The sequence below is a fragment of the Carcharodon carcharias genome, chromosome 14, assembly GCF_017639515.1.
Source record: "Carcharodon carcharias isolate sCarCar2 chromosome 14, sCarCar2.pri, whole genome shotgun sequence".
NCBI lineage: Eukaryota > Metazoa > Chordata > Chondrichthyes > Lamniformes > Lamnidae > Carcharodon > Carcharodon carcharias.
The window spans coordinates 113,985,940-114,130,118 of NC_054480.1; the positions used below are offsets into that span (position 1 = coordinate 113,985,940).

Genomic DNA, 144,179 nt, shown 5'->3' on the forward strand with positions numbered 1-144,179 from the left:
CCTTTTGTCTGTGACATCTTTTGGTTATCTCCACCCTCCATCCAGCTCTTCTTGTCCCACCCCCCTCCCCCCACCTTAAACCAGCTTATATTTCACCTCTTCTATTTTTCCTTAGTTCTATTTTCCGATATCAGTTTTGCAGATCATTGTAATCTTGTCCTCTTGTCATCCACCTTTGTCTATATAGGAGGGACCCTAGGAAACTCCAATTGTTGACCCACTCTAACTGTATCCAGACTCTTTCTTTCCTCAAACTGCTGTTTTAACTTCCTTGAAATTGTAAGTTTTCCCATGTACATAACCCCACCTCCCCTAATAATCTGTTCTGAACAACCTATGATCTGCAATGATTGAATTAACTTCCATCTTCTGGGACAAACAATATTTCCATAGTCACTATGACATCAAATTTTCCTTCTGCTATGTTTATTCTAATTCCAGCATTTTATTCCCAGAGCTTCCAGCATTGAGGTAAAGACACAGGGAGAAAAACCCCATCTGCACTTTCAGCAGACCCAAGGAGCTGGGAGCGCAAATCACCAAACTACATACACCAAGTTGAGGATTACTATCAAGTTTTGTATTTTCTTTAATATTTCTGCCTGTCCCTACCATTCTACGTTTACTCTTAACTTGGGTTCTTACCCTCATTCATTTTATTTGTCGCACCTAAAATTATCAATTTCTTTATCTTATTTTCCCCTTTCCTCAGTCTTGATTCCAACTCTATATTATCCATTGCATTTCTTGTTCCTATTTGCTTAGATGCCCCCATTTTGCCTCTGCTGTAAAGATAGTGTGCACATACAGGACTTGGGTAAGCCACGAAACTCTCCATAATAGAGCATTGGCTGACAAACTACCCAACTCCACGCAAGAATAATCACTTGGAGGAAGTACGAGAGGACAAGGGAGTGCCTTTGCACCCAAGCACCCAGTGAGAGTCAGCTCTTCCAGGAGAAGAAAGGCCGGGTGAGTTGTGGGAGGGAGAGGGTGTGGGGAGGAAGGTTGGGGGGTGGGTGCGGTGGTGGTGGTGGTGGTGGTCGTTGGGGGGGGGGGGGGCGGGTGGGGTGCAGGAGGAAGCTTTGTTTAAATTGTCAACTCAATTGTGCATTTTTTAATGAGCTGAGGGCCCTTTGGAACATATGCCTCTGTGGTTTCCTGTCACAGTGCTTAAGAAAATGCCCATCTCCCATAAAATGACAGGCACGGATCAGATCCCCTAGGTTCAGACATCCGTGCATACTGAGAGAGTACAGAATTGTCAAAAGAGATGGGTTGTTAAGATGTCAGCCTGTTCAGGACATGAAAGGTTCTATGACTTGAAGCTTTAATACAGAAAATGGTGCTGTTCAAATAAGTTGAATTTCACAGTGACTTGTGGAAAATCTTGGGGGCATGGGGTTGAGGTTCACTAGACTCAAACATCTCACAACCCGGGGCTGAACACTGACAGGTTGCCAACTTCCTTAGAGCACAGGGAACGTAAACCCACCACCCTGACTGTAAACATTAGCTAGCAAGCCCTGTTACCAAGCCTTCCCTGAGTTAGGTAATTGCAGTGATCTCAGATAGTTTCCTTTATATCAGTGCCAGTGGTGGAAACTTTCCTTTACGTTGTTAGCCCCAAATATTTACAATGAAAGTAAACCAGTATCCCTGCAAAAAAATTCAATAATATTCTCCAATGCTATACTCAGATCAGAAGAGGAAATGATCCAACTGATCAACAACCCACAGGAAGAGCCCTTCATGTGTACATGCAACATTGAAATACAAATTGGCTGTGTGCCTCTGTGAAATCATTGGCGTAAATTCTCTGAATTGTCTTTTCTGTTTATGTCAAAGTGAAATGCAACAGTAGAGAATTTGCTGTTTCTGAATTGCTGGCAATTAATTACCCAATATCACCACAATACAAGCAATTAACTATAGGATTCCTCCGAATGCTAGGAGACGGCAGCCCTGAAACTAATCACTGATTCCACTGCAAAGCCCTGTGCAGTAAGTAACCTTACTCATTTCTGCTCGTTGATTGTGATCTGTTTTATGCAATTTGGTGAGCTAATTAAAAGAAGGTTGCTTTGAGATTAACAATGACCAGCCACTTTTTGCAAGCTTGTCCTTTTTCTGAAGCTGTTGTAATGAGGATTTTGCTTCTGCTTTTCTCATGGTGTGAATTCAATTGACATATGGAGGAGAAGGAAATGGCTCACTGAATTAAATGTTGTTGAGAAACAGAAGGATAAGTTCTATTGCGCAACAAGGCTGCAAGAAATGTTAAACTGAAGACAAGGTAAGTGAAGAGGTTATTATTAAGGTTTGCGTTTAAAGTTAGTAGATTAGGGGAGGGGATGACTCAGGAGGGTTAGAATTTGAATGGCTTTAAAGCCCTGGCAAAGATGACAGCAGAAGACAGTGCAAAATGTCTGTCTGTGCAGTGCCCTCTCAAATCATTCAAAATTTCCAGACGTGTTACTGTACAGTATTCAGTTCACCTGCTAACCAGTGTCTGAAGGGCTCATACCCTTGTTCACTGGTCAATTCCCATCAGTTGAAATAATCTGTTTTTATTTTTAACCTTTCATTTTTAAAATAAATCAAAAATGAACTTGGCTTTGCTTCAGAGGAAGTTGCATAATTTACCTCGGAAAACACCCAAACTAATGGTGTTGTTTTGTGCACTTTTTTCGACTTACCAGCCAGATAATGGCAGCCCAGAAATTTTAAACTTTAAGAAATATTAACACAGAATTTACAAATCATGTCCTTTGCAGTAATTTGTTAAAAACTTGTATCAAACCCATATCGCTGATGTGGTCAACACATAGTCTATGAGCCACTTGTAACACTTTGGAAGTGACTGACAGTAAATTGGCTTTCCGTTTGGCTGACAATCCTGAATGCTGTACTTGGGAGTTTGAAATACTATTTCCTGTAAAAGCAATATCTTCAGGGATGTGCGATTTTGTGGAGAGCAAGAGTGGTGCGGACGTTTTATAAGCAGGACTGAAATGAAGCTAGGACTTTATAGATGGCACCGGCATGTACTGACTGATAGGCAGAACTGAGAGAGCAGAGGTTAGCAAGGTGGTCAGGGATACCTGAACCATGGATTAACATCAGCGTTCAGCTTTGGCAAGTATGACTTGTTACCGTTAACAGGTTGTGTGGTTTTAGGCTCATTAGCCCAAATCCTGAAACTTTCTGCCATACTTAATTGGATTTTTTTTGAGGAGCGGGTAGAGTTACCAACCATCCAGGATTGTCTCAGAGCCTGGAGGAATTATATATTCATCTCCCAGTCACAGCTGTGAGCAACTTGGGAGAAAAATTACAGGTGTATTAAAATGAAATTGTGGCATAGTGATAGTGTTATTGGATTGTAATTTAGAGGCCTTGCCTAGTGTTCTGGGGGCATAGGCTCAAATCCCTCCACAGCAGCTGGGGAATTTGAATTCAATTAGTTAAAAAAAATCTGGAATTGAAAGTTAGTCTCAGTAATTTTTAAAAATTCTCTTATGGCCTGTGGGTGTCACTGGCTAGGTCAACATTTATTGCCCATTCCTAATTTCCCTTGAGAAGGTGGTGGTGATCCACTCCCTGGAACCATTGCAGTCCATGTGGTGTTGATGTGCCCACAGTGCTATAGGAAGGGAGTTCCTGGATTTTGACCCAGCAGCAATGAAGGAACCACGACAGTGAATGTGACCATGGAACTATCATTGATTGTCATAAAAACCCAACTGGTTCATTAATATCCTTCAGGGAAGGAAATCTGCTGTCCTTACCTGGTCTGGCCTACGTGTGACTCCAGACGCACAGCAATGTGGCTGACTCTTAACTGCCCTCTAAAATGGCCTAGCAAGCCTGTCAATTGTACCAAACTGCCACAGAATAGACTGCAGTGGTTCAGGAAGGTGGCTCATCAACACCTTCTCAAGGGCAATTAGGGATGGGCAGCAAATGCTAGTCTTGCCAGCAAGCCCACATCCCATGAAAAAATGAATAAGAACAGCTGGACAGTGGCGCATTTTTTGTGATCTACATCCTCCCGACAGGCAACTCAAGGGACAAATGACAGAGGCAGCCACTAACTAGATGCCTCTGCTGATTCATTGGCAGGGTCAGGGGCAGAGGTCATCAGCAGCTCTTCAACTATACTGAGGTCTGCAGTATGGCTCTCTGCTTTCTGATCTAGACTCACCCTTGAAGAACTTTGCTGAGTTTGACACAACAGAGGGACAGCACCAGGTAATGGTAGAAATTTGCCTCTGGACCTGCGTAGCGCTTGCAGCTCGCTTCTTCCATTTGAATGAGACTGGGGCCTCAAAATAGCTCACACTTCTTCATCCCTGGAACAGGCAGCTCCTATAGAGTGCCCCAGCAGTTGGCCAATTTGAAGTTAAAAATGACCCAATCAATTAGTAATTTCCCTGCTGTTTGTGGGATCAGTCTGTGAAAAATAGTTGCCACATTCACTCAAGCAACCAGTGACTGCATTGCAACAGCATCACTTTCATCACTTTCTGTATATCATTGGTATCTGATGAAGCATTATATGAAATCATGAGGGGTCTGGACAGAGTAGATAGGAGAAACTGTTCCCACTCATGAAAGGATTGAGAAGGGCACAGAATTAAAATAATTAGTAAATGGAACAAAAGTAATATGAGGAAAATCTTTTTTACAGAGTGAGTGGTTCAGGTCTGAAATGCACTGACTGGGTGTGTGGTGGAGGCAAGTTCAACTGAAGCATTCAAGATGGAATTAGTTGGTTATCTGAAAAGGAAGAATGTGCAGGGTTACGGGGAGAAGACGGGGGTAATGGTGCTGGGTGAGTTGCTCATTCGGAGAGCCGGTACAAACACAATGGGTCAAATGGCCTCCTTTTGTGCCGTAACAAATCTGTGATTCTGTGATTTAGTAAAAATTGGGATCGGATTGACAGCAATAGTGTAGAACCATAGAAAGGTTACAGCACAGAAGGATGCCATTCGGCCCATCTTGTTCATGCCAGCCCGAGGATACCCAGGTGCCCTTTCTAATCCCACCTTCCTGCACCTGGCCCATAGCCCTGCAGCTTACAGCACTTAAGGTGCAGATCCAGGTACTTTTTAAAAGAGTTTAAAGTTTCTGCCTCTACCACCAACTTGGGCAGCGAGTTCCAGACACCCACTACCCTCTGCGTAAAAAAGTTTTTCCTTATGTCCCCCCTACACCTTCTGCCACTTATCTTGAATCTATATCCCTTGGTTCTAGAATTTTCCATCAAGGGAAACACTTTTATCCTGTCCACTCTATCTATTCTCCTCATAATTTTTGTAACCAGTGACCAATCCATTACGGTCCATGGTGCATTTGTACTCCAACATTTTCAGAAAGCAACATTGGAGTCATGTCATGGGTCTTCTGCACAAAGGCAGGTCCTTGGCTCATTGTCTGCTGATGCTTCACCCTGAGCCATTTTTTTGGCAGTTTTTTGTCAGTGGTGCTTTGCCATTGCTTTCCACTCAGGGGCAAGGCAAGAAGGCAGGTACCAAGTCTACTTTAGCCAGAAAAAGAATCGACCTATGCTAGGGGCATTAATCCAATCAACACACTGGCCATTAGCCAACTGAACTAACCAGCCCCTATTGTTGGAGTAAGGGATTGGAAATAAAATCACATTTGGACCGTCACAGCTTATTGCCCAGAATATGCATTGAGGTAAAAAAAGGTTTGATGTGCAGCTATGAAAGGGGAAGTATTATGTTCATGTCAAGCAACTGTTTTGTTCATATTTAGAACAAATATAGGGTTACTCAGCTTGAACAAAGATATGTGGTTACACCTGCTGACATGGGGCTCCTGGTTATTAAAGCTTTTTTGGCACTCGGAGATTCAGAAGGAAACTGATTAACTTGCCATGGGCTGCTGGTTAAAAAAATGGTGTCGCCTGGTGTCAAGCCTTGTGACAATTATGCAATGCCTGCGGCTTTAATGCTCAGCAATTTATTGGAAAGGATTTCCCTCCCACATATGCTGAGGGGGCCTATGTGATGCAGTGGGTTAATACAAAAGGTTGGCTTGACTTCAAACCAATCCCAATAGAGGGGATGATAATTGATAAGATGGTAACACAGGCTTGAAGATCTTACTGGCTTACTTTTGACCTGGTAATCCCCTCTCTCTTCTAACTGTAAGAGCACCACATTGAATGAGATTGGGCATTGTGAACAAAGTTCCAAGTGAATGCAGTCTTGGAGCACAAAACTAACCCTAAACAGTAAACTCAAGAAAGCTAATATCTAACCTATGCTGTACTTGATCAGGGAGTGTTTGATGGTCCAGTGTACAGGGAGATTTATTTACTCTGTACTTAACCTGTCTTGCACCTGCCTTGGGAGGGTTTGATGGGCCAATGTAAAGGGAGCTTTCTGCTTTATCTAACCAGCATTATATATGACCTGTGAGTGTGAAGAGAAAGCTTTCTTTCCTGTATTAACTATATTTCCTGAGCTAACTACAGACTGAGGGTTAACTATCCCAGTACAGACTGAGAGCTGACTACCCCAGTAGAGTCTGAGAACTGACTATCCCAGTCCATACTGAGGGTTAACAATCCCAGTACAGAATGAGGACTGACTATCCCAGCAGAGACTGAGAACTAACTATCCCAGTACAGATGGACAATTAACTATCACAGTAAAGACTGAACACTGATTATCCCAGTACAGAATGAGGACTAACTATCCCAGTACACATGGAGCACTGAGTATCCCAGTACAGTCTGAGAACTGACTATCCCAGTACAGGCTGAAGACTGCATATCCCAGTACAAACTGAGCACTGACTACCCCAGTACACATGGGGAACTGACTATGTCAGTAGAGTCTGAGAACTGACTATCCTAGTCCAGACTGAGGGCTAACAATCCCAGTACAAATTGAGGACTGAATATCCCAGCACAGACTGAAGATTAACTATTCAGTATAGACTGAGCACTGACTATCCTAGTAGAGAATGAGGACTGACTATCCCAGTACAGACGGACGATTAACTGTCCCAGTAAAGACTGAGCACTGATTATCCCAGTACAGACTGAGGATAAACTATCCCAGGACAGACTGAGCACTGAATATCCCATTACAGACTGAGGATTAACTAACCCAATACAGACTGAGTGTTAACTGGCTCAGCACGTACTGAGTTCTGACTATCCCAGTACAGACGGAGTTCTGACTATCCCGGTACAGACGGAGTTCTGACTATCCCGGTACAGACGGAGTTCTGACTATCCCGGTACAGACGGAGTTCTGACTGTCCCGGTACAGACGGAGTTCTGACTGTCCCGGTTCAGAGGGAGTTCTGACTGTCCCGGTTCAGAGGGAGTTCTGACTGTCCCGGTTCAGAGGGAGTTCTGACTGTCCCGGTTCAGAGGGAGTTCTGACTGTCCCGGTTCAGAGGGAGTTCTGACTGTCCCGGTTCAGAGGGAGTTCTGACTGTCCCGGTTCAGAGGGAGTTCTGACTGTCCCGGTTCAGAGGGAGTTCTGACTGTCCCGGTTCAGAGGGAGTTCTGACTGTCCCGGTTCAGAGGGAGTTCTGACTGTCCCGGTTCAGAGGGAGTTCTGACTGTCCCGGTTCAGAGGGAGTTCTGACTGTCCCGGTTCAGAGGGAGTTCTGACTGTCCCGGTTCAGAGGGAGTTCTGACTGTCCCGGTTCAGAGGGAGTTCTGACTGTCCCGGTTCAGAGGGAGTTCTGACTGTCCCGGTTCAGAGGGAGTTCTGACTGTCCCGGTTCAGAGGGAGTTCTGACTGTCCCGGTTCAGAGGGAGTTCTGACTGTCCCGGTTCAGAGGGAGTTCTGACTGTCCCGGTTCAGAGGGAGTTCTGACTGTCCCGGTTCAGAGGGAGTTCTGACTGTCCCGGTTCAGAGGGAGTTCTGACTGTCCCGGTTCAGAGGGAGTTCTGACTGTCCCGGTTCAGAGGGAGTTCTGACTGTCCCGGTTCAGAGGGAGTTCTGACTGTCCCGGTTCAGAGGGAGTTCTGACTGTCCCGGTTCAGAGGGAGTTCTGACTGTCCCGGTTCAGAGGGAGTTCTGACTGTCCCGGTTCAGAGGGAGTTCTGACTGTCCCGGTTCAGAGGGAGTTCTGACTGTCCCGGTTCAGAGGGAGTTCTGACTGTCCCGGTTCAGAGGGAGTTCTGACTGTCCCGGTTCAGAGGGAGTTCTGACTGTCCCGGTTCAGAGGGAGTTCTGACTGTCCCGGTTCAGAGGGAGTTCTGACTGTCCCGGTTCAGAGGGAGTTCTGACTGTCCCGGTTCAGAGGGAGTTCTGACTGTCCCGGTTCAGAGGGAGTTCTGACTGTCCCGGTTCAGAGGGAGTTCTGACTATCCCGGTTCAGAGGGAGTTCTGACTATCCCGGTTCAGAGGGAGTTCTGACTATCCCGGTTCAGAGGGAGTTCTGACTATCCCGGTTCAGAGGGAGTTCTGACTATCCCGGTTCAGAGGGAGTTCTGACTATCCCGGTTCAGAGGGAGTTCTGACTATCCCGGTTCAGAGGGAGTTCTGACTATCCCGGTTCAGAGGGAGTTCTGACTATCCCGGTTCAGAGGGAGTTCTGACTATCCCGGTTCAGAGGGAGTTCTGACTATCCCGGTTCAGAGGGAGTTCTGACTATCCCGGTTCAGAGGGAGTTCTGACTATCCCGGTTCAGAGGGAGTTCTGACTATCCCGGTTCAGAGGGAGTTCTGACTATCCCGGTTCAGAGGGAGTTCTGACTATCCCGGTTCAGAGGGAGTTCTGACTATCCCGGTTCAGAGGGAGTTCTGACTATCCCGGTTCAGAGGGAGTTCTGACTATCCCGGTTCAGAGGGAGTTCTGACTATCCCGGTTCAGAGGGAGTTCTGACTATCCCGGTTCAGAGGGAGTTCTGACTATCCCGGTTCAGAGGGAGTTCTGACTATCCCGGTTCAGAGGGAGTTCTGACTATCCCGGTTCAGAGGGAGTTCTGACTATCCCGGTTCAGAGGGAGTTCTGACTATCCCGGTTCAGAGGGAGTTCTGACTATCCCGGTTCAGAGGGAGTTCTGACTATCCCGGTTCAGAGGGAGTTCTGACTATCCCGGTTCAGAGGGAGTTCTGACTATCCCGGTTCAGAGGGAGTTCTGACTATCCCGGTTCAGAGGGAGTTCTGACTATCCCGGTTCAGAGGGAGTTCTGACTATCCCGGTTCAGAGGGAGTTCTGACTATCCCGGTTCAGAGGGAGTTCTGACTATCCCGGTTCAGAGGGAGTTCTGACTATCCCGGTTCAGAGGGAGTTCTGACTATCCCGGTTCAGAGGGAGTTCTGACTATCCCGGTTCAGAGGGAGTTCTGACTATCCCGGTTCAGAGGGAGTTCTGACTATCCCGGTTCAGAGGGAGTTCTGACTATCCCGGTTCAGAGGGAGTTCTGACTATCCCGGTTCAGAGGGAGTTCTGACTATCCCGGTTCAGAGGGAGTTCTGACTATCCCGGTTCAGAGGGAGTTCTGACTATCCCGGTTCAGAGGGAGTTCTGACTATCCCGGTTCAGAGGGAGTTCTGACTATCCCGGTTCAGAGGGAGTTCTGACTATCCCGGTTCAGAGGGAGTTCTGACTATCCCGGTTCAGAGGGAGTTCTGACTATCCCGGTTCAGAGGGAGTTCTGACTATCCCGGTTCAGAGGGAGTTCTGACTATCCCGGTTCAGAGGGAGTTCTGACTATCCCGGTTCAGAGGGAGTTCTGACTATCCCGGTTCAGAGGGAGTTCTGACTATCCCGGTTCAGAGGGAGTTCTGACTATCCCGGTTCAGAGGGAGTTCTGACTATCCCGGTTCAGAGGGAGTTCTGACTATCCCGGTTCAGAGGGAGTTCTGACTATCCCGGTTCAGAGGGAGTTCTGACTATCCCGGTTCAGAGGGAGTTCTGACTATCCCGGTTCAGAGGGAGTTCTGACTATCCCGGTTCAGAGGGAGTTCTGACTATCCCGGTTCAGAGGGAGTTCTGACTATCCCGGTTCAGAGGGAGTTCTGACTATCCCGGTTCAGAGGGAGTTCTGACTATCCCGGTTCAGAGGGAGTTCTGACTATCCCGGTTCAGAGGGAGTTCTGACTATCCCGGTTCAGAGGGAGTTCTGACTATCCCGGTTCAGAGGGAGTTCTGACTATCCCGGTTCAGAGGGAGTTCTGACTATCCCGGTTCAGAGGGAGTTCTGACTATCCCGGTTCAGAGGGAGTTCTGACTATCCCGGTTCAGAGGGAGTTCTGACTATCCCGGTTCAGAGGGAGTTCTGACTATCCCGGTTCAGAGGGAGTTCTGACTATCCCGGTTCAGAGGGAGTTCTGACTATCCCGGTTCAGAGGGAGTTCTGACTATCCCGGTTCAGAGGGAGTTCTGACTATCCCGGTTCAGAGGGAGTTCTGACTATCCCGGTACAGACTGAGAACTGACTATCCCGGTACAGACTGAGAACTGACTATCCCGGTACAGACTGAGAACTGACTATCCCGGTACAGACTGAGAACTGACTATCCCGGTACAGACTGAGAACTGACTATCCCGGTACAGACTGAGAACTGACTATCCCGGTACAGGTTGCAGACTGACTATCCCAGTATAGACTGTGGATTAACTATCCCAGTGCAGACTGTGGACTGACTATCCCAGTTCAGACCGAGGACTGACTGTCCCAGTTGTCATGAGGCTATGCCTCTTTATCTTTGAAAATATGATTTTTCAATTTTCAACTGATTGGAACTTTGCAATAGGGGGAGGTGATGGTGTAGTGGTATTGTCGCTGGGCTAGTAATCCAGAAACCCAGGATTATGCTCTGGGGATCTGGGTTCGAATTCCGCCACTGCAGATGGTGGAATTTGAATTCAATAAAAACCTGGAATTAAAAGTCTAATGATGACCGTGACCATGAAACCATTGGTTGATTGTTGTAAAAACCCATTCCTTCCCTTTTGGGATGGAAATGTCGTCCTTACCTGGTCTGGCCTACATGTGACTCCAATCCACAGCAGTGTGATAGACTCTTAAATGGCCTAGCAAGCCACTCAGTTGTAACAAGTTGCTACAAAGTCACAAAAAAAGGAAAGAAACTGGACGGACCAGAAACTGGATGACTGCATCGACCTAGGCACCGGAAATGATAACGGCATTCTCAGCCTTGTTGACCCTGCAAAATCCTCCTTACTTACCTCTGGTGGCTAGTGCCAAAAGTGGGAGAGCTGTCTCACAGACTAGTCAAGCAACAGCCTGACATAGTCAACATCACGGAATCATATCTGACAGATAATGGCCCAGACAGGACAGACCCAGCAGAGGTGGCAGCACAGTGGTATACAGTCGGGAAGGAGTTGCCCTGGGAGTCCTCAACGTCGACTCTGGATCCCATGAAGTCTCATGACATCAGGTCAAAAGCATGGTTAAGGAAACCTCCTGCTGGTTACCATGTAGCACCCTCGCTCAGCTGACGAATCAGTGCTGTTGAACAATCCATGTTGAATATCACTTGGAAAAAGAACTGTGGGTGGCAAGGGAGCATAATGTACTCTGGGTGGGGCACTTCAATGTCTGTCACCAAGAGTGGCTCAGTAGTACAACTACTGACCAAGCTGGCCGAGTCTTAAAGGACATAGCTGCTGGACTGGGTCTGCGGCAGGTGGTGAGGGAACCAACAAGAGGGAAAAACATACTTGATCTCATCCTCACCAACCTGCCTGCCGCTGATGCATCAGTCCATGACAGTATCGATAGGAGTGACCACCACACAGTCATTGTGGAAACAAAGTCCCGCTTTCACATTGAGGATACCCTCCATCGTGTTGTGTGGCACCACCACCATGCTAAATGGGATAGATTTCGAACAGATATAGGAACTCAAGATTGGGCACCCATGAGGCACTGTGGGCCAGCAGCAGCAGAATTGTACTTGAGCACGATCTGTAACCTCATGGCCTGGCATATCCTCCACTCTACCATTACCACCAAGCCAAGGGATCAACCCTGGTGCAATGAAGAGTGCAGGAGTGCATGCCAGGAGCAGCACCAGGCATACCTAAAAATGAGGTGACAACCTGGTGAAGCTATAACACAGGACTACTTGCATGCCAAACAGCATAAGCAGCAAGTGATAGACAGAGCTAAGCGATCCCAGAACCAATGGATCAGATGTAAGCTCTGCAGTCCTGCCACACTCAGTCGTGAATGGTGGTGGACAATTAACTACTCACTGGAGGAGGAGGCTCCACACATATCCCCATCCTCAATGATAGAGGAATCCAGCACAGCAGTGCAAAAGATAAGGCTGAAGCATTCGCAACAACCTACAGCCAGAAGTGCCGAATGGATGATCCATCTCAACCTCCTCTGGAGGTCCCCAGCATCACAGATGCCAGTCTTCAGCCAATTCAATTCACACCACATGATATCAAGAAATGGCTGAAGGCAATGGATACTGCAAAGGCTATGGGCCCTGATAATATTCCGGCAATAGTACTGAAGACTTGTGCTCCAAAACTTGCCACACCCAGTACAGCTACAACACTGGCATCTATCCTGCTATGTAGGAAATTGCCCAGGTATGTCCTGTACACAAAAAGCAGGACAAATCCAACCCAGCCAATTACCATTCCAACAGTCTACTTTCGATCATCAGTAAAGTAACGGAAGGGGTCATCAACAGGGCTATCAAGCGGCACTTGCTTAGCAATATCTTGCTCACTGTTACCCAGTTTGGGTTCCACCAGGGCCACTCAGCCCCTGACCTCATTACAGACTTGGTTCAAACAAAAGAGCTGAACTCCCGAGGTGAGGTGAGAGTGACTGCCCTTGACATCAAGGCAGCATTTGACCATGTGTGGCATCAAGGAGCCCCAGCAAAACTGGAGTCACTGGGAATCAGAGGAAAACTCTCCACTGGTTGGAGTCATACCTAGCACAAAGAAAGATGGTTGTGGTTGTTGGAGGTCAGTCATCTCAGTTCCAGGACTCACTGCAGGAGTTCCTCATGGTAGTGTCCTAGGCCCAACCATCTTCACCTGCTTCATCAATGACTCTCCTTCCATCATAAGGTCAGAAGCGGGGATATTCGCAGATGATTGCATGATGTTCAGCACTTTTCACTACTCCTCAGATACTGAGGCAGTCCACGTCCAAATGCAGCAAGACCTGGCAAATATCCAAGCTTGGGCTGACAAGTGGCAAGTAACATTCGTGCCAGACAAGTGTCAGGCAATGACCATCTCCAACAAGAGAGAATCCAACCATCGTCCCTTGATGTTCAATGGCATTACCATCACTGAATCCCCCACTATCAACATCCTGGGGGTTACCATTGACCAGAAACTGAACTGGACTAGCCATATAAATACTGTGGCTACAAGAGCAGGTCAGAGGCTAGGAATTGTGTGACAAGTAACTCACCTCCTGACTCCCCAGATCCTGTCCACCATCTACAAGGCACAAGCCAGGAGTGTGATGGAATACTCACCACTTGCTTGGATGAGTGCAGCTCCTGCAACACTGAAGAAGCTGGACACCATCCAGGACAAAGCAGTCCACTTGATTGGCACCACATCCACAAACATTCACTCCCTCCACCACCGATGCACAGTAGCAGCAATGTGTACCATCTACAAGATGCACTGCAGGAATTCACCAAGGCTCCTTAGACAGCACCTCCCAAACCCACGACCACTATCATCTAGAAGGACAAGGGCAGCAGATACATGGGAACACCACCATCTAGAAGTTCCCCTCCAAGTCACTCACCATCCTGACTTGGAAATATACCGCCGTTCCTTCACTGTTGCTGGGTCAAAATCCTGGAACGCCCTTCCTAACAGCACTGTGGATGTACCTGCACCACATGGACTGCAGCAGTTCAAGAAGGAAGCTCACCACCATCTTCTCAAGGCAACTAGGGATGGGCATTAGATGCTGGCCCAGCCAGCGAAGCCCACATCCTGTGAAGGAATAAAAAAAAAAATTGATCTGAGACAGAGCAAACTGCCTAAGTAAGAGACATCCAAAATGCAAAGTAATAGATATTGAAACAATGGCTGCCACAGACAGATATACCCAAAACCTCTTGGGAATACATAATGGGTGAAGTATTTCAAGGCAAAGCTGCCCGGCCACCAGAGAGAGATTGCAAGTGGCACAGGTGATGTGTCAAGAAAGTCTTCAGCAGTGGAAACAGGCTTAAGGCTGCTCTCTCTCCCTGTCTCTCTTTTGAGATGAGAATGCCGTCCAGTTTTCCCAGAAACCTACCAGCAAACTGAGATCCCGTAATTACTGCAACATCATCTACATCTGAGTGCATCCAAGAAACCAGGTAACCCAAATCAGCTGCAACGTTTATAACCCACACCTCAAGGACAATCAAAGGACACCTAGCTGTATATTCTTTTACCTTATTTTCGTGAACTCTAACCCCTTATTTCTAATACGCGTGCACGCACGTGTGCGTGTGTATGTGCCCATGTGTGTGCCCAAATGTGTGCCCGAATGACTTCATGAGGGCCGAATGCTTGACATCACGTTTTTATTATTTTTCTCGGGTTTAGTGGTTAATAAATTTGCTCTTTCTTTGGCTCAGGAAAATCTTGTTTGATTGGTTCCTTATTGCTAACAGTTTAAATAGTTAATAGATTCGGATTTGATGAAGGCATATCTGTGTGATACCATCTTCAACCTTTGTTGTGACCAACTGAGGAGGTCATAACAAAATACAGACTAAGGACTGACTATCCCAATTCAGACTGGGCACTACCTATCCCAGTTCAGAGTGAGGACTGACTATTCCAATAGAGACAGCGGACTGACTATCCCAGTACAGACTGAGCACTGACTATCCCAGCACTGGCTGAGCATTGATTATCCCAGTACAGACTGCGGACTAACTATCCCAGTACAGACAGTGGATTAATTATCCCAGTACAGGCTGAGGACTGAGTATCCCAGTACAGACAGAGTTCTGACTCTCCCAGTACGGAATGTGGACTGACTCTCCCAGTACAGGTTGAACACTAGGTAATTCCAGGTAATTCTGTTTTTGTTTTGGATTTCCAGCATCCGCAGTTTTTTTGTTTTTATCTCTGTGTTTAATTGACTGCCACTGCTCTTCAAGAAATGCCTACCTCCTTGAAGAAGTTCTGTTCCTCTCTGCGACAAGATTTCCGTATCTCTCTGTTGTCTTGCTCACCTTCCTTGCTTTCCATTTCCCTCCTAGTGTTTGACGAGGTGTTTACTAAAACCCGCTTTCACAGCCATATCTCCTTTCTCAGTGACTGTCTCCGTCTCCGACTTACCCCACGTGGATTTCAACTGAAATTCCACCCCTCATGTTTCGAACCCACCCAGGATTACAGGTATCTCCGGGACATAAAAGGTTTCTCGGACTGCTGTTCCCATCACATTCTGAAATCCACACTCAGTGCCATGCGCCGCCATATGCACACACTCAACCTCTCCCTCCAGCAGCACCGCCGTACCCTTTTTCAAAGCTGCGCGTGCCCCCAGTTTCATTTTATCCTTCGGCTCATCCGACGCCTCAACAAGAAACTTTTTCTCTTTCTCTCAAGTGCTAAGGAACGCAAGCTCCAACAACTCATCGACACCAACACCCATCTAGGATCCTCCACCCCTGCCTGTCCCTCCGTCCCCACCCTTTCTTCCAATCCCAACCCCAGCCGTGTATTCACTATACCCCCTGACCTTCCCCTCTCCGATGCTGAATGTTCAGTGCTCAGCAAAGGACTTAGTTTCATACCCTTACGCCCTCACCTCAATGAATTTCGGGCTCGGCATGATACTGAACTCTTCTTTCGCTGTCTTCGTCTCCGGGCTCACTTCTTTGGGCAGGAGTCCTCTCCCAGTTCAACGGATCCTTTTACCCATCTCCAATATTCTCCCTCTACCTGGACCCCTCCCTCTGGATTCTTACCTTCTGTCGATCTTTTCATTGAGAACTGTCGGCGCGACATTAGTCGTCTCAATTTCTCTGCTCCTCTCACCCATTCTAACCTGTCTCTCTCTGAACTTACTGCACTCCATTCTCTCAGGTCCAACCCTGACATTGTCATCAAACCCGCTGACAAGGGTGGTGCTGTTGTTGTCTGGCGCACTGACCTCTACCTCGCGGAGGCTGAGCGTCAACTCGCAGACACTTCCTCCTACCTCTCCCTGGACCATGACCCCACCATTGAACATCAAGCCATTGTTTCCAGGACTGTCACTGACGTCATCTCCTCTGGGGATCTCCCTCCCACAGCTTCCAACCTGATAGTCGCCCAACCTCGGACGGCCCGCTTCTATCTCCTACCCAAAATCCACAAACAGAACTGCCCCAGTAGACCGATCGTCTCAGCTTGCTCCTGCCCCACAGAACTCATTTCTCGTTATCTTGACTCCCTTCTCTCTCCCCTTGTCCAGTCCCTTCCCACCTACATCCGTGATTCCTCTGACACCTTACGTCACATCAACAATTTCCAGTTCCCTGGCCCCAACCGCTTACTCTTCACCATGGACGTCCAATCCCTCTACACCTCCATCCCCCACCAGGATGGTCTGAGGGCCCTTAGCTTCTTCCTCGAACAGAGGCCCGAACAATCCCCATCCACCACTACTCTCCTCCGTCTGGCTGAACTTGTTCTCACGCTGAACAATTTCTCCTTCAACTCCTCTCACTTCCTCCAAATAAAAGGTGTGGCTATGGGTACCCGCATGGGCCCCAGCTATGCCTGTCTCTTTATGGGGTATGTGGAACATTCCTTGTTGCAGTCCTACTCCGGCCCCCTTCCACAACTCTTTCTTCGGTACATCGATGATTACTTCGGTGCCGCTTCATGCTCTCGTCGGGACTTGGAAAAATTTATTAATTTTGCTTCCAATCTCCACCCCTCCATCATTTTCACGTGGTCCATCTCTGACACTTCCCTTCCCTTCCTTGACCTTTCTGTCTCAATCTCTGGTGATAGACTGTCCACCAACATCCATTACAAACCCACCGACTCCCACAGCTATCTCGACTACAGCTCCTCACACCCCACTTCCTGTAAGGACTCCATCCCATTCTCTCAGTTCCTTCACCTCCGTCGCATCTGTTCCAATGATGCTACATTCAAAAACAGTTCCTCTGACATGTCCTCTTTCTTCCTTAACCGAGGCTTTCCACCCACGGTCGTTGACAGGGCCCTCAACCGTGTCCGGCCCATCTCCCGCGCATCCGCCCTCAAGCCTTCTCCTCCCTCCCAGAAACATGATAGGGTCCCCCTTGTCCTCATTTATCACCCCACCAGCCTCCGCATTCAAAGGATCATCCTCCGCCATTTCCGCCAACTCCAGCATGATGCCACCACCAAACACATCTTCCCTTCACCCCCATTATCGGCATTCCGTAGGGATCGCTCCCTCCGGGACACCCTGGTCCACTCCTCCATCACCCCCTACTCCTCAACCCCCTCCTATGGCACCACCCCATGCCCACGCAAAAGATGCAACACCTGCCCCTTCACTTCCTCTCTCCTCATCGTCCAAGGACCCAAACACTCCTTTCAAGTGAAGCAGCATTTCACTTGCATTTCCCCCAACTTAGTCTACTGCATTCGTTGCTCCCAATGTGGTCTCCTCTACATTGGAGAGACCAAACGTAAACTGGGCGACCGCTTTGCAGAACACCTGCGGTCTGTCCGCAAGAATGACCCAAACCTCCCTGTCGCTTGCCATTTTAACACTCCACCCTGCTCTCTTGCCCACATGTCTGTCCTTGGCTTGCTGCATTGTTCCAGTGAAGCCCAACGCAAACTGGAGGAACAACACCTCATCTTCCAACTAGGGACTTTACAGCCTTCCAGACTGAATATTGAATTCAACAACTTTAGGTCGTGAGCTCCCTCCCCCATCCCCACCCCCTTTCTGTTTCCCCCTTCCTTTTTTTCCCCAATAAATTATAAAGATTTTCCTTTTTCCACCCATTTCCATTATAAAAAAAAAAACCCACTAGAGCTATACCTTGAGTGCCCTACCATCCATTCTTAATTAGCACATTCGTTTAGATATTATCACCAACTTTAACACCTATGTGTTCTATTGTACTATTGTCGTTGACATCTTTTGATGATCTGCTTCTATCACTGCTTGTTTGTCCCTACAACCACACCACCCCCCCCCCCTCCACCTCTCTGTCTCTCTATCTCTCCGCCCCCCACACACACACCTTAAACCAGCTTATATTTCAACTCTTTCTTGGACTCGAACTCAAGTTCTGTCGAAGGGTCATGAGGACTCGAAACGTCAACTCTTTTCTTCTCCGCCGATGCTGCCAGACCTGCTGAGTTTTTCCAGGTAATTCTGTTTTTGTTTTGAACACTGACTATCCCAGTTCAGACTGATGACTGACTATCCCAGTACAGTATGTGTACTAACTGTCCCAGTGCAGACAATGGGTTAACTATCGCAGCACAGACAGGGCACTGACTATCCCATCACAGATTGAGAACTGACTATCCCAGTACTGATTGAGGATGAACTAACCCAGTGCAGTCTGAGTGTTAACTGTCTCAGTACATACTGACTATCACATAATAGCCTGAGGACTACTATCCTATTTAAAACTGAAGACTGACTATCCCAGTACAGATTGAGGATTAACTATCCCAGTACGGACTGAGGTTTAACTATCCCAGTTCATACTGTGAACTGACCCTGCCAGTACAGATTGAGCAATGACTATCCCAGTACAGACTGAGGATTAACTATCCCAGTACAGATTGAGGACTGACTATCCCAATGCAGACTAATTAAGAGACAATGTTGCATTGTTGAAAAAATATCTCTGAGGATTGCAAGGCTTTGACGTGTTAATTTTTTTTCCTGATATTTGGCATCCTTTCAAAGTGACACACAGTGACACTGGCAGAATTTTTAGGTTGGCATGCGGGTGTGCACCCGACCCGTTTGGATGCGAAATCCGGCGAGATGACATCAGGTGTGCGTCCCAACGTCATCCCGCGCTCGCATGATATTTTGGTTGGCAGGCCTGCACGAATGTCAGAAGTGCACCCACCGACAACAAAGAAGACAATTAAAGTTGTTAAAGTTCCAATTGCCCCCGATTTTTCTTGGTCCGTCCAATCTTATGGTTGGCAGATGGGTGAATCTGCCAGGCAGACTTTGCATTTTTGATGAAACATCATCCAAGGGCGGGATGAAACAGACACTAGGAGCAGGAGTAGGCCATTTGGCCCTTCGAGCCTGCTCTGTCATTCAATATGATCATGGCTGATGCTCTATCTCAATAACATATTTCTGATTTCTCATACCCCCTTGGTGCCTGCATTATCCAAAAATTTATCATGTATATGTTCAGGTGTCTGATTCTGAAGCATGGACATTTTTTTTCCAGATTTCAAAATCTTTTTTTTAATTGTTTTGAAGTCTTCAGCTCCCTGAGGCAGCTCTCTGCCTTTTGGGAGCTTTCATTCAGCGCTCGCCCATGCCCGTGCTTACGTTAGCGCCCACCCTCTTCCCGCCCCCACACCGGCAGTGCTGACCATTTCAGTGCGCATTTCAGGCTGGCTGAAATGATCGGGGGCCGATCGTGGACGGTGGTCTGTTCCCCGGCCACTCCTGGGCCCATCGATCCCGCCCGCACGCTGACCTAAGAATCCTGCTCTATGTCTGCAATCTGGGGAAATATTTTTCAATATACAGGCAGGGCATGAAACATTATCTTCCTCCTTCCGGATGTTATTGTGACATAAAAATCTTCTCTGTCCAAAGCGAGCGAGAGCAAATAGTCATTGATCACTGTTCTTTTTTTATGTGACATGACGATGGCCAGTTTTTAAGTAAATTTGAGCAGGACACATCCTGACTCAGCTGCTCCAGGTGGTGCCTGTACTAGAATCTGCAGTGACTTTCAAAGCATCCCTCCACCCATCACTACAATATGTCAAAATCAATATACTGCGAATGCTAGAGAATGCAGGTTTGGGCAGCGTCTGTGGAAAGAGAAGCTGAGTTAATGGACAAGATGTTGTGGCGACGGGTATCCTGCCCCCCAATTGGAGAACCAGTGGGAACCATGCGCCACCATTTCACGAGAGGTCCAACGCAATTATAAAGTAAGCAGGCACTAACATGGACAGCATCAGGTCTCATGTCAGATTAAGCCCTCAGAAGGGTGGAAATCATGCACCTGAGCTCTTCATTACCCAGTAACACACTTGGGCCTTTACCAGGGATCATTGCTGGGTCTCTGGTGAGAGATAAATGGGGTGGGATGGGGTTTGTGGGAAGGTGGTCGCTGAGGGGGAGGGATCCGATACATGGGTAGGGAAGTGGCATTCAGCAGGTCCTCCCTTCTAATGCTGGGTCGCTTGATCAGGCACTGAGTGCCTGCAGATGAGAGACCCCCCCACCCACCCCCCCACCCCTCCCCATCACCGGTATGCCACTGGCAGGTTTTATTGGGCAGCTCTCTGGAGGCACAGGAGACCTCTGAGGGTCTTGTTTTATCCCTGAACCCCAAAGAGTGGCTTTCCTGCATCAGCCCCTCCCAGTCACACTCTACAAATGGTCAGTTATCCAACTGATTGATCATGAGCCAGCTGAACCGGTGTAAGAATATATGGCCACCTTGTGTTCAATATGCATGGGTATTCATGAATTCAAAGTAATCAGGCAATCTAGGCTAAGGATGTATGAGCATTCTAAGGAACAGGAATTATGGACATTCTAGATCCTGAGCAGAAACCCCAAAAACTTAGGTGGGCTCTCACCAGGCATTGCATGGGCTTTGTTCATCCTATAACAATAGCATGCTGATTGCAATGGCCAGGTTCCTCTAAGGGAGCTTTTCTTGCATCTCTCTCAGAAGTGGAGTCTGCAACACTGGAGTAGGTGGAGTCTACAATACAGGATTGACTGGAGGCTGTCAGCCGTTCTCACTAAGTTGTCTCGCTGTTTCAATTGGGTCAGAAAGTTGTATCCATTTTTTATCCTGCGTCCCATCAATTTCAGGACCATAGCTTTAATGTATAAACATCAACATAGGACTTTAGGAAGTCCCAGCAATTTTACAAAAGTATTTTGGGTAACCCAGTGATAAAACAGTGCAGAAGAAACTGTCTGGTTGATTGTTTTCTCCACCGTTACCATTTAGTGGGCAGAAGTCCCCACAATCCAGTTAAAGGCCATTCTACAGCTACCTCCTGGGAATCTCATAACCCAGTGACAGTATCCTTAAGACAATTCCATGTGGAATGTCCCTTAGATCCTGAGCAGTTTAAATTTAGCAGCATTTTCAACAGATCCAAAGGACCCTAAAAGCTAAAGAATTAAGTTATTAGAATAGGTTGCATAGACTAGGCTTGTATATAGAAGATTCAGGGTTGATCTAATTGAGTTGTTTAAGAAGATTAAAGGAAATGATAATGTAGATTGAGAGAAAGTATTTCATCTTGCGGGGAGTCCAGGACACGGGGACATAATCTCAAAATTAGAGGTAGATCATTCAGGACTGGTGTCAGGAAGCACTTCTTCACACAAAGCATCATGATTATCTGGAATTGTCTCCCCAAAAGGGCTGTTAAGGTGAGCTGAATTGAAAATTTCAAAACAGAGATTGATAGATTTTTGTTAGGTGAGAATATTAGGGGATATGAAATAGAGGTGGTTAAAGAAGTTAAAACAAAGATCAGCCAAGATCAACCATAGATCATGGTGTATAAGTCAACCCAATGTATAAGATGACCTCATATTTTTGGCATCAAAATGCATGTTTAGGCTTATACTTGCCATATAAGTCGACCTCCCATTTTCCAGCTAATAAATGCATCTTTAGGGCTATACTTGCACTAGGAATCAACTTCAATTTTTCAGCTCAGAAATACATATTTAGTGTTATACTCACCTTAGGTCAGTACATGGGATCAAGCACGTAGTATGAGATTGGACTTCCTAAAGTCCTTTGCTGTGATTATAAAAACAAAGTGACATGTTGCCAAGAAGATGTAGGGGAGTTTAAGACATACCCACACACAGCAGACCATGCATGGTTATAAAAGACCATGCATGGTGATTGACGAACAGAAATGGGTCCTCCTGAAAAAAGAATGAAGTAGGAAACTGGTTTCGAGCTTAAAAAGTTAACTTGCCAAATAGATGTGCTGCAGCAAGGGAGTTCGGTGTTGGTGAAAAAATCAGGTGAGAATGAAAGAAGAAGGAGATACCTGCCCTAAAGGAGATGCCCAAGAATAAATGTGTCAAGAGAAAAGGAACCAGCCACCGGCCTGATCTTGAGAAGCATATATTAGATTGGGTCTTCAAAAATCATCAGAATGGTTATATCGTCACCAGAAATGCAATCCGTTCATACGCACTTAAGTGGGCCAAGTCAAACCCTGAGCCCAGAAAGATTTCCGGGCAATCGTAAGTTGGCTTTGCTGCTTTATGGAATGAAAATGTTGCAGCAGAAGACAAAGGTTGCTCAGAAATTACCAAAAGATCCTGACGACGAAATGACCATTTTCCAGCAATTCATCATCAGACAACTGCAAAAGCATGAGTGCCCATTATGCCACACCGGCAACATGGATGAAAACGTCCATGAATTTCAATGTGTCCAGCAACCAAACTGTGGAGTAGAAAGGTTCGGAAACAGTTTTAGTGGAAACCACAGGACATTAGAAGACAAGATTCAGGGTACAACTAGCCTGCATGGTTGATGGAACACAATTAAAGCCTATGGTAATTTTCAAATGTAAAACCATGCCGCAAATCAAGTTCCCTGCAGGAGTTTTTGTGCATGCCCATGACAACTAATGGATGGATGAGGATGCAGTGAAGCTGTGGATTGATAACGTATGGAATAGGTACTCCAGTGGCCTACATAAAGAACACAGCTTAATCGTATGGGGCATGTTCAGATCCCATATAACTGTGAGATCAAGAGGCGCTGCAAAGAAACACCCACATCGCAGTTATACCAAGGGACCTAACATCCATAGTTGAACCTGCGGATTTGTGCCTCAACAAGCCATTCAAGGATCATATTCACAACAAATGGAATAAGTAGATGGTTGAGAGAAAAAAACCTTCACAAAGAATGGAAAAATGCATGCTGCCCTGCTTGATGTTTTGTGTGGTTTCATCGTCAAATAGAGGGATGATATTTGTGCACAAGCAGTCATCAGGTTGTTCAAAAAATGCAGGATATCCAATTCAGTGGATGGAAAGGAAGATGATTTGTTATGGAGGGATGATTCTGAAACAGAAAGTGCCAAATCTGATCCAGAGCGGGATCCCTACAAATGATACCATAGCCAAAATGACTCAGGATGAATTCAATGAACTATTTGTATTGGATACTGGAGACTATAAAATTGATGATTTTCTAAACATTATGATTGTGGTTCAAGCTATCCTTGTAGAATTATTTAATTATACAAAATGTGACATCAATTTAATTTGAATTACCGGTATTATGTTTTCTTCACATTCAAAATGGTAACTACCTACACAAACAGCAGCAGTTCAAATTTTATACTCAACGGAAAAGTCGACCCCTGTTTTGGAAGGATTTTTTGAAACTTCAAAGATATACATTGCAACCCTTGTAATTAAATGATGCAATAAGCTTGAGTGGCTGACTGGTCTATTCCTGTTCCTATGCAGGAAGGAGTTGAAGCAAAACACTTAAGTCCTCCCTCCACCTAAATTGGCACAACTCCTGCAGTGTGTCAGGAATGCCTGAGTGATGAACAAGGTAAGATTGCTATCTTTGTAAGGTCTCTAAATGACAGCATTCCACATGGATAATGAACCCTTCTGACCATCGCATTAACTCCTTGTTCTTTTATGGTTAGTGAGTTTTGAAGTGTAGGAAAGCCTATGGATCATAGAATTTCATGGTCTGTACACAGGAGAGCAGCAGGAGTGACAGTCAAATTGAGGGGGTGAAACTAGGAATGCTGGTGATGTTAGCACATGAAAAGTTCTGGTTCACTTGGAACCAGTCAAACTAGAACAGGTTCCTGCAGTGTTTGAGGAATAGCTATCATTTAAAGAATGACTATGTTGGTATGTACTGTTTCTAATAATCCCTTGTAGCCTATTTCTCAACTCCATTATCCTTTTGATTAAAAAAGTTCTCCAGTCTCCCCTCTTTAATCTCTATTTCCTAATTTTAACCCATAATATTTCAATCATTCAAAGTGCTGATGTCAGCATAGCAAAGTCCCTCCAAAATTCTGAAAACTCCAATTAGATTGCCTTAAAGTCTTCTCTTCTTCAAAGTAAACTAACGCAACTTCCTAAATATCTTCTCCAAACGTCATCAGTATAAGATAGTCACCAAGAAATCCAATTGGGAATTCAGGAGAAATTTCTTTATCCAAAGAGTAGTGAGAATCTGGAACTCGCTATTACAGGGAGTGGTTGAAGTGATTAGTATAGATGCATTTAAGGCGAAGCTACACAAGATTTTGAGGGAGAAGGGCTGTGATGGTAGATTTAGATGAGAAAAGATGGGAGGAGGCTCTTCCCCAGTGTTCTGCACCAACGGACGATCCAGCAGTGGGGGAATGAGTCCGGCAGGCTGGCCTTATAATGATAATCTGATGTATTACAATGAGGTTCCCGATCCCCGATGGCAGGGAAGACAGCCCACCATCGGCAAGCAGAGTGGATGATCACCAACTGGCTTCATGACGTCATGAAACTGATTTTTGGCCTTCTCGCCATATTGTCCGCTCACGCCACCAAACACGCCTGACGCCAAGCGGGCATGGAAAATCCAGATCTCTTCCACTATAACTTTGACAGAAGTCCTGCTTGCTTGCTTAAGTGGAAGTTTCACTGAAATTATGGCCTTGGAGCATGAGAGGGCCTGAGGAAATTACCAGCGATAACTCTTAACAATTTTGTTTTTCTGCACTTGCTTAGCGGAGAACCGAGTTTGTATTAAATAACTTCCCATAGTGACACTGAAGAAAAACTGCTCCCTGGGACTTGGTAGAACAACATTCCCACAGTGTAATTATAGCTCTATCGTGCTTGCCCTTTCACAGGATAAGGAGTCTTGGCTATGCCAGCGTTGTATTTATTTCTTGGTGTGCAAGTTATCAGCTGGGAAGCAGCTGGCTTGTTTCCCATCCCCAGAATGTCATCTATTACTTACAAGAAAATAACTAGTCATGTGCTGATCATACTTTTGTGTGAAGAACTTTCTATTTGCCTTTTACTAGTTTGAGCTTGTGGCTCCTTGTTCTATCCTTGCAATTTAACTTTAGATTATTTTCCAAACGGGCCTCTTTCATTTGGTACAGTATCTTATATAACTCCAAAAGGTCACCTCTGGGATGCCTTCAAAACTAAAAGGCCTAATTTTCTGAAGCCTTCCTCATAACTCAAGAGGTGTGATAAGAGCGACGAAATCTTGTGTCTTTTCTTTGTGTGGTCTCCAATACTTGAATGGCTTCTTGTAACTTAGCAACCAGAATTGGGCAAAGTATTAAAGTTATAGTGTCCCAGGACTTAGTACAGTTTTATCATGACTTCCTTTGACTTGCATTCTAATGCTTTGGCTCTGTAGTTCAACATCCTATTGGCTTTGTTGATTGCTATTCTTCTTTGGTTGATATTGTATATCAAGTTCATAAGTCTCCTTTTAACTCCATCTTCATCTATTTGAACATCATTTATTGAGTAGTTTTATGTTTAATCTTCTTGTCAATTTATAGTACGGCACTTTGCACTTGCCTGCAATAAATTTAACCTACTGTGGTTCTGCCCACTTCCACACTTGATGATATAAGACAGTAAACAGTATGAAAAAGATAAATGTGGAGCATTGGAACAAATTAAAACACAACAGTGGGACAAGTAGACATTGGTTGAAACTGGCAAAAGCATTATCTAAGACTAGTATCAGTGTGTTCTTCATATGCCAACACGCAGAATAGACTGTACCTATGTATATATATGTTCGTATTGTTATGACCAGTCCCAGGCGAGGTTCCCCAATCTCTTAACTTTCTGAACAGGACTCCAATTTTATTATGTTCCTGAGTAAGGAGGAATGAGCTGGCTCCCCTTCTTTATTCAAATTTCTTGGTTGGTCACAACAAGGTTAATTCAAAAGGGATCCCTTCCCCCCTTTGATATCTTTACCTTGTCCAAATGTATTTATGTTTTAGAAGGAGCTAATTTAACCAGACTGTCTTGAGTCAACAAAAAAGTAAGTTTATAAACTACTAAAAACCCGAGAAAAAAAACAAACATATCAAATGTACACACAGATCAGAAATGAGAAGCTGAGTCCAAATAAAAGTTTAAAAAGATATATGAACCTGTGTACACCTGTGAAGTGTAGATGGCGAAACGTTGTGGCTGATAAATCCTGACTTTGACAATTAAGCAATTGGCTTGGAGACACTTGGTTCTGCAAGTTGGCTGAAGAAGCTGTCATATTTCCTTTTTGATTGTGCCTTTGCTGACTTGCCTCCAGTAACAGGGACAGAGAGAAAGAGAGATCCTTTTTGCTGCAAGCTGTTGGGGTGCCTAGCTGATCTTTTTCTGCTGTAACTCTCACAGCATACTAGAACACCAGCACACTAGAACACTAGCACACACAGATTAGACCTGCAGCTAGCTTTTTAATCCATTTCCTTGTGTATTCCTGGAAGGGAAAAAATGTATTTCACCAAATGTCTGCTTTCTTTCAAATCAGACTGTTTCCGCTTTCCGAGATATAGCTCAACAGGAGATGGTTTTGGATGTCTACTGAGATGTGGCAATCAGTCTCCATTGTCTCCCCAACCACAGGACATTAAAGTTCAGTCTTTTGAATTTCATCTCTTCCTTTCAAGTGTCCCTGTCTGAAGTAGGCCTTGAAACCTTTTTTATGTGTGACATTACATGTTCTTAGAACTAGTCACCCAAGTATAACCCACACAGGAATTTTCCAGAAGGTATAACTTTACATTCTCACATCTTTACATCTTTTGCTCAGTGTCTTTGCTTTTATGCCTTTAAAAAAAAACATATCTTCCTTAAAAAGATCAAATCATAAGCGATTGGGGCTGTAATCCACTGTTGTGACAAATGTTTGTTCATACTTCTGACAAAGCATTGGGCATAAAAGCCCTGGAAGTGTTAAAGAGATGACTGTGTTAGGGAGACAGTAACCTATTTCAGGATGGACAAACTAAAGTGGGCCAAATGGCCTTCCTTTTGTATCTATCTATCTTGAAAATGGGGAAGCTCTATCAGAAAAATTCCTTAAAGTTTAAGATAATTGGGAACATCCCTGGTTTAGAAATGCTGGATGATCTGCATAGGGGGAAGGAGTGCCTTGAGTGTATGGAATGGAGCCTATGTGTGGTGTGTGTGTATGTGCACGTGCGTGCATGTGTATGTGTGGGTATGAGAGCATGTGTGAGTACGGGGGGTTGTGTGGGTGGTGTGTGTGGGTATCAGTGCGTGTGGGTATGAGAGTATTTGTGGGTGTTTGTGAGTTTGGGGAAGGTTGTATGTTTGTGTGTGTGCATAAGTGTGTGACTGTGTGTATGTGAGTATTTGTGTCTATGTGTGTGCATGCAAGTGTGTATGTGTGGGCGTGAGAGTAAGCGTGGGTGTGTGTGATTATGGGGGTTGTGTGAGTGTGTGTGTGTGCAAGTAGGTGTGTGTGTGTGAGTATGCGTAGGGGTGTGTGTGTGTTTGTGTGTTGGAAGCAGTTCATCAAAGTTTCACCATGCTGATTCTTGGGATGAAGGCATTGTCTTATGAGGAAAGGTTGAGCAGGTTTATACTCATTGTAGTTCAGAAGAATGAGAGGTGATCTTGTTGAAACGTATAAGATTCTGAGGGAGCTTGACAGGGTAGATGCTGAGGGGATGTTTCCCACGTGGGGGAGTCTAGAACTAGGGGGCACCGTTTCAAAATTAGGGGTCTCCCATTTTAGACTGAGGTGAGGAGGAATTTCTTCTCTTAGAGAGTTGTTAGACTTTGGAATTCCCTCCCACAGAGAGCAGTGGAGGGTAGGTCATTGAATATATTCTAAGCCGAGTTAGACAAATTTTTGATCTACAAGAGAGTCAAGGGTTCTGAGGGGGTTAGGCAAGAAAAAGGAGTTAAGGCCACAATCAGATCATCCATGATCTTATTGAGTGGCGGAGCAAGCTCGATGGACTGAGTGGCCTACTCCTGCACCAATTCTTCTGATGTTATGACCTTATGTATGGATAGGAGTGTTAGTGTGTATCTGTCTATGTGGATGTATGTGTGTCTATAGGTGTGTGTATGAGTGTCTGTGTGGGGGTGTCTGTGTGTCGACAATTGTATGTATGTGTGTGTGTGTGTGCGTGGGTGTGTGTGTGAGAGAGAGATTGTGGGTGTATGGAGTTGTTAAGTCTATTCAGCTCACTTCTGAGTACTTCCTGCTTTGTTACTGACCTCCTGACTTGGCGCATGATTAAAGCTAAGACGGCCCAGCAGGTATGTTTGTGGATGCTTGAGTGGAGTGTGGGGAATTAGCACATCACTACACTGCTGTAGAATCCTCCAGCCATGACCTTCTTGGAACTTGTGAGTACTGTTTTCTATATTCATCTTGTGACAGACAAGGAGGTAAAGCATAGAACATAAAGCTCAGAAATGGCAATCAACAGTTGTGTTCCAAACCACAAGTGAGAGAAATTCTCTGCACTTGTTTCTGCAGTCACTTCCTGCTGCAAATTCAAACAATCTTCAAAGGCAAATAACTTGAAACCAGATTTGTGAGTTGATTCCATGCAGCACCAGTCTATAGCTACAACCCAGTTCTGATATTTTTTCTCTTCACTTACTCTTAATAGGATATGGTCCCCAGCTGTCCTCTAATAACACACGGATGAAAGAAGAAAGGAAGACTTGTATTTATGAAAAGTATTCACTAATGTAATGTAAGAAGGAGAGCAGCTAAGTTGTGCGCAGCAAGGTCGTATAAATAGCAGAAATAATGACCAGATCATTTGACTTTTCTCTAGTAATGTTAGTTGAGGGACAAATATTGTCCACTGAGGAGAATATTTGTACTCATCTTCAAAGTTTTCCTAAGAGGGCAGATAGAACCTTGGTTTATCTTCTCATAGAAATTAAGCATTTCTGACAATGCAGCACTCCCTCAGCACCATACTGGGAGTGTCAGGGACTTTCAGTCTATAGATTTGGGCTTGAATCCAGAACCTTCTTGAGAAAGTAAGGCGTGAAAGGGACACAAAAAGACCGCGAAGGGATATAGACCGGTTAACTGAATGGATAAGAACGTGGCCAATGGAATATTGTGTGGAGAAGTGCAAAGTTATCCACCCTGGTAGGAAAAACAGAAAAGCAGAATGTTGTTTAAATGGTGAGAGACTAGGAAACGTTGGCATTCAGAGGCTCCTGGCTGTCCTTGTACAATGATCACTGCGAGTTAACAGACAGACACAACAAGCAATTAGGAAAGTAAGTGGCACTCTTGAGATTCTCAATAATCCAATCTGACAGTAAAAAGGGTTAGGGTTAAAATAACAACCAGATATATTGTGGCTTTAAACACCTTTATGTGCAATAGCTTACTATCATCTTACAAATGCTATTGTATACGCTAAGTTGGCTTGTTCAGTCTGAATACAACTGCTTGTTGCTCATTTCTACCATTGGTAAACATTTCTATAAATATTCCATTTCCAGGACAAATTCTGCAAAGTCTAAATTCCAGCAGCATGACTGAACAGTAAAGACTCCTAATTGTGTGTTTACAGTGAACCCTAGAAATCTAATCCTGCTTTGTACAGTCCCAATGGATCAATGCCCTCCTGACTGGAAGGGATTCAGTTCCCTCACATTAGAAGAATCTCTCCTACATTGTAATCCCCTTGTTTGAGGTTGCTCACATTCTCTGGCCAAGTTTATTTTGTCCAAGCGTTACTTTTCCTGAAGTGAGTCACCCTCAGTTTTCCTTTCTCCATTCTTTGTTTTGTCCTTTTCGTGAGTAACTTGTTGCCATCCACCCACCAAGCTCCCTATTATTGTAAGGTGGTCGAGTTGTACTGTTAATGATAGAATTAAACTCCGGACACTTCTTTGGTGGAAACATGGGGCTGAATATTCTGGCTGGCGGGGTGGGGGGGGGGGGGGGGGGGGGGTGGGCAGGGGCTGGAGTGGGAGCGGGCGGAACCGATCGATGCTCGCGGTTGGGTCCGCGCCGCCATTTTATACGGGCAGGCCAATTAAGGCCCGCCCAGCGTATTTCACAACTCCCGCGCATTGCAGGAGTGGGTGGGCAGCGGCGGGCACGCTCAGCCCACCGGGTCCAATGGCGACCCAGCAGCCTGTATAAAGGAAGGCCTGGCAGCCTTGGAAAAGCTGCTCGCAATGGTTGAGCGAAGGGCTCTGCAGAGGGGCAATGGAGGTGACGCAAGTCCGGAGGGTAGTCCATCGGGGCACGCCAGCCCAGAGGGTAGTCCATCTGGGCAGGCCAGGCCAGAGGGTAGGCCAGGGGGGCCAGTGTGCCCCTCGTTTTCCCGATGACTGCCTTGCTGCCCTCCTCGAGCAGGTCGCAGCACAGCGGGAGATGCTGGTTCTCCAGGATGGGAGGAGGAGGCCCCCCCACATGACGAAATGCCTGGGAGGAGGTGGTGAGCTTCCACAATGTGGTGCAGCGCACCTGGATCCAGTGTCGCAAGCGCTTCAACGACTTGCTGCGCTCTGGGAGGGTGAGGACAATGTTGGCATTGGTCACTTAATCCGCAGGTCAGCTTACCCCCTGCTGCCTCCCCACCCCAAGTGTGAGTGTAGTGATTGCATTAAATCATTGACGGTATGTGTCCTTTTCTGGCCAGCAGATGTTGCCCAAGCCGAGGTCACCCTGAGAGGGTGGTGATGAGATGAGCTCTGCGCTCACAGCATGTGGTACACTGAGACCCATATAATTGTTCTGGGGGCAACCTGGAGGAGCTGCACCTGGGTGCAGTGCTGGAACTCCAGCACATGTCAAAGTCAGGGTGATGACATGCTGGGAGGGGAGCTTCAAGATGGCGTGGCAACGAACCATCTGCTGCCCTCTGTGTTCCACGTGCTTGTGCCTCCTTGCTATGGAAGATTAGACCATGTGGTGCCTAATGTGATGTAGGCAGCATATGGCCAAGGGGTGGGGGGATGGGGGACAGGCCTAACATCTTTGTGTGAGTGCTCATTAGCAGTGGGGTGAGGAGGCACTGGAGCCCTGATATGTCCCACTCTGGTTGGGGTGGGCCGTACGCGAAGTGAGTCCATGTACAATTTGCACAAATCAATGTTCTTCTCTCATTTTCAGGAGAAGAATGCTCTTAATGCTACAGAATGTGTGAGGACTGGCGGTAGCCAGGAGCAGTTAGCCATTCTTAGACGGTTTGAGCAGAAGGCCCTGGATTTGGAGAGGCGCCCTGCGCCCAGATCCACTGGTGTCGGTGAGGCTGGGGTGACACAGGCAGGTATGTTTGCCCAGCCGTGAGGTCACCATTGTTCTCCCAACAGCCATGGCAGTGCTGAAGTTAAGTGACTTAATTTTACAACATGGCTTGACCATTACTTATGGAAGGATGAGCGCATAATGATCCAGGGGACAGGGTTGCACTTTGTCATTGTCTCCATGATAACTTATCCAATGGCCTTGTTCTTCTTTTCAGCATCATCAGAGCAGAGCTGGGAGGAAGAACAGCAGAGGCCCCCCCTCACACCTGAGGGCCCTGAAGTCTCACCAGCGTCACACCATCTCTGCCAGGCAGGCATCAGCGCAGATACTAGCACCTCTGTGGGAATTAGAACATGGGCTAGTGTCCCGGGGCACAGCAGTGAGGCCACTTCACTATCGCTGGAGGAGCTGGCAGAGACAGATTGTGCCCATGGCGCCAGCAGTCGGAGGACTGCAGGGGACCAGGCACATGCTCAGTCGGTGCCTGATGATCTGCCTCTGGAGTCGGCCACTATGCAGCAGGGGCAGGAAATACGGCCGGGTGTGTGGGAGCATCTGGAGGAGATACATGAGGCTATGCTTGGCTTGGTGTCCGTGGTGGAGGAGTCTATGCAGACGATTGCTGAAGCAATGAGACACATGTCCAAGCGCCATGCGTCCTCCATGGAGAGAGTGGCGGCTTTCATGGAGAGGCTCCTCCAGGAGACCCGCCATGGCTTTCTGGGGATGCGCTCTGACCAGCAAGCCCTCACATTGGCATTGACCTCAGCTGGTCAGTGCCAGTATGGGAGATGGTCTGGACACCCAGTTTCCCAGCTCGGTGCCCATCCATCCACGGTGAGCAGGGAGGTCCGAAGCGACCTCATGTCGGCGCAGCAGCTGCCTGTTGTCTCTGTGGGCTCCTCTCAGGGCGCTCCAGATGAGGGAGGCAGCTCCTCCACCCTTCTCCCAGTGATTGTTGCATCTGGTGAGGCTGCGCCGACTGGGGAGATGCCAGCTGTGGAACTGGCAGCTCCCTCCCAGATGGGGCCGGCACAGGCTCCACGGGCCAGTGGACCACTGCCAAGGTCATCGAGGCCAACAAGACAGCAGAGTCAGCAGGCTGTCTCAGATGACACTCTAAGCGATGGGGCAGCACCAAGATGTAGCACCCAGAAATATAAACATAAGGCACCTTAGGCACACCAGTTTTATTACTGGTGCTTTTGTGTTGGCCCAAGATGAGGTCTTTATGATTTGCTTTGAATTGGAATACCTTTGTCATTTTTTTTGCTTAAGTTTCTTTGCTTGTGATATAAAATTCAGACATGTGGCCATGGCTGAGGGTGCCTCTTCTGCATGTGGATGGTTTCCAAACATGTTATGAGTGCTTTGTGAGACATTCATCTTTAACAAGGCCCTTAGTTACTGTTCCTAACCTGGCAGATTTTGCATTTAGGTATCTAGTATGGAGCCCACAGCCCAGGCTTGTTCTGGAGGTCCATCTGTGCTGTGCTAGCTGAAGGCTCATTGGATTAAAGCCTCCCAGGTGTCCCTGCCTCCCTGCAGTATGCCTGGGTCAGCGTCTACCCCCTCAGCATTTCCCTATGCATGCTCATCCTCGGACTCACAGCTGGACTCATTGTGTGCGTCGACATCTTCATTGTCCACTGCGTCCCCCCTTTCCCATGCAAGATTGTGGAGAGCACAGCATGCGACCACTATCACCGAGACACGATCTGGGGGGTACTGGAGTGCGCCCCCCTGAGTGGTCCAGGCATCTGAAGCGCATCTTGAGAAGACCGATGGCTCTCTTCACCACAGCCCTTGTGGAGGCGTGGCTCCTATTGTACCGCTGCTCAGCTTCTGTTCTTGGATGGCAGAGAGGCATCATAAGCCACCTTCTGAGGGGATAGCCCTTGTCATCCAGCAGCCATCCGTCCAGCCGGGCTGGAGCACTGAAGAGCCCCAGCACCTGGGAGTGTCTGAGGATGTAGGCATCATGGGAGCTGCCTGGGTTCCTTGCATAGACTTGTGGAATCAGCATCCTGTGATCACACACTATCTGCACGTTCATGGAGTGGAAGCCCTTCCTGTTGACGAAGGCACCGGGCTCACCTGCTGGCACCTTGATGGCCACATGTGTACAGTCTATTGTGCCCTGGACGCGGGGGAAGCCAGCAATCGCCACAAAGCCTCTCTCTCGCTGTGTCTGGCTTGCCTGGTCCCAACGGAAGTGAACGAAGGTCAATGCACGCCTGAACAGACCGTCTGTGACCTGCTTGACACAAGTGTGGACAGCTGATTGGGAGACACCGCAAAAGTCACCCACTGACCCCTGGAGGGAGCCAGAGGCATAGAAGTTGAGGGCAGCTGTGTCCTTCAGAGCCACTGGCAGTGTACTTTCTAAGTAGCTCTGGTAGCCTACTTGCTCTCAACTGGAAAATTTCAGCCCCTTCTAACTTTATCTCTTTTAACCAATTTCACCCCAGGACGTTTGGCCTTTCATCTGCTACCACCATTAAGGGTAGCTTTGCCAATTGGCTTCCATAATGGAGTTACTCTGCTTATGCCTTTTATTTGAATGTCTTCGCCTATATAATTTTTGCTTGGCAGCTGTTTCTTCTAAACTTAATTGATGTTCACCATTATTCAAATGTCTGAAGGTGTGTTCCCCAGTTACTATAGTGGAAGCCCCCATGTCCACTTCCATTCTAACAAGTTTGCTATTTACTTTTACTGTGACAAATATTGGTTCTGTCTTTCCAACTTTCAGATTAAACAATGAGTAACTGTCTGAACTTGTTGTTTCAGGCTCTTCTACACTGTAGATTTCATTGGGCTTCTTCATTTGTTTACCAGTCTGCTTGAATCTTTCGTTGCATTGCCTCAACTTATATGCATTTCTATGACAATAATAGCACTCGATTTTTTTAAACTGCCAATTGCTAAACGACTGGCTGTTTCCACCTCCAATAAAATTATTCTTCAATTTTGCTGCTAAATTATTTTTCTTTATTCTTTGGCTAGTGGGGGCTGTTTCCTGCTTCTCGGCAGAGTCTTGCTTTTATGTGCCTCTTTCGGCTGAGTTTTCTCGCCCTAAGTGGAGGATGACACCATTTTGTGCACCCTATATTGCTTTTGAATCTCTTATAATACTTTCCATAGCCAGCACTATCTCAAGTGCCTTCTTGAAATCCAGATTCACTTTTCTGAAAAGTGTCCTCCTTCACACCAAGCACTAAACCATCTCTGAGCATGTCATTCAGAGTTGTACAGAGCTCGCAATGTTCTGTTAGCTGCTTCAAATTTGCCACATAGCATGCAATTGTCTCACCTGGGGCTCTATTTCACGAATTAAACCTGAACCTCTGCACCATGACTGAGGGCTTGGGTTGGAAATGACCCTTCACGAGGTCCACCAATACATCAAAATCCTTTGAAGCTGGGGCACTGGATGCCGTCAGACTTTGAATCAGACTGTGGATTTTGCTCCCACAAGTGCTCAAGAGGATGGCTCACCTCTTCTCTTCCCCCGTAATCTCATTCGCTTGAAAAAAGAACGTGAGGCACTCTATGTATTGAGACCAATCGTCTGTGGCTGGTTCAAAGGGATTAATTATCCCAAATCATGGCATTTTGAGAGGGGATAACTTCTGCAATTCTAAGGGAGCTTGCTACTTACAATCACTGGGTGAAGTACAGTGTCGACTTCTTTCTAACTTGATTTCTTATGTTCAATTCTGTTTTATTCTCGTCGCCAGTTTGTTGTAGGGTGGCTGAGTTGCACTATTAATGATAGAGTTGATCTACAGACACCTCTTGGGTGGAAACATAAAGTTTATTTACAATATACTCAGCAGGAACTACACATGTACTTTCAACTCCAACTCTAACTCTACACTAACTGCTGAGGTAGCCCACACTTCTCTACTATTGGCTACTACAGATCATGTGATCTTGGCTTAACAAGTATTATTCTTAAAGGTACGTTACACACTAAATAAAACCATAATTACTACACTTATAAAACATCATTTTCTTTCTTTGTCTCAAGTAACAGGTCCTTCTGTTCAGAAACACAGAGGACAAAGTCCATTAATGCAGGATATCACTACGTAGTGATACAGGAGCCAAAGCAGGAAGTAATGATTTGGGATAAGCCTCTGTTGGATTTTAAAAATCCTGCATAACTACGTGAGGAGGGAAGGCTGAAGGGGATGAGAAATTCCACAGCTCTTAATATCCTGAGAAAAAATGGGTTAGAGCAGGAGACACTGTGATGAGAGTAATGTGGTAGATACAGGAACTGCGTCGGGTGATAAAGATAAGAGATCAACATTTGGAGAAGCAGTGGTCTTCCTGTGTGTGAAACTTTTCAAAATCCCTCCGAGTTCCTACAATCTGTCACTCCTACAATTATCTGGTCCAGCCTTTCAAAATGATTTATTTTGCTGGTTTATTGTGCTGCCGAATGAGTCAATGACATTTTTCCACTCTGGGCTTCCCTCAATCAGCATTTAGGTGCAACTAATCCAATTCAAAAGTCATCAACAACCATTTCCACTAGCTGTGTTTTCTTATTAACCTGTGGAACTCCACACCTCCCCCAGTTTTCCCTTTATTTCCAGTTGTAGTAGTTCACAGTGCAGACAGCACCAAGTTCAGTAAAGGAGAGAGTGCCAACATTCAGCATTACCCAGCTCACATTCAGCTGTCAGCAAAAGAAAACCAGTGTGGGGTTTAAACTTCCCATACTGTTCTACATCTTCCTAGAATGCAGTTCAGCAAAGCTTTGCTGCTGCCAGTTCCAAAGGTCAATGGATCAGTTTGACCTGTGGCCTCTGGTACTTGATTGAAAGCCACGTTTGAGAGTCAAACCTGGCCCTTTGTCTCTCCTCATGTATTTCTTCACTAATAAGGTTACTCTAGGTAGTTTTTGTCCACACCTAAGTCCCAACTTAAAATAAACAGATCACAGACCAAAATGTGGTCACTCCAAAAATCCTGGCTGTTGTAGAATATCATAAGGTGCTCAGCTTCATTTTTAAAATGCACCAAGAAACTTTCCAATCCAAAATTTTCATTATGTCTCAAATAAGGAGTCTATGCTGAGCTCTCCTGGGAAACTGGCCAACATTCATGCACCTCTAACACCACCAAAATCGATTGACTGGACTGTCTCTACATTTGCTGCTTGTGGGACCTTGCTGTGTACAAATTGTTACATTGCTTACAAAGTGACAGAGATTATATCTGAGAAAGAATTCACAGTTCAAGCTTTTGTGGTCACTTTGCCAGCGGACCACAGGAGTCTCAGGAACAGGTCACGATTGTTTATTCGAGCAATTGCAAGGGGACAACCACCTCAATGCAGCTTGAGATAGCACTCTGCTAAACTACAAGTGTTCAACATAATTATACATTATTGGTCACGTACAATAACAGTTTCCAGATTCCGATCTCGTCAACATATAGGTTTACATTAAACAGACATCTCTGGTAACAGGTACATGCAACGTATGTCCCTATTTTTCACCCAGGCAGAGACCTTCCTTCCTATCTAAACTAGGACCATCTGTTCTTCCCCTATCTGTTGAAGAGCACACTTAATCTTAGTTGTTATTGCCAATGCTCTGACTGCAGTCTGGCTCGCAAGGCCTTTCTGTTGTTTGCAGGCCCTAAGGCTGTGCAAGGTTCATCTGGTAACCTTTAACTGCCAATGTGCTTGGTAGCCCTGGTTACCTGGAGATTTTAAGTAATTCATTGCTTTTCAATAAATTCTCCCTTACCATAAATTCTTACTTACTTTCTCCCCCCAACAAAGCCAACTTATGACTATCAATATTAAGCATTCTGTTTCCCTTCCTTTTATGTTAAAATATTTTAATTGGGACTAGGTGTTGAGTAAGGCACCTTCTCCCGGAACCTCTCCTGTCATAACTTTGGCGGAAGATCATGCCCTAGACAAACCAGAAAGGGAAATTCCATTGATTCCCTTGATGTTACAGTAGCCAATTGAGGGATCTCTGAGGGAAATTCCTGCTGACATAATAGCATACTTGGAGGAGGTCCTCTGGCACAGTGCTTTGCATACCTGGTGATGAACATCCACCTATTACCAAGACATCGCAAGGCTCATAGGTCCAACATGAAGAAGATCATTGCATCAGCCTTAAAGTAGCCTGACCGAAGAGAAGAATTCCAAGTGCAGCTCACGATCAATCTGGAAAATCTTCACACATCCAATTCAATTCCAAAACAATGGGATCAAATAAAGTTTGCTTCACTAGACTCCATTGCCCATACCATTAGGCTCGAGCATTTTCACCACCAGTACTGGTTCAATGAAAATGATGCTCAAATATGTGAACTCCTGGACCAAAATAAGCAGCTTTCACTGTCTGGTAGAACAGCCCAAGATCAAAAGTAAAGAAGGCAGCATTCCAACAGCTCAAGGATGATGTCCAAACACAAATCTGGATGATAAAGGACATGTGGTGAAGAGAAAGCCTAAGAGATCCAGCAATATGCTGACCATCAGGACATGCAAAACCTTTTTTGAAGGCACAAGGGTTATCTATAGACCAAGGTCAAATAGACAAAGGGCAGGATTTTCCGAACCCGCATGCCACTGGGTTCTTCCGGCCCAGCCTCAAGCCAATGGACTTCTGGCTGGGGCGCCACCTCACCCACGGTGGGTCCTGCCCGTGACGGGGCCAGGAAATCCCGGCTAAAATCCCTTTTGCTCACAGGATAGTATTTTTCTTCTTGAGGATGACAGTGCCATCTGTCAATGCTAGAAGGAACATTTTGGACAACTCCGCAACCTTGAATCCACAGTGACAGCTACTATTCTCCACACTTTCTGCCAGTAGCCCATGGTAGAATCCATGGGTGAACCACCATCGATGGAGAAATTGCAACAAGTAATCAAATAGATGAAAAACAACAAAGCCTGCAGCCCTGGTGGTATCCCAGCTGAGATCTTCAAGGTTAGTAGATCTTTGCTCATCTCAAGTCTCCAGTCACCCATCCCATGGATTTGGGAGGAAAACAAATTCCCTTCCCCACCCACCCATCCTGATCTCAACCACCTTCAAGAATGCTACAGTTGTAACTACCTTCAAGAAGGGAGATAAATCATGTTGTGGAAACTATTGAGGTATTTTCCTCTTGTCCATAGAGGGGGAAATCCTGACACACATTCTCCTGAATTGCCTACCTTCTGTGACTGAGAAAGTCCTCCCAGAGACACAGTGTGACTTTAGACCTTCCTGAGGAATCTCCAACATGGTCTTTGTTGCTGGCCAAATCCAAGAAAAATGTTGAGAGCAACACCAGGAAATCTTCATTGCATTCATTGACCTGACCAAAGCATTTGACTCAGTAAATTATGAAGCTCAAAGATCTGGATGTTCAAGAAACTTCATCACAATCCTGCAATTACTTCATCAATGCAACTGCCTTGAGTGGCAGATTTGAAGCAGACGCCTTCAAAGTTCAGACTGGGGTCAAGCAAGGCTGTGTGATAGCCCCCATACTATTTTGAATCTAGCTGACAGTGACTATTCATCATAACAGGTCAACTGTCATCTGGTGTGAGAAATAAATATCTTCTAGACTGAAAACTCTTTAATCTCAGTTGCATCTGCACAGTAAACTGACCACCATAGATACGCTTGATTTACAATTTGCAGATGACTGCAGTGTCATTGCCCTCTCTGCACCAGATTTGCAAGCCACTCTTGATCTCTTCAATTCTGCACACAAGAAACTTGGCCTGACCTTGACGGTTGCCAAAACAAAACTCATGCATCAACCCACACCTGGTCAGCCAAACATTTCACCTCCCATATATATTGAAGGAGAGACTCTGGAATATGTTGAACACTTCCCATGCCTTGGCAGCCATCTCTCTCAAAGGGCCACTATTGATGAGGAGATCCAATACTGGATCAGCCGTGCCAGTTCAACATTCTATAAACAACAGCAGCAGTGTTTGACAACAAAGACCTCAGCAAGTCAATGAAAGTCCCAGTGTACAGAGCAGTTGTTGGGGGCGGGCTGGGGTGGCCGGGAAGCAGACTGCCAGCCATGATCTGCACTGCACCTCGATTTCACGCTGGCAGACCAATTAAAGCCTATCCAGCGTGAAACGCAAGCAGCAGCGCTGAACACTGTCTGTGCGGGCGAGCGGGCCGAGCGCGAACTTCGCGCGTGTGCACAAGTGGGCGCTGCATAATCTCCGAGGCACGGAGCTGCCTCAGGGCGAGGAAGAGATATTTAAAAAATTTTAAAAATAAAAATGTAATAAAACATGTCCCACATGTGACTCTGTCACATGAGCAGGGGCATGTTATTCGTGAAAAATTAAAGATTTTATTTTATTTATAATTGCTTTTGGAAACCTCATCCCACCCGTGGATGAGGTTTCCAAAAAAATGCAATGGCCGCAAGGCCTTTTCACCTGTCCGTCAACAGTTAGGTTGGATGGACAGTGAAAACTTTACATTAATTGACAACTTCATGGCCTTAAGAGGCCTTTTAATTGTTGACGAGCGTGCTGTCTGCTCTGGTGTGTGCCCGCCAACCAAACTATCGCATGACTGCGCATTGATGTCGGCACATTCGGTGGACGCCAACTCGTGTCTTTTCACACTCGAGTGGGTCGGGCGTGCGCCCACCCATTGAGCGAATATTTCTGCCCCATGTGATCTGGCATTATGTGGCAAATCGTTGAATGTTACGTGAGCTAAAAGCGAGGTTCTGATGCTAATTGTGTCCTAAGGAAGCATCTGGCACAACCATCCCTGCACGAGTTCTGCCTTCTGGGGCGAGATAAAATCGCTTGTTGGATCCACATTCCAGGCTAGTGGTGTGGCTTTTTCACAGAGTGCAGGAAACATAAAAGACTCATTACACTGGAATAAGGGAAGTGATTAGGTTTGTTATTTTAACCTTCTTTGCCCACCCACGGTTTACTTAGAAGGTTTTTCTCAGTTACTATTTCCGATTTATTTGAAGTCACTTTTGTTGCTGGACTGATTGAATGATTAGATCTCGCTCTCACACAGTTATTCAGATCTCTCAGTACTAATGACGTCAGACCTCCTCTCAGCTTGTTTTTCTCATTTCTCCTAAGCTCTAAATGCCTACGTATGACCCTCATTTCTTCCTCATTGTATGGAACTAAGACTTATGACATGGTGCCCTATTCTAATTCAATGTTTCAGAGAACATTAGACCCACAAACCTCTTGACTTCCTTTCTTTGTCAGTATCTTAAACCCAAATCTCTTCTGACCACTTCTTTGTGATTTATCTAACCTCTCTTACTTGTTCTGCCACTGGTGATGTCCTGAACTCTGCATCTTAACCCCTCATCTTAAGAAAAAAATGATATGTAGATAGGGTGAGATGAAGTAATGTGGGCAGAGACTAGTGTAGAACATAAACACTAGCCGAGACCAGATGGGCCAAATGGCCTGTTTCTGTGCTGTAATTTCTATGTAATTCCATATAAAGAAAAGTAAAATTACTGAACTGTGCACAGGGATATCAATTCCACAAACTAAGTATCAGCATTTCAAAATACCCAGGAATGACACACTTCACAATGGCACATGTTGGAGAGAGCTCACTTTCCGTCCTTTGCAAGTCCAATTTAGAGCATACCATTTTTTGAAAAATATTTTTGTTCAGATAATTTCTCCCTTATCATTTTAAAAGACTCATAAGGCTGGAGACAGTAATATGCCTGATAATTAACTTTATTTATTTTTGTTTCAAAATATTTATCCTAAAGCCTCATAGAGAACAGTGCACATTTTGTTTTGCATCTGAAACCACCTCCTTACCTCTTTAGCATCTAAATTATTCACCCAAGATCCCTTCTTATGTGTTTTTACCTAACAACCCTTTTAGCTCTATGTTATCAAACTAACTTATTAATTTAATAACCTACATGTGCCTATCCTTGCAGGACAATGTCTTCAGCCCTGAAATTCATCCTCTCCAATGTTATCAGTGTCATTGAGGGGAAAAGACAGGATTTGAAAGCATATATTTCAACTCAATTCTTTCAGATGAACTCTTCTGTACTTGCTCTAAATTAGATTAATGCAAAAGCACACCTATATTCTTACAACTTTCACAATAGCAACACCCTCAGTTGGGAGTTCTCTTGCCTCAAGATCAGAGTTGGTGAAGCACTTGAGTACATCACTTATTTGGGTATTCCAATGCATCCCATACATTTGGAGGTGCCATTCTTCAGTTAAGGCAATAAACCAAAGCCCATCTGCTTGTTCCAGTTGATCATGCGGATGTAAAAGATCACAAGGCGCTATTCAAGAAAGGGCAAGGAGCTATCCTAATATCCTGGCCAATATTCCTTCCTCAACCAACAAGGTCATTTATTCCACTAATGTTTATGGGCATTTGCTCTGCCCAAAACAGTTGCTGTGTTTGCCCAGATACAGCTGTGCTCTTTGCTTCAAAGTAATTCCATATTACACACCTTGACAAAATAGAAAAGCACAATATTTTTTTAAAGTTGTGAAACTTGTAATTGTTGATGTCCAAAGAGACTTGGGTGCGCTTGTGCAAGGAACAAAGAAAGTTAACATGCAGGTGCAGCAAGCAATTAGGAAGGCAAATGACGTGTTGGCCTTTTTGAAAGGGGGTGGGAGTACAAGACTAAATAAATCTTGTTACAATTGTACAGGTTTTTGGTGGGACCACATCCGAATACTGCGTGCAGTTTTGGTCTCCACAGTTAAGAAAGAATATATTTGCATTAGAGACGGTACAGCCAAGGTTCACTAGATTGATCCCTGGGAAGAGGGGATGGTACTATGAGAATCTGAGTAAATCGCGTTTATATGCTCTGCAGCACAGAATAATGAGAGGGGATCTCACTGAAAACAGCAAAATTCTGAAGGTGCTTGATAGGCTAGATGCCGAGGGATTGTTTCTACCTGTGGGGGAGCCTAAAGCATGGGGGCACTGTCTCAGGAAAAGGGACCAATCATTTAGGACTGAGATGAGAAATTACTTCACTCAAAGAGTTGTGAATCTTTGGAATTTTCCACCCCGGAGGATTGCGGATGCTCCCTCGTTGAATATATTTAAGGCTGAGATGGACAGATTTTTGGTCTCACAGAGAATTACGGGATCTGGGCAGGAAAACGGAGTTGAAGCCCAAGATCAGCCGTGGTCATGTTGAATAACGGAGCAGGCTCAGTGGGCCATGTGGTCTACTCGTTTTCCTACTTCTTGTGTTCTTGACAGTGGTTTTGAGATATGATAAGATCCATGCATCTTTTCTTTATCTGCTAAGCGCAGAAAGGAAAAATGTCTATGACTGGGTGGAGACCTAGCTCCCCACAGCAAACATGGCTCAGATATCCCTGGCACAAATGTCAACAGAATGAGTGATACTCAAAACCACCTGAAACTGTGAAGGCACCAGCAAGTTTAGGGCAAACTCTGGAAGACCCTTATTGCTGTCCTGGGTGAAATCAGCGAACACAGGATTCAAACTTAAAATTCCTAACTGCCCAAATGACGAAGTACTATACAAAGCAGGGCATTTATCACCTATCCCATCAGAGTAACATAGGTGACATCTTAGCTCTCATGCCTTATACTGTCATATGAACAGACTTGTACCCCAATTCTGGTCAGGGTGCTTTTTATAAGCAGACGTAGAATGCCACGTTCATGGTGTTTGGTCCAAGTCATAGTGGCAAATAGTGAAAATTCTGTAACGAGGAGATATCTTGACTATTATTAAAATTGCATTCTCCTTTGTTCCATCAGGAAAAATCATTCTTCAGTGTTTTGAGTTGGTCCATGAAGAGGCAGACAATTTGAGATGGCATTGGTGAGTTCACTTAAGCATTTTGTAGCATCTTCAGTGTTGAGTGTCTCAGCAAACCTGTGAGCAGGAACAGAAGAGGATCATTTGCAATATTTTCTGAAGTATGCCTACTTGAAGTTTGGGAAAGAACAGGATTGGGTTATGCTGTAATGTGGCCTCCCCCCACATATTTATGCAATGTTTCATTGACTTCTCTTCAATGAATTATCATGGGAACGCTAACTGATTTCAGTTATTTATGTAAATTGGTTATCAATGCAAGATATTAGCCCCTAGAGTTATTCCAGTCTACTGATTTGTACAGTGATCAGAGACTGAGGCAGTTTTGTTTCCTCAATGCATTGTTCCATTGTTCCTCTTGTAATCGGGAGGTAGCTTGGACTTAAGAACAGGATCCCTTGGTAATTAAGTAAATTTAAACAGCATTTTATTTATACTTCTTTCAATTTAATATGTGGTAACACTGCTCAGGATAGTTTCCTCTACAATGGGGGAACTAAACAAAGATTGAGTGACCGCTTTGCAAACCACCTTTGTTGAGTCTGCAAGGGTGATCCAGATCTTCTGGTTGCCTGTCTTTTAATTCTCCACCTTGCCTTCACACTGACCTCTCTGTCCTCAGCCTGCTGCATTGTTCCAATGAAGCTCAAAGAAGCTCAGGAACAGAACCTCGCCTTGCCATTGGGCACTTTACAGCTTTCCAAACTCAACATTGAGTTCAACAATTTCAGATCATAACCTTTGCCCCCAACATTTTCTTTATTTTAGATGTAGCTGTTGGTCTTGAATCTGCTTTCTCATTTACATTTCCTCTAGAGTCATCTTTTGTTTCCTTACTTGTCCTATTGCTATACCTTTTTGCTTTCACTGTCATCTCTTTTGTCATTTAATTTCTCCTTCCACCGATCACAGACTTGCCCATTTGTCCTTTCATCCACTCTCCACAGTCCCTGCCTGGCTTAAAAACATTTACATCCCTAAGCACTCCCAGTCCTGAGGTGGCGTCTTTGACTGAAATGTTGACTCTACTTCTCTCTCCACAGGCCTGCTGAGTACATCCAGTACTTTGTGGTTTTATTTCAGTAAACTTCCTGCCTGATTGGGACTCAGCCAGCACAGATCAGCAATATTCCTGGTTTATTCCCCTGTCTATGCTGGTAGCTGTGGAGGTTGGATATAAATCAACCTCAGCGATCAGGGACTAGTGAGAGGGCGAAAGAAACAGCAAGCATCTGCTATCCAATGCCTCCTGCTGTTCTGAAAATTGGGTGAGGACAGAGCTGGACTTGACTGAGATTGTGTCCCTAGCCAACATGCCCACCCACCTTCCTGTGCTCCCCACCGCCCCACTTCTCCATGCAGCCTCTTCCTGGTCCCATAAGTAAATACCCAACTAACACTCATTGCCCAAACTCATGCTCGAAGAATGGTCTTTTGGACAAGTTACTGGAGGACTGCAGACAACAATTAAACTGTAGCCACGGAAGGAGAGGATGGGCTAAAGAACAAGTCCACCAGTGCATTCAGTTTATAAACCTACAAGTCCTAATCTCTTTGCACCTCCAGGCAGTGAATGGGAATGGCTTTTAAAATTGGAAGTGTTTAACCAGAGTGTAGGACCAACCAAGATCCCATGAAGGGCCATGAAACCTTCCACCTTTTAACCTCTGTATTATCATCAAGAGACAGCAAAGCAAGATGCCAAGCACTAAATTCCTGGCTCATGCTGGCCTCCCAATTTGAGGCAGTGCTGATTAAGACCCAACTGACGTTTTTGATGCTTTCATGTTTAACAACATGATTGTTTTAGTTTCTCTTAGAGGACAGTTTGTATTTGAGGTTGGCACTGTTGGAAAGGCTGGCATTAATTGCCCACATGTCGCCCTGAGAAGGTGCTGTGGTTCTTCCTGAGCCATTGCATGAAGTAGTTTGAGACAAATGAGCAGCTAACTCAGCCACTTCACAGGACAGTTAAGAATCAGCTCGTACTGGCCTTATATAGGTCAGACAGAATGAGGATGACAAGATTTCCTTCTCTACAGAACATCAGTAAATCAATTGCATTTTTACGAAAATCCAGAAGCTTCATGGTCACATTTACTGATAGCAGGATTTTATTTCCGAATATATGCATTGAATTTCTCAAACTGGGTGGGACCACTAGATGTAATGGTTTGGACCTTCCCCATGCCTCAATGCCCACCCCCACCTCCATGAAACTCTTGGCTCCTTCTTTAGGATATGGTGTCAGAAGTGCCTCTAGTAGTTTAGCTATTATTTGTGTGTAAGCCTTGAGTGTCGACAGGCTACTCAGCTGCAGGTTGCATCACAGAAGATATCCACACATTTGAATTTTGTAGCAGGGGTCACTGGATAGTAATCATAAGCAGGAACTCAGGCTGATTTAATTTCTTCCTTTCTTAACCCAGGTTTGGAGAGGCCAATTGTGGGGGGAGGCCTGACTGCTACTCTGCTGGGATCATCCAAATACTGACCTTAAATTCGTTGAATACTGATTGCTCTGTACATTCCAGTAAATCCTTCAATAAAAAGTGCTAGCCTCTGATAAATGATCTGGCAAAGGGCCATTTGCTTCCCAATCATCGCAGTTTGAATGAGCTATTCTTATGCACTTCTCCTTTAATTATACTTCGTAATTCTGTAGCTTAAAATTAAGTTTTTATTTTATTCCTACAGAAAGGTTGGGATCCTGGAACACAATGTATAGCTAAGTGTGACCACAAAACATCGAAGAAAGATGAGCTATCATTTCACAAGGGAGATATCCTGACTATTATTGAGGTTGTCAATGTGAGTATATAAGAATGTTTGTATTATCCCTTACATTTTGCTTCCTGTTTGGGAGGGTAGTTCTTTCACAATTTGACATGTGGAGAATGTGACACGTCACTTTGCCATGTGGGACTTTACGTGAGTGGATGTATCACTTGCAAGCTTTAACTCTTTTGAAGAACAAACCAACGATAAAAATTCAATGACTGAGGAACACGGCTCATCTGGATTCATGGTTTATAAATTCTCTGCCTTCCCCTCCCCATCCTCCAAATGGCACAGATTCCAAACAGTAACCCGCCTGGGCTCTTCGACTGCCTGCCAACCTTAAAGGTTGGACAGGCAGCTCATTTAATTATAACAATTAGTTTTTAACAGGACTTAATAGGTCTTTGACAGTTCGGTGGTCAGCTGCGCACCCGCTGAACTGAAAATCTAAATGACGCGCGGTGATGTCAGGGCGCACGCCTGACATCACCGCGCATCATTTTATGCTTCAGTGAGCGGGGCCTGCCCCCGCTCGCCGACTGGAAAATTCTCCCCTATGAACATGCAAAGCAAACTGTCTGCTGTACAAGAAATTATTTTCTCTGTTGTGTGATGTCAATAATTGAGAGGAAAGAAAATAAGAATAGATGTGTGGCCAATTACAAATCTAGGGTGTGATGGACAGCTGTGAACAAAAAAGGACATTGATTGAAATGCAATTAAGCTTTCCTAATAGCATCTACTCACGTGGAAGAATTCATTTTTTGATGAGATATTGTATCTGGCCATTGAATTGTTAATGTTTGTTAACCATTTTGCATTCCATGACTCTATCTAACTCTCTTTTGTGATGTGATGATGAAACTGTCATGTAAAGTTTGTAGTACGAATCACATGATTGGAGTGACATTCATTGAGAATTGGGAGCTTTGAAGGAACGAGAGAGAAGTTGAGCAATGACCAAAGTGGTTTCAATCAGATAGAGTAATTGTTAAAAGAGCTTTGGGTGGGGGTAGAGGTGGGGGTGGGGTCATGTGGATGTGGGGGAAGGAAAGATGTAAGAAATCAGAAGGGAGAAAAGGATCATAAGATCTAGATTCAATGGTTATCAAGCACAATCTTTTCTATTGTAAACAGAACAAGGGTTGGTACAGAGCGAAAAATAACAAGACCGAGGAGGAAGGTCTAATATCTAGAAGTAACCTACGTGAGCGTGAGGCTATTCGGGTTGACCCTAACCTCAGTCTGATGCCGTAAGTATCTTTTCCAGTTTTGGAGAGATAAATGTTGGTCAGGAAGACTCTCCTGCTATTCTTCCGATTCTTCCCTGGGATGGCCAGCAGGGCCTCAGTTTAACACCTCATCCAAAAGACGATGCCTCCACCAGTGTAGCATGCCCTCAGTACTGAAGTTTCAGCTTAAGTTATGTGCTCAAGTCTTGGACTGGGGTTTTCCGGCCCCATCGTGGGCGGAACCTGCTGTGGGCGAGACGACGCCCCAGCCAGATGTCCGTTGACTTGCGGCAGGACAGGAAGATCCCGGTGAGGGGCAGGGATGGAAAATCCCGCTCTTGGAGTAGGATTCAAACCCATGATTTTCTGACTCAGAGGTAAGACTGCCACAACTGAACTAAGGCTACGTTAGCATTGACAGATGGCCTAGTCAATGTAAATGAAGCCTGAACTCAAACATTGATCAGCCTTCCCTCTGACTGCAATTTTTGGACAATCCTAGACCCTTCCCTTCCCCTAAAACCCCACTGATACATATTGGAAATTGAATCCATTTCCTCTATTCCCCATTATTGAATGCACAATCTCTCCCTGTTGAGATACGCCCCATTTAAGTCCAGATCCAAAAAACTTTGGCAGTCATCTACCAAAACCAAGGGTTAGAGACTCCTAAAAGTCTGCAAGGATTTACTACTGGAGTTTAACCATCTAAAAATATTCTTCATTCCAGCACAGAGCACCGATATACATTTTCCTGCCTATGCACTCAGTGCCACGTTGAGAGCATTGACCACATAAGGTTACCTTGAACTGAAGGGTAAGAATCCCAGTCATCAGTGCTTGATACAGTACTGAGTCCTACAGACTAGGAAGATCACAGGCATGGCCCAACTTTGAGTTCACTGATCTCAGTTGAGACAATGGGCAAGATTTTAATCCAAAACCCATCCACTTGCACAGTGTTAAAGTTGGGCCCATCAGGGCAATATAATTGACATCAAAGATCCATGGTTACGGAGAAAATACATCAACAGATCTGTTTCTTATTGTTTTTGAGTGATTCCTGCCGAAGAGTGCATGAGGTAGATCTTGACTTTGTGTAATAGTGGAAATAAATCAATTGATATAAAAGTTGGAGGAGATTAAAACAAGCTGCCGATTTGCATTATCACACAAAGCCAAGATCTACCTCTATGTCTTCATCTGTCAAGCACCCCCCACACACCCCCCCCATGGTTAAATAGCTTGTAAGCACTCTTGGTTTGAGTTCACACATGAAAGATAGCATTTGAGTGAGCAGTTGGCTTGAATAATGCTTTCAGGAAAAGTGGGCAGAAAATTGGCAAAAAGACTAATACACAAATATGAGAGTGGGAAGAATTTGGGGGTTTTGAAAAATTATTAGTTTTACTGGGGTTGTGTGGTGGGGGGGGATTAAAATTGTTGCCCGAGGGGAGAGGCTGCCTTGGAAATACCTTGAGTACTTTTCTAATATTTGTCTGGCCTTCACTCTTTGTGAGGTGGTTCCATGGGAAGATCAGTGGTAAAGATGCAGTGACATTGCTCCAGCCCACAGAAGATGGCCTCTTCCTGGTGCGAGAATCCATTCGACATCCTGGTGACTACGTGCTGTGTGTCAGCTCGAAAGAGGAAATCAGTCACTATCGTGTCATTTACAAAGACAATAAACTAACAATCGATGAAGAAAACTATTTTTACAATCTTATTGAACTCATCGAGGTGAGTTATCCAGTTACAGTTCATCCAATCTCTTTGTATTGCACAATGAAAGGTTATGAAAAGCAGGTTATCTGAGATCAAAGTGTACAAAATTACCATTTTCTCCCCTCCTTATATGGACATGTAGTGGGTACGATCCCATAAGCACCATCGCCTTTGCCCAAGCAGATCTTCTTTGTTCATAAGTCTAAACAGTGAATTTTGGTGGGCAAATCAATGTGGGAAGACATTATATAAAAACAAAAAACTGCGGATGCTGGAAATCCAAAATAAAAACAGAATTACCTGGAAAAACTCAGCAGGTCTGGCAGCAGTTCTGTTGAAGGGTCACGAGGACTCGAAACGTCAACTCTTTTCTTCTCCGCCGATGCTGCCAGACCTGCTGAGTTTTTCCAGGTAATTCTGTTTTTGTTTGGGAAGACATTATAGCCAAGGCTGATCCAATCATCACTTTATATGTGAACTTTCCATCTGGCGTTTGACAATCAAGAATAGGATCGTTGGCTGATTTCCTCCTGCCTAATCCTGAGATGATGAGGCCAGATGTATTAGCCCCCACTCTACCCCAGCTGAGATCAGCTAACTTAACAGGAGATATTAAAATAGGGCTTTGCTGATCCATAGGCGTCAATCCACAGGCTTCCTAAGCAACTGAACTGCAGGGAAACTCCCTACAATATTCTTTCAAAAATATTGGCAAGTGCTTTTGGCAGATTTTAGGTGGTGAAACTCTTAGAATCAAGCTAGAAAGATTTAAGGGGTGGATTTGGAATTTTCTATTAAACTTCTGCTGAAGTTGTTGTGATGGAGAGGAAGAACCTCCAAGTAAATTCGTTGTCATAGTGGAGAATGAACCAGCACTCTGATTTTCCCTGTGCTAGTACAGATGGGGGAGATGGTGATATAGTGGTAATGTCACTGGGCTAGTAATCCAGGGCCCAAGCTAACGGCCTGGGGGCATGTATTCAAATCCCATCATGGCAGCTGGTGAAATTTAAATTCAATTAAGAAATCTGGCTTATAAAGCTAGTCTCAATAATGGTGACCATGAAGCTATCATTCATAAAGGCCCATCATGACTCATGAAGGAAATCTGCCACCCTTACCTGGTCTGGCCTACAAGTGATTCCAGACCCACAGCAATGTGGTTGACTCTTAACTGCCCCCTGAAATGATCAGTTCTAGGGCAATAAGTAATGGCTTTGCCAGTGATGCCCTCATCCCATGAAAGAATAAGAAAAAGCTGTTGGAATTTGGCTATTAAAATCAATTAATACTTTCCCTAAGTTTTGAAATGATTCAAAGTGATAACCCTTACTGGCGACAATGTTTATATTTTATTCACAACCAATGAATCAAATCAAAACTCTGCAGTCCTGCCATGTCCAGCCATGATTGGTGGTGGACAATTAAGCAACAAATGGGAGGCGAAGGCTCCACAAATATGCCCATCCTCAATGTTGGGGGGGCCCAGTACATCAGTGCAAAAGACAAAGCTGAAGCATTTACAACCACCTTTCAGCCAGAAGTGCCGAGTGGATCATCCGTGGAACCATCCGATATACTGTTGCCAAAAATCAAAATTAAGCCCCATTTGATTTAAGTATGTAAACCAGAGAGAACAGATTCAAACTAGTTGCAGAGTCAGTGGAGAAAAGACAAAATAAAAACATTCAACGTTTACAGCCTCTCTATTAAACTGTTGCGGTAAATATGAAAGTACAGAATCACAAATTACAGGGTTTGAAATCCCAGTTTACAAGTAACGACAGGAAGGGTATATTGCCTCCTATATTTACAATCTTTGCTTCACCAAACTATCACATAAATAGTGCTGTGGGATTATTTAAACGATCCAACTCCCCACCCCTAAGTTTGGCAACCCCGCTTTTGTCACCTCGATTGTAATGGAAACTTTACTGGTCTCAGGGTGTAAAGAAATGGGAAGTCTTTCTGCATTATCGTTAAACAGAGTAACCCAGAGGAAGTTCAAAAATAGCCCAGAGCTCTATTGTGAACTAAAGAGAGATTGGTGTTGGTATTGGAGGTGCACTGGGATGTGAAAAAAGGAAGTTAGCTTGTCTTCCAGCAGACTTTTTACAACTGATGTAATGGAGCAAGAAGTTATCGTATGGAAGAAATGCTAAAAATATACTAATTTCTGCTGTGTTTGTTAAATTTATACATAGATGTCATAAGCATTTATTTCTCATAAATGTTATTTCATTATAACTAGATGCATGGAGCAAAAAAAAGGAAGTAATGATGAACTATTATAAATCACTGGGTTGGCCTCAATTGTGTCCAATTCTGGGCAAGTACTTTAGGACGAATGTGTAGGCTTTTAGAGAGGATGGAGAAAATATTTACAAAAATGGTTTCAGGGATGGGGAGCTTCAGTTATATGAATAGTTTGGAGAAGCTGGGGCTGTTCTCTGTGGGGAAGGGAGGGTTGACAAGAGATGTAATAGAGGTGTTCAAAATCATAAATAGTCTAGACAAAGTAAATATAAAGAAACTGTTCCAATTGGTGGAAGGGTCAAGAACCAGGGACACTGCTTTAAGATGAAAGGCAAAAGAACCAATGATGACATAAGGAAAATTCTTTGTATCCGGCGAGTGGTTAGGATCAGGAATGCATTGCCTGAGAGTACAGTGGAGGCAGATTCAATTGTAACTGTCAAAGGGGAATTGAATAAGCACCTGAAGAAAAATGAATTGCAGCGCCAGGGAATGGGTGGTAGAGTTGGACTAGGTAAGTTACTCATGCAAAGAACTGACATAGACATGATGGGTTGAATGACCTCATGTAGTGGAACCATTCCATGGTTCTATGATATGATTCTAAGTGAGTGCTTACATTGCCTAGGTTTAAAGTTAGACTGGAAGCTGGCTATTTGGTATTTTATGATCTAAGAAATTTTATTTCCTACTTTCTGAAGGCCCCAGTGGGGTACAGTTTCATGGCCATCCTTCAGTTGTGAGCCCAAGCACTGTGCGTGAGAGTCCATCACTGAGTACTATCCTGTCTTAGTAAAGCCATTATATCATGGCCTTTGGCTCTTACATTCCTTTGGTTGAACAGAAAAAACTGTTTTGTGCATTTTACAGGACACCAATTAGTTTACTAGTAGAGGTAGAGATCTACATTATTGCTAGTTCTAGAACTAAAGTGTCAAGTTGGTGTGTGTGCAGTAACTTCTTTGGTTGCAAAGAGAAGACAATGTGGCAAATTTTCAATTTGGCACCTAGGCATAAACTGGCATTGTGGTCAGGCATCCATGATAGAAGCTGCCTAATTCCAATTCCACTTTCATATCCAAGTGGCAAACTGAATACCTATCCGTAGATAAATCAAGATGTCTGGTTGTACATTATGCCAAATTTGGTTTAATTGCAAGACAGAAATGAAAGACAGGAGAAAAGGGAACAAATGAAAAATGGACTGTGGATCTCAGATCAACAGGACTCAAATGTATCTTGCAGGTGTCGTATCCTGGTTACTCAAGAATTATCATGAGGTTTCTGGAAACATTATAGAGTGACTATATGATGCAAAAGTTGGAAGTGCAAATAGGAACAGAGGAACAAGAGTGGACCATCCAGCCCCTCTAGCCTGTTCCACCATTCAGTCAGGTCTTGGCTGATCTGTATATTAACTCCAGCCAACTAGCTTTGGTATGTTAAGATCCTTGGCCAGATCCTGGGATGTGGGGGGAGATCTGGTTAGGGATCAAGAACAGTTTGTTTAAAGTTGATAAAGACTGAGATTCAAGACACCTGCTTTTGAACAAATAAAAACAAAATTTACTATACAAGTTCAGAAAGATAAAACAATTTACAGTATGTATCTTGTACTCTAACATTTAGGATAAGTATTAGGTACATGTGAATTAACAGACAAACTGTGTTTGAACAAATCACACTACAGAGTAAATGACGGATGTAACCAAGACAGAGCCATGGAATCTCAACAACCCACCCAGATGTCAGTAAACATCAAGCCAAACAATCTCGTTAAAACTCACAAGGAATTTCCAGCTTCACCTTCGAAGTTCTCTCCTTGGAATTTTCTCCAAAGATCACTCCCACTCAGACAGCTTTAACAATTGCCCACCTCACAGGGTTTCAATCTCACCTTCTGAGATTCCTTCTTCCTGGATTCCCGAGTACACTCAACACTAGCTTACAAGCACACTTTCAGATCTATGGCCATGCCAAGCAGAACACCAGTGCTCCAAAGGGATACCTTTGCCCCAATGGCCCTCTTTACTTAAAGTCTGCTCCCTGCAGCCGTTTCTTTAACCTAACTGGGACCTGTTCCTGTCCCTGCCTCTGTAACACTTGCAGACTGACTTCCTGAAAACTGACTGCCTCAAGAAGAGCTGTTTACTGACCCATGAACTGACCTGGTGACCTATCAAAACACTCCCAGAGGACCCCATCCTTGTTACTAGGCAGGAACCACCCTTGTAACTAGGGAGGAACCAATGTAACAAGCATTGGAACACCCTGTACCTTAAATGTTGCAATCTCCAAAGATTGTTGATTTAGCACCCAGCAACACAAGAAATTGAATTAATACAGGTGCCATAATCCTTAATATCCTTACCTTTCAAAAATCTAGCGATTTTAGTTTGAAGTTTTCACTTGATCAACCTTCAACTGCTCTTTGGGGAGGGAGGGAAGATAGCATTAATGGGATGAATCACTGAAGTGAAGATCTCCTATTTCAGCCAAGTGGCAGCAATTTGGATGGACAACTCAATGGGAAGTGAAAGTGACATGCATAGAAATCATGGTTTAACAGCATACATACAGACCTAATGGAAACACCTCAACCTTTAGACAGTGTTCACAGCTCGCAGGATTGGTTGAACCTATGTAGACCCATGAAGCTATAACCTTCAACCCTCCTAAATGGAGTCCAGATTACAGGACGGTGTGCAGATTAACCACAGAAGCAAAGAATTAACGGTTGACTGAGAAACTATAACAGAAAAAATTTTCCTTACAGACATGTTACAGAGACACATTTGTATTTCACATCCCAGGCGACTTGTTTAATGGGATTGGTTATTAGAATACAATATTTATTAAATAGAAAATGCAGTTACATTTAGTATAAAATAGCTCATGCAAGGTTTTCTAAAATGTCACTCTTTTAACATCAGATCTATGGGTTTGATGGAAGAGTATATTGCTCTGAGGATATGAACAAGGTTGGGGGTGGGGTGGGGGGGGGGGGGGGGGGGGGGGGTGGTGGTGGGGATGGTGTTATTTGATTAATCCATTGCTCAACTGAGTTTCTCATGGATGTATGTTGAGGAGGCCCCAGGATGGCTCAGTTTGTAGATACACCACCCAGTGAGTAACACAGACAGGGAGGGCCCAGGTTAGATTGCTGCTTTATATTGAGTTGGGTGATCCAAACTAAGTGTCAATACAGGTAACTGCACTTAACCCCGCTATTGCTGGGTTAGGGAAAAGGAAGAAGATGCACTGGTGGTTTCCTGGTCGTGATCCAGCAACCTCTGCTGGAGACTGTATACTTCTAGATGTTGGATGAGGACAGGGTTGGCTTTGGCTGAGACACCATCTCAACGTTGAATACTCCGTTGAAGCTCAGTGTCCGGGAGCACACATGAAGAACATACATGGGTGGGGAAGCAGATGGCTCCCGCCATCGTGAGTCGGCACTGTCAACTGAGCAAAGCTAGAAGATTGTTTAGCACATGAATCAAACTAGAAGACAGCTCAGCACTTGAAGGTTTAAGTAAATCTTTCAGTAATATTCCCTGAACAACTTCATGAGGCAAAATTGGCGGTCACCTGCCTCACCGATCTCAATAAAAAACACGAGTCAGAGCCTAACTGTGGAGAATGTACTGCCTGCCCTCAACCATAAGAGAAATGGAGAAATGGGTTCATGATAAGCCTGACTGTACATGGCAAGATGGGTTGAATGGCCTCTCATGCTGCATTTTGAATCCGCTGACCTCTAATTTTTAATGAATGATTACGCATCGTCATTACTGGCTTTCAAGGAACAAAATAAATGACGATAAATGTCGAGCATACAGGTGCCATTACCCTCTGTACACACCGTGGTATTGGTTTCTGAGCAATGGTGCACTGGGTGGTACTAATCATTGTGACTGCTCATCCACAAGTGCTGAATATCTCAGCAAAATGGCTGGGGAACCCATAAGTAAAGGACTACAAGTTTGAATCTGTTCTTTTTTGCCCTTTTATATTTTATTTAGCATTACATGAAAGATGCGTGTGGTCTTATCACCAGATTAACGAAACCCAAACTTAAAGAAGGCACAAAGTCAGCTGCAGAGGAGTTCTCGAAAGGTAAGCAGCTCAAAGTGAGCACGCTAATGTAAATACCTGTGGTTGAATCCTTCACACTTACAGAAGATTTTATTCCATCCCATGTTGTTAAAAGTGCTCCTAGCTCTTTGGCTCACTCTGGAAGTTAAGAATGAGAGGGCGGAATTTTCACAGATTTGCACTAAGTGCGGTAGCGGGCAGGTAAAATGACATTTCACGCCTTATTGTCCCAAACACACCTCATTATTTATGCCCTCCCAGGAAACACGCCTTTTCCATAGCGGGCGGGCTCTCATTCGCCCTCCCGCCATCACCCCATTGTTGCATCATGCCAGCCACCATGTTTAAAAGGCAGTCACCAGCACACCATTCGTCGCTACCAGCTCATCACCTCTGCTTGGGAGACATGGCCAGCAAAGGAAAAAAGACCGCAGCCCCCTGGTTTAATGACGGGTCCCTCAAGCGACTGCTGAAAGCTGTGGAGGCCCGCCAGGATGTCCTGTACCCGCACTCTGGCCGCAGGATGGGCAGCAACATGACCACTCCTGCTTGGGAGGTGGTAGCAGCGGCGGAAGCACCAACACCCTTCAGAAGAAGACAGTGCCGCAAGAGGATGAATGATGATCTCCATTCTGCCAGCGTAAGTCACTCTTCTCATCGCTCTCAACTCACACACTCACATATGCATCACACATCCACAGGGCCCTCACTCACTGCCACCTCATGGGACATCACCATTTACTCTCTCTCACACACCGTCATTGTCCTAATCCTGTCCATGGGACCACTCACCACCCACACAAGCCAGGCACATTTATCAACTGGCCTGGCAAGCATCCTGATACAGAGTCTCTATCCATCTCTATCCATGCAGGACGAGTTAGCACACAACAAGAGAGAAAGGTCACAGTGCCCGAAATTAAGGTCCCCACGTACTTTGAAAACAGAGGCATCCAGCTGGCCGGCGAGAATCTGGACCAGTCCTGTGCTGACGGTGAAGTTGGCGCTGCCCTACCAAGTGAGGATTCAGCAGTACAACATCCATCAGACAACCATGCTGTGAATGATGTGTCCTGTTTCACAGGCTACTGCCATATACTAATTATCTCTCCTTGCTTTCGCAGGCACATCTGCCAAACAGCCAACAGAGTCCATGACCCAGGGCCTCCAATCCAGCCCCAAAGAAATCTCCGAAGGGGAATCTGAAGGCAACCTCTCTGAAGACCCGTCACAGCGCTCACCCACGACCCCCACCAGTGCAGAGGCACACACCTCGGATGGGCCTAGCTTTAGAGTAGCCTCAGGGTCACAATCTGGTGAGCACGTCTCACTGTCTGATCCACAGCAGGTGGCGGCAGGGAATTCCCAGGTCCCCGGCATTCGGAGGACAGTTGGAGGCCAGAACTTTGCTCAGTCTGAGTCAGACGATGAGTCTCTGTACTCGGTTATGTCACAGTTGCTGGAGCTGCAAAGGCAAGCTCGGGAACACCAGGAAGAGATGTCCGCAGCACTCCTCAGATTGCAAAGCACGATGGAGGAGTCCATCCATCTTCAGGCTGAGGTGATAGCACTGGCATGCCAACATACCGAGGTCAACACTGGTAGGATGGTGGCCGCCATGAAGACCTTGGTCCAGGACGTCACTCCTGCACTGATATGTGGGCTCAACTCCATCACTGATGCCATAGTTGACCTAAAACAGTGTGTACGCAAGAGAGGTGTGGGGCAGCTCAGTCTCACTTAAGCTACCCCTTCCCCTCATGTAGTCAGCCAGGGGCCCCTCAGGCACCCATAGGGAGGAGGATCAGCAGATGCACACCCCGTGCCTGTCCATCAGGTGACTCTGAGAGTGTCTGGCCAATTTGACTCCTCTCTTCCTGTGACTTCAGCAGCTCCAGCTCCACAGACTGAGGAGGGAGCCACTGCCAAACAGCAGGACCCCAAAAGCAGGCCGGGGTCCTCCAAACCTCGGCCCTCCAGAGGACGCCCACCAAAGTCGTCACAGAAAGGGTGTCACAGACACGGCGTCACAGTCAGCAGGCTGCCTCCACCCCTGCTGTGGATGTCCGGGGAGCACCAAGATGTAGTGGCAGGGTTAGGAACGTTAAGAAGAATTAGTTGCACAGCCTGGGCACGGGTGTTAATCACTTGTACATACTGTTCACTATTGTCAATGAACTCTCAATATTGTCTCCCTGCCTGTGGCTCCTTGTTCTGATGAGCAGTGTTCTTGTCATTTGGATGTGAAATCCTTCTGCACAAGATAAAGGCAGATGTCTCAGTCCAAGGCCTCTTCTCTGTGCTCTGTGCAGCCTTCAGACCAAAGTGATGGTCCACCCTCACACTCCCTGGAAACATTACTGATGTCTGCACCTCGGCGGTGCTTGACATTGCTGCCAGAATGTAATGGGCAGGAGCCACACAGTTCTCTCATTCTCTCAATGTGCTCTCAGCACCTTTAAGGAGGGGCTGGCCCCCCTCACCCCAGCATCTGTGACCAGTGATGCTGTGCTCCAGCTCTTGAAAGGCTCAGGTGCTAAAGGCAGACAAAGCACCAGACGCTTCTAAAGTTTCTTGGCGTATCATATCTATGATATGATCTTGACCACAGAGTGCAATAGAGCTGCCCTCGGCCTGACAGGTGTCAGACATTCTCAGAAACTATGTGAAGATCTATGGAGTCTCCTCACTGCATGTCGTCATCACCCTCCTGCAATCGAGCGACTATTAGGGCCTCCACTGCATCTCCACGACAGGAGCATTCTCACAGAGGGTTTTCGTGCTGCCATAAGCCAGACTGGAGTCAAATGTTCACAACTGCAATGTGAGGATCTGTGGGGACACTTCACTCCATGTCATCATCATTCTCCACAAATCCAGCAACTTTGAGGACCTCCCAAGCATGCGCACTTCGTCTAGCCAGTGTGAGGGCCTCATCCCCATCATCGTTACCTCTGAGCACCTCCTCACCCTCATCCCCGTTGGCGTCCTCCTAATCGGAGGAGATGTGCAGCTCCTCCATCTCTTCCTTAGCCAGCTTGTGTCTCCGTTCGAGAGCCAGGTTGTAAAGGGCACAGCAGACGGCAATGATATGTGACACCCACTGCGGACTATATTGCAGGGCTCCACCAGACTAGTTCAGGCTCTGGAACCTCATCTTTGGCATCCTGATGATTTGCTCCACCAAGTTATGAGCTGCTGCATGAGCCTCATTATAGCGTCGCTCTACTGCAGCCTGAGGCCCCGGTATGGGTGTCGTCAGTCAAGGCCTCTGCAGGTAGCTCTTGTCCCTGAGGAGCCAAACCTGCAGCTTCTGTGGACCCTGGAGGACTCCAAGGATCTGTGACTGACTGAGGATGTAGGCGTTGTGCACAATCCTTGGAAATGGCGGGCACACCTGCAGGATGTGTTTCTGCTGGTTGCATACCAGCTGTACAATCATTAAATGGAATCTCTTGCAGTTATTGTAGTCCACCATGTGCAACAATGGAGATCTGAGCGCCACATGGGTGCAGTCGATCGCACCCTGCACCTGTGGGAATCCCGAAATCTGGGCGAATCCAATGGCCCTTGCTTCCTACCTGTCCCGGTCCTGGGCAAAATGCACAAGTTGTGTACCGTGGAGAAGATGGCATCCATGACCTCATGGATGCATTTGTGGGTGGCAGATTGTGAAATCCCACAGAGGTCACCTGTGGAGCCCTGAAAGGGGCCACTGGCATAGAAATTGAGTGGCGCAGTCACTTTCACAGCCAGTAGCAGTAGATGCCCTCCATGTTCCTGTGGTGCCAAGTCCTGCAGTAAGTGACAGATGTGAGCGACCAGGTCCCTGGACATGCGCAGGCATTGGTGACGCTGGTTCTCAGTCATCTGCAGGAATGACAGGCGGCGTCCATTGACCCCTCAGATGGCCACAGATGAGTGCGCTGCATGGCTGCCCTGTCAGCCTGTGACATGGGGGGAGACAGCTCCTAACCGAGCTGCTGAGATTGCAAGGGGCTGTGAGCATCTCCAGCATCATCTCCAATGAGATTATACAATGTGTGCAGTCCAACTGTCCTGTGGTGCAGTAACGTGATCGCGGACTCGCAGTCAGTGCTGGGGGATCTTGGGGTGGGGGTGGGGGGTGGTAGGGGGGCAGGGCGGGAGTAAGGTCTGGAACGCTTGATGGCAGTTTGGTGCCTCCATGTTGTTTGTGTGGGTGGGCAGGCTGGGAATCCAACCCCAGTCAATTCACTGTGGCTGCGCCTGAACTGTTTCAGTGGTCAGCTTATAGTGGTGTCCCTACTGCGTGGCCACTTCCCTCACCTATCCTGCCCCCCCGCCTCAGTTTCTTGTGCATGGGATCCAATGCCAGGGCAGCAGTTGCTCACCCCCCCTACCCCCATAGCCCTGATAACAGCAACAGTTGCCTTGGTGGTGGGGTAGCAGTTGACCCCGGGCACCACCCCCCGAAAACAATCACCCCAAGGCAGGGCAGCACTTCACCCAGGCTCCCGGCGCACCTGAAGCCTGCAAAGCAACAGGCGATCCTGGCGAGCTGTAGAAAACGATGCTGTTCACTCACCTCAGTTCCCCCAAAGTGAAGGCCGCCAAATGCACGTCGCCTGGGTGCTGTTGTGAAACAGATCAATGTGCTTTCCCGCTGATGTGGACGGACGATCTGGTGAGGCTCCAAGAGCCTGGCGGGATGGTCTTTTAATGACATGCTGATGTATTACAATGAGCTCCCCGTCGACCACTGGTGGGAAATGCAACCCGCTGTTGGTAGGCTGAGCGGACGATCGTGGCCTGCCCTCCCGCTGTCATGAAACCGATTGCACCATTTTATCTGCGCATGCCACCTATCACGCCCGCTGCCAGCGGGCACAGAAAATTCCACCCAGTGAGTCCCTGCTCCATTCTCGGTTTGTATTAAACAGAATATGTGTTCAATTGATTTGGAACATTAGAAATTTTATAAACGGAGCCTCCACAGCAGGAATTAATTCTTTCTCTGTCATCTTGTCTCAGCAGGATATTTCTCCACCCACCAGTTCCACAGGTACTGATTCTCACTAGGAACAGTTCCACAAAGTCTGATTCCCACTGGGAACAGTTCCACAAACACTTAAGCCCGGATTTTTGCTCCTGAGCTGGGTGCGCAGAGCTGGGAACTTTCCTGGGAAAAAGATGCTCCGAATGATGGAATCTTCACTCCTACAGGGGGGTGGTGCACGGGCATGTTCTGGAGTCAGTCTCACTGCCCCCTAAATGCAAATGGGAGGCATGCACAAGGGCTGCTGAGTGCTGAGGTGGCCTGGTTGAAAGGCCTGCCTCAGTTCTCTGGGGCCTTGTCCCAGTTGTGTCATTGAATATTAGGCCCTCTAACCCTCACAACCTCTCACACCGCTCCGACTCTCCTTGCCTCTTCCATGCCAACCCATGCCCCCACCCATCCCAAATGGCCTTTCATACCCTCCACACCAACCTAGCCCCTCCACCCATCCCTGTGCCAACTTAGTGCCATCTCATGTCAACACATGATCCCCCACTCATGCCCATGGCCTCTTATGGCTCCTATGCCAACTTAGTGCAAACTCACACCAACCCATAACCCCCATTCATCCCCTTGGTCTTTGATAGCCCCATTGCCCCAACACCTCAGGAGCCACACTGAGGTGTAATAAAATTAAGTTCTAAGTATTTATTAAGGATTTCACTATATAAGAAAAACCTCTAATTCATAAAAGCCCAATCAATACATTTAATCCCTAATAAAAACAAATATTTGAATTCATAACCCCATATCAAAGACAGATAATCCTTTAATAACCTCTTGGAGCTGTCAGTCAAACTGTGAACTTACAGCTCCCCCACTGTGAGAATGACAGGTTATGGAAGTAGTCAAGCAGTGATAGTAATTAACAATAACACTTAAGGTTATGTCAAAAAACATCTATTAAAACTGAAAGCACTGATTTTTTTTCAACTCAGAGACACAGGCAGACTATTTTTTCAAAATTTAAAGGGCAGTGGATTTAAATAGCTTGGTAACTTGATAGTTCCAAGACCTTACCCAACTTTTATGAACACTTGTGTCTACTCCAAAAAAAATAATATGCCAAAAATCATAAGACCCTCACTCCAGTGAAAATGGTGCCTGTTTAAACTCAGCAGCAACTTCAAATGGCCCTGCTGGGCTCAGACTTCCCCCATGTGTAAGTCGTGTTCCCCCTCCCAAACCCATTCCTCTACCAGGAAAAGTAGGATGTCTTGAAAATAGGAGCAGGACTTCAAGACTCCTTTTGAATAAGGCACAGAGTTTCCACAACTCTGTGAAAATCTGTGCCCTACTGTGACTGGGGAACAGTTCCACAGATACCAGCTGCCCTTTGATATTCTGCAGTTGCACACAACACTGCGCAGCAGATCTTACTACATAGTGATTTGGAGTTTCTTTAACAGCCACTGAGAGGAGTTGTTTTTGTTTTGTTTCTATTTTAAATCCCGGGGCGCTGAGGTCAATTGTAACATCTCCATTGTAACCCAGTTGAGATCAGCTAATAACAAAGATCATGATTTAACTTGGGACTCATCTGTTTAATATGACTCATTATCACAAATTCATAAGGCCAGGTTCCATGTTCTGCTTTATTGTAACACTGGGTTACAAAAATATTCTCTGTTATTGACGTTGTTTCTTGCTTTTTTTCAGCTGGCTGGTTACTTAACATGCAGCAATTAACATTAGGAGATCAGATAGGGGAAGGGGAGTTTGGAGGTGAGTGTTCATTCATTTCTAATCTTTTAATTGTTTGTGACTAAGTTTTGCACTCATTCAGGCAGAGGATATTAGTGCTGGGAAATGAGACATTTCCTCATACCAGGCAAACAAATGTCACAGCATGGGTTAGAAGCCCAGTAAAACTTCCTCTACATTGCCCTATTGATTATTCCCATTCACAGGTGGAATGCAGGGTATAGCTCCCTCTATACAGCACCATTGAGTACTCCCAATCATTGGTTAGATGCAGAGTAAAGACCCCTCTGCATTATTCCATCAAACACTCCTAGATCATGGTTGAAAACAGAGTGAAGCTCCCTCCACACTGGTGCATCAACACTCTCCATCCCAATCTCAAGAGTGCCCCAGCTGCATCACTTTGCCAAGTTATCCATTTTCTACACCAGTTGTCCTTGGACCCCTGTGAGACAGCTTATCTTATACTGGGGGTTAGTGATAAACTGAAGGTAGTTTTCTGCCGTGGGTCTATATCCACCAGAAACCTCCCTACGTAGAGTACATTTTCAATACAGCAACTCAGATTGATTGGAGTCCAATTTGCTCTAGTGAGAATTAGTGTGCAACTATCTAGTTCCACCACCCCCCACCCCCAAAATGGCAATGTCAATCATTTATTCACAAGATAATTTACTGCCTTAATTTAAGGAAAAATTCTAAACGTAGGTCATTATGCTTGCATGAGTCGCCTCATTTTCATATCTGTCTCTGCACAAGCAAACATGCTGCAGGGTTCCTTTTAAATGCAGCAGATTTCTTGCCAGAGCTTGTTACTCCTGGTTTTTGATTGGCCAGAAAGTGCCATTTCCAGCAATAGCTTATTTTCCCAATCCAACACTGTAACCTCCAGAATCCCCAAAGGATCCACCCTTTGGCCCCTTCTTACTTACTTTACCCACAGTCATGGCTGAGCTTCCACATGTACACTGATGATACCTGGCTTTATACCTCCACCACTTTCTTAATTCCCCCGATATCTCTGTCGAAGCCTTTGTTCAATATCCAGTCTTGGATGAGTCCTAAATTCTTCCAGCTTAACATTGGGAAAACCAAAGCCAACGTCATTGGCCATTGCCACAAACCTTGTCGCCACTCTGAATCAGACTGTTCATAAGCTGGACAACCTGTTCAACACTGTGCTCAGTTTATAATATTATGCCCTCTCCAACACATGGGTCATCTCCATAACATTTTCTGCCTCTGCTCCTTCCTCAGCTCATCTGGAACTGAACACATAAATTTCATTTTATCATATCCAGCCTCAGTTACTCCAGTACTCCCATACTCTCCACTTCCACAAATTCCAGTTCATTCAAAAATCTGCTGCATGTGTTTTCTCCCACTCCGAGGGTTGGATTTTACACCCCCTTCCCCCGAGACATATTTTCGACGGGATTGGGGAGCGGGGGGATATAAAATATATCGGGTAGCTAGCCTACCATTTTCCTGACCGTCCCAACTCGGTCATGATATTTTATCCCCTTTCAAGATTCACCAATCAATTCACCAAACAATCACAGAAAGGTCCTAGTAAAATGATAACACCCATTGTTAGCATCTGGTTACAAATATTGTCTGATTTATATGCAGTAAGGTCATTAATATTAAGAGCAGCAATGATATATTGCAGTGTTAGTTTGGGTTCACCCTATAGGTGATCCCACTGTGACTATCAAACAAACCAGAGAGCACAAATTTTACTTTAACAGCATTATGCAATATTATTAATTTGACAGGAAAATATCCTATTTGTTATTTATAAAGTTTTGCAGACAGAATCATAGAATCTCAGAATTGTTACGGTGCAGAAGGAGGCCATTTGGCCCATCGTGTCTGCACTGGCTCTCTGAATGAACAACTCACCTAGTGCCATTCCCCTGCCTTCTCCTCGTAACCCTGCACATTCTTCCTTTTCAGGTAACAATGGAATTCCCTTTTGAATGCTTTAGTTGGTTGATAGAACTGATTTCGGTGACTGCCTCAGCTCTCATTAACATATTCTGCACATTGCACCATATGAGCACAGTGACAGTGAAAGATTCAATGCTTGAAACCCATATAAGCTAAACGAGATCTTTTCCATTCCGTAGAAGAATTAAAAGACTTCCTCCTGCCTGGGTGCATGATATTATTTAATATAATTACTTCATACAAGAGCTGTAATTGGATTCCATTTTATAGTAATCTTACAGGGTAGAAAGATCAAATAACTCCTGAACAGAAAATGGAATGATTGAACAACATAGGCCTTTAATGTCAGTGAGAAGCATGGGACCCCTCAGGTGTCTCTGTGTGACACAACTTTTAAGAGGCCAGAAGACAAAGACTGAATGGTTCACAATCGTATCTGTACTTTCTTAACTGGCAAGTCTGAAGACTCTGCTGCCTCTCACTACAATATATTTTCAATATGCACCAAGCAACACAACTTTTAATGCAATATTTCAATACCTCAAAAAACTCATAAAAGCACCAAGATAGAGTGATATAATAAGTAAATATAAAGACAAGATTGAAGTCAATAGAAAAGACTCTTGAGAATCATGTGCCATGTAAAACCGGTTACTGATTAACTATAAGCCCATTATGCACTCCTGTCCTGGTAATTTCACCCCACAAAGCCTGCTCACAGTAAACTTCCATTGGCAACAAAATAAACAGATCCCCAGCCATGATTCCACCCTCTGTTCACAAGATAATTAGTGATGTTAAGGCCATATAGCCCAGTTCATCTCATCCACCCAGAATGACATACAAACATATGTATTAGGAGCAGGAGTAAGCCATTCAGCCCCTTGAGCCCGCTCCACCATTTGACAACATTGCCTACATTATACCAATGACTATAATTCAGAAGTATTTACTTGGCTGTAAGGCGATTTGAGACAACATGAAAGGTGCTGTATAAATGTAGGTTTTGTTTTTCTTTCATTATGCCTGTATGCAGTAGGCAAAGTGACTGGAGCAATGGTGAAATTGGAGGCCTAATGCTGATTCTCTAAGGATAATTAATCACAGAGCAATCAACTGATATTAGGAAAGTGGCACAAAGAAATCACTACATTTACAAAACAATTCAACCCTATAGCTAGTACAACCTTACTCTTCTAGTTTCTCTGGTGCCAACCCACACTATACCATATTTGGCATCTGCCCCTTTTACACTTTTGACAGTATCCTCAGGATTTGTCAATCAGATATCTATCAGCAGCTCAGGAAAAATGTAGATTGAACTATTGATCTGAATTTTCCAGAGAAGGATGATACATTGTACAAAAATTCAGTACAGCCTTACCTCAAGAACTAGATTGTTTCCCCTTCCCCCAGAAGCTGTCATACAAATTGTGCTGTAAACTGTGAATTAACAGCCTATCCATAGGTTCCAGATTTTGTTAAATTACACTTATACTAAATAATTGTGCAAATAGTATTTTTAAAAAACATGTTAACTGTTGCTTGAAGTATGAGAGAAACAGGCAAATTAAGTGGAAAACTCCGAAAGAAATCATTACTAGAAGCACTGAAGTCATTGGATTGGTTTCCACAAAACCCTTTATGGTAAAAGCCCTTTACGCTGTTTCTCTAGGATTTCAATGGATTTTTTTCGTCAAAGTTACAATAGATGATCGGGAATCGTCCTCCAGAGAAATTTTAATCCCACGAGCACAGGATGGAGTGAATCTATGATGGGGTAGAGATTTGTAAAATCTTTCTTTAAGCAATCCCTTAGTGAAATAGGGATTTCATTCCCAGGCTTTGCAAGAGTAATAAAACGGGCGATAGTGAGTCAACATCCTGTTTTGTATCACTCCTGGTTTTTAGTTTCTTATGTTTATTTTGATGAGACCCAAGATTCTCAAGCCTCTGGTACATCAACACAGCATTTTATCAGAATTCTGCCTACTTTAAGGCATAATAACAATTTAGACTGCTATTTATATACTGGGTTAAGTTCAAAAGAGAATTTTGAGAAGTGTACAGTATTTAATTTTGTGGTATTAAACCTTAAAAGTGACAACCCACCCATCCCCCACCACCCAACCGCTAGCCTCCCTCCCATAGCATCCAATTGGCTCTAAAATAACTAGAGATTTCACTTACCATTTTTCAACAAAGAACACTCCCAGTTATTTGTAGCGTTGCTGCTTCTGACCTTTAAGCAGCATTGGAATCACGAAGATCAACAGTTCCATTAAAAAAAAATCATTCATGGGATGTGGGCTTCGCTGGCTGGGCCAGCATTTATTGCCCATCCTTAGTTTCCCTTCAGATAGTGGTGGTGATCTGCCTTCTTGAACCGCTGTAGTCCATGTTGTGTGGGTACACCCACAGTGCTGTTATGAAGGGAGTTCCAGGATTTTGACCCAGCGACAGTGAAGGAACAACAATATATTTCCAAGTCAGGATGATGAGTGACTTGGAGGGGAACCTCTAGGTGGTGGTGTTCCCATCTGTCTGCTGCCCTTGTCCTTCTTGATGATAGTGGTTGTGAGTTTGGAAGATGCTGTCGAAGGAGCCTTGGTGAATTCCTGCAGCGCATCTTGTAGATGGTACACACTGCTGCTATTGTGCGTCAGTGGTGGAGGGAGTGAATGTTTGTGGATGTGGAATTTGACCCAGCAACTGTGAAGGAATGCTGATATAGTTACAAGTCAGGATGGGGCATGGCTTGGAAGAAAACTTGTAGGTGGTGGTGCTCCTGTGTACCTGCTACCCTTATACCTCTAGGCAGAGGTTGCAGGAATGGGAGTTGTTGTCAAAGCAGGCTTGGCGCGTTGCTGCAGTGCATCTTGTAGATGCTACGGGCTGTTGCCACTGTGTGCCATTGGTCATGGGAGTGGATGTTTAAGGTGGTGCCAATTAAATGGGCTGCTTTGTCCTGGATTGTGTGAAGCTTCTTGAGTGTTGTTGGAGCTGCATTCATCCAGGCAAGTGGGGAGTATTCCATCACACTCTTGACTTGTGCCTTGTAGATGGTGGACAGGATCTGGGGAGTCAGGAGGTGAGTTTCTCGTCACATGATTCCTAGCCTCTCACCTGCTCTTGTAGCCACAGTATTTACATGGCTAGTCCAGTTCAGTTCCTGGTCAATGGTAACCCCCAGAATGTTGATAGTGGGGGATTCAGTGATGGTAATGACGTTGAACATCAAGGGACGATGGTTAGATTCTCAATTGTTGGAAATGGACATTGTCTGGCACTTGTGTGGCGCGAATGTTACTTGTCAATCCAAGCCTGGATATTGTCCAGGTCTTGTTGCATTTAGACATAGACTGCTTCAGTATCTGAGGGGTCACAGATGGTGCTGAACATTGTGCAATCATCAGCGAACATCCCCACTTCTGACCTTATGATGGAAGGAAGGTCATTAATGAAGCAGCTGAGGACACTACCCTGCAGTGAGTCCTGGAGCTGAGATGATTGACCTCCAACAACCACAACAATCTTCCTTTGTGCTAGGTATGACTCCAAGCAGCAAAGAATTTTCCCCCTGATTCCCTTTGACTCTAGTTTTGCTAGGGTGCCACACTCAGTCAAATGTGGCCTTGATGTCAAGGGCTGTGGGAGTTCAGCTGTTTTGTCCATGTTTGAACCAAGGCAGGTCAGGAGCTGAGCGACCCTGGAACCCAAACTGGGCATCAGTAAACAGGTTATTGCTAAGCAAGTGCCACCTGATAGCTCAGGATTACTCATGATGGAGAGTAGACTGATGTGGAGGTATTTGGCCAGGTTGGATTTCACCTGCTTTTTGCATACAGGCATTTGGGTAGGTGCCAGTGTTGTAGCTGTACTGGAACAGCTTGGTTAGGAGCACAGCTATAGCACCACCTCTGTTGGTTCTGTCCTGTCAGTGAGACAGGTCAGGGATGTTGATGGTGCCACATTATCTGTAAGGTATGATTCTGTGAGGATGACTATGTCAGGTTGTTGCTTGACCAGTCTGTGAGACAGCTCTCCCAATTTTTGCGCCATCCCCCAGGTGTTGGTCAGTAAAGATCGACCATTGTCAGTACCTAGGTCGATGTCAGGTGGTATGTCCAGTTTCATTCCCTTTATGAAGCATTGTCGGCAGTTTGATACAACTGAATGGCTTGCTAGGCCATTTCAGAGGGCATTTAAGAGTCACATGGAGGGCATCAGTGAACCAGATGGGTTTTCATAACAATCAACAATGGTTTCATAGTCATCATTAGACTTTTAATTCCAGGCTTTTATTGAATTCAAATTCCACCATCTGCCATGGTGGGATTCAAACCAAGGCCCCCAGGGCATTACCCTGGGTCCCTGGATTACTAATCCAGCGACAATATCACTAGGCCATCGCCTCCCCCTGAAGCCAGTCTTTCAGGGCTGAAGCTTGTCTGAAGGATGATGCGAAACACCATTTAAAGCACCAAGCCCTGGCCATAGCCCCCAGGACCCAGTGTCTGGCACCGTCTGCACCCTGCTCTCCCGGGCCCTGGGTAATGCACCCACTAGCTTACCTGCCCTTGGGCCAATTGAGGGCCTATTTAAGGATCTCAAGCTACCTCCACTGCCATAAAATGCTGGGCAGAGGCAGGGTGCCAAACTGGGAAGGCTGTTTTTTAAACAAATTTAGGTGAAAAGGTGAAAGGAAGTGGAGGCACATCATTTGAGGGGTGGCCTGTGTACATCAGAGGCACCCCCACCCCCCCAAGATGTTCCCCCTCCCTTGTGTCTCCCCGCCTGGTGGCTAAAACCAGATCCCCAGCCCCTCTTTAGAGTGCCCAATGCCTTCCTGCCCTAAAATTCAAGGGCTTACCTTGGTCCTGTGCCGACCAGTGATCTTTTTGTGCTTCTTCACAGTCCCAGCAGTACCCACTACAGAGCTCTGATGCTGCTGGGACAGCTAGAGCTGCCAATCAGATTGGCCGCCAGCTCTAGAGGGCGAGACTTCTCCCCAACGAGAGGCAGAATAGGTGTAACCCTCGGGTTGTTTAGGCTACCTGGTAAGTGTTATCACTGTGGGGGTCCTTATTTAAAGTTGGTCAGTTTGGAACCGATTTTTCTTCCGGGGGGTTGGGGTGAGCGGTATGCCCCCCCCCCCCCCCCCACCCCCCCCATCCCCACCACATAAAATCCAGCCCCAAGTCTCATTTGCACATCATATCGCCTCATTCTACCTGTGCTGCCTCCTAGTACACCCATACCTCAAATTCAAAGTTTGTCCTTTGTGTTAATATCCATGACCTGTCTCCTTTCTATCTCTGCACCATTGGCTAGCCGTACAAAGCTCCCTCAGAACTCTTCGCTCCTCCTACTTCTAGTGTAACTCTTTGCCCAACGATTAGCAACCATGCCTTCAGCTGGCTTGGCCTCAGTCTCTGATATTACATCCCTAAACATCTCTGCCTGTCCACCTCTCTCCTCTAACAACTCCTTTAGTGAAATGGGAAGTCAGACAAAACAAAGGTGAGCATCAACTAAGCTTAGAATGCAGAATAATGTCAAAAAGACAAAGTTAGGGGCACTCTACCTGAATGCACGCAGCATTTGCAACAAGGTAGATGATTTAAAGGCACAGATAGAGATAAGTGTGTATGATCTAATTACCCTTATGGAAACTTGGCTGCAGGGTGACCAAGACTGAGAACTGAATATTCAAGGATATTTGATATTTAAGAAGGACAGGCAAAAAGGAAAAGGAGGCAGTGCTGTGCTGGTAATAAGGGATTCTCATGTTGGCAGTCTGTGACTACTGGGCCCCAGCTGTTCACAATATATATCAATGATTTGGATGAAGAGACCAAATGCAATATTTACAAGTTCACGGATGACACAAAGCTAGGTGAGAATGTGTGTAGTGAGGAAGATGCAAAGCGGCTTCAAGTGGATTTGCACAGAATTTAATGAGTGGGTAAGAACACGACAGCTGGAATATAATGTGGAAAGATGTGAGGTTATCCACTTTGGTAGGGGGAGCAAATGTGAAGAGTATTTCTTAAATGGGAAGAGATTAGAAAGTGTAGATGTACGAAAGGACCTGGGTGTCCTTGTCAATAAGTCACTGAAAGCTAACATGCAGTTGCAGCAAGCAATTGAGAAGGCTAATGGTATGTTAGCCTTCATTGCAAGAAGATTTGAGTACAGGAGTAGTGAAGTCTGCTTCAATGTATAGAACCTTGGTTAGACTGGACCTTACCTTGGGAAGGATATTATTGCCATAGAGGGAGTAAACAAAGGTTCACCAGGCTTGTTTCCGGGATGGCAGGACTGTCCTATGAAGAGAGATTGAAGAAACTGGGCCTGTATTCTCTAGAGTTTTGAAAAACGAGAGGTGATCTCATTGAAACCTACAAAATACTTAAAGGGATAAACAGGATAGATGCAGGTAAGATGTTCACTCCACCTGGGGAGTCTAGAACCAGGGGACACAATTTCAAAAAAGGGAGAAGCCACTTAGGACTGAGATGAGGAGAAATTTTTTTACTCAGAGGGTTGTGAATCTTTGGAATTCTCTGCCCCAGAGGGTTATGGAAGCTCAGTTATTGAATATGTTTAAAGCGGAGATTGATAGATTTCTAAATCCAAAAACATAAGGTACTTGGGGATGTCGTGGGGAAAAGGCATTGAAGTGGATGATCAACCATGATTGTACTAAATGATGGAGCAGATTTCACAGGCTGGATGACCTAACTCCTTAGTACCCATCACAATGACCATTTGGTCATCTCTCCTTTAGCTTAGCATCTGATTTTCTTTATGCCTTAGTGGTGTCTTGGAATGTTGTTCTGCATAAAAGTTGCCACATAAATGCAAGCTTTTGCTGCACTGAGTAAGAGCACAACACTGTGTCCTGTTTACAGTATGTTGTTTCTTCTTAATTCCCTAGCTGAAGCACACTTTTGATGTAATGTGTCAAAACTCTGTGCTAACTTTTAAATATGGGTGCAAAGCAGCTCAGAGGAGCTCAAACTAACCTGAACTTTGTGTTTTTGTAGCTGTGTTTCAGGCTGAATACATGGGGCAGAAAGTGGCCGTGAAGAACATTAAATGTGATGTCATGGCTCAGTCTTTCTTAGAAGAGACCTCTGTGATGACGTAAGTGTAGTTCTATGGGTGTTATCAACAGATGTAAGCTTTGACTTTTATTCAGCTATTTCCTCATTCAAAACCTACATCTGTGTACTTTCCAGTGATGGGTCATTGGATAGTAATCAGAAGTGAGAACCCTGGCTGATAATTCCAATCCATCTCTATCGCTTGTGCCCTAATGCCCATTGTATTGGCCCAACTGATACTCTGATTGAGATCAGTTAACTCAGCACAGACTTGGTTCGGGATTTTCTGGTCTTGCCTGCCGTGGGACCTAAAATTCCTGCCAAAAGTCAACAGACCTTTGACTAGTTCGTCAAATTTTCTATCCCACCTGTGACAATTCCAGCTGCGGGCAGAAGTGGAAAATCCCGGCCCAGATATCTAAGCTGGACTTGCCTGAACTGCATTGCAAAATGCCACAAATTCACACCATCACTAAGACTGACTACTTCCACCTCCTTAACATTGCCTGACTCCACTCATGCTTCAGTTCATCTGCTGCTGAAGCCCTCATTCCTTCTTTGTTACACTCTAGGCTTGACTATTCCAAAGGACTCCTAGCGGGCTGCTACATTCTACCCTCTGTAAACTTGAGATCATCCCAAGCTCTGCTGCCCATGTCCTTACTGTCACCAAATCCCATTCACCCATCACCCTTGTGCTCACTGATCCCAGTTGAGCAATGCTCCTTCTTGTTTCTGTAATCTCCTCCAGGCCCACAACCCTCTGTGGTATCGGTGCTCCTCTAATTTTGGCCTCTTAAACATACTCGATTTTTATTGGTCCATCATTGGTCAGCTCGAAGATCTAGAATTGCTTCAGTAAATCTTTCCACCACTCTACCCTGCTTTCCTCCTTTAAGACTCTCTTTAACACCTACCTCTTTGACCAAGCTTTAGGTCATCTGACCTAATATCTCCTTATGTGACTCATTGTCAGATTTTGCTTTACAACCCTCCCGTGAGGTGTCATGCAGCGCTGGATTCAATTAAAGTTGCTATATAAACACAAGTTATTGCTGTTGTAGTAAAGCCTTTGCTCACTTGGTAGCACTCTCACCTCTGAGTTACAAGTTTCTGAGTTCTAGGGCAGAATTTTACATCTGGTGGGCAGCCGCACGCCAGACCCGACCGGGAGTAAAATAGTGCGCGATGACATTGAGCAAATGTCCCGACGTCATTGCACACTCGCGCGATATTTCACTCGGTGGGCGCGCACGAGAGCCAGCAGTGCGCCTGCCGACAATTAAGAGGCCTATTAAGGCCATTAACCAATTAACTTAATCCCACTTTTTGCTGCCCGTCCAACCTTACAGGCGAATGGGCCAAGTGGCCTTTGCATTTTTGAGGAAACCTCATCCACGGCCGAGATGAGGTTTCCAACAGTAATTTTAAAAAAATTTTTTGAAACATCATTTTTATTATATCCCTGCTCATGCGGCTGAGCCACAGGTGTGGGGACATGTTTCCCTTATTTTTAAAATCTTAATTTTTCATTTTAAACTTCTTCAGCTCCCTGAGGCAGCTCTCCGCCTTCAGGGAGCTTTCAGCCCGCGCTCCCCTGCGCATGCGCAGACTTCAGCGCTCGTGCTCCCCCAGCCCCCCCACCCCGGCAGCGCTGAGGCCCTCGGCGCGCAATTCATGCTGTCTGGCCGTTAATTGCCCAGCCAGCGTGAGATCGCGTTCAGAGCCCGATCGTGGGCGGCGGTCTGTTTTGCCGCCGTTCCCGGGCCCATCTGTCTGACAAAGGGAAAATCATGCCCAAAGTCTCATTCCGGGGCTTGGAGCAGAGAATCTTGGCTGACGATCCAGTACAGTACTGAGGGAGTTCTGTGCTGCGAGAGGTGCTGTCGTTTGCATAAGACATTAAACCTAGGCCCCATGTGCCTGCCTGGTTGGCACTATTTCAAAGAAGAGCATGGGAGTTATCCCCAGTCTCATGGCCAATATGTATCCCTCCATCAACATCACAAAAAACAGTGAGATAAAAGCAAAATACTGCGGTTGCTGGAAGCTCAGTTTCACAAAAAATCAGATTATCCCATTGCTGTTTTTAGGAGCTTGCTTTACAGCACTTCAAAAGCACTTAATTGGCTACAAAGCTCTTTGAGACATCCTGTGGTCATGAAAAGTGCTACAGAAATGCAATTTTTTTTAATTTTTGGGAGGTCACAATGTAGCTTGCAGTTTTGGAAAGTGACCACCAGGTGGGGCAACAGGCCCTGTATTTAAGAAATTTTTCACACTGGGAAGCGGTGGGGGTGGGTGTTCCAAAGCTCAGTTCTGAAGAATCACATTGTGTTTGAAACTCCTTTTCTCTCACCACAGATGCTCCAAGGCCTGCTGAAGTTTTCCAGCATTTTCTGTTTTTATTTCAGATCTCCGCAGTATTTTGCTTTTATATGTGCAGGGTGGTTTCCCTGGGCCTCACCCCAAGTATTTGCGTGAACGCACTGCCCACCTTAGTACTAAAGCAGGCTGACCAGAAACGCATCAGTATCTTGTCAGAGGGGCCATTATATCTGAGTGTAGATGATGAACATTCGCAGGCTTCTCTGGGAGAACCACAACCAAGTCCAACCCCGACCTTGTGCCATTTTAGAATTCAAGTCCAATCCCAATGCTTTTGCCTAACTCCCAAAGCAAGATAAAAACAGAATTACCTGGAAAAACTCAGCAGGTCTGGCAGCATCGGCAGAGAAGAAAAGAGTTGACGTTTCGAGTCCTCATGACCCTTCGACAGAACTTGCCCAAAGCAAGATGTCTGCCTCCAAATGCAAGCTGCTGCTTCTTAAACCAGCAAAATGTGACCTTGTGCCCACAATAATCTGGGCCCATGTGTCCAATGTGAACAATTAACTCTCTCATTGCTACACAGAGCGAAAAAAACAGTAAAAACTGGGAAATAAGAGTACTAGCCCGAACTGTTTTTTCCTTCTGGGGTATTAGATAACAGCTTCATTAGGTCTCAAAAGCAAAATACTGTGGATGCTGGAATTTCAAAATAAAAACAAATTATAGAAATGCTCAGCGGGTGAGGCAGTATCTGTGGAGGGAGAAGCAGAGTTAATGTTTCAGGTTGATGACCTTTCATCCGACTGGTCTCACATTACTTAGACTAGAAGTGGCCAATGCTACTGCAATCTTATAATGTACAGTACTTTCTCCAATTACATCCCATTACAGGACACATGGCTGGTAAGTAACATGCTCGGTCCCAAAGCTCTGGGATTTCTCACAGTGCCAGAAAGCTTTATGTATGCCCAGAATCTGCCCTTTTCCTGCCCGTCCTCACTGTCAGAGCGCTTCTTTTTATTCGTTCATGGGATGTGGGCTTCGCTGGCTGGGTCAGCATTTATTACCCATCCCTAGTTACTCTTGAGAAGGTGGTGGTGAGCTGCCTCCTTGAGCCGCTGCAGTCCCTGTGGTGTAGGTATACCCACAGTGCTGTTAGAAAGGGAGTACCATGATTTTGACCCAGCAACAGTGAAGGAATGGTGATATATTTCCAAGTCAGGATGGTGTGTGACTTAGAGGGGAACTTCTAGGTGGTGGAGTTCCCATGTATCTGCCACCCTTGTCCTTCTAGGTGGTAGTGACCTTGGGTTTGGAAGGTGCTGTCGAAGGAGCCTTGGTGAATTCCTGCAGCACATCTTGTAGATGGTACACACTGCTGCTATTGTGCGTCGGTGGTGGAATGAGTGAGTGTTTGTAGATGAGGTGCCAATCAAGTGGGTTGTTTTGTCCTGGATTGTGTCAAGCTTCTTGATTGTTGTGGGAACTGCGCTCATCCAGGCAAGTGGAGAGTATTCCATCACACTCCTGACTTGTGCCTTGTAGGCGGTGGACAGGCTTTTGGGAGTCAGGAGGTGAGTTACTTGTTGCAGGATTCCTAGACGCTGACCTGTTCTTGTAGCCACAGTATTTATATGGCTAGTCCAGTTCAGTTTCTGGCCAATGGTAACCACCCTCCACATCTTCAAGGGGCTGTGACCTTGAAGCCAACCCGCTGGGTTTTAATTGGATGAATAGGATTTTAAAAAGCTATTTTCAAGTAACTAAACACAGTAAGGAAACCCCATGTCACATCACTTGAAGCCTGCACCCATGTGTCCTTCCCAGGAGTCACAGGATGATGGTTTCAAATACATTTTGTATAAGAAAAAGACCCTTCCTGATACAACTTCCATTGTCACTCACTTCCCACCTGCTCCAATGCCCAGTATTTAAAGTTCTAGACAGAATGGTATAAGTTCCTGGTGAGTTCAGGGCTTCTTGCCCAAGTCTCTAACAGCAGGGTCAGTATCAGAGGCATCCAGAAGGCTTCTGGCCAATATATCACTGCCCTCTGGAAGTTTGAATCTCCAGCCTAATTACCGTGCATGTGCTGCGTTGGGACTTCCCCTGGATACCACAACAACAGCAAATGTCTGGACATTCACCGCTACTTCAGGTGGAACATCTGGGCTTTTGACTAATGCTCTTCCCCCTCCCGGACACTGAAACCAGCTGTGGCTTCCTGGCTAAGATCAGCGAAGCCAGAAAAAGCTAGAGGCTGAATCGGAACCTTCCTAGTCTATACGGTTTAGTATCACACTGGGTGGGAATGTATATTTACCCCATCTGCGTGTGTGGTGCCCACTTCCAGGTTGTGGCAAGTTAGGGTTGTCAACCCTCCAAGATTGCCCTGGAGTCTCAGGGAATAAAGACTAATCTGGACGCGGCTTTGAGGAACTCCGGGAGAAAACTGATAGGCGCAATAAAAACAGTGGGTGTGATTTTTTTCCCAAGTTTTCGGAATACTTTTGGTAATTATTTTGTAGGTGGGGGAAAGGTGATTTGATTGGGCGGTGGAGGGGTGAGGTCATGTGAGGTGATGCGGCCTCCAGGAATACATCCAGCAGAATTGGCAACTCTGCACAAGACCAAAATGTCTGCCTGGTCCAAATTAATGGGAACTACTGGAGCAACTCAGTCTTCCCGCTGCTCTTGTTTTGAACTTTTTACTATGCCCTTTCCAATACCAGATCCTGTCATCTCACCTCTGTACTTCCTGGGAGGACACAATCTCCATGGTTACCATTAATGCCAGTTAGAGATTCTGCTTTTGTGTGGTGCCATCCTGCTTCTCGCTGCTCTGTTACACGGGGTGGGGTGGGTGAGAGATAATTTTATTAAACTCCCAGGGTTTTGTTGATGGTGAGAGGGTGGAAAAATCAGTTGTTGTCTCTACTCTTCCAATCGTTCTCCAATCGGACTGAGAAAGTGTGGAAGAGGACGGAATCATGCTATAATAAAAACAGAAAGTGCTGAAAAAGCTCAGCAGGCCTGGCAACATCTGTGGAGAGTGAAACGGAGTTAACATTTTGAGTCCAATATGACTCTTCAGAAGGAGAGGCACATTCGACTCGAAACGTTAACTCTGTTTCTCCCTCGCAGATTTTGCCAGACCTGCTGAGTTTCTCCAGCACTTACTGCTTTTATTTCAGATCTCCAGCATCTGCAGTATTATGTTTTTATTCCAGGATCAAGCTATGCTGGCCCAATAGTCAAGTCTCCTGTTAACCCTATTTCAGCTCATTCAGAGAGGATAGTCACCTGGGTGAGGCACTGGAGGGAGCCTGGTGGCCATACAGCCAAACCCCAGTAAGAACCAGCTAGGAGACGAGAAGGAGGAAAGTGAACTGGTGTGTGAAAAAAATAAGACTACTGAAGAATAGACTGACTCCACAGTAATGGGTTTTACTTTCTAACTTCTCTTTTGTTTTTAAACACAGGAAACTGCAGCACAGGAACCTGGTGAAATTGTTGGGCGTTGTAATGGACAATGGACTGTATATTGTGACTGAGTTCATGGGCAAGGTACGACCCTATTTATTTTAAAACCCTCAATCTCTCTCTCTCTGTATTTCTCTTTCCATCTGCCTCAAAGCCCCCTGTCAGCCATTAGTCTTTTGATGTGTATACTGGGCTGTGCGTTCACCTCGTTGTAGCCATGTGGCTACGTTTACCATGCCATTGTCATGCACTGTGATCCGATACAGTAACATCTCCACTGAGACGTCAGAAATGAATTTATTATTGGAATGGTAGCCCCAAAGAAATAAAAATAAAGACTATTCTGTGTAAAAATAAATCTAAAAACTTTCATCCCTTCCAATCTTTTACTCATTTCTACAAAATCTTCCTATTTCCCGCGAAGAAATTCTGGCTTCAGCATATTGCCATCTGAGGTGGAGGTGGCCATGTTTTCTGACCAGAGCACGTTCCAGTAACATGGCTTTCAATTCTTGTGTGGACCATCCCAGCTAACAAGGAAATTAGAAAGCCTGATCGAAGTAAAGTCACAAATCGGGCCTGAAATGCACACCCGTGTTGAGGTGTATACATGGTGCCCTGTTTTTGCTTGGGCTTCTGTCTGCTATGACATGCTATACTGTGGTAAAGTGAGGTAGCTTGTACATTTAAGAGAATGCAAGTGTACTGATCATGTGACAGCACTGATGAATCACTGTACAGCACAGGCAGCTGGGAACTGTAAGTCTAAAGTCTAGTTCGGAGGTTTCTGAGTGAGCACGTATGATCTGGTGCTCTGCCCTATGTCTCAATAAGCCATCACTGTTTATTCCTACATCAGTCTCTCCCCATTATTGATTGTAAGCAGCAACTGATGAGAACATAGGAAGGTGTGTAGTTAGAGTTTGGTTGGCCAATGAACTCATTTACCCAAGACATAAAATATACAAACATGAATTGTAGAGTCGTTCCTTGCAGAATAGTTCTGTGGCCTAAAGTGAGATATCTTTCTCTGGCTGGAGGTTTAATACTGGTGTTACAGCTTGTAGCAAATTACCCTACCAGGATTCTGTACCCAGCATATTTCATTATCCAGCGATCCGGGGGAGCTAACAAGCTTTATCTATGGGGAGAATTTTACTGGGGTGGGAGAGGTGTGGCCTTTGCTGCCGTTGCAAAAGCCGGTTGTGAACTGACCAATTCGACGCTGCAGGTGGCGTAAACAAGCAGAGAGTGGGACTTCCAACCAAGTCCCACACTTGACAGCTGCTGGCCAATCTGATTGGGCGGCAGCTGTAGCAATCCCAGCAGCAGCAGAGCTCAGCAGTGGGAACTGCTGGAGCTGCAATTAGTACCATAACGAATAGAGCAATGCATCCCGGACTCAGGTAAACCTGGGATTTTTGGGCGGGGTTGGATTGGGCATCCTAGGGACTGGAGCGATGGGGATTCGGGGGTGGGTTTCGGAAGCCGAGCATGGAGGCACAAAGTGGGGGTATCATCTTGGGGAGGAGGCAGCCCCTACACAGGCCACCTCCCCCCTGAATGATGTATCCCCCGCTTCCTGCCCACTTTTTCACCTCACTCTCCCCAATCTTGCTCCCCTGTCCATGCCAAATGCATTATAACATGGGCAGCTATAATACTCAAGTCAATTGACTTGTTAACAAGCTCAATTCCTGTTAATGATTTTTTCAAAATGTTTGTAAATTTCATCTTAATTATTATGACTGATTCTGCTTTAACAGCCTCTTGTGATAATAGAAGGAAGAAACTTGCATTTAAAAAAGAAAGACTTAAATTTATATGGTGGTTTTTATGCCCAACCAGACACCTCAAAGCACTTTACAATCAATTATGTACGTTTGAAATATTTTAGTGTAGGAAATGCAGTAGCCAAATTTGTGTATAGCAAACACCCCAAATCAGCAATGGGATAATGACCAGATAAATGAGTTCTTGTGACGTTGATTGAGGGGTAAATATTGGCCAGGACATCGGGGATAACTCCCCTGCTCTTCTTTGAAATCGTGCCAAGGGATCTTTTACATCCACCCAAGCAGGCAGATGGGGCCCCAGTTAATGTGTTTGTTATTAAGATATTTATTTATAAGGTGCCTTTCATGATCTCAGGACATCTCCAAGTGCTTCACAGCCAAAGGAGTACTTTCAAAATGTAGTTACCCTCAGGGTGACCAACCATCCTGGATTTTATGGGATTATCCCATAATTGGGGCCGGTTGACCTGTGCCCCTGGTCGTTTGAGTCCGGGACGGTATTTTTTCTGTATTTGCGATGTTCGAGTTTCGCGCAGATGCAATGTGCTGCTCTTTGACCTTCCCTCTGTCAACACCACCCCCCACACCCACTCTCACATTTCTGGCAGTAACCCAGCCTCCCTACCGAACCACCCCCACCACCACCCCCCATTCCACAATCACTTACAGGTTTGCACCGGTGCCAAAATGTCTGTTAAATTTTTCGCCAGGAGTTGGTCACCCTGGTTATCCTTGAAATGTCAGAAAATATGACAGCGAATTGGCCCACAGCAGGTTCCAGAGACAGCAATATCTTATAGTGAAGTAATCTGTGCTAGTGATGTTTTGGTTGACAAACTAATATTGGCCAGGACAACTGCCCTACTCCTCTTCGAATAGCGTCATCTGCCATGGGATCTTTTACATGCACCAGCGAGGGCAGATCGGGACCTTGGTTTAACATGCCATCTGAAAGATGGTACCTCTAACAGTCCAGCAGTCCCCCTGAACTGCACTGAAGCTCAGAAATGGATCCATATTTTTGTAATCAGGCTTCTGACTTCCTGTGATTGAGTAAGTCAAATTCTGTTTTTATTGCATAGGAAACTAGGATAATATTATGGGGATCAAAGTCCATAATTTTGTCCACTCTTGTTTGTAAGTCAAATGGTCTCAATGATAGCCCTTTATGTGAAAAATGTTCTTCGAACTTTCTTTGAACTTGTAGCTCTTGCCCCTTGTTACCATTTCATCAAACAGTAAAAATAATGTTTGACTATTTACCCCACAAACTGCAATGTAAATACAAAGGAGCTGATGTGTTCCACTGGCCTCACTTTTACACACTAGTTCTGAGCAGTGACCAGATTCACATGCTGGAGTTCAGGCCTGTTGATTGAATCATAAAGCCATAGAAGGGTGACAGCACAGCAGGAGGCCATTTGACTCATTATGTCCGTGGCGGCACTCTGCAAGTGCAACTCAGTGAGTCCCACTCCCCCGCCTTTTCCTCGAAGCTTTGCAAAACTTTTCTCTTCAGATTATTATCTAATTCCCTTTTACAAACATACCTACTTGTCTTTTTATCATCAGCAAATTTATCATCAGCAAATTTAGCAACCATACCTTTGGTTCCTTCGTCCAAATCATTGATATAAATTCTAAAAGATTGAGGCCCCACTCCATCCATCACCGACAACAGCGGCAGCAGTGTGTACCATCTCCAAGATGCACTGCAGGAATTCACCAACAGTCCTTGGACAGCACCTTCCAAACCCACAACCACTACAATCTAGAAGGACAAGAGCAGCAGATACATGGGAACACCACCACTTGAAAGTTCCCCTCCAAGTCACTCACCGTCCTGACTTGGAACTATATCGCTTCCTTCACTGTCGCTGGGTCAAAATCCTGGAGCTCCCTCCCCAATAGCACTGTGGGTGTACCTATACTGCAGGTACTGCAGCAGTTCAAGAAGGCAGCTCACTACCATGTTCTCAAGGATAATTAGGGATGGGCAATAAATGTTGGCCTAGCCAGCGAAGCCCACATCCCGTGAATGAATAATAAAATAGGAAATGAGGCAGCAAATTTGTGTACAGTAAGGTTCTACAAGCAGCAATGAGATAAAAGACTGGTAGGAAGGTTTCGCCTTCTGTAAACATTCTGCTTTCTGTCCTTTCCAAGGGTAACCTAGTCAACTATTTGAGAACAAGAGGAAGATCGGTCGTTACACTGAAGCAGCTGATCCAGTTCGGGCTGTGAGTTCCAAGTCCTTTTCTGCTCCTCAGTTCTCTGCCCTGCTAATGAGGGCACTGGTTCAGGCCAGGTACAGTTATCAGTACTCAACACCCATGGGTTCCTTTTCCAAACCCCAGGGAGCAGGAATGGAGCCAAGACTACCATCCTGCTTTGTGTGGTATTGGTCAGAATCTGGCAAAGTGGGAGGCAGCAAGGCATAGGGCAAAATGGTAAAACTCCTACTTTTAAATATGGATGCTCAGAATTTATGTAGGACATTGGTTGGGCCCCTAACTGGAGTGAGTGTGCCCTCTGTTATTGTAACGATATATAGTCATGGAAAGGGATCAGTTAAGATTCGCTACAAAGGACAGAATAAAGAGCTTGTGTAGCACCTTTCACAGCCTCAGAATGTCCCAAAGCACTTGACAACAAAAGAAGTACTTCTAAAGTGTTAGTGCACAAACAGCAATGTAATCATGGCCACAATCTGTCTTCAGTGATGTTGACTGAGGGATAGATATTAAACAGAATGCTAGAGAGAACTCCTCTTTCTTTAAAATTGCGCCGTGTGAGATATTTTAAGTCCACCTGAGAAAGTAGACTTCAGTTTAACATCTCATCTGTAAGGCAAAGGCCTTTATTTAATAGAAGTGATGGGGGTCTTGCTTGCTGGCTAGAGTGCCAGCAAGAGCCTCCAATCGCCTCTTTTCGGGAAGGCCTGCCAAGCTAAGTGCCAATCAGGCACTTGACTGTGCAGCGGCAGGCCTTCCTCATCCCACCCCCTAAGAGCTGCCGGCCAATCAAAGGCCAGTAGTTCTTCATTACTTGGAAGCATCACCGGGGATGTGGTGGCTGCTACCCTCACAGCTGAGGCCTAAGATCATCGATGGACCCAAGTACAGGAATTTTGAGGAACGGGGATCATGGGAAAAGGGTGGGAGGGAGTTCAGCAGCAAGGGCAGGGGGAGCTCTCAGTAGGTGCCTCCCTGTTATATTGTGATATTATTTGGAAAGAGTTAGGAACTATTTGTTAGGAGAATGTATATCCAATGTGCCACATTTACTGTTGTACTGCAGTCAGGTGCTGAGTAACAATGTAACTGTCCACCAACTCACATGGAGAGTTGTAAGAATTACCCCCAATGAAGCTGCAGCATCTTGAGTCTAAAAGTGTGCTTATGAACTTCTCGAAGGGAACCAGAAGACATAACATGGTGGCAGCAGGTGTCTGTGAGTAGGACTCAAACACTTCAAATGGAGAAAATTTTGAATTAGATTGAGAAAATATCAACCCAAGTTAGTGCCAGAGGGGGAAGGAGAAAAACAGAGTAAATCAAGTGAAAAAGAAATGGTTGTTGCCATAGTGATGTATGCAACCCATAAAGAATTGGGAAGTTGATGATGTCGTAGAAGCATTTGAGAAGTTTAAACAAAAGTGCATATTGACATTCATTAGCTTTCTACAGGCACTAGTGAAGAAAAAAAGGGTCAGTTATTTCCTTTTGTGGGCAGGAGAGAAAGAGTTAAATTTGTTTGCTAGCTGGAAGCTGAGTGAAGATGACAGTAAAAACCCAGACAAAACTATTGAAAGGTTCAGCCCACATCTCCAGCCAAAGTCAAATCATCGGATCCACTGATATGAATTTCAAAGCCTGAGGCAAGAACCAGGTAAGCCTGTTGACAATTTCCTAACAAGACTGAAAAATGCAGCCAGAAAATGTGAATTTAAGGAAACAGGTGAAAGGCTGACAGATGAACACATTTTCACCTTTGCTCACACTGAAGTGCAATAAAATTTGACTGGAAATGACAAGCTCACTATACCGTACTCAGTAGACACTGCCAGAACACATGAAGCCACGAGTAGATGGATGAAGATGCTGACTACCAAAGTGGCTAACCTTTCAGTAAGTCAACAGAAAGGCAGTAGTGTTAATGCAGTTAAAGACCAACAAAAGAATGCGTGCCAGGCAGAAAGAAAGATGTGCAGGAACTGTGGACAAGCACAAGTTCACAGACAGAATGAAGTGTCCCGCATGGATCAAACTGCAGAGCTTGTGGAAAAGTTTGAAAGATAATAGTTATCCATGGAAAGATGCGCTGAAACCGTGGAATGGCATACAGAGGAACTGAGATTCGACAACTAGGAGCAACCCAAATCAAAGGGACACTGTTACAATTATGAGGTTTATAAGATTGTTGTGTTTTGGGACTATATCTTTAATTTGAGGTAAAAATGGAGAGGGTCATGTGACCAGTGCTGAAATCTGTTTGACAACAGGTGTGGATGATGGGGCTGCAACAGAAGGCCTAGATTGTTATATTGGTATTCACCCAGCGATAATGGAATGAGTCCCTTAAATGGCAAAAATTGCCCACTTAAGGGCCTCAGTTGGTGATGGGGCAGGAAGACAGTCCGTGGGCCTTTCCGCTACGGACATAATCGGAGTCCTCAGCTGCCATCCTCCCACCTGATTAAATACCTCCCCCAATCCCGAGGCCTTCCAGTGCAGGACAGCAGTGTGAGGGAAAGGAAGCCATGATCCCTTTTTATAGCATTAGCTGCCATGAAGCAAGCAAGTCAAAAGGTCCCAGCCACTTTGAGAAGCCAGGGAGAAGATAAATCTGTTGGTAAGTGGATAGGATGGGGTGGCAGTTGGATGAGTCGGGGTGGTCAGGTCAGTCAGGGAGTGGGGAGTAGTCAGAGGCTTGGGAGGGTAATCGGGGGTGTTGGGGGGTAGTTGAGTGGTGGGGCTCAGGAGGGTAGACTGGATGGGGAGGTGTCAGAGGTGGGAGTTATTAGGTAGTTGGGGGGTTGGTGGGTAGTCATGGAGTCCAGTGGGGGAGGACCAGGAGGGGGTCAACACTATAGTTAACCAGGTTATAGAAGTGGTTTTAATCTTTCTAACTTTTCCTGGGTAACCATCCAATGTCTTCGATTTATATTGGATTTTCGGATGATTTCCCAGCGCAGGGTAATTGCCCAACGGAAGTTTAAACTTCCCCGGCAATTCCCGGGGACTTCTGGGTGGTACTTCCCAGGTAAAAGCCCTCAGGGAACAGATGTTCTGCTCAGAACCTCCTGTGTATGGTCTGGGACTGGGAGTGGGTGGCACTGTGTTGACACAAGAAGACATTGTACTGGCCTTGACCTTATCCCTACCCTTTGGGGTGCTCATATTCAGGTGGCTCCCTGTTTACAGGGTTCTTTAACTCATCAGTCGGCATTTAGCAACCCCTGAACTTGTCTGAAAAGTGAGGGCGAATGGACTGCAATCTGCATGTCAGACAGTTGTCAGATGTTATTTGGTTAACTCTGCCCAATGCTTGTTCCAACTAATTATCACTAATGTCTGATTCATGATTGCTTTGTTGCAATCCACTTTGAGAATTAGGACTTGGTATTTGAAGAGTAAAGATCCAACTTAATGAGAAGCAGTAATGCTCACCAGCCTTCTCCAGCTTGTTTTGAAAGTGTGTTTCTAAAATACCCATTCTTTCCCCTAACTCATGTTTGGTTTACAGTGTGAGGCTTGTCCCACAGCACCAGCCCCAAAGCTAAACAGATCAGTCAGCGTATCTGTAAGGGCCCCAAACATTAAATTATTTCCTTTCTTTACAGATGCTACCTAATTTGCTGGACATTTCCAGCATTTTCTGCATCTACAACATTTTAGTTCACAGCTCAATGTTCTGGATATGACGCTAATTTCTGACCCAATGACCTGGGAGACACAAGCAGGCAGCTCAGGATAAACAACAGCAGTGCGGGCCTGTAAAAGAAGGCCTGAAGGTTTTTCCAAGGCAGAGGTCAGGAGACAGCCAAGGCGCAGGTCAGCTCGGGTTGACATCTCTCATTGGACATATTCCTGGCCGCTTTATCACATGACCTCCCATCTCTAACTGCCCCACCCAGTTAAACAGCCTTTTCTCCGCATCTGCAATATTTTCATAACTAATAAATAAAAGTGGTCAAAGAAAATGAGAGAAAAACACAGCATTTCTTTAATGCCACAATTGTACTGGCAAAGCAGTGCCCAGAATATTAATCTTTAATTCTTGGAAATTCCATAGCAGAGGATTGGTAAATCATATGACCAGCCAACAGAGGCTGGTGGTCAGCTCTTAAAGGTCAAGAGTCAGCCCACAGAGGCCTGGAACCAGCCCACAGAGGTCAAGGGTCAGCTCACAGAGATCAAAGGTCAGTTGGCCCACAGACAGGGTGCAATGATAAATGTTATTTCCCGCAAATGCCCCTCACCCCTAAGAAGGCAATGAACCTAAGCGGAGAATGGATTGAAAGGGGGCTGCACCTTTCACCTTCCAGTCAGCTGGTTAGTCATCACAGCCTCATTCTGCCTCTTTCCTGCCTCCCACATCTCAGCTTTCATAGCCACACTCACTCTAGTAGCAGCAAATAGCAGTCTAAGATGGGGAGAACTGACTGACTCACTCTCACCCCCTCTCCATCTTCCAGTCTCCTTCCATAACCTAGAGGCACTGAGGCCGATTGTCGCATGCCTAACTCAACTCTGGCTGAAGTCAACTAACAGAGCAGGCACCAGAAGGACAACTAGCCTTCTGTCTCCCACACTTCCGAAGCACACCAGGTGTCATTTTAATCCACAGCGCTATGAGGGGAGTGTCAGACATTAGTCTCTCGCAATAGCTCACATACCCCTTCTCTTCTCAGTCATTGAAATTTGTGTTTTCTTTCTGCTGCTCTCTGTTGCTATAGTGACATCTGCGAGGGAATGGAATACCTGGAATCGAAAAAGCTTGTTCACCGAGACTTGGCAGCCCGAAACATTCTGATCGCGGATGACAATATTGCCAAAGTGAGCGACTTTGGGCTGGCTAAAGGGGTGTCCAGCGCTCGAGACCAAGCAAAACTACCTGTGAAGTGGACAGCACCTGAGGCACTGAAGCAGCATGTAAGAGCAGGACAGCTAGTTTTCATTTGGAGAGTGCAGATTGAACAGTGCGATTCATAGAGTCTCCTCATTACATATCCTCATAATAGGACTTATAGTGTTAGCTGTCACCTTGTCAGTAAAGGAGCTCCTTCCTTGTGTAGATGGTGATATAGTGGTAATGTCACTGGATTAGCACGTAGAGGCCCAGACTAATACTCTGGAGATAAGGGTTCAAATCTGTCCATGGCTGGTGGTGGAGATTAAATTTAATTAATTAATGAAACTGGAATTGAAAGCTAGTTTTAGTAATGGTGACTATGAAACTATCATCAAATGTTGTAAAAACCCATCTAACCTACCTGTGACTCCAGATCCACAGCAATGTGGTTGACTCTTAACTGCCCTCTGAAATGGACTCCAAGCCACTCAGTTCAAGGGCAGTTATGGGGGGCAACAAATACTGCCCAGCACATGTCAGTGCCTTCAGGAGAGAACCAGAGCCAATTGTTATTCCAGATTCGTAGAATCACTGAGTTGCACCTTAAATCTGAGTGGAAAAACTTGTTTAGTGGCTATAAGAGCCTTGGCAACTGCCACTGAGAAATTTTCTCCTGTTAGCACAGCTGCTGGGGGGCACAATACTGACACTTAAATTTACAGTCATTATGCCACAATCTCTTCAAACCTGCCAGAATCCTTTCAATTGCCTTAATCTAGGATTTCCTCTAAATTACAGTCAGGCACGAGATATTCTAACTCTTCCCCTGTGCTTCTCCTATTCTTTCTGAACTGTGCTCCATTGAACTATTGTGTGTAGACAGGATTGGTCTGGGCTGACACAGAGCCATTGGTGTGACAGCTGCCAGGGACTTTGGTAACTCTATCCCGTCCTCTGATTGAATTGGCCACTTAAACCCCGCAGGCCTTTTTACTTAAATGGCAGCCTGTCGCCATCCCATTGAGCATGAGAGAGAGAATGCAGAGCCCACCGGTTTATTTTCTGCCAGGGCGTTAAGCTTATTACACATGTAATTGTCAAGGAGGGAGTGTCTATAACAAGTTTCGTCATTCCTCCCAACAGAAATTCTCCACCAAGTCGGATGTCTGGAGTTACGGGATTCTTCTGTGGGAGTTGTTTTCGTATGGTCGAGCTCCCTACCCTAAGTTGGTGAGTAGTTACGCTCTGTCAATCATGCTTCAGATTTTGTTAATTGCTGCACTGGTTCTCTCTAAAACCATCGCCAAGTCCTCGACAGACTGTCTGGGATATGACAAACCTCAAGCTCATCGTTTTCTGCTGTTGAACCTCAGCCCCTCTCGGCTCCTTGCCTATAACTAATTGTCATGTACTCGGGACTAAACAGAGCTTGTGTTCATTCGCAAACCAAATCTGCGCAAAGTCCGACTGTGAATCAAGTATTCTCCACATCTGAAAGAGAGATTAATGTGTCGGTGTTTCAGGTGGTCAGAACAGATTGCCACCCAAGTGCAATTCTTCACACATGGGTCAAAGCAATGAGTGGTAGAAAGGTGGCAGCCTCTTCGTCTGTAGCAGACATCACACTCATTTTTTAATATTCTTTCATGGGATATGGGCACTGGCAAGACTAGCATTTATTGCCCATTCCCAATTGCCCTTGAACTGAGTGGCTCGCTAGTGGCCTGTTATCTCAGAGGGCAGTTAAGAGTGAACCACACAGCTTTGGATCTGGAGTCACATGTCAGCCAGACCAGGTAAGGACAGCAGATTTCCTTCTGTAAAAAGGCATTAGTGAGCCAGATGAGCTTTTACAACAATGAATGATAGTTTCATGATCGCCATTACTGAGACTAGTTTTTAATTTCAGACTTTTATAACTAGTTATAAAAACAGAAAATGCTGGAAAAACTTAACTGGCCTGGCAGCTTCTGTGGAGAGAGAAACAGAGTTAACTCCAGGCTTTTATTTTATGATTAGTTAACTGAATTTATTAATAGATTCCACAAGCCACCATGGTAGGATTTGAACCCATATCAGGCCTCTGGATTACGAGTTCAATGACATTAGCACAACACCACCGTCTCCTCTGACCAGATAGCAAGCAGGAATGGGAATGCCGGCTATGTCCTGGCATATATAGGCTAGGCAGGGGATGAATAAGGAGTTGGGGCTGGTACAGGGGCAGAACATGCATTAATAGGATGGAGCAGGGCAGGTGGATGGGATGGGGCAGCAGTTTCAGTCACTGATGAAAATTCAATTTAAACTTAAGCAACAAAATACTCCCCAGCACGAAGCACAAAAACAAAGTAGGACAATAGGTGGATATTCAAAAACCCAGAAAATAGCCCTGATATTAACCTTAGCAGCTTGGAGTTAAGTGGAGCGTTCAGGTCAAATACTTTACTTGTTGGAGACAAGAGCAGAATTTGTTCAAGATGGGCGTTCCTGGAAGAGAAGTGGCAGTGAATTAAACACTAATCCAAATGCAAAATACTGTGGGTGCTGGAAACTTGTGACAGAAACAGGCAATGCCAGAAATACTCAGCAGGCCCGGCAGCATCTGCAGAGAGAGAAACAAACTTAACTACCGAGTTCTGACGTTAATTCTGTTTTTCTCTGTCCGCAGTTGTTGCCTGACCTGCTGAACGTTTCCAACAGTTCTTTTGTTTTTATTGACTCGGGGATACTCACCATCTCACTTTACACCCGGTCCCGTTTTAACGCTGCATTGATGTCAAAGTAGTGTAAGATGGAGTGGCATTCAAACCAGGCGTTCGAGCCAAACCAGCGCATTCCTCCTGAGTGGGCAAAATTAAAACCAGGGCTTCACATTTCAGAAATTCTCAGGCTGGCCATTCTATTTGGGGAAGATTCGCTCTGAAGCTGCTCTTCATAAACCTGAACCGTCTTGTACATTAGGTTTTCCAGAGCAAGAATATTTGATTTAAGGGAGCTCCATAATTTGCCTTTTTTTTAACTGGACTGCATTCCTCCTTCAACTTCTTGCGCACCAAAAGCATATGGGCCTGAAATGATTGAAGGGAGGTTCCTGTTTTGAGCCCAGCCCTTTGGTGAAGGGTCTCCATCCGATACTCTGACCTACTTTTTATTTCAGATGCTGACTGATTGTGCAATTCCAGCAATTTCTCTTTCATTCTGAATTTCTAATCACTTTACACTTTGTTTGACTTTCCACCTCAAGCAGAAAAATCAGGCAGACAGAAACTCTTTCATAGAGTCACAAAATTGTTACAGTGCAGAAGGAGGCCAGTTTGCCCATCATGCCTGCACCTGCTTTCCGAATGAGCAACTCACCTAGTGCCATTCTCCTGCCTTCTCCCCATAACCCTGCACATTCTTCCTTTTCAGATAAGAGCTCAATTCCCTTTTCCTCCGATTTAATCAAAAAAAGGTTGCCACACAATTCCCTCAACACCACCACCCCAATCCCAGACCACACACTCTGTGTAGAAATGATAAATGTTGCTGATGATCCCATAAGCCCTTAAAGAGTTAAAAACCAGTGCCGAATATGCTTGATCTTCGCTGGCTCTTTCACCGCCTGCCCTCGTCTCAAGATGCCCTTGGCAGCACTGTTGCCGTGGAAATAAAACTTCCTGCCCATAATCCTCCATTATCCCCCCTCTCTTTATCCTCATGTGACACTTAATTACTTGCTAAATTGGAACAGCTCCTTCCAGAGTCACAACTAGAGGTTAACATGTTACACAGATGTGGTCACGCTGAAATGACAGAGTTTTCAGGATGCTGTCCCGCCTGACTGCTGTGCCAAAGCATTTCTTTCACGTGATCTTTAAAGTGAAGGCATTCTGATTGGCTCCTCCCATTCTTGTGTATATTAAAGCATATCCAGGGGCATTCTGATTGGTCCCTCCCTCCAAAAGATGTTTCCCTGTTAAATTAGAGCTGTTGAAGTAAGTATATGACAACGGACGAATTATTATCATTATCATCTTCATGACATGGCACACAGAGCACATATATCGCTAACTATTCTTACTGAGGAAATGCTGCAGTTGAAATATTCATTGGTTTGGCATTTAGTGCCTTTGATTGTGAATTAAAATTAATTAGCGTATCATTGCTGCGATATAATGGACCATGGCTATTGCAGAATTTCCAGCCTAATCAGATTTTATTTTGTGTTTGACAAATGAACTTCAACGCAGATAAGTGTGAGATATTCAGTAAGTAAAATAAGACGTTCACGTTTTTATTGAAAAATAAGAATCTAAATGGAGTAGAGGAACAAAGGGATCAAGGAGCACAAACGCGCAATTTATTAAGAGTAGTGACACATGTAAATACACATGAACAAAAGCAAACTAAGCAGTAGGGTTTAGCTCTAGAAGGCTAAAATTGAAAAGTAGAGAAGAAATGCTAAACTTGCACCAATCTTTAGTTAGAGTATCCTTGGAGTATTGTGTGCAATTCCGATCACTATATTACAAAAACAGCGTAGAGGTACTGGAGAGGGTGCAAAAAAGATGTATTAATGGATGATAAGAAATATGAGGTTACACCAACCAGGAAAGAATGAATAGGCTGCGTCTTTTCTCTTGAAAAAAGGCTGAAGCATGACCTAATAGAGGTCTTTAAAATTATGAAAGGTTTTGATAGAACAGAAAGAGAAAGAGAGTGTTTATACATGTGGGGAAGAGCAAAACTAGAGATCATCCACAGAAGATAGTCACCAAGAAATTCAGTTGGGAATTCAGAAGAAACCTCTTTACCCAAAGGATGGTGAGAATGGGGAACTCGCTACCAGACGGAGTAGATGAGAGGAGTATAGATTTTTTTATGGGGAAACTGGATAACAATGTGAGGAAAAAAATCCGATGTTAAGCTGATAAATTTGGATGACAAAAGGATGGCAGGAGGTTTGACTGAAGCACAAACACTGTCATGGAGTGGTTAGGCTGACTGGCCTGTTTCTCTGCTTTATGTTCTATTTAATTCTACTCAAAAAATTATGCAGTTTAATTTAAGCTCAGTATATTGTTGTCAGATTGGAGGAAGGTTTGTAGTGGAGTTCCTCAGGGGTCAGTGTTGGGACCCTTGCTCTTCCTGATATATATTAATGACCTAGACTGTGATGTGCATGGCATGATTTCAAAATTTGCAGATGATTGGAAGTGAAGATTGGAAATGTTGTCAACTGTGATGGGCATAGTCTTGAACTTCAAAAGGACATAGACATGTTTGTGGATTGGGCAGACAAGTGGCAGATGAAGTTCAATGCAGAGAAGTGTGAGGTGATTTGTTTTGGCAGGAAAGATATGGTGAGACAGTATAAAGTAAAGGGAGAGCCTGTGAAGGAGGTGCAGGAACAGAGGATCCTTGGTGTACGCATACATAGGTCATTGTTGTGTATAAATATCGAAAGGCCTATTTCTTCAGGCATTTTACTGCACATTTACACTGTGATGGATTTGTTGGGCAGGGGTGAAAAGAGCCTCCCAATGACCTTGGTGTCCAGGGCCCAAGAGTTCTTAATTTGATTTTTAGGCCTAGTGGCCTTTCCTGTCCCAAGTATTCTTATGTTCTCAATTCACTTGACAGATAAATCTATCCCATGACAACGTTGAACTCTTGGTGGTGATGCTGACTTTAAAGAGTGTTTTGCGAGTCTAGTTTTCCAGATACATGTTATCACTGAAATGTTGGCGTTTACCCCTCTTCCTGTTTCCTTGCAGTCACTAATGGACTTGTCAGACAAAGTGGAGAAAGGATATCGGATGGAATGTCCAGATAAGTGTCCCATTTCAGTGTACAACATGATGAAATCCTGCTGGGAGTACGATCCTGGGAAGCGTCCCACCTTTAAAAAACTCAAGGACAAACTGGAAAAGGAGGCGCGAAAATCAGATTAGGTTTGAAGCAAAGAAAGTTTGAATAACAACACATTGCCCAGTTCAAGTGGCCTCAGTGCCTCCCATTGAAATAATATTTTGAGATGAATCATCTCTAGGATTTCACGCTTGAGGTTACAACAGCACTTGGTGAAGAATTACAGTTTACATATAAAGGGGTAAAAATAAAACCCCTCATTTCTTGCTGGATTTCACTATTCACAATCTGATGGTTCCCATCCATGTTCAATTCACCTCCTTCATCATTCCAGTGTCTTTTCACATCCCAACAGAGCTGACCTCTACATGTTTGTGTGTGAAATTAGAAACAGCTGTTGCTACACTGAATCTACACAGAACATCAGCATAAACAAGACATCACAATCAACGTCACACTGACCCATCACAGTTAATATCACACTGACCATCACAATCAATAACATACTGACCCGTCACAGTCAATATCACACCATCACAATCAATATCACACAGACCATCACAATCAACATCACACCGACCCGTCACAGTCAATATCACACTGACCATCACAATCAATATCACACTGACCCTCACAGTCAATATCACACTGACCATCACAGTCAATATCACACCGACCCGTCACAGTCAATATCACACCGACCCGTCACAATCAATATCACACCGACTGTCAGTCAATATCACACCAACTTTCACAGTCAATATCACACCAACTGTCACAGTCAATATCACACCGACCATCACAGTCAATATCACACCGACCATCACAATCAATATCACACTGACCCTCACAGTCAATATCACACTGACCACCACAGTCAATATCACACCGACCCGTCACAATTAATATCACTCTGACTGTCACAGTCAATATCACACCTACCCGTCAGTCAATATCATAGCAACCATCACAATCAATATCACACCGACCAGTCACAATCAACATGACACCAACTATCAGTCAACATCACAGTCAATATCACAATGACTATCACATTCAATAATCACACTGCCCTGTCACAGTCCAATATCACACCAACCATCATAGTCAATATCACACCGACCAGTCACAATCAATGTCACACCAACCATCAGTCAACATCACACCAACCCATCACAGTCAATATCACAATGACTATCACAGTCAATAATCATACCTCCCTGTCACAGTCAATATCACACCAACTGTCACAGTCAATATCACATCGCCCTGTCACAGTCAATAATCACACCGCCTTGTCACAGTCAATATCACCCCAACTGTCACAGTCAATATCACAGCGCCCTGTCACAGTCAATATCACACCAACTGTCACAGTCAATATCACACCGCCCTGTCACAGTCGATATCACACCTACCCATCAGTCAATATCATAGCAACCGGCACAATCAATGTCTTACTGACCAGTCACAATCAAATCACACTGTGCAGTCACTATCACACCAACCCATCACAGTCAATATCACACCAACCATCACAATCAATGTAACACTGATCCATCACAATTAATATCACACCGGCCCGTCACAATAATCAGGAATAAGGAAGTTTTTATATGGAACTTTCCTTCAGGAGTTGGAATTGATGTGGTAGAGCTCCTGATGGGATGGATTGTGCATGTGCTTTAAGGTGAACAAGGCTGCTGGAGTGAATGGCCTTTTCAGTACTTTATATTTCTTATATCACATTAGTGGCTGCACGTGAAAAGTTGGTTGTGAAGCGCTTTTGAATAATCTGAGCTCATGAAAACTGATGTATGAATGCATGTCATTTTTTTCTTTACTTTCATGTTTTACTTGTGTTAAATGTTTTACTCTATATGGTACGTAGGGAGCAGTGGATCAGATTTGTACCTAAATGGAATGCTGTTAACATGCCTTCTCAGTATTTCATTAAATGTTGATGTAATTGATTATCCCTGCATTTGAAATAAATTAAAGCCTTTTTATTAAGATATTGTAATTTAATCAGGGCACAATGCAAAGAGAGCAGATTGTGCATTTAGCTGAGTAGTACGTACAAAACGACCCTTAGGCTGTTTGTCTTCTCATTACATTCACAAACTGCCTCCTGCATCTCCCCCAAAATCAAATTCATGGCTCTGGGATGAAAATTATATCAAGTTTTTGTCTCAGTGCTTCGGCCCTGTAGCCTGATCACAGGACTGAGACATCAGCAGAGGGATGGCAGCTGTGGAGTCTGTACCCAAATACAGGTCAGCACCTGCAGAACAGGTGAGAGACGGGAATTCCCACACAGTAGGAGTGACACTGATCGCACGGTGGGAATAACACCGAACAAACAGTGGGAGTGACACCGATCACATGGTGGGAGTGACACCGATCACATGGTGGGAGTGACACCGATCACATGGTGGGAGTGACACCGATCACATGGTGGGAGTGACACCGATCACATGGTGGGAGTGACACTGATCACATGGTGGGAGTGATATCGATTGCACGGTGAGAGTGACATCGATCGCACGGTGAGAGTGATATCGATTGCACGGTGGGAGAGACACTAATCGCAAAGTGGGAGTGACACCGATCGCATGGTGAGAGTGACACCGATCGCACGGGGGAGTGACACCGATTGCACGGTGGGAGTGACACCGATTGCACGGTGGGAGTGACACCGATTGCACGGTGGGAGTGACACCGATCGCACGGGGGGAGTGACACTGATCGCACCATGAGAGTGACATCGATCACACTGGGGGAGAGACACTAATCGCGCCATGAATGTGGCACTGATCGCATGGGGGGAGTGGCACTGTGGGTGTGACATCAATCGCAGGTTGAGAGTGACACTGATCGCACGGTTGGCATGACACTTATTGCGCGGTGGAAGTGTCACCAATCGCACGGTGGGAGTGACACCGATTGCACGGGGGGAGTGACACTGATCACAATGTGGGAGTGACGCAGATCGCACGGGGGGGAGTGAAACCGATCGCATGGGGGGATTGACACCGATCGCATGGGGGGAGTGACACCGATCACACGGGGGGAGTGACACCGATTGCACGGGGGAGTGACACTGATCGCACGGTGGGAGTGACACTGATCGCAAGGTGGGAGTGACACCGATCGGACGGTGGGAATGGCACTGATCGCACGGTGGGTGTGGCAACGATCGAACGGTGGGAGTGCCACTGATCGCACGGGGGTAATGACAATGTTCGCACGGTGATTGTGACACTGATCGCACGGTGGGAGTGACACCGATCGCACCATGAGAGTGACATCGATCACACTGGGGGAGAGACACTAATCGCGCCATGAATGTGGCACTGATCGCATGGGGGGAGTGGCACTGTGGGTGTGACATCAATCGCAGGTTGAGAGTGACACTGATCGCACGGTTGGCGTGACACATCGCACGGTGGGTGTGGCAACGATCGAACGGGAGTGACACCGATTGCACGGGGGGAGTGACACTGATCACACCATGAGAGTGACACTGATCACAATGTGGGAGTGATGCTGATCGCACGGGGGGAGTGAAACCGATCGCATGGGGGGATTGACACCGATCGCATGGGGGGAGTGACACCGATCGCACGGGGGTGTGACACCGATCGCACGGGGGTGTGACACTGATCGCACGGTGGGAGTGACACTGATCGCACGGTGGGAGTGACACCGATTGGACGGTGGGAGTGGCACTGATCGCACGGTGGGTGTGGCAACGATCGAACGGTGGGAGTGCCACTGATCGCACGGGGGTAATGACAATGTTCGCCCGGTGATTGTGACACTGATCGCACGGTGGGAGTGACCCCGATCGCGTGGTGGGAGTGACACCGATCGCCTGGGGGGATTGACACCGATCGCACGGTGGGTGTGCCACTGACCACACCATGAGAGTGACACCGATTGCAAAGTGGGAGTGACACTGATCGCACAGTGGGTGTGACCCCGATCGCACGGTGGGAGTGACCCCGATCGCACGGTGGGAGTGACCCCGATCGCACGGTGGGAGTGACCCCGATCGCACGGTGGGAGTGACCCCGATCGCACAGTGGGTGTGACACCGATCGCACGGTGGGAGTGTCACTGACCACACCATGAGAGTGACACCAATCGCAATGTGGGAGTGACACTGATCACACAGGGGGAATGACACTGATCGCACGGTGGGAGTGACACCGATCACACGGTGGGTTTGACACTGATTGCACTGGGGGGATTGACACCGATCGCACGGTGGGTGTGCCACTGACCACACAGGGGGAATGACACTGATCGCACGGTGGGAATGACACTGATCGCACGGTGGGAGTGACACCGATCACACGGTGGGTTTGACACTGATTGCACTGGGGGGGGGGACACTGATCGCATGGTGGGAGTGACACTGATCCCATGGGGGGAATGACACTGAGCGCACGGTGATTGTAACACTGATCGCACGGGGGGAGTGACACCGATCGCACGGGGGATTGACACTGATCACACCGTGAGAGTGACACTGTTTGCGTGTTGGGTTTGACAATGATCGCATGGCGGGATTGACACTGTGTGTGTAACACCGATTGCACGGTGAGAGTGACAATGATCACACGGGGGGAATGACACTGATCGCACGGTGTGTGTGTCTTCGATCACATGGGGGAGAGTTACACTGATCACACGGTGGGAGTGACACCGATTGCACGGTGGATGTGACACTGATCGCACGGTGGGTATGACACCAATCGCACGGTGGGAGTGCCACAGATCACACCATGAGAGTGACACCGATCGCAAAGTGGTAATGACACTGATCGCACGGGGGAATGACACCAATGCACAGGGGGAGTGACACCGATCACACGGGTGGAATGACACTGAACACACGGGACTGACACCGATCGCAGGGTGAGTGTGACACTGATCAAACGTTGGGTTTGACACCGATTCCACTGGGCGAGTGACACTGATCACACTGGGAGTGACACTGATCATACGGTGGGAGTTACGCTGTTCGCAGGGTGGGTGTGACAGTGATCGCACGGTGGGAGTGACACTGATCACACGTTGGGTTTGAGACCGATTGCACTGGGGGAGTGACACTGATCACACTGTGGGAGTGACACTGATCGCACAGTGGGAGTGACACTGATCGCAATGTGGGAGTGACACTGATTGCACAGGGGGATTGACACTAATTGCACGGGGGGAGTGACACCGATCGCACGGTGGGTGTGACACTGACCTCACGGTGGCAGTGACACCAATTGCACTGGGGGAGTGCCACTGATCGGACGGTGGGATTGACACCGATCGCAAGGTGGGAGTGAGATTGATCGCACGGTGGGTATGACACCGATCGCACGGTGGGAGTGCCACAGATCACACCATGAGAGTGACACCGATCGCAAAGTGGTAATGACACTGATCGCACGGGCGAATGACACCAATGCACAGGGGGAGTGACACCGATCGCACGGGGAGAATGACACTGAACACACGGTGGGAGTGCCACAGATCACACCATGAGTGTGACACTGATCAAACGTTGGGTTTGACACCGATTCCACTGGGCAAGTGACACTGATCACACTGTGGGAGTGACACTGATCACATGGTGGGAGTTACGCTGATCGCAGGGTGGGTGTGACAGCGATCGCACGGTGGGAGTGACACTGATCACACGTTGGGTTTGACACCGATTGCACTGGGGGAGTGACACTGATCACACTGTGGGAGTGACACTGATCGCACGGTGGGAGTGACACTGATCGCAATGTGGGAGTGACACTGATTGCACAGGGGGATTGACACTGATTGCACGGGGGGAGTGACACCGATCGCAAGGTGGGTGTGACACTGACCTTACGGTGGCAGTGACACCGATTGCACTGGGGGAGTGACACTGATCAGCCGGTGGGATTGACACCGATCGCAAGGTGGGAGTGAGATTGATCGCACGGGGGGATTGACACTGATCGCAGTAGGGGAGGTGACACTGATCGCATGGTGGGAGTGACACTGATCGCACGGGGGAGTGACACAGATTGCACGGTGGGAATGACACCGATTGCACGGTGGGAGTGCCACAGATCACACCATGAGAGTGACACCGATCGCAAAGTAGGAGTGAAACAGATCGCACGGGGGGAGTGACACTGATCACACGGTGCGAGTGACACTGATCACACCATGAAAATGACACCGATCGCAAGTTGGGAATGACACCGATCGCAAGGTGGGAGTGACACTGATCACACGGGGGGAATGACACTGATCGCACGATGGGTGTGACCCCGATCACACGGGGGGAGTTACACTGATCGCATGGGCGGAGTGACACTGTTTGCACGGGGATGTGACACTGATCGCACGGTGGGAGTGAATCTGTTCGCATGGTGGGTGTGACACCGATCGCACGGTGGGTGTGACAGCGATTGCACGGTGGGAGTGCCACAGATCACACCATGAGAGTGACACTGATCGCAAAGTGGGAGTGAAACATTGCACGGGGGGGAGTGACACTGATCGCACGGGGGGAGTGACACTGATCGCACGGTGGGAGTGACACTGAGTGCACGTTGATTTTGACACTGATCGCATGGTGGGTGTGACACTGATCGCACGGTGGGAGTGCCACTGACCACACCATGAGAGTGACACTGATTGCAAAGTGGGAGTGACACTGGTCAGACGGTGGGTTTGACAAATATTGCACTGGGGGAGGGACACTGATCACATGGTGGGAGTGTCACTGATTGCACGGTGGGTGCGACACTGATCACACAGAGGGAGTGACACTGAGCGCACGGTGATTGTGACACTGATCGCATGGTGGGAGTGACACTGATCGCACGGGTGGAGTGACACTGATCACACCATGAGAGTGACACTGATCACACCATGAGAGTGACACTGATCACCGGGGGGTGTGACACTGATCATACAGTGGGAGTGAAACCGATCGCACGGTGAGAGTGACACTGATCGCAGTGTGAGTGACACTGATCACACCGTGAGAGTGACACTTTACGCGCCAAGGGAGTGACACTGATTGTATGGCGGGATTGAAACTGTGGGCGTGACACCGATTGCATGGTGAGATTTACACTGATCGCACGGGGGGAGTGATGCTGATCGCACCGTGAGAGTGACACTGATCACAAAGGGGCAGCGACCCTTATCGCAAGGCGGGAGTGACACTATGGGTGTGACACCGATCGCACGGTGGGTGTGACACTGATCACTTGGTGGGAGTGCCACAGATCACACCATGAGAGTGACACTGATCGCAAAGTGGGAGTGACGCTGTTGCACGGGTGGAGTGACACCAATTTCACAGTGGGAGTGACACCGATCGCACGGTGGGTGTGACACCGATCGCACGGTGGGTGTGACATTGATCGCACGGGGGGATTGACACTGATCGCACGGGGGGAGTGAGACTGATCGCACGGGGGGAGTGATACCGATTGCACGGGCTTGTGACACTGATCTCACGGTTGGAGTGACACTGATCGCACGGTGGGTGTGACAGCGATCGCACGGTGGGAGTGCCACAGATCACACCATGAGAGTGGCACCGATCGCAAAGTGGGAGTGAAACTGATTGCACGGGGGGAGTGACACTGACTACACCATGAGAGTGACACTGATCACACGGGGGGAGTGACACTGATCACAAAGGGACAGAGACACTGATCACACAATGGGTGTGACACTGTGGGTGTGACACCGATCGCATGGTGGGTGTGACAGCAATCGTACGGTGGGAGTGCCGCAGATCACACCATGAGAGTGACTCCAAGCGCAAAGTGGGAGTGACACTGATCGCACGGGGGGAATGACACTGATCGCATGGTGGGGGTGAATCCGGTCGCACGGTGGCAGTGACACTGATCACACATTGGGTTTGACACCGATTGCGCTGGGGGAATGACACTGATTGGACGGTGGGAGTGACACTGATCGGACGGTGGGAGTGATACCGATCGCAATGTGGGAGTGACATTGATCGCACGGGGGGATTGACACTGATCGCACGGGGGATTGACACTGATCGCACGGGGGGAATGACACTGATCACACTGTGGGAGTGACACTGATCGCACGGTGGGAGTGACACTGATCATAATGTGGGAGTGACACTGATTGCACAGGGGGATTGACACTGATCGCACGGGGGGAGTGACACTGATTGGACGGTGGGATTGACACCGATCGCAAGGTGGGAGTGAGATTGATCGCACAGGGGGATTGACACTGATCGCAGTGGGGGAGGTGACACTGATCGCACGATGGGAGTGACACTGATCGCACGGGGGAGTGACACAGATTGCACGGGGGTTGGGACACTGATTGAATGGTGGGCGTGGCACTGAGTGGACGGTTGGAGTGACACCGATCGCACGAAGGGTGTGACACCGATCGCACGGTGGGAGTGCCACAGATCACACCATGAGAGTGACACTGATCACAAAGTGGGAGTGACACCAATTGCACAGGGGGAGTGACACCTATCACACGGTGGGAGTGACACTGATCGCATGGGGGGATTGACATTGATCGCATGGGGGGAGTGACACTGATCGCACGGTGGGAATGACACCGATCGCACAGTGGGAGTGACACCGATCGCACGGTGGGTGTGAAAGCGATCGCACGGTGGGAGTGCCACAGATCACACCATGAGAGTGACACCGATCACAAAGTGGGAGTGACACTGATCACACGGTGGTTTTGACACCGATTACACTGGGGGATTGACACTGATCGGACGGTGGGATTGACACCGATTGCATGGTGGGAGTGACACCGATCGCACGGGGGGAGTGACGCTGATTGCACGGTGTGTGTGACACTGATCGTACGGTAGGAGTGAAACGGACCGCATGGTGGGAGTGCCACAGATCACACCATGAGAATGACACCGATTGCAAAGTGGGCGTGACACTGATTGCACAGGAGGAGTGACACCAATTGCACAGGGGGAATGACACCAATCGCACGGGGGGAGTGACACTGATCACATGGTGGGTTTGACACTGATTACACTAGGGGTGTGACACTGATCGCTCAGTGTGTGTGACACTGATCGCACGGTGGGAGTGACATTGATCACACGGTGGGAGTGACACTGATCGCACGGTGGGTGTGAAAGCGATCGCACGGTGGGAGTGCCACAGATCACACCATGAGAATGACACCGATCACAAAGTGGGAGTGAAACTGATCACACCGGGGGAATGACACTGATCGCAAGGCGGGAGTGACACTGATCACATGGGGGTATGACACTGATCGCACGGTGGGTGTGACTCCAATCGCATGGGGGGAGTTACACTGATCGCATGGGGGGAGTGACACCGTTTGCAGGGGGGTGTGACACTGATCGCACGGTGGGAGTGAATCTGTTCGCACGGTGGGAGTGACACCGATCACACAGTGGGAGTGACACCAATCGCACGGTGGGTGTGACAGCGATTGCATGGGGGGAGTGACACTGATCACACCATGAGTGGGACACTGATCGCACGGGGGGAGTGACACCTGATCGCATGGGTGGAGTGACACTGATCACACCATGAGAGTGACACTGATCGCACGGTGGGAGAGACACTGAGTGCACGGTGATCGTGACACTGATCGCACGGGGGGAGTGATACCGATCACACAGTGGGTGTGACACTGATCGCACGGTGGGTTTGACACCGATTGAACTGGGGGAGGGACACTGATCACACGGGGGTAATGACACTGATTGCACGGTGGGAGTGACACTGATTGCAAGGTGGGAGTAACACTGATCGCAAGTTGGGAGTGACATTGATCACACGGGGGGATTGTCTCCGATCGCATGGTGAGAGAGACACTGATCGCACAGTGGGAGTGAGACCGATCGCAACGTGTGTGTGACACTAATCGCACGGGGGGAGTGATGCTGATAGCACCATGAGAGTGACACTGATCACAAAGGGTCAGTTTCTCCGATCGCACGGCTTGAGTGACACTGTGGGTGTGACACCGATCGCACGGTGGGTGTGCCACAGATCACACCATGAGAGTGACACCGATCGCACGGTGGGAGTGACACTGATCACACAGTGGGTTTGACACCGATTGCACTGGGGGAGTGACACCAATCGCACAGGGGTGTGACACTGATCACACGGTGGGTTTGACACCAATTGCACTGGGGGAGTGACACTGATCACATGGTGGGAGTGACACTGATCGCATGGGGGTTGTGACACCGAACGCACAGGGGAAGTGACACTGATCACATGGGTGGATTGACACTGATCGCACGGGGGGGTGTGACACCGTTCGCACGGTAGCAGTGCCACTGATCACACCATGAGAGTGACACCGATCGAAAGGTGGGAGTGACACTGATCGCAAGGTGGGAGTGACAGCGATCGCAAGGTGTGAGTGACATTGATCTCACAGGTGGACTGACACCGATCGCACGGGGGGTGTGACATTGATCGCATGGGTGGATTGACGGTGATCGCACGGTGGGAGTTACACCGATCGCACGAGGGGAGTGACACTGATCACACCATGAGAGTGACACCGATCGAAAGGTGGGAGTGACACTTATTGCACGGTGGGAGTGACACTGATCGCACGGTGGGTGTGACTCCGATGGCATGGGGGGGGAGTTGCACTGATCGCACCATGAGAGTGAGACCGATCGCAAAGTGGGAGTGACACTGATTGCATGGGGGAAGTGACACTAATCACACAGTAGGAGTGACACAGATCAGACGGGGGGAGTGAAACTGATCACATGGGGGGTGTGACACTGATCGCATGGTGAGTGTGACACCGAATGCATGGGCAGAGTGTCTCTGATCACACCATGAGACTGACATCGATCGCACTGGGGGTGTGACACTAATCATGCCATGAGAGTGACACTGATCGCATGGTGGGCGTGAAACTATGGGTGTGAAACCAATCGCATGTTGAGAGTGACACTGATCGCACGTTGAGAGTGACACTGATCGCACAGTTGGCGTGACACCGATCGCACGGTGGGTGTGACACCGATCGCACGGTGGGTGTGAAAATGATCGCACCTGTGCGTGACACCAGTCGCACGGTGGGAGTGTCATCGATCACACGGTGGGAGTGACACCGATCGCACGGGGGGGATTGACACTGATCACACCATGAGAGTGACACCGATCGAAAGGTGGGAGTGACGCTGAATGCATCGGGGTAGTGACACTGATCGCACGGTGGGAGTTACACAGATTGCACGAGGGGAGTGACACTGATCGCAAGGTGGGAGTACCACTGACCACACCATGAGAGTGACACCGATCGCAAGGTGGGAGTGACTCTGATCACACGGGGGGAATGGCACTGATCGCACAGAGGGTGTGACTCCGCTCGCACGGGGGGAGTTACACTGATCGCACGGTGGGAGTGACACTGATCGCACGGTGGGTGCGACACTGATCGCACAGTGGGAGTGACGCTGATCACACAGTGGGTTTGATACCGATTGCACTGGGGGGGACACTGATCGCATGGGGTGTGTGACACTGATCGCACGGTGGGTGTGCCACAGATCACACCATGAGAGTGACACTGATCGCACTGTGGGAATGACACTGATTGCACGGTGTGAGTGACACTGATCGCACGGTGGGAGTGACACCCATCGCACGGTGGGAGTGACACCGATCGCACGGCGGGAGTGACACCGATCGCCCGGTGGGTGTGACACTGATCGCATGGGGGGATTGACATTGATCGCACAGGGTGAGTGACACTGATCGCACGGTGGGAGTGACACCGATTGCACGGGGGCGTGACACTGATTGCACGGGGGGAGTGACACTGATCGCACAGGGGCAGTGACACTGATCACACGGGGGGAGTGACACCGATCGCACTGGGGGGAGTGACACTGATCGCATGGGGGGAGTGACATCGATTGTACAGGGGTGTGACACTGATCGCACGGTGGGAGTGACACTGATCGCACGGTGGGAGTGAAACTGAGCGCACGGTGGGAGTGACACTGATCGCACGGTGGGAGTGACACTGATCGAACGTTGGCAGTGAGACCCATCAACGGTGGGTGTGACACTGATCACATGGTGGGAGTGCCACCGATCGCACGTTGGGAGTGACACTGATCGCACGGGGGAGTGACACTGATCGCACGTGGGCAATGACACTGATCGCATGGCGGGATTGACACTGTGGGTGTAACACCGATCGCACGGTGAAAGTGACAATGATCGCACGGGGGGAGTTGCACTGATCACACCATGAGAGTGACACCGATCGCAAGGTGGGAGTGACAGCGATCGCAAGGTGTGAGTGACATTGATCGCACAGGTGGACTGACACAGATCGCACGGGGGGTGTGACATTGATCGCATGGGTGGATTGACGGTGATCGCACGGTGGGAGTTACACCGATCGCACGAGGGGAGTGACACTGATCACACCATGAGAGTGACACCGATCGAAAGGTGGGAGTGACACTGATCGCATGGTGGGAGTGACACTTATTGCACGATGAGAGTGACACTGATTACACGGTGGGAGTGACACTGATCGCACGGTGGGTGTGACTCCGATTGCACGGGGGGGAGTTGCACTGATCGCACCATGAGAGTGAGACCGATCGCAAAGTGGGAGTGACACTGATTGCATGGGGGGAGTGACACTAATCACACAGTAGGAGTGACACAGATCGGACGGGAGGAGTGAAACTGATCACACGGGGGGTGTGACACTGATCGCATGTTGGGTGTGACACCGAATGTACGGGCGGAGTGTCTCTGATCACACCATGAGACTGACATCGATCGCACTGGGGGTGTGACACTAATCATGCCATGAGAGTGACACTGATCGCATGGTGGGCGTGAAACTATGGGTGTGAAACCAATCGCACGTTGAGAGTGACACTGATCGCACAGTTGGCGTGACACCGATCGCACGGTGGGTGTGACACCGATCGCACGGTGGATGTGAAAATGATTGCACCGTGTGTGTGACACCAGTCGCACGGTGGGAGTGTCATCGATCACACGGTGGGAGTGACACCGATCGCATGGGGGGGATTGACACTGATCACACCATGAGAGTGACACCGATCGAAAGGTGGGAGTGACGCTGAATGCATCGGGGTAGTGACACTGATCGCACGTTGGGAGTGACACTGATCGCACGGGGGGAGTGACACTGATCGCAAGGTGGGAGTACCACTGACCACACCATGAGAGTGACACCGATCGCAAGGTGGGAGTGACTCTGATCACACGGGATGAATGGCACTGATCGCACAGAGGGTGTGACTCCGCTCACACGGGGGGAGTTACACTGATCGCACGGTGGGAGCGACACTGATCGCACGGTGGGAGTGACGCTGATCACACAGTGGGTTTGATACCGATTGCACTGGGGGGGGACACTGATCGCACGGTGTGTGTGACACTGATCGCACGGTGGGTGTGCCACAGATCACACCATGAGAGTGACACTGGTCGCACTGTGGGAATGACACTGATTGCACGGTGTGAGTGACACTGATCGCATGGTGGGAGAGACACCCATCGCACGGTGGGAGTGACACCGATCGCACGGCGGGAGTGACACCGATCACGCGGTGGGTGTGACACTGATCGCATGGGGGGATTGACATTGATCGCACGGGGTGAGTGACACTGATCGCACGGTGGGACTGACACCGATTGCATGGGGGCGTGACACTGATTGCACGGGGGGAGTGACACCGATCGCACGGGGGGGAGTGACACTGATTGCACGGGGGGAGTGACATCGATTGTACAGGGGTGTGACACTGATCGCACGGTGGGAGTGAAACTGAGCGCACGGTGGGAGTGACACTGATCGCACGGTGGGAGTGACACTGATCGAACGTTGGCAGTGAGACCCATCAACGGTGGGTGTGACACTGATCACATGGTGGGAGTGTCACCGATCGCACGTTGGGAGTGACACTGATCGCATGGCGGGATTGACACTGTGGGTGTAACACCGATTGCACGGTGAAAGTGACAATGATCGCACGGGGGGAGTTGCACTGATCACACCATGAGAGTGACACCGATCGCAACGTGCGAGTGACACTGATCACATGGGGGGAGTGAAATTGATCACACCAAGAGAGCGACACTGATCACATGGGAGGGAGTGCCACTGACCACACCATGAGAGTGACAGTGATTGCACCGGGGGAGGGACACTGATCACACGGTGGGAGTGACACTGATCGCACGATGGGAGTGACACTGATTGCAAGGTGGGAGTAACATTGATCACACGGGGGGATTGTCTCCGATCTCACGGGGGGTGTGAGACTGATCGCATGGGGGGAATGACACTGATCGCAGAGTGGGTGTGACACCGATCGCACGGTGCGAGTGACACTGATCACACGTTGGGAGTGACATCCATCGCACGGGGGGAGTGACACTGATCACACCATGAGAGTGACACTGATCGCATGGGGGGAGTGAAATTGATCACACCAAGCGAGCGACACTGATCAATGGGGGGGAGTGCCACTGACCACACCATCAGAGTGACAGTGATTGCACCAGGGGAGGGACACTGATTGGACGGTGGGAGTGACACTGAGCGGACATTGGGAGTGACACTGATCGCAAAGTGGGAGTGACACCGATCGGACGGTGGGAGTGACGCTGATCACACCATGAGAGTGACATTGATCGCACGGGGGGAGTGACACTGATTGGACAGTGGGTGTGAAACCAATCGCAGGGAGGAGTGATGCTGATTACACCATGGGAGTGACACCGATCGCATGGTGAGAGTTACACTGATCACACTATGAGAGTGACACTGATCGCACGGTGGGAGTGATACTGATTGCAAGGTGGGAGTGACACTGATCACACAGGGGTATGACACTGATCGCACAGAGGGAGTGACTCCGCTCGCACGGGGGGAGTTACACGGATCGCACGATGGGAGTGACACTGATCGCACGGTGGGTGTAACACTGATCGCACGGGGGAGTGACACTGATCGCAAGGTGGAAGTGCCACTGACCACACCATGAGAGTGACACCGATCGCAAGGTGGGAGTGACTCTGATCACACGGAGGGAATGACACTGATTGCACAGAGGGTGTGACTCCGCTCGCACGGTGGGAGTTACACTGATTGCACGGTGGGAGTGACACTGATCGCACGGTGGCTGCGACACTGATCACACGGTGGGAGTGACGCTGATCACATGGTGGGTTTGACACCGATTGCACTGCGGGGGGGACACTGATCGCAACGTGGGAGTGACACTGATTGCAAGGTAGGAGTGATATTGATGGCACGGGGGGAGTGAAACTGATCGCATGGTGGGAGTGACACTGATTGCAAGGTAGGAGTGATATTGATGGCATGGGGGGAGTGACACTGATCGCATGGGGGGAGTGACACCGATTGCACGGGGGTGTGACACTGATCGCACGGTGTGAGTGACACCGATCGCATGGTGGGAGTGAAACTTATCGCATAGTGGGAGTGACACTGATCGCATGGTGGGTGTGAAACCGAATGCACGGGCGGCGTGTCTCTGATCACACCATGAGAGTGACACCGATCGCAAAGTGGGAGTGACACTGATCGGACGGGGGGAGTGACACCGATCGCACAGTGGGAGTGACACCGATCGCACGGTGGGAGTGTCATCGATCACACATTGGGAATTACACCGATCGCATGAGGGGAGTGACACTGATCACACCATGAGAGTGACACCGATCGAAAGGTGGGGGTGACAGTGCTCGCACTGTGGGAGTGAAACTTATCGCACAGTGGGAGTGACACTGATCACACAGTGGGAGTGACACTGATCGCACGGTGGGTGTGACTCAGATCGCACGGGGGGGGAGTTGCACTGATCACACCATGAGAGTGACACCGATCGCAAAGTGGGAGTGACACTGATTGCACGGAGGGAGTGACACCAATCGCACAGTGGGAGTGACACAGATCGGACGGGAGGAGTGAAACTGATCACACGGTGGGAATGACACTGATCGCACAGAGAGTGTGACTCCGATCGCACGGGCGGAGTTACACTGATTGCACGGGGGAGTGAAACTGATCGCACAGGGGGTGTGACACTGATCGCATGGTGGGTGTGACACCAAATGCATGGGTGGAGTGTCTCTGATCACACTATGAGAGTGACATCGATCGCACTGGGGGAGTGACACTAATCATGCATGAGACTGACACTGATCGCATGGCGGGCGTGACACTGTGGGTGTGACACCAATCGCACGTTGAGAGTGACACTGATCGCACGGATGGAGTGACACTGATCGCAAGGTGGGAGTGCCACTGACCATACCATGAGAGTGACACCGATTGCAAGGTGGGTGTGACACTGATCACACAGGGGTAGTTACACTGATCGCACGGGGGGAGTTACATTGATCACACAGTGGGAGTGACACCGATTGAACGGTGGAATTGACGCTGATCACATGGTGGATTTGACACTGATTGCACTGGGGGCGGGACACTGATCGCACGGTGGGAGTGACACTGATCGCAAGGTAGGAGTGAAATTGATGGCACGGGGGAAATGACACTGATCGCATGGGGGGAGTGACACCGATTGCACGGGGTGTGACACTGATCGCACGGTGTGAGTGACACCGATCGAAAGGTGGGATTGACACTGATCGCAAGGTGGGAGTGACACTGATCGCACGGGTGGATTGACACTGATCGCACTGGGGGAGTGCCACTGATCACACCATGAGAGTGACACCGATCGCAAAGTGGGAGTGACACTGATCGGATGGGGGGAGTGAAACTGATCACACGAGGGGAATGACACTGATCACACAGAGAGTGTAACTCCGATCGCACGGGTGGAGTTACACTGATCGCATGGGGGAGTGAAACTGATTGCACGGGGGGTGTGACACTGATCGCATGGTGGGTGTGACAACGAATGCATGGGCGGAGTGTCTCTGATCACGCCATGAGACTGATACTGATCGCATGGTGGGCGTGACACTGTGGGTGTGACACCAATCGCACGTTGAGAGTGACACTGATCGCACGGTAAGAGTGACACTGATCGCACGGTGAGAGTGACACTGATCGCACAGTTGGCGTGACACCGATCGCACAGTGGGTGTGACACCGATCGCACGGCGGGTGTGAAAATGATCGCACCGTGTGTTTGACACTAATCTCACGGTGGGAGTGTCATCAATCACACGGTGGGAGTGACACCGATTGCACGTGGGGGAGTGACACTGATCACACCATGAGAGTGACACCGATCAAAAGGTGGGAGTGATGCTGATCGCATCGGGATAGTGACACTGATCGCACGGAGGGAGTTACACCGATTGCACGAGGGTTTGACACTGATCGCAGGGTGGGAGTGACACTGATCGCACGGGACAGTGACACTGATCGCAAGGTGGGAGTGCCACTGACGACACCATGAGAGTGACACCGATCGCAAGGTGGGTGTGACACTGATCACACGGGGGGAATGACACTGATCGCACAGAGGGTGTGACTCCGCTCACACGGGGGGAGTTACACTGATCACACGGTGGGAGTGACACCGATTGAACGGTGGAAGTGACGCTGATCACATGGTGGGTTTGACACCGATTGCACTGGGGGGGGCACTGATCGCACGGTGGGAGTTACACTGATCGCACGGTGGGTGTGACACTGATCACACGGGGGGGTGACACTGATTGCATGGTGGGTGTGACAACGAATGCATGGTGGGTGTGACAACGAATGCATGGGCGGAGTGTCTCTGATCACGCCATGAGACTGATACTGATCGCATGGCGGGCATGACACTGTGGGTGTGACACCAATCGCACGTTGAGAGTGACACTGATTGCACGGTAAGAGTGACACTGATCGCACGGTGAGAGTGACACTGATCGCACAGTTGGCGTGACACTGATCGCACAGTGGGTGTGACACCGATCGCACGGTGGGTGTGAAAATGATCGCACCGTGTGTGTGACACCAATCTCACGGTGGGAGTGTCATCAATCACACGGTGGGAGTGACACCGATTGCACGGGGGGGAGTGACACTGATCACACCATGAGAGTGACACCGATCAAAAGGTGGGAGTGATGCTGATCGCATCGGGATAGTGACACTGATCGCACGGTGGGAGTTACACCGATTGCACGAGGGTTTGACACTGATCGCAGGGTGGGAGTGACACTGATCGCACGGGACAGTGACACTGATCGCAAGGTGGGAGTGCCACTGACGACACCATGAGAGTGACACCGATCGCAAGGTGGGTGTGACACTGATCACACGGGGGGAATGACACTGATCGCACAGAGGGTGTGACTCCACTCGCACGGGGGGAGTTACACTGATTACACGGCGGGAGTGACACCGATAGAATGGTGGAAGTGACGCTGATCACATGGTGGGTTTGACACCGATTGCACTGGGGGGGGCAGTGATCGCACGGTGGGAGTTACACTGATCGCACGGTGGGTGTGACACTGATCACACGGGGGGGTGACACTGATTGCATGGTGGGTGTGACAACGAATGCATTGGCGGAGTGTCTCTGATCACGCCATGAGACTGATACTGATCGCATGGCGGGCATGACACTGTGGGTGTGACACCAATCGCACGTTGAGAGTGACACTGATCGCACGGTGAGAGTGACACTGATCGCATGGTGGGTGTGACACCAAATGCACGGGCGGAGTGTCTCTGATCACACCATGAGAGTGACACCGATCGCAAAGTGGGAGAGGCACTGATTGCACGGGGTGAGTGACACCAATCGCACAGTGGGAGTGACACAGATCGGATGGGGGGAGTGACACTGATCGCACAGTGAGAGTGACACCGATCGCACAGTGGGAGTGTCATCGATCACACATTGGGAGTTACACCGATCGCATGAGGGGAGTGACACTGATCACACCATGAGAGTGACACCGATCGAAAGGTGGGAGTGACACTGCTCGCACGGTGGGAGTGAAACTTATCGCACAGTGGGAGTGACACTGATCACACAGTGGGAGTGACACTGATCGCACAGTGGGTGTGACTCCGATCGCACGGGGGGGATTTGCACTGATTGCACGGGGGAGTGAAACTGATCGCACGGGGAGTGTGAAACTGGTCGCATGGTGGGTGTGACACCGAATGCATGGGTGGAGTGTCTCTGATCACACCATGAGAGTGACATCGATCGCACTGGGGGAGTGACGCTAATCATGCCATGAGACTGACACTGATCGCATGGCGAGCGTGACACTGTGGGTGTGACGCCAATCGCACATTGAGAGTGACACTGATCACACGGTGAGAGTGACACTGATCGCATGGTGAGAGTGACACTGATCGCACGGTGAGAGTGACACTGATCGCACAGTTGGCGTGACACCGATCGCACAGTGGGTGTGACACCGATCGCACGGTGGGTGTGAAAATGATCACACGTGTGTGTGACACCAACCTCACGGTGGGAGTGTCATCAATCACACGGTGGGAGTGACACTGATTGCATGGGGGGGAGTGACACTGATCACACCATGAGAGTGACACCGATCAAAAGGTGGGAGTGATGCTGATCGCATCGGGATAGTGACACTGATCGCACGGAGGGAGTTACACCGATTGCACGAGGGTTTGACACTGATCGCAGGGTGGGAGTGACACTGATCGCATAGGACAGTGACACTGATCGCAAGGTGGGAGTGCCACTGACGACACCATGAGAGTGACACCAATCGCAAGGTGGGTGTGACACTGATCACACGGGGGGAATGACACTGATCGCACAGAGGGTGTGACTCCGCTCGCACGGGGGGAGTTACACTGATTGCACGGTGGGAGTGACACTGATCACATGGTGGGTTTGAGACCGATTGCACTGGGGGGGGCACTGATCGCACGGTGGGAGTTACACTGATCGCACGGTGGGTGTGACACTGATCACACGGGGGGGTGACACTGATCACATGGGGGGGGTGACACTGATTGCACGGTGTGAGTGACAGGAATCGCACGGTGGGAGTGACACTGATCACAAGGTGGGAGTGACAGCGATCGCAAGGTGCGAGTGACATTGATCGTATGGGTGGATTGATACTGATCACATGGGGGGAGTGACACTGATCGCACGGGGGTGTGACACCGATCGCACGGGGGGTTTGACACCGATCGCACGGTGGCAGTGACACTGATCGCACCATGAGAGTGACACCGATCGAAAGGTGGTAGTGACAGCGATCGAAAGGTGCGAGTGACATTGATTGCACGGGTGGAGTGACACCGATCGCATGGTGGGAGTGACACTGATCGCACGGGTGGATTGACACTGATCACACGGTAGGAGTTACACCGATCGCACGAGGGGAGTGACACTGATCACACCATGAGAGTGACACTGATCGCACGGTGGGAGTGGCATTTATCGCACGGTGGAAGTGACACTGATCGCACAGTGGGAGTGACACTGATCACACAGTGGCAGTGACACTGATTGCACGGTGGGTGTGACTCCGATCACACAGGGGGGAGTTGCACTGATCGCACCATGAGAGTGACACCGATCGCAAAGTGGGAGTGACACTGATTGCACGGGGGGAGTGACACCAATCGCACAGTGGGAGTGACACAAATCAGACGGGGGGAGTGACACTGATCGCACAGTGGGAGTGACACCGATCGCACGGTGGGAGTGTCATCGATCACACATTGGGAGTTACACCGATCGCATGAGGGGAGTGACACTGATCAAACCATGAGAGTGACAGCGATCGCAAGGTGCGAGCGACATTGATCGCACGGGTGGACTGACACCGATCGCACGGGTGGACTGATACCGATCGCACGGGTGGACAGACACCGATCGCACGGGTGGATTGACACTGATCCCACGGTGGGAGTTACACCGATCGCACGAGGGGAGTGACACTGATCACACCATGAGAGTGACACCGATCGAATGGTGGGAGTGACACGGATCGCACGGTGGGAGTGACACTTATCGCACGGTGGGAGTGACACTGATCACACAGTGGGAGTGACACTGATCGCACGGTGGGTGTGACTCTGATCGCACCGTAGGGAGTTGCACTGATCGTAACATGAGACTGACACCGATCGCAAAGTGGGAGTGACACTGATTGCACGGGAGGAGTGACACCAATCACACAGTGGGAGTGACACAGATCGGGCAAGGCTAGTGAAACTGATCACACGGGGGCTGTGACACTGATCGCATGGTGGGTGTGACACCGAATGCACGGGGGGAGTGACACTGATCGCACGTTGGGAGTGACACTGATCGCATGGTGGGAGTGACACTGATCACACAGTGGGAGTGACACTGATCGCACGGTGGGTGTGACTCCGATCGCACGGGGGGGAGTTGCACTGATCGTAACATGAGAGTGACACCGATCGCAAAGTGGGAGTGACACAGATCGGGCGGGGAGAGTGAAACTAATCACACGGGGGGTGTGACACTGATCACATGGTGGGTGTGACACCGAATGCACGGGCGGATTGTCTCTGATCACACCATGAAAGTGACACCGATCGCAAAGTGGGAGTGACGCTGATTGCACGGGGGGAGTGACACCAATCGCACAGTGGGAGTGACACCGATCGCACGGTGGGAGTGTCATCGATCACACATTGGGAGTTACACCGATCACATGAGGGGAGTGACACTGATCACACCATGAGAGTGACACCGATCGAAAGGTGGGAGTGACACTGCTCGCACAGTGGGAGTGACACTGATCACACAGTGGGAGTGACACTGATCGCACAGTCGGTATGACTCCGATCGCACGGGGGGGAGTTGCACTGATCGCACCATGAGAGTGACACCGATCGCAAAGTGGGAGTGACACTGATCGCACATGAGAGTGACACCAATCGCACAGTGGGAGTGACACAGATCGGACGGGGGGAATGAAACTGATCACACGGGGGGAATGACACTGATCGCACAGAGGGTGTGACTCCGATCGCACAGGTGGAGTTACACTGATCACACGGGGGAGTGAAACTGATCGCACGGGGGGTGTGACACTGATTGCATGGTGGGTGTGACACCGAATGCATGGGCGGAGTGTCTCTGATCACACCATGAGAGTGACATCGATCGCACCGAGGGTGTGACACTAATCATGCCATGAGACTAACACTGATCACATGGCGGGCATGAAACTGTGGGTGTGACACCAATCACACGTTGAGAGTGACACTGATCGCACGGTGAGAGTGACACTGATCGCACAGTTGGCGTGACACTGATCGCACGGTGGGTGTGACACCGATCGCACGGTGGGAGTGTCATCAATCACACGGTGGGAGTGACACCGATTGCACGGGGGGGAGTGACACTGATCACACCATGAGAGTGACACCGATCGAAAGGTGGGAGTGTCATCAATCACACGGTGGGAGTGACACCGATTGCACGGGGGGGAGTGACACTGATCACACCATGAGAGTGACACCGATCGAAAGGTGGGAGTGACGCTGATCGCATCGGGGTAGTGACACTAATGGCACGGTGGGAGTTACACCGATTGCACGAGGGTGTAACACTGATCGCAGGGTGGGAGTGACACTGATCACACGGGGGGAGTGACACTGATCGCAAGGTGGGAATGCCACTGACGACACCATGAGAGTGACACCGATCGCAAGGTGGGAGTGACACTGATCGCACGGTGGGTGCGACACTGATCACAAGGTGGGTGTGACACTGATCACACAGGGGGAATGACACTGATCGCACAGAGGGTGTGACTCCGCTCGCACGGGGGGTGTTACACTGATCACACGGTGGGAGTGACACCGATTGAACGGTGGAAGTGACACTGAACACACGGTGGGTTTGACACCGATTGCACTTGGGGGCGGGCACTGATCGCATGGTGGGAGTGACACTGATCGCACGGCGCGTGAGACACTGATCACACGGGGGGTGCGACACTGATCGCATGGGGGGAATGACACTGATAGCATGGGGGGAGTGACACTGATAGCATGGTGGGAGTGACACTGATCGCAAGGTAGGAGTGACATTGATGGCACGGGGGAAGTGACACTGATCGCACGGGGGGAGTGACACTGATTGCACGGGGCTGTGACACTGATCGCACGGTTTGAGTGACACCGATCGCACGGTGGGAGTGACAGAGATCGCAAAGTGCGAGTGACACTGACCGCACGGGTGGATTGACACTGATCGCACGGTGGGAGTTACACCGATCGCACGAGGGGAGTGACACTGATCACACCATGAGAGTGACACCGATCGAAAGGTGGGAGTGACACTGATCGCAAAGTGGGAGTGACACTGATCGCACGGTGGGAGTGGCACTTATCGCACGGTGGGAGTGACATTGATCACACGGTGGGAGTGACATTGATCACACGGTGGATGTGACTCCGATCGCATGGGAGGGAGTTGCACTGATCGTACCATGCGAGTGACACTGATCGCAAAGTGGGAGTGACACTGATTGCATGGGGGGAGTGACACCAATCGCACAGTGGGAGTGACACAGATCGGGCGGGGGGAGTGAAACTGATCACACGGGGGGTGTGACACTGATCGCATGGTGGGTGTGACACCGAATGCACAGGCGGAGTGTCTCTGATCACACCATGAGAGTGACATCGATCGCACTGGGGGAGTGACACTAATCATGCCATGAGACTGACACTGATCGCATGGCGAGCGTGACACTGTGGGTGTGACACCAATCGCACATTGAGAGTGACACCGATCACACGGTGAGAGTGACACTGATCGCTCAGTTGGCGTGACACCAATCGCACGGTGGGAGTGACACCGATTGCATGGGGAGGAGTGACACTGATCACACCATGAGAGTGACACCGATTGAAAGGTGGGAGTGACGCTTATCGCATTGGGGTAGTGACACTGATCCCACGGTGGGAGTTACACCGATTGCACGAGGGTGTGACACTGATCGCAGGATGGGAGTGATACTGATCGCACGGGGGGTGTGACACCGATCGCACGGGAGGAGTGACACCGATCGCACGGGGGGTGTGACACCAATCGCACAGGTGGATTGATACTGATCGCACAGGTGGTGTGACACTGATCGCACGGTGGCAGTGCCACTGATCACACCATGAGAGTGACACGGATCGAAAGGTGTGAGTGACACGGATCGAAAGGTGTGAGTGACACTGATCGCAAGGTGCAAGTTACATCGATCGCACGGGTGGCTGACACTGATCGCACGGGGGGAGTGACACTGATCGCACGGGTGGATTGACACTGATCGCACAGTGGGAGTTACACCGATCGCACGAGGCGAGTGACACTGATCACACCATGAGAGTGACACTGATCGAAAGGTGGGAGTGACACCAATCGCACGGTGGGAGTGACACTGATCGCACGGTGGGTGTGACTCCGATCGCACGGGAGGGAGTTGCACTGATCGCACCATGAGAGTGACACCAATCGCACAGTAGGAGTGACACAGATCGGACGGGGGGAGTGGAAGTGATCACACGGGGGTCTGACACTGATCGCATGGTGGGTGTGACACCGAATGCATGGGCGGAGTGTCTCTGATCACACCATGAGAGTGACACCGATCGCACTGGGGGAGTGACACTAATCATGCCATGAGAATGACACTGATCGCATGGCGGGCGTGACACTGTGGGTGTGACACCAATCACACGTTGAGAGTGACACTGATCGCACGGTGAGAGTGACACTGATCGCACAGTTGGCGTGACACTGATCGCACGGTGGGTGTGACACCGATCGCACGGTGGGAATGTCATCAATCACACGGTGGGAGTGACACCGATTGCACGGGGGGGAGTGACACTGATCACACCATGAGAGTGACACCGATCGAAAGGTGGGAGTGTCATCAATCACACGGTGGGAGTGACACCGATTGCACGGGGGGGAGTGACACTGATCACACCATGAGAGTGACACCGATCGAAAGGTGGGAGTGACGCTGATCGCATCGGGGTAGTGACACTAATGGCACGGTGGGAGTTACACCGATTGCACGAGGGTGTAACACTGATCGCAGGGTGGGAGTGACACTGATCACACGGGGGGAGTGACACTGATCGCAAGGTGGGAGTGCCACTGACGACACCATGAGTGACACCGATCGCAAGTTGGGAGTGACACTGATCGCACGGTGGGTGCGACACTGATCACAAGGTGGGTGTGACACTGATCACACAGGGGGAATGACACTGATCGCACAGAGGGTGTGACTCCGCTCGCACGGGGGGTGTTACACTGATCACACGGTGGGAGTGACACCGATTGAACGGTGGAAGTGACACTGAACACACGGTGGGTTTGACACCGATTGCACTTGGGGGCGGGCACTGATCGCATGGTGGGAGTGACACTGATCGCACGGCGCGTGAGACACTGATCACACGGGGGGTGCGACACTGATCGCATGGGGGGAATGACACTGATAGCATGGGGGGAGTGACACTGATAGCATGGTGGGAGTGACACTGATCGCAAGGTAGGAGTGACATTGATGGCACGGGGGAAGTGACACTGATCGCATGGGGGGAGTGACACTGATTGCACGGGGCTGTGACACTGATCGCACGGTTTGAGTGACACCGATCGCACGGTGGGAGTTACACCGATCGCACGAGGGGAGTGACACTGATCACACCATGAGAGTGACACCGATCGAAAGGTGGGAGTGACACTGATCGCAAAGTGGGAGTGACACTGATCGCACGGTGGGAGTGGCACTTATCGCACGGTGGGAGTGACATTGATCACACGGTGGGAGTGACATTGATCACACGGTGGATGTGACTCCGATCGCATGGGAGGGAGTTGCACTGATCGTACCATGCGAGTGACACTGATCGCAAAGTGGGAGTGACACTGATTGCATGGGGGGAGTGACACCAATCGCACAGTGGGAGTGACACAGATCGGGCGGGGGGAGTGAAACTGATCACACGGGGGGTGTGACACTGATCGCATGGTGGGTGTGACACCGAATGCACAGGCGGAGTGTCTCTGATCACACCATGAGAGTGACACCGATCGCAAAGTGGGAGTGGCACTGATTGCACGGGGTGAGTGACACCAATCGCACAGTGGGAGTGACACAGATCGGATGGGGGGAGTGACACTGATCGCACAGTGGGAGTGACACCGATCGCACAGTGGGAGTGTCATCGATCACACATTGGGAGTTACACCGATCGCATGAGGGGAGTGACACTGATCACACCATGAGAGTGACACCGATCGAAAGGTGGGAGTGACACTGCTCGCACGGTGGGAGTGAAACTTATCGCACAGTGGGAGTGACACTGATCACACAGTGGGAGTGACACTGATCGCACAGTGGGTGTGACTCCGATCGCACGGGGGGGATTTGCACTGATTGCACGGGGGAGTGAAACTGATCGCACGGGGAGTGTGAAACTGATCGCATGGTGGGTGTGACACCGAATGCATGGGTGGAGTGTCTCTGATCACACCATGAGAGTGACATCGATCGCACTGGGGGAGTGACGCTAATCATGCCATGAGACTGACACTGATCGCATGGCGAGCGTGACACTGTGGGTGTGACACCAATCGCACATTGAGAGTGACACTGATCACACGGTGAGAGTGACACTGACCACAGAGTTGGCGTGACACCGATCGCACAGTGGGTGTGACACCGATCGCACGGTGGGAGTGACACCGATTGCACGGGGAGGAGTGACACTGATCACACCATGAGAGTGACACCGATTGAAAGGTGGGAGTGACGCTTATCGCATCGGGGTAGTGACACTGATCGCACGGTGGGAGTTACACCGATTGCACAAGGGAGTGACACCGATCGCACGGGGGGTGTGACAACAATCGCACGGGTGGATTGATACTGATCGCACAGGGGGTGTGACACTGATCGCACGGTGTCAGTGCCACTGATCACACCATGAGAGTGACACGGATCGAAAGGTGTGAGTGACACGGATCGAAAGGTGTGAGTGACACTGATCGCAAGGTGCGAGTTACATTGATCGCACGGGTGGACTGACACCGATCGCACGAGGGGAGTGACACTGATCGCACGGGTGGATTGACACTGATCGCACAGTGGGAGTTACACCGATCGCACGAGGCGAGTGACACTGATCACACCATGAGAGTGACACTGATCGAAAGGTGGGAGTGACACCAATCGCACGGTGGGAGTGACACTGATCGCACGGTGGGTGTGACTCCGATCGCACGGGAGGGAGTTGCACTGATCGCACCATGAGAGTGACACCAATCGCACAGTAGGAGTGACACAGATCGGACGGGGGGAGTGGAAGTGATCACACGGGGGTCTGACACTGATCGCATGGTGGGTGTGACACCGAATGCATGGGCGGAGTGTCTCTGATCACACCATGAGAGTGACACCGATCGCACTGGGGGAGTGACACTAATCAAGCCATGAGAATGACACTGATCGCATGGCGGGCGTGACACTGTGGGTCTGACACCAATCACACGTTGAAAGTGACACTGATCGCACGGTGAGAGTGACACTGATCGCACAGTTGGCGTGACACCGATCGCACGGTGGGTGTGACACCGACCGCACGGTGGGTGTGAAAATGATCGCACCGTGTGTGTGACACCAATCGCACGGTGGGCGTGTCATCGATCACACGGTGGGAGTGACACCGATCGCACGTGGGGAGTGACACTGATCACACCATGAGAGTGACACCGATCGAAAAGTGGGAGTGACGCTGATCGCATCGGGGTAGTGAAACTAATCGCACAGTGGGAGTGACACAGATCGGACGGGGGGAGTGACACTGATCGCACAGTGGGAGTGACACCGATCGCACGGTGGGAGTGTCATCGATCACACATTGGGAGTTACACCGATCGCTTGAGGGGAGTGACACTGATCACACCATGAGAGTGACACCGATCGAAAGGTGGGAGTGACACTGCTCGCACGGTGGGAGTGAAACTGATCACACAGTGGGAGTGACACTGATCGCACGGTGGGTGTGACTCCGCTCGCACGGGGGGGAGTTGCACTGATCGCACCATGAGAGTGACACCGATCGCAAAGTTGGAGTGACAGTGATTGCACGGGCGGAGTGACACCAATCGCACAGTGGGAGTGACACAGATCGGACGGGGGGATTGAAACTGATCACACGGGGGGAATGACACTGATCGCACAGAGAGTGTGACTCCGATCGCACGGGCGGAGTTACACTGATTGCACGGGGGAGTGAAACTGATTGCACGGTGGGTGTGACACTGATCGCATGGTGGGTGTGACACCGAATGCATGGGCGGAGTATCTCTGATCACACCATGAGAGTGACATCGATCGCACTGGGGGAGTGACACTAATCATGCATGAGACTGACACTGATCGCATGGCGAGTGTGACACTGTGGGTGTGACACCAATCGCACGTTGAGAGTGATACTGATCGCACGGTGAGAGTGACACTGATCGCACAGTTGGCGTGACACCGATCGCACAGTGGGTGTGACATCGTTCGCACGGTGGTTGTGAAAATGATCGCACCGTGTGTGTGACACCAATCGCACGGTGGGAGTGTCATCAATCACACGGTGGGAGTGACACCGATCGCACGCGGGGGGAGTGACACTTATCACACCATGAGAGTGACACCGATCGAAAGGTGGGAGTGACGCTGATCGCATCGGGGTAGTGACACTGATCGCAGGGTGGGAGTTACACCGATTGCACGAGGGTGTGACACTGATCGCAGCTTTGGAGTGCCACTGATGACACCATGAGAGTGACACTGATCGCAAGGTTGGTGTGACACTGATCACACGGGGGGAATGACACTGATCGCACAGAGGGTGTGACTCCGCTTGCACGGGGGGAGATACACTGATTGCACGGTGGGAGTGACATTGATCGCACGGTGGGTGCGACACCGATCGCACGGTGGGAGTGACACTGATCACACGGGGGGAATGACACTGATCGAACAGAGGGTGTGACTCCGCTCGCACGGGGGGAGATACACTGATTGCACAGTGGGAGTGACACTGATCGCACGGTGGGTGCGACACTGATCGCACGGTGGGAGTGACGCTGATCACACGGGGGGAATGACACTGATCGCAAGGTAGGAGTGACATTGATGGCACAGGTGAAGTGATTCTGATCGCATGGGGGGAGTGAATCTGATCGCACGGGTGGGCTGACACCGATCGCACGGGTGGATTGCCACTGATCCCACGGTGCGAGTTACACCGATCGCACAAGGGGAGTGACACCAATCGCACAGTGGGAGTGACACAGATCGGACGGGGGGAGTGACACTGATCGCACAGTGGGAGTGACACCGATCGCACGGTGGGAGTGTCATCGATCACACATTGGGAGTTACACCGATAGCATGAGGGGAGTGACACTGATCACACCATGAGAGTGACACCGATCGAAAGGCGGGAGTGACACTGATCGCACGGTAGGAGTGACACTTATCGCACGGTGGGAGTGACACTGATCACACAGTAGTAGTGACACTGATCGCATGGTGGGTGTGACTCCGATCGCATGGGAGGGAGTTGCACTGATCGTAACATGAGAATGACACCGATCGCAAAGTGGGAGTGACACTGATTGCACGGGGGGAGTGACACCAATCGCACAGTGGGAGTGACACAGATCGAAAGGTGGGAGTGATGCTGATCGCATCAGGGTAGTGACACTGATCGCACGGTGGGAGTGACACTGATCGCACGGGGGGAGTGACACTGATCGCAAGGTGGGAGTGCCACTGACGACACCATGAGAGTGACACCGATCGCAAGGTGGGAGTGTCACTGATCGCACGGTGGGTGCGACACTGATCGCAAGGTGGGTGTGACACTGATCACACGGGGGGAATGACACTGATCGCACAGAAGGTGTGACTCCGCTCGCACGGGGGGTGTTACACTGATCACACGGTGGGAGTGACACCGATTGAACGGTGGAAGTGACGCTGATCACACAGTGGGTTTGACACCGATTGCACTTGGGGGCGGGCGCTGATCGCATGGTGGGAGTGACACTGATCGCACGGCGCATGAGACACTGATCGCACGGGGTATGCGACACTGATCGCATGGGGGGAGTGACACTGATCGCAAGGTAGGAGTGACATTGATCGCACGGGGGAAGTGACACTGATCGCATGCGGGGAGTGACACTGATCGCACGGTTTGAGTGACACCGATCGCACGGTGGGAGTGACAGCGATCGCAAAGTGCGAGTGACATTGATCGCACGGGTGGATTGACACCGATCGCACGGTGGGAGTGACACTGATTGCACGGGTGGATTGACACTGATCGCACGGTGGGAGTTACACCGATCGCACGAGGGGAGTGACACCAATCGCACAGTGGGAGTGACACAGATCGGACGGGGGGAGTGACACTGATCGCACAGTGGGAGTGACACCGATCGCACGGTGGGAGTGTCATCGATCACACATTGGGAGTTACACCGATAGCATGAGGGGAGTGACACTGATCACACCATGAGAGTGACACCGATCGAAAGGTGGGAGTGACACTGCTCACACGGTGGGAGTGAAACTTATCGCACAGTGGGAGTGACACTGATCACACAGTGGAAGTGACACTGATCGCACAGTGGGTCTGACTCCGATCGCACGGGGGGGATTTGCATTGATTGCACGGGGGAGTGAAACTGATCGCACGGGGGGTGTGAAACTGATCGCATGGTGGGTGTGACACCGAATGCATGGGTGGAGTGTCTCTGATCACACCACGAGAGTGACATCGATCGCACTGGGGGAGTGACACTAATCATGCCATGAGACTGACACTGATCGCATGGCGAGCGTGACACTGTGGGTGTGACACCAATCGCACATTGAGAGTGACACCGATCACACGGTGAGAGTGACACTGATCGCACAGTTGGCGTGACACCAATCGCACGGTGGGAGTGACACCGATTGCATGGGGAGGAGTGACACTGATCACACCATGAGAGTGACACCGATTGAAAGGTGGGAGTGACGCTTATCGCATTGGGGTAGTGACACTGATCGCACGGTGGGAGTTACACCGATTGCACGAGGGTGTGACACTGATCGCAGGATGGGAGTGATACTGATCGCACGGGGGGTGTGACACCGATCGCACGGGAGGAGTGACACCGATCGCACGGGGGGTGTGACACCAATCGCACGGGTGGATTGATACTGATCGCACAGGGGGTGTGACACTGATCGCACGGTGGCAGTGCCACTGATCACACCATGAGAGTGACACGGATCGAAAGGTGTGAGTGACACGGATCGAAAGGTGTGAGTGACACTGATCGCAAGGTGCAAGTTACATCGATCGCACGGGTGGCTGACACTGATCGCACGGGGGGAGTGACACTGATCGCACGGGTGGATTGACACTGATCGCACAGTGGGAGTTACACCGATCGCACGAGGCGAGTGACACTGGTCACACCATGAGAGTGACACTGATCGAAAGGTGGGAGTGACACCAATCGCACGGTGGGAGTGACACTGATCGCACGGTGGGTGTGACTCCGATCGCATGGGAGGGAGTTGCACTGATCGCACCATGAGAGTGACACCAATCGCACAGTAGGAGTGACACAGATCGGACGGGGGGAGTGGAAGTGATCACACGGGGGTCTGACACTGATCGCATGGTGGGTGTGACACCGAATGCATGGGCGGAGTGTCTCTGATCACACCATGAGAGTGACACCGATCGCACTGGGGGAGTGACACTAATCATGCCATGAGAATGACACTGATCGCATGGCGGGCGTGACACTGTGGGTGTGACACCAATCACACGTTGAGAGTGACACTGATCGCACGGTGAGAGTGATACTGATCGCACAGTTGGCGTGACACTGATCGCACGGTGGGTGTGACACCGATCGCACGGTGGGAGTGTCATCAATCACACGGTGGGAGTGACACCGATTGCACGGGGCGGAGTGACACTGATCACACCATGAGAGTGACACCGATCGAAAGGTGGGAGTGTCATCAATCACACGGTGGGAGTGACACCGATTGCACGGGGGGGAGTGACACTGATCACACCATGAGAGTGACACCGATCGAAAGGTGGGAGTGACGCTGATCGCATCGGGGTAGTGACACTAATGGCACGGTGGGAGTTACACCGATTGCACGAGGGTGTAACACTGATCGCAGGGTGGGAGTGACACTGATCACACGGGGGGAGTGACACTGATCGCAAGGTGGGAATGCCACTGACGACACCATGAGAGTGACACCGATCGCAAGGTGGGAGTGACACTGATCGCACGGTGGGTGCGACACTGATCACAAGGTGGGTGTGACACTGATCACACAGGGGGAATGACACTGATCGCACAGAGGGTGTGACTCCGCTCGCACGGGGGGTGTTACACTGATCACACGGTGGGAGTGACACCGATTGAACGGTGGAAGTGACACTGATCACACGGTGGGTTTGACACCGATTGCACTTGGGGGCGGGCACTGATCGCATGGTGGGAGTGACACTGATCGCACGGCGCGTGAGACACTGATCACACGGGGGGTGCGACACTGATCGCATGGGGGGAATGACACTGATAGCATGGGGGGAGTGACACTGATAGCATGGTGGGAGTGACACTGATCGCAAGGTAGGAGTGACATTGATGGCACGGGGGAAGTGACACTGATCGCATGGGGGGAGTGACACTGATTGCACGGGGCTGTGACACTGATCGCACGGTTTGAGTGACACCGATCGCACGGTGGGAGTGACAGAGATCGCAAAGTGCGAGTGACACTGACCGCACGGGTGGATTGACACTGATCGCACGGTGGGAGTTACACCGATCGCACGAGGGGAGTGACACTGATCACACCATGAGAGTGACACCGATCGAAAGGTGGGAGTGACACTGATCGCAAAGTGGGAGTGACACTGATCGCACGGTGGGAGTGGCAGCTTATCGCACGGTGGGAGTGACATTGATCACACGGTGGGAGTGACATTGATCACACGGTGGATGTGACTCCGATCGCATGGGAGGGAGTTGCACTGATCGTACCATGCGAGTGACACTGATCGCAAAGTGGGAGTGACACTGATAGCATGGTGGGAGTGACACTGATCGCAAGGTAGGAGTGACATTGATGGCACGGGGGAAGTGACACTGATCGCATGGGGGGAGTGACACTGATTGCACGGGGCTGTGACACTGATCGCACGGTTTGAGTGACACCGATCGCACGGTGGGAGTGACAGAGATCGCAAAGTGCGAGTGACACTGACCGCACGGGTGGATTGACACTGATCGCACGGTGGGAGTTACACCGATCGCACGAGGGGAGTGACACTGATCACACCATGAGAGTGACACCGATCGAAAGGTGGGAGTGACACTGATCGCAAAGTGGGAGTGACACTGATCGCACGGTGGGAGTGGCACTTATCGCACGGTGGGAGTGACATTGATCACACGGTGGGAGTGACATTGATCACACGGTGGATGTGACTCCGATCGCATGGGAGGGAGTTGCACTGATCGTACCATGCGAGTGACACCAATCGCACAGTGGGAGTGACACAGATCGGGCGGGGGGAGTGAAACTGATCACACGGGGGGTGTGACACTGATCGCATGGTGGGTGTGACACCGAATGCACGGGCGGAGTGTCTCTGATCACACCATGAGAGTGACACCGATCGCAAAGTGGGAGTGGCACTGATTGCACGGGGTGAGTGACACCAATCGCACAGTGGGAGTGACACAGATCGGATGGGGGGAGTGACACTGATCGCACAGTGGGAGTGACACCGATCGCACAGTGGGAGTGTCATCGATCACACATTGGGAGTTACACCGATCGCATGAGGGGAGTGACACTGATCACACCATGAGAGTGACACCGATCGAAAGGTGGGAGTGACACTGCTCGCACGGTGGGAGTGAAACTTATCGCACAGTGGGAGTGACACTGATCACACAGTGGGAGTGACACTGATCGCACAGTGGGTGTGACTCCGATCGCACGGGGGGGATTTGCACTGATTGCACGGGGGAGTGAAACTGATCGCACGGGGAGTGTGAAACTGATCGCATGGTGGGTGTGACACCGAATGCATGGGTGGAGTGTCTCTGATCACACCATGAGAGTGACATCGATCGCACTGGGGGAGTGACGCTAATCATGCCATGAGACTGACACTGATCGCATGGCGAGCGTGACACTGTGGGTGTGACACCAATCGCACATTGAGAGTGACACTGATCACACGGTGAGAGTGACACTGACCACAGAGTTGGCGTGACACCGATCGCACAGTGGGTGTGACACCGATCGCACGGTGGGAGTGACACCGATGGCACGGGGAGGAGTGACACTGATCACACCATGAGAGTGACACCGATTGAAAGGTGGGAGTGACGCTTATCGCATCGGGGTAGTGACACTGATCGCACGGTGGGAGTTACACCGATTGCACAAGGGAGTGACACCGATCGCACGGGGGGTGTGACAACAATCGCACGGGTGGATTGATACTGATCGCACAGGGGGTGTGACACTGATCGCACGGTGTCAGTGCCACTGATCACACCATGAGAGTGACACGGATCGAAAGGTGTGAGTGACACGGATCGAAAGGTGTGAGTGACACTGATCGCAAGGTGCGAGTTACATTGATCGCACGGGTGGTCTGACACCGATCGCACGAGGGGAGTGACACTGATCGCACGGGTGGATTGACACTGATCGCACAGTGGGAGTTACACCGATCGCACGAGGCGAGTGACACTGATCACACCATGAGAGTGACACTGATCGAAAGGTTGGAGTGACACCAATCGCACGGTGGGAGTGACACTGATCGCACGGTGGGTGTGACTCCGATCGCACGGGAGGGAGTTGCACTGATCGCACCATGAGAGTGACACCAATCGCACAGTAGGAGTGACACAGATCGGACGGGGGGAGTGGAAGTGATCACACGGGGGTCTGACACTGATCGCATGGTGGGTGTGACACCGAATGCATGGGCGGAGTGTCTCTGATCACACCATGAGAGTGACACCGATCGCACTGGGGGAGTGACACTAAACATGCCATGAGAATGACACTGATCGCATGGCGGGCGTGACACTGTGGGTCTGACACCAATCACACGTTGAAAGTGACACTGATCGCACGGTGAGAGTGACACTGATCGCACAGTTGTCGTGACACCGATCGCACGGTGGGTGTGACACCGACCGCACGGTGGGTGTGAAAATGATCGCACCGTGTGTGTGACACCAATCGCACGGTGGGCGTGTCTTCGATCACACCATGGGAGTGACACCGATCGCACGTGGGGAGTGACACTGATCTCACCATGAGAGTGACACCGATCGAAAAGTGGGAGTGACGCTGATCGCATCGGGATAGTGAAACTAATCGCACAGTGGGAGTGACACAGATCGGACGGGGGGAGTGACACTGATCGCACAGTGGGAGTGACACCGATCGCACGGTGGGTGTGTCATCGATCACACATTGGGAGTTACACCGATCGCTTGAGGGGAGTGACACTGATCACACCATGAGAGTGACACCGATCGAAAGGTGGGAGTGACACTGCTCGCATGGTGGGAGCGAAACTGATCACACAGTGGGAGTGACACTGATCGCACGGTGGGTGTGACTCCGCTCGCACGGGGGGGAGTTGCACTGATCGCACCATGAGAGTGACACCGATCGCAAAGTTGGAGTGACAGTGATTGCACGGGCGGAGTGACACCAATCGCACAGTGGGAGTGACACAGATCGGACGGGGGGATTGAAACTGATCACACGGGGGGAATGACACTGATCGCACAGAGAGTGTGACTCCGATCGCACGGGCGGAGTTACACTGATTGCACGGGGGAGTGAAACTGATTGCACGGTGGGTGTGACACTGATCGCATGGTGGGTGTGACACCGAATGCATGGGCGGAGTATCTCTGATCACACCATGAGAGTGACATCGATCGCACTGGGGGAGTGACACTAATCATGCATGAGACTGACACTGATCGCATGGCGAGCGTGACACTGTGGGTGTGACACCAATCGCACGTTGAGAGTGATACTGATCGCACGGTGAGAGTGACACTGATCGCACAGTTGGCGTGACACCGATCGCACAGTGGGTGTGACATCGTTCGCACGGTGGTTGTGAAAATGATCGCACCGTGTGTGTGACACCAATCGCATGGTGGGAGTGTCATCAATCACACGGTGGGAGTGACACCGATCGCACGCGGGGGGAGTGACACTTATCACACCATGAGAGTGACACCGATCGAAAGGTGGGACTGACGCTGATCGCATCGGGGTAGTGACACTGATCGCAGGGTGGGAGTTACACCGATTGCACGAGGGTGTGACACTGATCGCAGCTTTGGAGTGCCACTGATGACACCATGAGAGTGACACTGATCGCAAGGTTGGTGTGACACTGATCACACGGGGGGAATGACACTGATCGCACAGAGGGTGTGACTCCGCTTGCACGGGGGGAGATACACTGATTGCACGGTGGGAGTGACATTGATCGCACGGTGGGTGCGACACCGATCGCACGGTGAGAGTGACACTGATCACACGGGGGGAATGACACTGATCGAACAGAGGGTGTGACTCCGCTCGCACGGGGGGAGATACACTGATTGCACGGTGGGAGTGACACTGATCGCACGGTGGGTGCGACACTGATCGCACGGTGGGAGTGACGCTGATCACACGGGGGGAATGACACTGATCGCAAGGTAGGAGTGACATTGATGGCACAGGTGAAGTGATTCTGATCGCATGGGGGGAGTGAATCTGATCGCACGGGTGGGCTGACACCGATCGCACGGGTGGATTGCCACTGATCCCACGGTGCGAGTTACACCGATCGCACGAGGGGAGTGACACCAATCGCACAGTGGGAGTGACACAGATCGGACGGGGGGAGTGACACTGATCGCACAGTGGGAGTGACACCGATCGCACGGTGGGAGTGTCATCGATCACACATTGGGAGTTACACCGATAGCATGAGGGGAGTGACACTGATCACACCATGAGAGTGACACCGATCGAAAGGCGGGAGTGACACTGCTCACACGGTGGGAGTGAAACTTATCGCACAGTGGGAGTGACACTGATCACACAGTGGAAGTGACACTGATCGCACAGTGGGTGTGACTCCGATCGCACGGGGGGGATTTGCATTGATTGCACGGGGGAGTGAAACTGATCGCACGGGGGGTGTGAAACTGATCGCATGGTGGGTGTGACACCGAATGCATGGGTGGAGTGTCTCTGATCACACCACGAGAGTGACATCGATCGCACTGGGGGAGTGACACTAATCATGCCATGAGACTGACACTGATCGCATGGCGAGCGTGACACTGTGGGTGTGACACCAATCGCACATTGAGAGTGACACCGATCACACGGTGAGAGTGACACTGATCGCTCAGTTGGCGTGACACCAATCGCACGGTGGGAGTGACACCGATTGCATGGGGAGGAGTGACACTGATCACACCATGAGAGTGACACCGATTGAAAGGTGGGAGTGACGCTTATCGCATTGGGGTAGTGACACTGATCCCACGGTGGGAGTTACACCGATTGCACGAGGGTGTGACACTGATCGCAGGATGGGAGTGATACTGATCGCACGGGGGGTGTGACACCGATCGCACGGGAGGAGTGACACCGATCGCACGGGGGGTGTGACACCAATCGCACAGGTGGATTGATACTGATCGCACAGGTGGTGTGACACTGATCGCACGGTGGCAGTGCCACTGATCACACCATGAGAGTGACACGGATCGAAAGGTGTGAGTGACACGGATCGAAAGGTGTGAGTGACACTGATCGCAAGGTGCAAGTTACATCGATCGCACGGGTGGCTGACACTGATCGCACGGGGGGAGTGACACTGATCGCACGGGTGGATTGACACTGATCGCACAGTGGGAGTTACACCGATCGCACGAGGCGAGTGACACTGGTCACACCATGAGAGTGACACTGATCGAAAGGTGGGAGTGACACCAATCGCACGGTGGGAGTGACACTGATCGCACGGTGGGTGTGACTCCGATCACACGGGAGGGAGTTGCACTGATCGCACCATGAGAGTGACACCAATCGCACAGTAGGAGTGACACAGATCGGACGGGGGGAGTGGAAGTGATCACACGGGGGTCTGACACTGATCGCATGGTGGGTGTGACACCGAATGCATGGGCGGAGTGTCTCTGATCACACCATGAGAGTGACACCGATCGCACTGGGGGAGTGACACTAATCATGCCATGAGAATGACACTGATCGCATGGCGGGCGTGACACTGTGGGTGTGACACCAATCACACGTTGAGAGTGACACTGATCGCACGGTGAGAGTGACACTGATCGCACAGTTGGCGTGACACTGATCGCACGGTGGGAATGTCATCAATCACACGGTGGGAGTGACACCGATTGCACGGGGGGGGAGTGACACTGATCACACCATGAGAGTGACACCGATCGAAAGGTGGGAGTGTCATCAATCACACGGTGGGAGTGACACCGATTGCACGGGGGGGAGTGACACTGATCACACCATGAGAGTGACACCGATCGAAAGGTGGGAGTGACGCTGATCGCATCGGGGTAGTGACACTAATGGCACGGTGGGAGTTACACCGATTGCACGAGGGTGTAACACTGATCGCAGGGTGGGAGTGACACTGATCACACGGGGGGAGTGACACTGATCGCAAGGTGGGAGTGCCACTGACGACACCATGAGAGTGACACCGATCGCAAGTTGGGAGTGACACTGATCGCACGGTGGGTGCGACACTGATCACAAGGTGGGTGTGACACTGATCACACAGGGGGAATGACACTGATCGCACAGAGGGTGTGACTCCGCTCGCACGGGGGGTGTTACACTGATCACACGGTGGGAGTGACACCGATTGAACGGTGGAAGTGACACTGAACACACGGTGGGTTTGACACCGATTGCACTTGGGGGCGGGCACTGATCGCATGGTGGGAGTGACACTGATCGCACGGCGCGTGAGACACTGATCACACGGGGGGTGCGACACTGATCGCATGGGGGGAATGACACTGATAGCATGGGGGGAGTGACACTGATAGCATGGTGGGAGTGACACTGATCGCAAGGTAGGAGTGACATTGATGGCACGGGGGAAGTGACACTGATTGCACGGGGCTGTGACACTGATCGCACGGTTTGAGTGACACCGATCGCACGGTGGGAGTTACACCGATCGCACGAGGGGAGTGACACTGATCACACCATGAGAGTGACACCGATCGAAAGGTGGGAGTGACACTGATCGCAAAGTGGGAGTGACACTGATCGCACGGTGGGAGTGGCACTTATCGCACGGTGGGAGTGACATTGATCACACGGTGGGAGTGACATTGATCACACGGTGGATGTGACTCCGATCGCATGGGAGGGAGTTGCACTGATCGTACCATGCGGGTGACACTGATCGCAAAGTGGGAGTGACACTGATTGCATGGGGGGAGTGACACCAATCGCACAGTGGGAGTGACACAGATCGGGCGGGGGGAGTGAAACTGATCACACGGGGGGTGTGACACTGATCGCATGGTGGGTGTGACACCGAATGCACAGGCGGAGTGTCTCTGATCACACCATGAGAGTGACACCGATCGCAAAGTGGGAGTGGCACTGATTGCACGGGGTGAGTGACACCAATCGCACAGTGGGAGTGACACAGATCGGATGGGGGGAGTGACACTGATCGCACAGTGGGAGTGACACCGATCGCACAGTGGGAGTGTCATCGATCACACATTGGGAGTTACACCGATCGCATGAGGGGAGTGACACTGATCACACCATGAGAGTGACACCGATCGAAAGGTGGGAGTGACACTGCTCGCACGGTGGGAGTGAAACTTATCGCACAGTGGGAGTGACACTGATCACACAGTGGGAGTGACACTGATCGCACAGTGGGTGTGACTCCGATCGCACGGGGGGGATTTGCACTGATTGCACGGGGGAGTGAAACTGATCGCACGGGGAGTGTGAAACTGATCGCATGGTGGGTGTGACACCGAATGCATGGGTGGAGTGTCTCTGATCACACCATGAGAGTGACATCGATCGCACTGGGGGAGTGACGCTAATCATGCCATGAGACTGACACTGATCGCATGGCGAGCGTGACACTGTGGGTGTGACACCAATCGCACATTGAGAGTGACACTGACCACAGAGTTGGCGTGACACCGATCGCACAGTGGGTGTGACACCGATCGCACGGTGGGAGTGACACCGATTGCACGGGGAGGAGTGACACTGATCACACCATGAGAGTGACACCGATTGAAAGGTGGGAGTGACGCTTATCGCATCGGGGTAGTGACACTGATCGCACGGTGGGAGTTACACCGATTGCACAAGGGAGTGACACCGATCGCACGGGGGGTGTGACAACAATCGCACGGGTGAATTGATACTGATCGCACAGGGGGTGTGACACTGATCGCACGGTGTCAGTGCCACTGATCACACCATGAGAGTGACACGGATCGAAAGGTGTGAGTGACACGGATCGAAAGGTGTGAGTGACACTGATCGCAAGGTGCGAGTTACATTGATCGCACGGGTGGACTGACACCGATCGCACGAGGGGAGTGACACTGATCGCACGGGTGGATTGACACTGATCGCACAGTGGGAGTTACACCGATCGCACGAGGCGAGTGACACTGATCACACCATGAGAGTGACACTGATCGAAAGGTGGGAGTGACACCAATCGCACGGTGGGAGTGACACTGATCGCACGGTGGGTGTGACTCCGATCGCACGGGAGGGAGTTGCACTGATCGCACCATGAGAGTGACACCAATCGCACAGTAGGAGTGACACAGATCGGACGGGGGGAGTGGAAGTGATCACACGGGGGTCTGACACTGATCGCATGGTGGGTGTGACACCGAATGCATGGGCGGAGTGTCTCTGATCACACCATGAGAGTGACACCGATCGCACTGGGGGAGTGACACTAATCATGCCATGAGAATGACACTGATCGCATGGCGGGCGTGACACTGTGGGTCTGACACCAATCACACGTTGAAAGTGACACTGATCGCACGGTGAGAGTGACACAGATCGCACAGTTGGCGTGACACCGATCGCACGGTGGGTGTGACACCGACCGCACGGTGGGTGTGAAAATGATCGCACCGTGTGTGTGACACCAATCGCACGGTGGGCGTGTCATCGATCACACGGTGGGAGTGACACCGATCGCACGTGGGGAGTGACACTGATCACACCATGAGAGTGACACCGATCGAAAAGTGGGAGTGACGCTGATCGCATCGGGGTAGTGAAACTAATCGCACAGTGGGAGTGACACCGATCGCACGGTGGGAGTGTCATCGATCACACATTGGGAGTTACACCGATCGCTTGAGGGGAGTGACACTGATCACACCATGAGAGTGACACCGATCGAAAGGTGGGAGTGACACTGCTCGCACGGTGGGAGTGAAACTGATCACACAGTGGGAGTGACACTGATCGCACGGTGGGTGTGACTCCGCTCGCACGGGGGGGAGTTGCACTGATCGCACCATGAGAGTGACACCGATCGCAAAGTTGGAGTGACAGTGATTTCACGGGCGGAGTGACACCAATCGCACAGTGGGAGTGACACAGATCGGACGGGGGGATTGAAACTGATCACACGGGGGGAATGACACTGATCGCACAGAGAGTGTGACTCCGATCGCACGGGCGGAGTTACACTGATTGCACGGGGGAGTGAAACTGATTGCACGGTGGGTGTGACACTGATCGCATGGTGGGTGTGACACCGAATGCATGGGCGGAGTATCTCTGATCACACCATGAGAGTGACATCGATCGCACTGGGGGAGTGACACTAATCATGCATGAGACTGACACTGATCGCATGGCGAGTGTGACACTGTGGGTGTGACACCAATCGCACGTTGAGAGTGATACTGATCGCACGGTGAGAGTGACACTGATCGCACAGTTGGCGTGACACCGATCGCACAGTGGGTGTGACATCGTTCGCACGGTGGTTGTGAAAATGATCGCACCGTGTGTGTGACACCAATCGCATGGTGGGAGTGTCATCAATCACACGGTGGGAGTGACATCGATCGCACGTGGGGAGTGACACTGATCACACCATGAGAGTGACACCGATCGAAAGGTGGGAGTGACGCTGATCGCATCGGGGTAGTGAAACTAATCGCACAGTGGGAGTGACACAGATCGGACGGGGGGAGTGACACTGATGGCACAGTGGGAGTGACATCGATCGCACGGTGAGAGTGTCATCGATCACACATTGGGAGTTACACCGATCGCTTGAGGGAAGTGACACTGATCACACCATGAGAGTGATACCGATCGAAAGGTGGGAGTGACACTGCTCGCACGGTGGGAGTGAAACTGATCACACAGTGGGAGTGACACTGATCGCACGGTGGGTGTGACTACGCTCGCACGGTGGGGAGTTGCACTGATCGCACCATGAGAGAGACACTGATCGCACAGTTGGCGTGACACCGATCGCACGGTGGGTGTGACACCGACCGCACGGTGGGTGTGAAAATGATGGCACCGTGTGTGTGACACCAATCGTACGGTGAGCGTGTCATTGATCACACGGTGGGAGTGACACCGATCGCACGTGGGGAGTGACACTGATCACACCATGAGAGTGACACCGATCGAAAGGTGGGAGTGATGCTGATCGCATCGGGGTAGTGAAACTAATCGCACAGTGGGAGTGACACCGATCGCACGGTGGGAGTGTCATCGATCACACATTGGGAGTTACACCAATCGCTTGAGGGGAGTGACACTGATCACACCATGAGAGTGACACCGATCGAAAGGTGGGAGTGACACTGCTCGCACTGTGGGAGTAACACTGCTCGCACGGTGGGAGTGACACTGATTGCACGGTGGGAGTGACACTGATCGCACAGTGGGTGTGACACGGATCGCACGGTGGGTGTGACATGGATCGCACGGGGGGAGTTACACTGATCGCACGGTGGTTGCGACACTGATCGCATGGTGGGAGCGACACTGATCACAAGGTAGGAGTGACATTGATGGCACGGTGGAAGTGACACTGATCACAAGGTGCGAGTGACAGCGATCGCAAGGTGCGAGTGATATTGATCGCACGGGTGGATTGACACCGAACGCACAGGGGGAGTGACACTGATCGCACGGGTGTGTGACACCGATCGCACGGGGGGTGTGACACTGATCGCACGGTGGCAGTGCCACTGATCATACCATGAGAGTGACACTGATCGCAGGGTGGAAGTGACACTGATCACACAGTGGGAGTGACACTGATCGCACGGTGGGTGTGACTCCGATCGCACGGGAGGGAGTTGCACTGATCGCACCATGAGACTGACACCGATCGCAAAGTGGGAGTGACACTGATTGCATGGGGGGAGTGATACCAATCGCACAGTGGGAGTGACACAGATCGGACGGGGGGGAGTGAAACTGATCACACGAGGGGTGTGACACTGATCGCATGGTGGGTGTGACACCGAATGCACGGGCGGAGTGTCTCTGATCACACCAAGAGAGTGACAGCGATCGCAAAGTGGGAGTGACGCTGAATGCACGGAGGGAGTGACACCAATCGCACAGTGGGAGTGACACAGATCGGATGGGGGGAGTGACACTGATCACACCATGAGAGTGACACCGATCAAAAGGTGGGAGTGACACTGCTCGCACGGTGGGAGTGAAACTTATCGCACGGTGGGAGTGACACTGATCGCACGGTGGGTGTGACTCCGATCGCACGGGTGGGAGTTGCAGTGATCGCACCATGAGAGTGACACCGATCGCAAAGTGGGAGTGACACTGATCGCACGGGCTGAGTTACACTGATCGCACGGGGGAATGAAACCGATCGCACAGGGGGTGTGACACTGATCGCATGGTGGTTGTGACACCAAATGCATGGGCGGAGTGTCTCTGATCACGCCATGAGACTGACACTGATCGCATGGCGGGCGTGACACTGTGGGTGTGACACCAATCGCACATTGAGAGTGACACTGATCACACGGTGAGAATGACACTGATCGCACAGTTGGCGTGACACCGATTGCACAGTGGGTGTGACACCGATTGAACGGTGGGTGTGAAAATGATTGCGCCGTGTGTGTGACAACAATCGCACGGTGGGAGTGTCATCAATCACACGGTGGGAGTGACACCGATCGCACGGATGGGAGTGACACTGATCACACCATGAGAGTGACACCGATCGAAAGGTGGGAGTGACGCTGATCGTATCTGGGTAGTGACACTGATCGCACGGTGGGAGTTACACCGATTGCACGAGGGTGTGACAGTGATCTCAGGGTGGGAGTGACACTGATCGCACGGGGGGAGTGACACTGATCGCACAGAGTGTGTGACTCCGCTTGCCCGGGGGGAGTTACACTGATCACACGGTGGGAGTGACACCGATTGAACAGTGGAAGTGACGCTGATCAGACGGTGGCTTTGACACCGATTGCACTTGGCGGGGGATACTGTTCGCACTGTGGGAGTGACACTGATCGCACGGTGGGTGCAACACTGATCGCATGGTGGGAGTGGCACTGATCGCATGGTGGGAGTGACACTGATAGCATGGGGGGAGTGACACTGATAGCATGGGGGGAGTGACACCAATTGCATGGGTGTGTGACACTGACCGCAAGGTGGGAGTGACAGCGATCGCAAAGTGGGAGTGACAGCGATCGCAAGGTGCGAGTGACATTGATCGCACGGGTGGACAGACACCGATTGCACGGGGGCAGTGACACTGATCGCACGGGTGGATTGACACTGATCGCACAGTGGGAGTTACACCGATTGCACGAAGGGAGTGACACTGATCGCACGGTGGGAGTGACACTTATCGCACGGTGGGAGTGACACTGATCGCACGGTGGGAGTGACACTTATCGCACGGTGGGAGTGACACTGATCACACAGTGGGAGTGACACTGATCACACGGTGGGTGTGACTCCGATTGCACGGCGGGGGGGAGTTGCACTGATGACACCATGAGACTGACACCGATCGCAAAATGGAAGTGACACTGATTGCACGGGGGCAGTGACACCAATCGCACAGTGGGAGTAACACAGATCGGACGGGGGGAGTGAAACTGATCGCATGGTGGGTGTGACACCGAATGCACGGGCGGAGTGTCTCTGATCACACCATGAGAGTGACACCGATCGCAAAGTGGGAGTGACGCTGATTGCACGGGGGGAGTGACACCAATCGTACAGTGGGAGTCACACAGATCGGACGGGGGGAGTGACACTGATCGCACAGTGGGAGTGACACCGATCGCACGGTGGGAGTGTCATCGATCACACATTGGGAGTTACACCGATCGCTTGAGGGGAGTGACACTGATCACACCATGAGAGTGACACCGATCGAAAGGTGGGAGTGACACTGCTCGCACGGTGGGAGTGACACTGATTGCACGGTGGGTGTGACACCGATCGCACGGTGGGTTTGAAAATGATCGCATTGTGTGTGTGACAGCGATTGCACGGTGGGAGTGTCACCGATCGCATGGGGGGGAGTGACACTGATCACACCATGAGAGTGACACCGATCGAAAGGCGGGAGTGACACTGCTCGCACGGTGGGAGTGACACCGATCACATGGGGGGGGAGTGACACTGATGACATCATGAGAGTGACACCGATCGAAAGGTGGGAGTGACGCTGATCACATCGGGGTAGTGACACTGATCGCACGTTGGGAGTTATACCGATTGCACGAGGGTGTGACACTGATCGCAGGGTGGGAGTGACACTGATGACACCATGAGAGTGACACCGATTGCAAGGTGGGTGTGACACTGATCACACAGGGGGAATGACACTGATCGCACAGATGGTGTGACTCTGATCGCACGGGGGTAGTTACACTGATCACACGGTGGGAGTGACACCGATTGAACGGTGGAAGTGACGCTGATCACACAGTGGGTTTGACACCGATTGGACTTGTGGGGGGCACTGATCGCACGGGGGGAGTGACACTGATCGCACGGTGGGTGCGACACTGATCGCATGCTGGGAGTGACACTGATTGCAAGGTAGGAGTGACATTGATGGCACGCGGGAAGTGACACTGATCGCATGGAGGGAGTGACAGCGATCGCAAGGTGCGAGTGACATTGATCGCACGGGTGGATTGACACCGATCGCACGGGGGGCGTGACACTGATAGCACGGGGGTGTGACACCGATTGCACGGGGGGTGTGACACCGATCGCACGGTGGCAGTGCCACTGATCATACCATGAGAGTGACACCGATCGAAAGTTGGGAGTGACACTGATCGCACGGTGGGAGTGACACTGATCGCACGGTGGGTGTGACTCCGATCGCACGGGAGGGAGTTGCACTGATCGCACCATGAGAGTGACACCAATCGCAAAGTGGGAGTGACACTGATTGCACAGGGGGAGTGACACCAATCGCACAGTGGGAGTGACACATATCGGACGGGGGGAGTGAAACTGATCGCACGGTGGGTGTGACACCGAATGCACGGGCGGAGTGTCTCTGATCACACCGTGAGAGTGACATCGATCGCAAAGTGGGAGTGACGCTGATTGCACGGGGGGAGTGACACCAATCGCACAGTGGGAGTGACACAGATCGGACGGGGGGAGTGACACTGATCGCACAGTGGGAGTGACACCGATCGCACGGTGGGAGTGTCATCAATCACACATTGGGAGTTACACCGATCGCATAAGGGGAGTGACACTGATCACACCATGAGAGTGACACCGATCGAAAGGTGGGAGTGACACTGCTCGCACGGTGGGAGTGAAACCTATCGCATGGTGGGAGTGACACTGATTGCACGGTGGGTGTGACTCCTATCGCACGGGGGGAGTTGCACTGATCACACCATGAGAGTGACACCGATCGCAAGGTGGGAGTGACACTGATTGCACGGGGGGAGTGACACCAATCGCACAGTGAGAGTGACACACTTCGGACGGGGGGAGTGAAACTGATCGCACGGGGGGTGTGACACTGATCGCATGGTGGGTGTGACACCGAATGCACGGGCGGAGTGTCTCTGATCACACCATGAGAGTGACACCGATCGCACTGGGGATGTGACACTAATCATGCCAGGAAAGTGACACTGATCGCATGGCGAGTGTAACACTGTCGGTGTGACATCAATCGCACGTTGAGAGTGACACTGATCGCACGGTGAGAGTGACACTGATCGCACAGTTGGCATGACACCGATCGCAGAGTGGGTGTGACACCGATCGCACGGTGGGTGTGAAAATGATCGCACCGTGTGTGTGACACCAATCGCACGGTGGGAGTGTCATCGATCACACGGTGGGAGTGACACCGATCGCACGCGGGGAGTGACACTGATCACACCATGAGAGTGACACTGATCGAAAGGTGGGAGCGACGCTGATCGCATCGGGGTAGTGACACTGATCGCACAGTGGGAGTTACACCGATTGCACGAGGATGTGACACTGATCGCAGGGTGGGAGTGACACAGATTGGACGGGGGGAGTGAAACCGATCACACGGTGGGTGTGACACTGATCGCATGGTGGGTGTGACACCGAATGCACGGCCGGAGTGTCTCTGATCACACCATGAGAGTGACATCGATCGCACTGGGGGTGTGACACTAATCATGCCACGAGAGTGACACTGATCGCATGGCGAGTGTGACACTGTCGGTGTGACACCAAATCGCACGTTGAGAGTGACACTGATTGCACGGTGAGAGTGACACTGATCGCACAGTTGGTGTGACACCGATCGCACGGTGGGTGTGACACCGATCGCACAGTGGATGTGAAAATGATCGCACCGTGTGTGTGACACCAATCACACGGTGGGCGTGTCATCGATCACACGGTGGGAGTGACACCGATCGCACGCGGGGACTGACACTGATCACACTATGAGAGTGACACCGATCAAAAGGTGGGAGCGACGCTGATCGCATCGGGGTAGCGACACTGATCGCACAGTAGGAGCTACACCAATTGCACGAGGGTGTGACACTGATCGCATAGTGGGAGTGACATTGATCGCACGGTGGGAGTGACACTGATCACAAGGTGGGAGTGCCACTGACGACACCATGAGAGAGACACCGATCACAAGGTGGGAGTGACTCTGATCATACGGGGGGAATGACACCAATCGCACGGTGGGAGTGACACTGATCACACAGTGGGAATGACACAGATCACACGGTGGGTGTGACTCCGGTCGCACGGCGGGGAGTTGCACTGATCGCACCATGAGAGTGACACCGATCGCAAAGTGGGAGTGACACTGATTGCACGGGGGGAGTGACACCAATCGCACAGTAGTAGTGACACAGATCGGACGGGGGGAGTGAAACTGATCACACAGGGGGTGTGACACTGATCGCATGGTGGGTGTGACACCGAATGCACGGGCGGAGTGTCTCTGATCAAACCATGAGAGTGACACTGATCGCAAAGTGGGAGTGACACTGATTGCATGGGGCGAGTGACACCAATCGCACAGTGGGAGTGACACCGATCGCACGGTGGGAGTGTCATCGATCACACATTGGGAGTTACACCGATCACATGAGGGGAGTGACACTGTTCACACCATGAGAGTGACACCGATCGAAAGGTGGGAGTGATACTGCTCGCACGGTGGGAGTGAAACTTATCACACGGGGGGGAGTTGCACTGATCACACCATGAGAGTGACACTGATCGCAAAGTGGGAGTGACACTGATCGCACAGAGAGTGTGACTCCGATTGCACGGTGGGTGTGAAAATGATCGCACCGTGTGTGTGACAACAATCGCACGGTGGGAGTGTCATCAATCACACGTTGGGAGTGACACCGATTGCACGGGGCGAGTGACACTGATCACACCATGACAGTGACACCGATCGAAAGGTGGGAGTGACGCTGATTGCATCGGGGTAGTGACACAGATCACACGGTGGGAGTTACACCGATTGCACGAGGGTGTGACACTGATCGCAGGGTGGGAGTGACATTGATCGCACGGTGGGAGTGACACTGATCGCAAGGTGGGAGTGCCACTGACGACACCATGAGAGTGACACCGATCACAAGGTGGGAGTGACACTGATCACACGGGGGGAATAACACTGATCGCACAGAGGGTGTGACTCCGCTCGCACGGGGTGAGTTACACTGATCGCACAGTGGTAGTGACACTGGTCGCACGGTGGGAGTGACACTGATCACACGGTGGGTTTGACACTGATTGCACTGTGGGGGGGAAACTGATCGCATGGTGGGAGTGACACTGATTGCAAGGTAGGAGTGACATTGATGGCACGGGGGGAGTGACACTGATCGCACCATGAGAGTGACACCGATCGAAAGGTGGGAGTGATGCTGATCGCATCAGGGTAGTGACACTGATCGCACGGTGAGAGTGACACTGATCGCACAGTTGGCGTGACACCAATCGCACAGTGGGTGTGAAAATGATCACACCGTGTGTGTGACACCAGTCGCACGGTGGGAGTGTCATCAATCATACGGTGGGAGTGACGCAGATCGCACGGGAGGAGTGACACTGATCACACAGTTGGCGTTACACCGATCGCACAGTGGGTGTGACACTGATCGCACGGTTGTTGTGAAAATGATCGCACCATGTGTGTGACACCAATCTCACTGTGGGAGTGTCATCAATCACACGGTGGGAGTGACACCGATCGCACAGGGGGGAGTGACACTGATCACACCATGAGAGTGACACCGAACGAAAGGTGGGAGTGACGCTGATCGCATTGGGGTAGTGACACTGATCGCATTGGGGTAGTGACACTGATCGCACGGGTGGGTGTTACACTGATTGCACGAGGGTGTGACACTGATCGCAGGGTGGGAGTGACACTGATCGTACGGGGGGAGTGACACTGATCGCACGGTGGGAGTGACACTGATCACACAGTGGGAGTGACACTGATCACACGGTGGGTTTGACAACGATTGCACAGGGGGAGTGACACTGATCTCACCGTGGGATTGACACTGATCGCACGGTGGGTGCGACACTGATTGAACTGGGGTGTGACACTGATCGCACGGTGGGAGTGACAGCGTTCGCAAGGTGTGAGTGACATTGATCGCACGGGTGGATTGATACCGATCACACGGTGAGAGTGCCACTGATCACACCATGAGAGTGACACCGATCGCAAGGTGGGAGTGATACTGATCACATGGGGGGAGTGACATTGATCACACCAAGAGAGCGACACTGATCACATGGGGGGGAGTGCCACTGACCACATCATGAGAGTGACAGTGATTGCACCGGGGGAGGGACACTGATCACACGGTGGGAGTGACGCTGATCGCACGGTGGGAGTGACACTGATCGCACGGTGGGAGTGACACTGATCGGACGGTGGCAGTGAGACCGAAAGCACGGTGGGTATGACACGGGGGGAATGACACTGATCGCACAGAGGGTGTGACTCCGCTCGCAAGGGGGGAGTTACACTGATCACACGGTGGGAGTGACACCGATCGCAAGGTAGGAGTGACATTGATGGCACGGGGGAAGTGACACTGATCGCATGGGGGGAGTGACACCGATCGCACGCTGGGAGTGACACTGATCACACGGTGTGAGTGACACTGATCGCACGCTGGGAGTGACACCGATCGCACGGTGTGAGTGACACTGATCGCATGCTGGGAATGACACCGATCGCACGTGGGGAGGGACACTGATCGCACGGGTGGATTGACACCGATTGGACGTGGGGAGGGACACTGATCGCACGGGTGGATTGACACTGATCGCACGGGGGGTGTGACACCGATTGCACGGTGGCAGTGCCACTGATCACACCATGAGAGTGACACGGATCGAAAGGTGGGAGTGACACTGATCGAAAGGTGTGAGTGACATTGATCGCACGGGTGGAGTGACACTGATCGCATGGGTGGATTGACACTGATCGCAAGGTGGGAGTGACTCTGATCACACGGGGGGAATGACACTGATCGCACAGAGGGTGTGACTACGCTTGCACGAGGGGAGTTACACTGATTGCACGGTGGGAGTGACACTGATCGCACGGTGGGAGTGACGCTGATCACGTGGTGGGTTTGACACCGATTGCACTGGGGAGTGACACTAATCACATGGGGGGAGTGACACTGATCGCACGGTGGGTGTGACACTGATCGCACTGTGGGAGTGACACAGATCACACCATGAGAGTGACACTGATCGCAATGTGGGAATGACACTGATCGTACGATGTGAGTGACACTGATCGCACGGTGGGAGTGACACTGATCACACAGTGGGAGTGACACTGATCAAACGGTGGGTTTGACAACGATTGCACAGGAGGAGTGACACTGATCTCACTGTGGGATTGACACTGATCGCACGGTGGGTGCGACACTGATTGAACTGGGGTGTGACACTGATCGCACTGTGGGAGTGACAGCGATCGAAAGGTGCAAGTGACATTGATCGCACGGGTGGATTGACACCGATCACACGGTGAGAGTGCCACTGATCACACCATGAGAGTGACACCGATCGCAAGGTGGGAGTGATACTGATCACATGGGGGGAGTGACATTGATCACACCAAGAGAGCGACACTGATCACATGGGGGGGAGTGCCACTGACCACATCATGAGAGTGACAGTGATTGCACCGGGGGAGGGACACTGATCACACGGTGGGAGTGACACTGATCGCACGGTGGGAGTGACACTGATCGCACGGTGGGAGTGACACTGATCGGACGGTGGCAGTGAGCCCGAACGCACGGTGGGTGTGACACTGATCACACGGGGGGAATGACACTGATCGCACAGAGGGTGTGACTCCGCTCGCAAGGGGGGAGTTACACTGATCACATGGTGGGAGTGACACCGATCGCAAGGTAGGAGTGACATTGATGGCACGGGGGAAGTGACACTGATCGCATGGGGGGAGTGACACCGATCGCACGCTGGGAGTGACACTGATCACACGGTGTGAGTGACACTGATCGCACGCTGGGAGTGACACCGATCGCACGGTGTGAGTGACAC

The 144,179-nt window shown here is 49.1% G+C and overlaps 1 protein-coding gene across 11 annotated transcripts; it reads left to right on the forward strand.

Annotated features, from left to right (window-relative positions):
- Positions 1 to 887: 887 nt before the first annotated feature.
- matk (megakaryocyte-associated tyrosine kinase) lies at positions 888 to 93,807 on the forward strand. 11 transcript variants are annotated; one of them, XM_041205060.1, is made up of 16 exons: positions 888 to 972; positions 1,849 to 2,004; positions 2,199 to 2,296; positions 23,687 to 23,777; positions 43,292 to 43,355; positions 46,050 to 46,163; positions 47,271 to 47,386; positions 48,886 to 49,105; positions 55,372 to 55,465; positions 62,142 to 62,207; positions 71,192 to 71,291; positions 77,065 to 77,149; positions 81,028 to 81,101; positions 85,823 to 86,018; positions 87,082 to 87,168; positions 91,701 to 93,807. In XM_041205060.1, the coding sequence occupies exons 5-16, from the start codon at positions 43,347 to 43,349 to the stop codon at positions 91,875 to 91,877; spliced, it is 1,338 nt and encodes a 445-aa protein (XP_041060994.1). In that variant the 5' UTR covers positions 888 to 972; positions 1,849 to 2,004; positions 2,199 to 2,296; positions 23,687 to 23,777; positions 43,292 to 43,346; the 3' UTR covers positions 91,878 to 93,807. The 11 variants fall into 11 exon arrangements, with proteins under 11 accessions (XP_041060994.1, XP_041060998.1, XP_041060996.1 ...); XM_041205064.1 differs by lacking the exon at positions 23,687 to 23,777 and adding an exon at positions 31,350 to 31,506; XM_041205062.1 differs by having other exon boundaries at positions 956 to 972; positions 1,954 to 2,004.
- The last annotated feature ends 50,372 nt before the right edge of the window (positions 93,808 to 144,179 follow it).

Excerpts from the sequence above, each read along its gene's own strand:
- matk (XM_041205060.1), top strand. Across the intron at positions 55,466-62,141 it reads TGCAGAGGAGTTCTCGAAAG|CTGGCTGGTTACTTAACATG; the intron begins GTAAGCAGCTCA and ends GCTTTTTTTCAG. Across the intron at positions 71,292-77,064 it reads GAAGAGACCTCTGTGATGAC|GAAACTGCAGCACAGGAACC; the intron begins GTAAGTGTAGTT and ends TTTTAAACACAG.